Source organism: Panthera tigris (assembly GCF_018350195.1).
Source record: "Panthera tigris isolate Pti1 chromosome D3 unlocalized genomic scaffold, P.tigris_Pti1_mat1.1 chrD3_random_Un_scaffold_66, whole genome shotgun sequence".
Classification (NCBI taxonomy): Eukaryota; Metazoa; Chordata; class Mammalia; order Carnivora; family Felidae; genus Panthera; species Panthera tigris.
The window spans coordinates 603-144781 of record NW_024962168.1 but is presented as its reverse complement, the minus strand read 5'-3'; the positions used below and the strand labels follow the sequence as shown (position 1 = coordinate 144781).

At 40.2% G+C, this 144179-nt stretch overlaps 1 protein-coding gene, 1 long non-coding RNA gene and 2 pseudogenes across 2 annotated transcripts; 1 reads left to right on the top strand and 3 right to left on the bottom strand.

Moving 5' to 3' along the window:
* Positions 1 to 35739: 35739 nt before the first annotated feature.
* On the top strand, positions 35740 to 141514 carry LOC102965978 (ankyrin repeat domain-containing protein 26-like). The gene is made up of 23 exons (XM_042977124.1): positions 35740 to 35990; positions 40665 to 40779; positions 40940 to 41113; positions 47104 to 47210; positions 51122 to 51192; positions 59382 to 59418; positions 63336 to 63408; positions 70506 to 70635; positions 70955 to 71016; positions 76915 to 77081; positions 88169 to 88339; positions 90290 to 90323; positions 91160 to 91295; positions 109082 to 109295; positions 111136 to 111319; positions 113392 to 114348; positions 116121 to 116267; positions 120212 to 120282; positions 120613 to 120706; positions 138431 to 138721; positions 139257 to 139474; positions 140718 to 140946; positions 141491 to 141514. Exons 1-23 carry the CDS (start codon positions 35740 to 35742, stop codon positions 141512 to 141514), a joined length of 3957 nt encoding a protein of 1318 aa, XP_042833058.1.
* Positions 92407 to 92788, bottom strand: LOC122236235 (annotated as a pseudogene).
* LOC122236234 lies at positions 102723 to 105409 on the bottom strand (annotated as a pseudogene).
* An 861-nt stretch (positions 141515 to 142375) lies between the features above and the next one.
* Positions 142376 to 143304, bottom strand: LOC122236236. Its single transcript, XR_006214331.1, has 3 exons — positions 143226 to 143304; positions 142986 to 143115; positions 142376 to 142788 (listed from the first exon to the last, which is right to left on the bottom strand). It is a non-coding gene; the product is annotated as an uncharacterized LOC122236236 (long non-coding RNA).
* Between the last annotated feature and the right edge of the window lie 875 nt (positions 143305 to 144179).

Sequence of the window (144179 nt, the reverse complement as noted above, 5' to 3'; positions counted from 1 at the left end):
TGGAAGAACCAGTAAAGTCAAGGCCCCTGAATCAAGCACAGAATACACCAGTGGAAAAGACATGAGTTTTTCCTATGGAATGAATCTCACAAGTCCATTCAAGCAGTAATTCCAAAGTTCTTAATTCAATGAGCTACCTCAGTGGCTCAGATGGTTGAAATTCTGATTCCTGATTTCAGTTCACGTCATGATTCCAGGGTCAAGCGATGGAGCTGAGCTCCATCAGGAGCTCTGTGCTGAGCATGAAGCCTACTTAAATTATTCTCTCCCTCTGCTCCTCTCCCTCAATCACAATGCTCTCTCTCTGTTTCTCTCTCTCCAATAATAAATAAATAAATAAATAAGCAAAATATTTTGTTCAAGGAGCAAAAATTTCTTCTGTCTGCCGTACAATTTACACCTCCTCTTCCTACCCTGAGAAAATGGTACCTAACCTCTAAAAAATACACTGTCACATTGTTTTGTCTGAATTCACTCGAAAATAATCAAAACCTAGAAGTCAACATTTCTATCTCAGGCAAAGACATGGAAGCTCACCATAGAAGCAGATTTTGTTTGTCCTTCTGTCCTCTTCCTTTGCTCTTATTCCTTTGCTCCTCCTAGGAGGACACAGAGTAACTGTCAGTCCATTGTTAGTGTTGCTCCAGAATTTCCCAGCAATCAGTGTTAGTACGGATATGGGGCAAGACTGGTATTGCCTGGATCATAAGCATGGACTTAGCTGTTGCTAGGTTATCAGCAACAGCTGAGAGAGGAAAGCAACCAGGAGGAAGAGGAAATGCAGGAGAAACAGTCTTTGACATTCCAGCTTAAGGCAACCTTGTTAGTGTGAAAGAGTCAGTGTACAAATGGACAGCATGAATGGACACAAATGTACAAATGGACACACTGTGAGGAGGAGTCCCAATCTCTCCCTGCCCATTGAGATGTCTCTTCATTTGTCTTGCCAGGAGGAAGCTCCTTCAACTTGCCACCCAACTGGAGATGACTAGGAGGACACAGAGTAGCTTCCAGCCCTTGGAATTGTATCTCATGAATCACTCAAAGAGCTCCCTTGACCTGGACAAGAGAACTCTGTAGATGGATGCGGATGGTTAAAAATCATGCATATGACTGCTGTTGAGCCACCCTTCTTCATGGAAGGAGAGGCCAAGACGAACAGCAGACAAGAAAGGATAAACAAGGCGCCTGGGTGGCTCAGTCGGTTGAGCGTCCGACTTCAGCTCAGGTCACGATCTCGCGGTCCGTGAGTTCGAGCCCCACATCGGGCTCTGGGATGATGGCTCAGAGCCTGGATCCTGCTTCTGATTCTGTGTCTCCCTCTCTCTCTGCCCCTCCCCCATTCATGCTCTGTCTCTCTCTGTCTCAAAAATAAATAAACGTTAAAAAAAATTAAAACAAAAAAGAAAGAAAGGATAAACAGAGTCGTGGCTTTGTCATTAAAATCAACCTCAAGCACTGTGAAATAGATCTACAAATGGAACCAAACTATGCTCTACGATTCGAAAAACGGGTCCCATTACACAAACTGCTTGCTGTGAAGCCCCACTAACTGGTACTAACTTCATGATGTCATGCAAAACCATTTCTACCTCTGTGGATCCACACGGGCTGCAATCTATTTTGTAAGGTTTTTCCATGTGATTTTAACCTGTTTATTGATGAGCTCAGTTCAATGCAAGTCATTCTATACTGTTCTATGGAATCTATAATTCTATTGTATTTTTCCAATAATCAGTTATCAGGATGATCCATTATGGGATTCCAGTAAATACTGGAATTATACCTTTGAAATCTAGCTGTAATTAAGAGGAGTGGGAGGAACAGCATTCCAATTATCGAATGCATAAGTCACAGTGTTGAAAGGTCCAGCATAGGGATTTTAGTCAATGGTACCATCATGGCACTGCATGGTGGCACACAGTAGTTACACTTGTGAGTACATAATGAACACATAGGCCTGTCAAATCACTATCCTTTATGCCTGAAATTGATGTAACATTGTGTGTCAACTCTACTTCAACAATAATAACAATAATAATGATAATAATGAAAAACGCTAAAAAGAAGATAGTCAAAAAATTCAAAAGGTAAAATGAATTAAAATGACCATAATTTATCCTATAATATTTTTCCATCCAGTTTTTGTCTCATCTGTGTATTCCTTGAGTTAGGCAGCTCTCCAAGCTAAAAGCAGACATCCAATAATGGGAGGGTTCGTTACAGTGTGAGACATGGGTACCTTTTTATATTCTCTAACCCAACTCTGTAAAAGAGTTGCAAAAAATATAGTGCACTTTGGGTTAATAACCAAAAAGGTGCTTTGAGTTCTTATTTGCCATTTTTGCTGAGGTGTATAGCTTCCAGCATTTGAACACTTCTAGGGTTGAGGTAAGCTATCAAAGAACACTGCATCCCTGCATATCTCTGAATCCCTGCTTATGGCCAGCTTCTGAGAAGTGACCCAGTACTGAAAGAGATTTACCAGGGATTTCGATACTGTCCCTCCCAGTCTCTTTATGAGCTGACCAGACAGATTTGAACCCTCTATGTGGTTTTCACAATGATGGCTATGCCAAACACTGTCCTCAATGTGACCACAGAGATGCATACAGTCCCAGAAATATACACAGAACTTGGAAAGAGTTTGTTTGGTTTCTACTGATTCCATGGTTCAGAGTCAACCATGTCAGTGTGGGGAGTATAATTCAAAAGCTCAGAATACCAGCATGGGGCTGTTCTCACATTTTGGCTTTTCAGTTAAGAGTTTGTGAGCTTGGTCACAATAATCTTCGTGCTTCAATCTCTCCATCTGAACAGTGTCCTCAGAAAGTACAGCACAACAGTTGTCATGAGGGTGGGATGATTAATGCAAGTAAAGCCTGTGGTGTTAAAGCTCAGGAAGTTTAATCAGAAAGGAAATAACTTGTCTGATATCTCACAACCTAACAAAACTGAGAGCTGCATTCAAACCCTGGGGTCCAAGCTCCCAGGGCAGTGTTTTTTCCATGACACAGCTGCTTTTTCTAAAAATAATCACTTTATCTTAAAGAAGACAAGGTTTTTAGGGTGTCAGATAAAGTTCTCAAAAATGACATTGGTGACTGCCTGAGTACACAGTAAGTGGCCATTTCCCAAATTACTGTGCACGATGCTTCCAGAATGTATCAGTTGCTTGACCCAGGATCAACAGACATCTGATCAAACATGATGAAAACAATGTGCCCTGGGAAAAGACGCATCATCTACATAACATATTGGTGTTGTCAAATGTGTGAAACCGTATCGTCTTGTATGGCTGATTCCTTCTAAATGTGAGTCCTCAAGCTAAGACTGTTGCCAAGTCATCTAAATGACCATAGTGTAGCCTTTGAAGAGAGCTCTGGATGAAGAGTCAGGAGATCTGAGTCAAGCATTACATCAAAACAACATTAATAGAGACTTGTTATTTTTTAAAGCTGGACCTCTACATAAAAATTATGCAATTAGCTACATATATAATTCTTATTTCACTTTTCATCTCAACACACTATCTACTGTTGTGTGTGAAAGGCTGGATACTCAATGGATATTTAAAAAAACAGGAAACACACACATACACACAAAAAAAATACTATTTTCCCAAGTTCTTACATCTGCAGAGGGTAAAAAGTTGAGTGAAAGCATATGGCTGACATTTCTGTAAAACCATAAGTGGGGGTAACAGCAAACATTTAAAAGAAAATGTGCATTGTGGTCCATAAACACGTCCATGCACGTTCTTCTCAGCTGTTTTGGAAAGCTAATTATATGAATAGAAGCAGCATGTGCCCAAATATATTGAGCTCAATACACCCTTAAGGAGAAAAGGAGCATGAAGGCGTGTTCAAACAAAAGTAGAGGGCCCCACAGGCAAGAGGCATGGAAATCACCTCTCTCCATCCTAACAAGAAAAAGCCTGAAGAGACTGAACAATCCACAACTCTTCTGGAATTTATGAGAGCGAAAAACACAAGACAAACCTTGGCCCCCAAGAGACAGAAAAGTTACTAAGGGGAGTCAAGTTTACTGGAGCAGAGTCTCTCAAGAAGAACACACTTTTTTCTCAAGCTCTCATGGAACCTTCAATAGAGACCACACGCTGGGCCATGAAAACCCAACTCGAATTGAAAAGAGTAGAAATCTTACCATGTATGCTCTCACACCTCTGTGAAATTAAATTAGAAATCCACAGCAAAGAGAATTATTGGAAAAATCCAAATATATCTGGAAATTTCATCATACACTTCTGAATAATACAGTGGTCAAAGAAGTTTCAAGAGAAACTGAAAAGTATTTTTTTCAGTGAAGTGAAGATATAATTTGATGAGAAATTGTGGACATCAGTGGTTGGGGGAAATTTACAGTCCTGAATGCCATGTGTTAGAAAACAAGAAAGACATAAAGTGAATAATTTAAGCTTCCACCTTAGGAAACAAAGCAAGGAACAGTAATGTAATATAAAAAGAAGCAGGAGGAAAAAATATTGCAGATAAGACTGAAATAGAAAATAGGATATTATGAGAGAAAACAAAAGCAAGACAAAAGCTGGTTCTTTGTAATTGTCAGTAAAATGGTTAAAGCTCTAGCCTGACTAACCATGAAGAAAAGAGAGAAAACAGGTTAGCATCAGTTGAAAAAGGAGTCATCGCTACAGATCTTATGGACATTGAAAGAATTCTGAAGTAATATTTGGAACAACTCTGATATAGCTTAAACGAAAGAGGCTATTTCCTTCAAAGACACAAACTACCAAAACCCACACAAGAGGAATATATCATCTGAATAGATGTGTATCAAAGAAATTGAGTCAGTGAAAGAAAAATATGTGATTTCACTCACATGTGGAATTTAAGAAAAAAAAACAGATGAAAACGTGGGAATCAGGGGTTTAGAAAGAAAGTGAGAGAAACCACAGGAAAATCTTAAGGATAGAGAACAGTGTTGCTGGAGGGAGGTGGGTGGACAGGTATTAAGGAAAGAAATTGTGATGATTCCTGGGTGTTGTATGTAAGTGATGAATCACTGAATTCTGCCTTGAAACTAATTTTGCACTGCATATTAACGAACCAAAATAATAAAAAATTAAAACTACATACAAAAAAGAAAAAATTGATTAATTTAAAAATAATGTATAAAGGAAGTGCCAGCCTCAGAAGGTTTCACTGGTGATGTCTAACAAATCTTATAAAGCAAAACACAGTCTTCCTGTATCATCCAGCAATGTTATCGCTCGGTATTTACCCAGTTGAGTTGAAAGATTGTGTTCACACAAAATCTTACCCAGGAGTGCTTATATCAGCTTTATGTATGATCAATACTAGAGGCAACCACACTGTCCTTCAATAGGCGAAAGGATAACCAACTTTCAATACATCCAATGAAATATTCTGTAACAAAATAATTGAGCTATCAAGCCCCCAAAAAGACATGGGTAAATGTTAACTGGATACATATCAGTGAAAGAAGTCAGCCTGAAAAAGCCACACGGTCTATGCTTCCAACTATACACCTAGAAGAAAAGAGAATGCACGTCAACACCTAGTTGGTGCTGCTGAAGAATAATTCAGGGACTCTTCCTTTATATGAACATGGGTCAGAGTATATGGAGGCTTTTGTTACCTGCATGGGCTTCCTTGAAGTGTGCAGTATGAGAACGTTCTGAAAATGTAGACATTGGTCATTGTGCAGTGTCAGTGGCACATATCTCCTGGAAAAACCCACATCTCTCTCCCTCTCTCTGTATTTTAATGTCTGTCTCTTTCGGAGTGACGCTCTCTCTGTCTCTGGGTCTCTCAAGAAAACACACACACACATACACACTCACAATCACGCGACACACACACACATACAGAACCATCCCAAGACTCATGCACACAAAATCACACAGCACACAAGGAATACATTATCTTTCGCATACTGTAGAAACATGGACATAGTTTTTCACCTGGGACGTCGGTCTTTCCCCCGCCACCCTCAAGCACCAGTCCCCCCAGGACTCTGGAATCAGGGTAGCTCTCCAGACTGAAGACAAGAATACCCCACAAACATCACCACCCAAACATATTCTTCAGCAACAGTTTCCAGGATACATAACTTTTTCCCGTGCTCCTACGGCCACATGAATGTTAGGAAAGAAAACACCATCAGGGTGAGATCATGATATACAGTATTTGCCCCACTCTTCAGTTCTCTTGGTGACTTTAGGATATAAGATAGGACACAGTGGGTGAGTCAAAGACCACAAAAGCAAATGAATAGGATGCCTGTCAGAAGTTGTTTTTCCTGGGGATGTGTCTCTCAAGACCACTTAGGATGGCGACTACAAAACTCTTCACACAAGCAGAAAAAATCGCTGCTGATGAAAAAGATTCGATGACACTGTTTTTGACCAGGTTTTGCACTGCCAGTGGTAAATGTCCCCTGACCAAAGTTACAGTTGGCAAGAGACAACCACTCACCACTCTCCGTACCAGGGAAACTAACAATATCGTCTAAAATGTACACTGTCATATTGACAACAGAAGTTGATTGGAAAGACTCTAAGAAAGCACTTGTGTTCCTCAAGACAGGGAAGCTCACCTCAGCAACAGCCTGGTACCTTCTTACACGAACGGCATGCATCTTTTCCCTCTTAGGGACACCTAGAAGGACAGAGAATGTATGGCAGTACATTGTTGGTGCTGCTCAAGAATAACTCAGGGATTCTTCCTTGATACGATCATGGGGCAGAGCATACAGAGGCTTTGGTTACCAGCATGGACTGAATGTTCCTGCTGAGTCTCGTTCGGCAGCATTCTTGGAAGTGTGCAGTATGAGTTTTGTTGACAGTAGACATTGGCTATTGTGCAGTGTCAATGTCACGTGTTTCCTGGAGAAACACACATCTCTCTCTCTCTCTCTCTCTCTCATGAGTGTGTCTCGTTCTCTTTGTTTTTCCCTCTCCCTTAGTTTCTGCCTCTCTCAAACACACGCACGCGGGCACGTACACACACACACAACACACTGTGAATTCATTGTCTTCTCACACTGTAAACATGGACTTAAGTTTTCCCCTGGGAAATCTGTCTTTTCTCCACACCCTCATGCCTCTGTCCTACAAAGAACATGGAGTCAGGGTAGCTCAACAGACTGATGCCAGCAAGAATGCCCGATCTTCCTGACCATATAATTTCATCAGTGGGTTAAGTGTCCCACTCTTTATTTGGGCCCAGGTCATGATCTCAAGGTTTCTGGAATCAAATCTCTGACTGTGATTCTACACCGCTCCCTCAATAAATGAATAACCTTTAAAAGTTATCCAACAGAGAATGTAAACTGATGCAGTCACTATGGAAAAACAATATGGACGGTCTTCGAGACATTTAAAAAGAACTACAATTTGATTCAGCAATCCCACTTTGGCTAACACATCCAAAATATTGAAATCTGGTCTTCCATATGATGTCTGCACTTTCTTGTTCTGCATTCGCAAAAGCTGAGATATCGAAACAACTGAAGGTCCATTGATGAAAAAATGCACAAAGACGATGTGGTCTGTCCATACAATGGGAGACTATTCAGGCTTAAAAAAAAGGAAATCCTGTCATTTGTGACAACACCAAACATATCACACACACACAAAACAACATACTGCAAGTACCTTACACATTCAAACCTCGTATGTACACTTTTATACTGCTTACAAATCACATGGACACACATCCCATGTGTAAACGGCACACACAGTTTAAATATAACATACCCAAAACATCACATACACAAAGTATCCATCACAAAGTCCAAACACCTTACACACATCACACTACCTATACAGCATATGTATTCCACACATACTTCACATACATCATGCACAGAAATGTACACCCCATGCATACACCAGAGACATGCTGTTTATAAACCACATACACATGCCTTTTCCATACACCACACACCTAACAAACACAACACCCTTATGCTCCACATATACCACATTTCTGAACTACCCACATGCACACACACACACACAGCACAGAGACCACAAATACAAAATCCAAATAATCACTCATGTTACATGTGTGTCACATGTCACAGCCAGAACATATACACAATTATATAGCATGCCAGCAAACACACCACACCTTCACCACACAAGAACTACACAGAAACACACATTTATTACCGACATGCCACATATGTACCACAAATACATGCCACACATATATTACATATGGACATAGAACACACATGCCACCAACTTATACTTTACTCACTCACTGGATACACACCACACAGAATACACATACCACACAGATCACACACACACCAAACATACATAAACCAACAACCATACATATAACAATCCCACACACAGTGAACATCACACACAGCACATTTGCTACACACACTCACAGACACATCAAACACTATTCATCCACCACCTGTATCATACACACATACACACACACACATCAAACACACACCAACCTCACATCTCTCAAACAAAAACACAATGCAAATATTACACACAAACACACACATTGCACACACCACACCTACGGCACACAAACATGTCACAAACACAACACACAAAAAACCCACTGACACAACCCATACACTATAGAGGGCACACACATGCCAAATATACACCTGGTACACACATAATATAAATCATTATTTCATGTCACACATACCACACACACCCTTCATGCATCCCACTTAGAAAGCATAATTCACAAATACACCATGTGCACACACAGAAATATAACATGTACACCACACACCACGCAGATAACAGTGTCACCAAACATTACACATATGCTGTAAACACACACACACACATACCACACATGTGCCTCACATGCAACACACCACACATACCACACCAACAAACACACCACACATTCACTGCATATGCTCCCCACATGCCCCACATTTATTACAGACACACCCCACATCCACCACACATTCATTAAGCATGTGTTACATAAACACATATGACACACACAGTGCTACAATGCTCATACCACTCACATGCACCAGAAACATGCACATGCACACACACACACAAATGGAGAACACATATGCTGACTTGTACTGCACACCCCACACACTGAACACGTAATACACACACAGCAGACACTAACCACATATATGCAAAACACATACATAATCTACACCACAGAGACCACATATACTCGCGAACATGCCACAAACACCACTCACACACTACACAAATATCACACGCACATCACACACATAACAACCACCAACCACTTATTCCAAACACATGCGTAGCACACACACACCACACTAATACATCACCCACACCATACCTATACCACCACACTGCACACTGACCACACACATGTTACACAAAGAACACATGCATAAATCAAACTGACTTACACCACCATACTGCATAGATACACCACATACACCTCATGCATATATCCTCATGGATACATGCCAAATAAATCCCATGGACACACAACATATATATCACAATTTCACTGCACACACACCACACACATTTCACATTCACCACAAATGGAGAACACAATATTCACAAATACACAATGCACACCCAATACACCAAAAACGTATCACTCACACCCTAACTTACTCCACACAAATACCTTTCCCATACACACATATACCACACACAAACACATAGTCCAGACATTCACAGTCATACACTATGCACACACCAGAGAAACACAACACGTATACCTTACACACAGACCACACACAAAACACCCATGCCACACATACACCATGCACGCACAACACATATGACACACAAACAAACCAGGCATATGCAAAAAGCTACATGTAAAACACACACACAAGACACATACACTGCATGGATATCACACACATAAACTCCACATGAACACCACATGCACCCCACACATATACCAACACATGCAATGCCCCTCATATATTACACATATGCCCCCAGACCCCACACATATGACACACATTACACATATGCTACAGATACACCACATATCCGCCACACAAACAAGGCATGTATTAGATAAATATATATGACATACACTGAACAGATACACCACACATACACCACAGGCACCACTCACTCACCACATGCACCACTAATACCACATAAAAACACACATACACCAATCAGTATCATGTATATACTACACACATGTACACAGACACTACCCACAACACACAACTTCAAACACGGCACACATATCACACATATGATACATATATGCACATGCATGACACGTGTACCACAAAATAACCACACATGTCCCCCCTCCTCACAAAGACCACACATACAACCTCTGCAGCAAAAACACCAGAGACACACAACATAGATTCTCACACCCACAGAAACCACAGAAACACCACTCACAGAACACATATACCACACTCACAGAAACAAAACGCTTAAGCCAAACATCAAACACACTACACACATGCCAAACACACACCACATGAACACCACACATATCCCCCTACACAATACGCATGACACACGTGCATTACACACACACCAAACAATACACATGCAACACGGACATATGCCACACATACACCATAGATATACCTCCCACACACCCAACATGTACCACACCCAGGCCAACTATACACCGTACACATGTCCACCACAATTTCACACCAGTCACACCACATACCTCATAGGTACCACAGTAGAAGATATATATTTCACTAACACACCTTGCACACACAATTCCATGGCACCTATATCACACAGATACTGTAGTGTCACCACACCTTAACTATGTACCACAAACACACATACCACACATATGCCAATCACTGCCACCCATAACACACACACACATAGACACACTGCACAGACCACACTTACCGCACATATACTCCACATATATACCAAACTCACAACTCATATATACCACACACGGTTCACCTACACCACATAATACCCAACATATAGCCAACACTCACTAAGATCTACTTGCACACCACAGTCCCAACACAGATATACAAAACATGCAAAATACACACAAAGCACAACCCTTGCACACACACTGCACATATTCAACACACAAACACATTGACACACCACACTCAAATACACCACACACATGCCACTCACAGGAATACATACATCACACATACGCACACCACACCTTCACAAATATACTACATGTATACCTCACACATGCTCAGCACATACACATCACATGCAACACATGTTCCATACACCCTCGCCAGACTCCACTTATTTTCCATACCTACACCACACAGAGAAAACACATGCACCATGCACACAAAACACACACCACTCACACCTCACACACCAAAGTTACATATCAATACATGCACACCCTATATACTCTGCACCACCACACACATTGACACATTGACGCCACACACATAACCTGTACATCACAATTTCACCACATACTATATATACCTCACATGCAACATATATTCAACACTCATATTTCACAAATACCACATATAAGACACCCAACCTACACACCACAACACGTATTCACCACAATATCACAGCACCCACATTACACACACATATACCACACACACACACACCACATACACCAATTATTATGACACATATAACAATGTATACACACAGTATGCATATGCCATACACTGCATGTACAGCATTACCACTCATGGCATTCATGTACAAACACTATGCACAGAACACATAGGCCACACACACTCTCTATACACCACACACATAAACAGTATTATGTGTCACACAATAACCACCCATATGGCACAAACTCACGACCCATACATCACATTCACACCACAGGTATACTACATACAGAAACATCACACATGACACACACACAGAACAAACATGCATACACACACCAGAAAAACCTTACAGATATAACATGCATATGCCACACATAGACAACACACACCACTCACACACACCACACAGAAACACACTTTATGCACAGGCTGAGCACACACTGTGCACACACAATAATAAATTACACATACACTACAAGTATACCACACACACAGCAGATGCACACCAACACACACCACACACACATTGCATATACTACAGACACACCACACATGCGTACATGCACACATACATCAGAAACTACAACCACACATATATCACACATGTGACACACAAGGCAAATATACCCACAAACAATTCACATACCACGCAATATACACACCATAGTACACTATACACAAAATACACATATGTCACACAAACACCACACATATTGCACACACATCTGACATACACCACACACGACATGCATATGGTACTCACATACACCACTCCCTCAATGTTGCAGGGAGTATGGCCGGAGTCACAAAAGATGAGTCTGCAAAGTGCAGTTAAGTGAAGGTCCTCATACTGGAGTCGGAATGAGGCTCAACACCAGAATGAAGCTTCTTTTTATTAGGATAATTGCTAAAGACTACGTGCATAAAGTCAGCTAAGCAAGTGTGTTAATCTAATGGTTTAGCTTTTCAAGGTTGAATTTTGAGTGAATTGGTTTCTATAACACTAGGAAGGGTCAGGTGTGAAGGAGGATCTGGCCCTGGACAATGTTAATGGCTCTAGGTGTCCCTTATGAACCAAGCCGCAGCTGTGTCCAGCTGTGTAAACATGGCCTAAGTTCTTGCACCTTCTCCAGCCCTTACCTTTTGAAGCCTTTTCCTTTGATGCTTCTCTCCCGCATCTCCCACACCTCAACACACGAAAACACGTAACTCCACACTCTCCACACACTCAAATGTCACACATACCACACACACACACACGCAAATCCTTATAGATAAAATACACATATGCCACACACATACAACAGTACTCACATACACCACACAGAAGCACACTTTATGCACAGGCTGAACATACACACTATGCATACACAGCACATACATTACACATACACAAGTACACCACACACATGGCAGACCAACATACACCAAACACACATTGCATATACCACAGACACACCACAATGCATACATGCACACATACATCAGAAACAACAGCCACACATATACCACACAGGTGACGCACAAACCAAATATACCACAAACAGTTCACATACACTACTCAACATACACACCACGGTACACAAAATACATATATGTCATACAAACACCACACATAGGACATGCGTATAGTACTCACACACACAACTCCCTCAACACACAAAAACACATAACCACACTCCCCCCACACACATGCCACACACATACCACACACAACACACATACCACCACATACACCTCATGCAAACAGTTCAAACATGCATTGTATATACCACACAAAAAACACATACAACAAACTCCTACCTCACACCAAACACACACCACAAGCACCATGCCCACACCACATATAAACCAAAAGCACCCAGCATAAAACTCACACACAACAGACATACACTAACAGACTAAACGTGCACCACAAACACACCCCATAATACCAAACACACACCACACAAACAGCACAGGTGTAACACAGATTTGCACCCCACATGCACAATGCTTAAACCACTCACAGCACACATATAACCCACACGTGAAAATATACACTACACACACACAACATGTCTCACAATTATAATGCACTCATGAACGCATGCCACAACACACTGCACATAAATCACACCTAATCCACACATACATAAAACATAGATCTCACACAAAAACACCAGACGCACCACACAACTACCACCTATATGCCATACACACCAATGCCCACACATTGAAAAATCTACAGATATAATACACATTCCACACATATACCAAAAACATACCATACACAGAAACTTGACATACTTATTGCAAACACATACATACACCACATGTGAACCACCCATATAACAGACACCACACATACACTCACACCACACACATCAAACACATACCACATATAAGCCTCAACATGGGCACACACACAACACATACACCAACCACAAACACCAACCATACAAATATCACACATGACACTCAAACTAAACGTGCTACAAACAGCAAACATAGACCACACACAGCACAGGTACCACATACAGAGTCCATCTAACCCAGACATCATATTGTACCACACAAACTGCACCAACAACACACATGTAACACATACAGATATATGCCACACATGTACCATAGTTACACCACAAACACACATCACATTTATAACAAACCACATGCTAAATATATACCACACAAAACATATTCAACATAATTTCACCACACACACACCGCACAAACACACATACACCATATCTAGTCCATACATATACAACACATATACTCCACACATGTTTACTACACTTCTGCCACACACAGAAACCACACACACCAAAAATGACAGATACAGCTCACACACTACCCCCATACACCACACACATTCCACACATCGAAAACACATTATATGTACACAACACATACACCACTCTTGATGCTGCACATATACCTCACTCACACACATCAAACAAATATCACACACAGCCCTCATATCCCACATGCACATACCACACAAAAGAAATACAATATGCCCATATATCCTGCAAGCACAGTCAGATACATGACACATACACTACACCCACCACACAGGTATAAAACACAGATGCCACAAACTCCACACATACTTCATGCACACCCCACATATACCAATGTACACATACTCCCACACATCACAGACTAACACACATATACTGCACGCACAGAGATAACCCAAATTCACTGCACTTATCCCACACCTATAACACATAAACACACACCAAATATGTACCATTTACACCACAAGACACTTCACAGCCCACACAAACAGCACTTTCACTCCATCCCACCACCCATATGCTGCATGCCATCACAAACATGTTACACACGTCGCAAATAAAACACACAAACACCGCACAAAGATCACACCTATACCACTCCACGCATATAAGCTACACATAAAATACAGGTACACAACATCCACACCACCATGTCCTGCACATAAAAGACATACACAGCATATCACACAAAGCACATGCTAAAGAAATACAAAAAACACATAAACTACATGTGCATGATACATACCTCGCACTGCATACACACCACAAATACACCCCATGCACACCACACACACCACAGACTCTCCATAGGTACCATACACACACACCCTACACATGCACTGCCCAAAACATACATATGTCACACAGAAACACACATACACAACACCCACACCAGGCATATACCTCACATATACACCACACATACACACACACACACACACACTCCATACATACATGCCACACGCACCTCACCTATCAGACATCACATATACACCACACATGTAGTACATACACTCTAACTCAAACATACCACACATAAAGCACATGCACAAGCATATCATACATATACCAGAAAGCCACCTATATACACCACAAACATACTCCACAATATACCACACACTCCCCAATCATAGAACATACACACCGGAAATAGAGCACACATAACACATAGACAACAAACATACCACAAACATGCCAAACATTCACAAAATATGTAACATATGAACACCACCTATACACACTAAATGCACGCCACATATATATTATACACACTTCACACCAGCAATTATGCATCACAAAGATCAACACCACACATAACCACACACAATACATATGACACACACATATATCACATATTCACCCATGTACCACACATACAACATGCATGCCACACAAATACCACACAAACACATACTACACACAGAGAACAAACACACCAGGGATATACCATCATCACAACTCATATACCATACATACCACCTACGTGAACACACAGAAACCACCTACATACCACTGACCACACCGCATACACTTCACACACACCACACAAATACCATAACCACACACACACACACAACAGAGATAACACACATATACATGCAAAACACACCAAAGCACTTATATCACAACCACTCCAATCAGATACCACACATACCACACACCTATCTAATAAATCCTACCAAACACCACACATACACCAGAGATATCACACAGACACACCACACATGTCACAAAATAACCAGACATACAGAATACTTGCAGTATTACAGCACATACAGTATCCTTAACACACATACCACACACTGCACATGTCATACATATACCTCGACACACCACACACAGCAAATATACACCAGAATTCTATTTCACACATACACATTCCACACACACACACACACACACACAACACCAAAAAACCCCTTACCCATGCACATACCACGTACACCCAAGTCTGCCTTCACACAACACACACCACAAACAGACCAATCATGCATGCTCCTTTTATACAACACACCACACATATGCCACACACACAGTACATATCACATCCTCACCACACATACCACACACATATACCACATACATACACACTTCACACACCTCAAATACAACTTATTTATATGATGCACAGATATCACAAACCCACCACACATTCACACCACAATATCCATGTACTTACTCACACACACATACACACCACACAATAACCACGTATTTACGTGGATCCATGTCCATACACTACACATGCAAACACACAATGCACGCAGACACACCATACATACAACACAAACACACCAACACTATTCCACACACACAAACACATTCCATAGATATACCACACTTTCAACACATACCACACACACACACACACACACACACACACAGCATACATATACCACACACACACACACACACCTGAAGTACCAAAGACACCCCACACAGTACCTATATAACTCATGTATACCACACATAAGCACTCATTCCAAATACTGACATATACCACAGTCACATCACACCACACTCCTCAAACATATACTGCAAAAACACGCCCACACTGCACTGAAAGCATATGCACAATACATACACCACACACAACTGCATGTACCACACTTCCATGAGAAAAATATGCCACACACATCTACCACATGCAAATCAACACACAACACATACAGCACTGCCACACCACCCATATAGCACACACACCACCCATATAGCACACACACCACCCATATATCATTCATAGACCACACCTAGAATACACATACACTCACACACAACACATACATGACACATGCACTACACAACCCCAACCCAGAAAGGAACAATACACACAACACAACCCATGCTCAACAAATGCACCACACACACACCACTTACACACACATCAGAAGCACAACACGTACAACATACACACTACAGAGAACGTACATATTCAACACAACACAACACAAAGCAGAAAAGCCAGAAACAACCCCTCAAAACACAAGTAAAATACTTACCATGGAGATAACCACCATTATCATGCATATCATGCCTCACTCAAGGTACACACATACCAACACCACACAAACACCACTCACACACCACACATATGCAACACTCACACAGATGATACATGCACCAAACACAACTTAGCTACACTATTCAGACACAACATATGTATCACACACATGCACTCCACACACACAAAACTTATGATGCACACATCACATATATGTGACACACACAGGCTGAACCCCCACACCACGTAATAGTGCACATCCAAAACACACACACTCCACACACATTGCAAACACACATAGACAACACACATACAGCACATACAACAGATAAAACACACTCATAACACACATATAACACATCACGTACACCACACACACGTTGCACACATAAGCCAAGCATACACCACACACACCACATTCAACACACTTTAATCACACACACCACACATACATTACACATAAAAGACATTTCAGAAACACACCACACACAAAATACAGGCAACACTTATCCCACACACAACACATGCACCACAATTTCAACATACATATGACACATATACCACACACACATACCTCACATTCACCACATACAGATACCACACACACCACATATACCACATACACACACCACACATAAACCACACACGTGACATACAAACCACACTCACCACACACAGCACACAGAGTCCACAAAATCCTCCACACATATATGCCACCACAAACTACACATAACCACACAAACACCACACATAACCCACATGGACACTGCACATAACCCACAATGTGTACATGCACCACACACTCACCATATAAACCACACTCATAATGCACACACACAGAAGACACACAAAATATCACACATACACTGCACCTATGTTTATATCACACACACAAAATAGACCAACTATTCACCAAAAGCATTTTACACACACACAGCATGCACACAGCTCATATATGCCATAACACAAAGACCACACGTGTCACCACACCATACTCACAACATGCATATACCACACACACAACACACATATACCTAATACATGCCACACATTTGCCACTAAAACACTACACATACATGACATGGAAGCCACACATGTATCTCATGAATACCACACATACCACATTCACTACATATACATCACACACACATAACACATGCACAACACCTGTAGTATGCCCCCCCACACACCACAATGCATTTGGCACATGACATACATGACATGGAAACCACACATGTATCTCACACATACCACACTCACTGCACACACACATCACACACACATAACACATGCACCACACCTATATTACACACACAAAAACACACACACACCACACAACCCATACAGCACGTGGAAATAATGGACACACCACACACATCACCCCCACATAATGCGTACCACAGATACACAAACACTAATGACATATATAACACACATACATTACACACACTCCAAATCCACACACCACATAAACACCACTCCCATCACAATACCAAGCATACACACCAAATATATACCACACACACATAACATATACCACACACAACCACACACACATCTCTCACAATCAAACCATAAATGCAACACACACACCAAAGACACAAACCACATATACCACACACAGACACACACACAGAGCATGCCACAATATACCACTGACATACACAAAACAGATACTCCACAGACTTTCATAACACTTCCACCAACACCACAAGTAAAACCAAAGGAAAATGACACACACACCCCACACTTATACCAAGTACATAGCACTCATGACACACACACTTACACACAGGAAAGTCAACCCACTAACTCCACGCATACACCATACTCACAGCACATTTTGACCATAACAGCACACACTTGACATATACATACATACCAAAGGCACACCACACAAACACACACTCTTCACTATGCTTTTTGGGAAGAGCACTCCTGGAGTTGATCATCCCTTCACTCTGCAGGACCCAGTGCTGCCCTCCCCCCCTGTTCTAGTCAACAAAGAGCTTCTGCAGCACATCAGAACATCAATTGGGATGAGATATTGTGGAGTGATCTGATATCCCACTTTAGGTATCTGGGATATGAGTGAAAAAGGCACAGGGACCCGGGCTCCTGCAAGCAGGAAAGCTTACCTCACCCACTGTAGATCCCTGGGGGCACTTAGTAAGCCCCAATATCAAGGAGGGGCACGTAGGATCCCCACCTGATTGGGAACTGTCCATCTCCTCAGGTCCCCCGACCCTCCATGAAACCTTATGGGAGAGAGAGAGAGTCACCTCAGGGCACAATTTCACCATGTGAGTTTGAGATTCTATATACTCTGTTCAAGCTTCCCTGTAAAGGGAAGGCCGCATTTTCTGTTCCCAACTCACCCATGTCCTGCAGTCAGTGTGTGTACTGTGCAAAGTCACTTCCCATGTGACACAGGAGCACGTAACACCACTATGTCCTCCACAACACTGACATGTGCCAGGGCTCCTCCACAGAGCAGGGCATGTTGAGGGCTCTCAGAGAGACTGGGAAAAGGACAGCTAAGCAAGATTAGGACCCAGCAGTCACAGAAGTAGGATGATCAGGGAAGGGGCCCTAATGACATTGGGAATGTAGCCTTCATTCAGCCCTGGGAAGTCCATAGAAAGTTCTCTTCCTTTGTGACTAACTTGGGTCATCCAGGGAAACTTCCACCCCAAGACCTCAGAAGACATGTCCAATAATAAACCCTAGACCTCTTGTAAGATTTTCCCCAAACAACATGTCACACGATCTCATACAGTTCCACCTGATGTTTCCTGTAGCTGCACAGGACATTGTGACCATATCCCAGATGTTCCAGATGCTCCAGGGGACCTCAGAGAAAGTGAGCCAACAGGGCCCACAGTCTCCAGCAGCAACTTAGGTAGTGGCCCAGAGGAAGAAATAGCATGAAAAGGTTCCACATGGAACCTTATGGCCATTCTCTTCCCTCGGCTTAAGATCTAACTATGTCCCATTCAGACTTAGGAGCCACAGTGCTGTGACTCACTCAACCAATACCCAGGGATAGATTTTCACACAAGCCTGAGCATGTGGGAGGTGGGCACCAAGCAAGGCAGCCCAGCGACTGCTAATGGCAGTAGTTGCACTTACTCAGACTTAGATTTACCTTCTAGCTAGGGCAGGGGGCCAGTGGGATCACAGTCATCAGTACTTGGTGCAGGGCATGGCTACAAGGATTTTTTTGGGTCAAGTGCCAAGGCATGAACAGCCCTGTACATTAGTCAATGCCATAGCAGCCTCAGTGGCCAAACAAGGCCCCACTGTGAACATGGTGTGGCAACCTTGGCATTGGCCATGGTGCAGCGCTGTCCCCCTTCAGCATACTCAACAGTAGCCATGGTGATGGTTCTGGCTGGCAGGACTATGTTTACAAGAGCCCCAAGATCAGTGACAGAAGGCAGGGACTGGTAGATAGGATGGAACCCCTGAGGGCAGCAGCTCCTGGTCTTTGCCTCCTTACGAGTTCACTTCTCCCAGCCCATGTTTGTAGTATTAACGTACTCTCACATGTGTATCCTCACATGAAATGGATATGCATGATGTGATGCATTGAAAAAAGCCAGGAATAACCTATAATGAGAATGAACTGAGTAAAGATGCTGGCCAGTGTGCAATATGCCTGGAAGAAGTGCAGAGGGAGGTATTAGAGCAGGGTTGCCTTGCCTGCTCATATCATCAAGTTTGAACTGGTTTAAAATAAATAGATCTTGCCCTGAGCATCATTCAGATATTGTAACAACTTCCCATTTTTCAGTTATTCTTGTCCATTCAATATACTTGAAAACCTGAGAGGATCTGAGTATATGTCCTGTGCAAAACAAAAACAAAAAATACAGGCCGACTTGGCTACTAATCCAAGTACTGTGAGACACGCAGAGAGGAACCATCAGGCAGGGGAAATTATCCTGCTGAAGAGTCAGGGACCCTTTGGCCAAACATATGCCACAGTCACAGGGAATGGACCAGAATCCCCAGTTGAGGGCTCAGGGTATGAGTCTAAGACACTCACATGGAATGGAGCCCAGGAAGGGCTCAGGGTTCAAATAGAGCAAAAGGGTGAAAATGGATAGAGGGAGGCTCAGAGTTCTGCATCAGGGATAAGCATGAGATCCTGTGGAGAGTGACGTGACTAGCACAGTCTTCCCTAGCTTGCTGACTGATGACTCAGGAATTAGAAACCCCTGTGAGCTTTGCCAAATGGTGCCATCTGTGAGTTCCACCTGAAAGCTCTGTCCACAAGAAGTCTGCCCAGATTGTTCTCCTTCAGAAACAGAAGTAATGACCTGGCTCTGGGTATGTGTCCTGCACTTTCCAACAGTCCATAGGGGCAGCAGTGATACAGCTGTAGCAGAGATGTGCTCCTGGCTAATGAGCAAGTATTTGCAAGTGGGACTTGGTGCAGTAATCCTTCCAAAGGTATTTTCTGTGCTGACCAGATCCTGGAGCATCCTGCCTGCGTGAAAACCTGTTGTTCTTCCAAATGAAAGGGTCTCCATTAGTGAGGGGAGGGAGGCCAACTGGCTACCAATGCTCATGCATACCCGAGCCAGCTAAGCAACAGCCTGTACTCCATCCAGAACAGAAGGGCCAGGTTTCCTCTGGATATTAGACCCAGAGAGCCTTCAATTTCCTCATCAACTGACTGGGAAACTGGCACCATTCATACAGCCATGGCTGGATAAGTGACAGCCCCATGCTCCTGGAAAATGAACTGAGACCTAGCTAGAAAAGCAGCAATGGCATGGGGATGGGTATGAGCAGTGCCAAAGTTCTGCATCTACAGAGAGAATGGTACCCATCTAGAAAAGAGATATCTGTCTTAATTAAATCTCCATCCAGGCAGAAGGCCGGCTCCCTTGCTAAAATCTCTGGCTTGCCTACACACCAGCATTCTCCACCGGGCACCTGCAGATACCCTAGGCCTGGTGACGTCCACAAATTCTGAAACCCAATTCCCAGGACCCCTGTGGCCAAACCTCTTGTACACTCACCGGGATTGTAACAGACTCCTCACTGAATAAGAAAGGATATGACTCTGAGACACTGACTCTGAAAGGATTCCAGGGAGAACGTTTGTTTCCAAAGAAGAGCAATTATTTATTATTGCTCTTATACCCCGCTAAGCAACAAGAGCTACAGGACAGAGGATCAGCTGACCTCTGGGACAGACTCTGAGAGCCCTCTATTGACTCAGAAAATGACTGGAAACTCACCTCCAATCCTTGGGATTTTGTTGTGTAGAGGGCAGCCCCATGGTCTTGGTGGGTGACCGTGACCAAGTGAGAAAAGCAGCAACAGGTTAGGAGTTGAGTTCCAATGGGCATGAATGAAATCAAAGAAGGAGATATCTCTATCATCCCTTCATTTTCTCCCACACAGGGGGGCAGGATCCTCCTCATAACCGCTGGCTTAAACTACCCTCAAGCATTCTCCCTGGGTATCTTTACACACCCTAGGTGTGGGGTTGGCCACAAATTCTAAAACAAACTTGAGAAGGACCCAAAGGAAAACCTATATCACCATCAACAGAATACCGCCACACTTCCAAGCTGAAAGAAAAGGATATTACTCTAAGACACTGGCTCTAGATAAATTCCATGCAGAAAGTCTTTTGACAATAAAAGCTAAGTGGCAGAAATGGAGATACAGACTCTCAGAGCTATTCATCACACATGAGACTTGGAGATGTTGAGAATGAAATACCCAGCACAGTCTCCTGTCAAGCTGGTTGTATCTGGAAGTAGCACACAGGATTAGGGAAAGGGAGCTCTCTAAGAGAGTACATCTGAAAGTCCTGTCAGCGAGAAGCCTGCATTCTTTCTTTAGGAGTCAGTGACTTCTGGCTATGTCTGTCCCTCACATTTTTTGTTGCAGTTGATAAAGGCAGCAGTATTGGGGGTGTCGCTGTTAGGTTCTACTGCCTCTTGCTCTGGAGTCTGGAACAAGGTCTTCATTCCCTATTCCTGGAAAACGCACTTCCTATACTGACCACGGCCTGGTCCATACTGCCTATGTGCACACTGTGTGCTTCCCAAAATGAAGGCAACTCAATCATCCAGATCAGTGAGGGAAGCTTCACCTTCACCTCCAATACCACAGCAAGCCAAGCAACAAGCACTCATGGACTAAAGGCCATCTTTCCTTTGTTAGATCAGAGCCTGATAGCTCTCACTGAGCACAAGTAGGAGTTTGATGCCTACCCAGGGGTGCCAGCTGAATGAGTGATGGATCCATGGCTCCTAAGGGGGGAAAGAAGTCAGAAATAAAACAAGGAGAAGAATATGGGCCCAAGCAGGGCCAAAGTATGACATTTCCAGTGGGCATTGGGACTCACTTGGAAAGAAGATTTGCCCTTGGCCAAAAGGAGGCCAGCTCCCTGCACAAATCTCTGGCCCAGCCTTCACACAAATATCCTTTTTTGGGAAACTAAAAATCTCTGGGCCTATTGACAGCGACATAATTCTGAAACCCAATGAATTAATGAGGAAGCATCCCTATGGCAAAATCTCTCCCCCAGTCACAGGGACTGGGTCAGACTCCCAGGGGGAAGGCAGATGATAGGACTCTGAGACACTGACTCTGAATGGATTGTGGGAAGAACCCTGTTTCTACAAAACAGCAAAGATGTGTGAAGGTGATAAGGAGGACCATATCTCTTCAAAGATAGGAAGGGGATTTCCAGGGTGAAAGCAGTGTCTGGCACCAGCTCCTGGCAAACTTGTTATGGGAATAAGAAGAAACCCCTGAAGACTTTGGCAAACGAGGCCTCTAGAATCTGCCTCTGGGAGCCCTGTGAGCAACAGGCCTGCCTTATTCCTTCAGAAGGACCTAGACAGCCCTGGGACTTTATCTGCTTTTCTTGTTTTTCCCAATACTGAATGGAGTGAGCAGTGACAGTGCTGTAGCCATGAGGTGCCCCCAGATGTTGCCCCAAAGTGTAGAAAGGGGCATTGATGCCATCTTCCCCTAAAGGGATGTTTCTCTGCTGACCAGATTCTGGAGCCTCTTTCATGTGTGAACAGTTTGCTTTTCAGAAGGAAGGCACCTCCATCGGGAAGAGCAATGAGGCAAGCTGGTTCCCCTCCCCCAACTCCTTGCTAATCACCAAGCTCAAGGATTGGAGGGCTATTTTCCTTTGGGATATCCCATGTTCATGGCTGTCACTGAGTGCTGGACTGAGTGGGTACCTAATGCCCGTCCCTTGGTGTCCTCTGCATGAGTGCCAGCTACATGGTTCGTAAGGGTGAACAAAGACTGAGTCAGAAAGACAGTAAGTGAAAGGGAATGGTTGAAGCCAGGACCTAAGTGAGTTTGATATTTCCATCCAATGAGAATGTGATCAATCTAAAAAGGACATGTGAAGGTCAGTGAAGCAAGCTGGCTCCTCTTCACCATCCACACCACAGCAGGGCAATCACCAAGCATTCAGAGTCAGGCCATTTTTCCTTTGTTAGTTCAGAGCCTGATTGCTCTCACTGAGCACAGCCCCAGAGTGGGAGTTTGTGGCCTACCCAGGGGTGCCAGCTGAGTGACTGATGGCTCCATGGGGCCTAATGGATAAACAAAATAGAAATGCAGCAAGGGGAAAGAAATGGTGCAAGGAGGGATGGAGCTCAACATACCCAGTGGACATTGGGACCCACTTGGAAATAAGATGCTTTACTTCATTTGACCTTGTCCCAGAAGGAGGTCAGGTCCCTGCCCAAATCTCTTGCCCAACCTGCACACATACATTCTCTAATACGACCCTTCAAATTCCCTGGACCTCTGAATGACCACGTAATTCTGAAACTGATGAATTAATGAGAAGAAGCCCTGTCGCAACATCTCTCCCACCTCACAAGGACTGTACCAGACTCCCAGATGGAAGGCAGAGGATATGACTCTGAGACACTGACTCTGAATTGATTGTGGGAAGAACCCTGTTTCTACAAAAGAACAAAGATGTGTAAAGGTGGATAAGGAGGGCCAGAGCTCTTCTGAGATCGAAAGGGGAATTATGTGGAGAAGGAAGTGCCAGGCACCAGCTCCAGGCAACCTGGCTATGGGAAGACGAAGAAACACCAAAGGACTTAGGCAAAAGCGCCTTCTAGCATTCATATCTGGGAGCCCTGTCAGCAAGAAGCCTGTCTTCTTCCTTCAGAAGGACCTAGAGAGCCTTGGACACTGTCTACTTTTCTTGATATTTCCATCATTGTGAACAGTGACAGTGCTGTAGCTATGAGGAGCCTCCAGCTGTTGTTCCAAAGTATGGAAAGGGGCACTGGAGCCCTCTTCCTGTAAAGGGCTCTTTCTGGGCTGACCAGCTTCTTGAACTTCCTGCCGCATGTGAACTATCTGCTTTTCAGAAGGGAGGCACTTGCATCAGACAGAGCAATGAGGCAATCTGGCTCCCCTCTGCCCATACCTTGCTACAAACAGCCAATCATCAAGAGCATGGAGAAGAGGGCTATTATCCTTGGGATACCCCATGCTCGTGGCTGTAACTGAGCATGGAACTGACTGTGTAGCCCATGCCCACCCCTTGGGGCCAATGAGTGAGTGCCAGCTCCATGGCTAGTAAGAGTGAACAAAGACTGAGTCAGAAAGACAGTAAGGGAAAGGGAATGGCACCAGTCAGGACCAAAGTGTGTCCAATCTTTCCATCCAATAGGAATATGATCAATGTGGAATGGACACGTTAAACATCATTTTCCCCAAGGCCCAGCATGGAGGCCAGACCTCCCTGATGCTTTTGGCCCAGCCTCTTCACAAACAGGTATGCTAGCTGTCCTCTCATGTATCCGACTCTGAGAGCTCTGCATTGTATCACAAATGGCCTGAAACCTCAATTCCAGTCCTTGGACCTTGGTTGGTATGGGGGAGCCTCTTGGCCTTGGTGTGTGAACTGAGAACAAGTTTGAAAAGCAGCAATGGGATCAGAATCACTACAAGGTGAGTCATGGTCCTGCATTTCAAATGGGCATTGGTCAAATCTAGGAAATAGATATCTGCCTTTCTTTTCTCTTGTCCCACATGGGAGGCAGGATCTGCCCCTGACTGGTGGCTTAGACTGCCCATAAGTATTCTCCCTGGGCACCTTCAAATACCTAGGGTTTTGGTCAGCCACACATTTCTGATAGCAAATTGAGAGGGGCCCAGGCAAAACCTGTATCACAATAACATGGACACGAGCAGACTCCAACTTGAAGGAAGTATATATCTCAGACACTGGGTTTAAACAGATTCTATGTAGAACCTTTTTTTTTCCCCAAAAAGAGAGTCACGCTGTGTAAATGGGGACACAGTGCCAGCGTTCTTCATTAGAGCTGACATGGGGAATGTTGAGATTGAAATAACTATCACAATCTCCTATCAACGTGGTTGTTATCAGGAATAAGAAATGCCTATGGGCTTAGGCAAAGGGAGCCCTCTGAAGGACTACACACAGGAGCTTTATCATCAAGAAGCCTGCAGCCTTTCTTCAGGAGCCAGAGATTTCTGGCTTTGTCCCTTCCAGGATTTTCATCAGTTGTCAGAGGCAGCAGTGTTTGAGCTGTAGCTGAGTTTTTCTGGCTCTTGCTCACAAGTCGGGAACAAGGACTTCATTCCCTCTTCTTGGAATGGGCTCTTCCTGTGCTGACCTTCTCCTGGTTCATACTGCCCATATGCAAACTGTCTGCTTCTCAGAATGAAGGAACTCAATCAAGCAAGTGAGTGAAGCAAAGTCGCTCCCCTTGACCTTCTATACCAGAGCAGGCCAAGCACCACCTACTCAGAGGCCATCGTTCCTTTGGTATAGCCAAGCCTGAAAGCTCTCACTGAGCACAGGACCAGAGTGGGAGTTTGTGGCCTACCCCAGGGTGTCAGCTGAGTGTGTGGCAATTCTATGGCACCTATGTGTGAATAAAAATTTATTTAGAGACACAGCCATGGTCAGAAAATGACTAGGAGGTGGACCAAAGCTCAACATTCCAAATAGGAATTGGATCAATCTGGGAAGGAGTGTCTCACTTCATTTCTTTGCAGCCCATAAAGCAGGCCAGCTCTCTCCTGCAACCTCTGGCCCAGCATACATACAAACATTCTTCACTGGGCATCTTCCAGTGACCCAGGCCTCTTGATGTCCATATACTTCTGAAAGCAAATGAGGGGGTGGTCTTGTTACAAAACACATTGCACACTCACCAGGACTTCACCACACTCTTCACTTGAAAACAGAGGCTATTCCTCTGAGAGACTCACTTGGAATGAACCCAGGGAGAAACTCCTTTGAAAATAGAGCAAAGGGGTTCAAGATGATAGTGTGCTAAAGTTCTTCATTAGAGGTGGGAATGGGAGACTGTTGTGAATGAATTGACTAGCACAATCTTTTAGCAAGTTGATTGTCTCAGAAATTAGAAACAGCCATGGGCTTTGGTAAAGGGACCTCTCTCCTCCAGGCCACACCCGAAGCACTGTCATCATGAGGCCTCCATTAGGCCTTCCTTCAAATATAGAAGGAAATCTCTAGCTTTGGATGTATTTCCTGCCATCTCATCCACAGATAGGGCAGCAGAAATGTAGCAGTAGCAGGTATGTGCTCCTGGCTGATGGTCACTTGTTTGGTAGGCAGCCTTGGTGTGGTCTTCACTCGAAAGGCTGGTATAGAGAACAGTTCCTATAGGAAACCTTATGAACTTCAGGGCAAATGCTTCACAAATCAGCTATGGGAGGAAGCAAAATGGCTTCCATTCACTAAGATTACTATGGCTGAGTACCAGGAGGTGGGATTTTCTTAGGAATATCAGACATTGAGAGCTCCCAATAAACTCATGTGCTGACTAGTAAGTTGCATCTGATTCATGGACCCTGGCTGTGTAAATGACAGCCCCATGATCTTGGAAGGTGAACGTGACATAGGAAAACAATAACAGTAGTGGAAGGAGTATATGGAGGGTCAAGGTTTTGTCTGCCTCTTTGGCATGGGCTAAATCCAGGAAAGAACTATCTTCACTTCTTCTTACCCCATGCAGTATGCCGGCTCCCTCCCCAGACCCCTGAACTAGCCTACATCCTAACATTCTCCTTTGGGCACCTTCAAATGCCCTAGGCTTCTGTATGTTCACATAGGTCTAAAACCAAATTGAGAAGGGCCCAATGCAAAACCTATATCACCAGACTCCCGAGTTGGAAGCAGAGATTATTACACTGAGACACTGACTCTGAATGGACTCCATGCAGAATTGTTTCTCAAAAAAGACAACAGTGTGTGAAGGGAAACCACGGGTGGCCAGAGTTCTTCTCTAGAGATGTTAATGGGAGAATGTTGAGAATGAAGTACCCAGCACAGTCTCCTAGCATGATGACTATCTCATGAATAAGAAAAGCCTGTGAACTTAAGCAAATGGAGCCCTCTACAAGCTATACAAGGGAGCCCTGTTAGCAACTGGTCTGCATTCTTCCTCCAGTCAGAGCCTGAAATCCCTGGCTCTGTCTTCCCTATTCTTCCCATCAGTGGATAGAAATGGCAGTGGTTGAGCTGTAGTTGTTGGGTACTCCTGGCTGTTGTGGCTCGGGCATCTGGAACCAGAACCTGGTATTGTCTTCCTGGAAAGGACTCTTGCACTCACCAGCTCCTGGAGCCTAATGCCCATGTGTAAACTGTCTGCCAGTCAAAATGAGGATATCTCAATCAGCCAGGGGAATGTATCAACTGGCTCTCCTTCACCTTCCATAGCACAACTTGTCAAGCACCAAGTGCTTAGGGACCAACGGGCCATCCTCCCTTTGGATATTTTGACACTGGTCTCTTTCGTTGAACACAGAACTAAAATGGCAACTCCCTGTCTCTTCCTGGTTGCTGGTTGAGTGTGTGAGAGCTCCATGGCTCCTAAGTGTGAACAAAGACCTAGTTAGAAAAGTCAGCGATGGGAAGGGAATGGCTCCAAGGAGGGCCAATGTTCTACATTTCCAATGGAATTGAATTAATCTGGAAAGATATCTGCCTTCACTTCCACTCACCCCAGAAAAGAGACCATCTCCCTTCCAAAACCTCTGGCTCACCCTACCAAACATTCTCTGCTGGGCACCTTCACATGGCCTAGGCCTCTGGATGAACATACTGTTCTGAAAAAGATTTCAAATGGAGTCCTGTGTAACACCTACCCCACAGTTATAGGGACCTCACCAGACTCCCCACTTCCAAGCAGAGGATATTCCTCAGAAAGCCTGAACCTGAATGGACCCTAAGGATAACCTCCCTCGAAAATTGAGCAAAGTGGTAAAAATAGATACATGGACGACCAGCATCTTTTATGACAGATGAGAACTGGAGATTGTTGAGAAGGAAGGGACTCTGCTAGCAATCTGGCTGTCTCAGGACTTGTGTGAAAGATGCTTAATATGCAGTGTCATTTTAGACAGTTAAGGACAAAGCTCTTTCTTAGGGTTTATACAGAGGGTTTAAGAATACTTTTTACTACATTCATCTAAAATGCTCATTGACAGCTGCTTTAAGCACAGTGGAGTTCAAGACAGTTAAGACAATGCATTTCTCAGGTGCCTGGGTGCCTTAGTCGGCTTAGCATCTAACTCTTGATCTCATTTCAATTCATGATCTCACAATTTGAGCATTCATTCCCCACATCTGGCTCTATGCTGATGGCATTGGGTTCTGTGCTGATGGTGTGGAGCCTGCTTGGGATTCTCTCTTTCTCTCTGCCCCTGCCCACTTGTGCACTCTCTCCTCTCTCTCCCTCTCCCAAAATAAATAAATGTACTTAAAGTAAAGACAAGGAATTCCTCTGTTTCTGTAGTACATTTAAGGAGGAGTTTTATTACATGGAAAGGGTTCCATGCAAGCGGCCTGAAAAAGCATAGTTTTAGGCACTTCAGTAAAGGGCCATTGTTTATTGCTAATATATAGCATTTCGACAAAGTTGCCTATGAGATAAATATGAAGACTGTTAAAAAATGTTTGAAGTACAGTGTAGTGTTAGGCACTTCAACAGAAGGCCCTTCCCTATTCCTGAGCTAATGAAGTTTAATAACATTTGTATTTAGGAGACATTTGGAAACTTCCTTGAGAACACAGGAATTTCAGGTAAACAAACACATGGGCATTCCTTAGCGCTTGCCAGGATTTAAACACACTAGTGACAAGATAAATCCAAGAAGCTAACACAAAATTGCTTTAAGCAGTCTTTTGTCTTTGGTTAAACACAAGAGTATTAAAGTTTAAACCAAATTTTTACTAGATGTCCATTATAAGTGACATGAAAGATGCCTTAACCACTGTGTAGTTTTAGACACTGAAGAGCAAAGGCATTTCCAGTGCTTCTACATGAGAGTCAGAATAGTTATGACTCTGTATTTAAAATTCTTTTTGAACTAAGTTTGAAGCACAGCATCATTGGCCAGAGAAGCACATGGCCATTCCCTTTGCACATACAGTGTTTCAACAAAAGCTCCTATCACACTTATGTAAAAGACTACATGAAGAACACCAGGTAGTTTTTAGGCAGTTAAGAACATAGTCATTTTCTACCCATAATAGTGTTTCAACAAGAGATCCAATGATATGTATGTAAGGACTACATGAGTGATGCTATAAGCACAATGGAGTTTCAGACAAGCCCAAGACCCCTCCCTAGAGTTTACAGAGAGAGATTAAGAACACTTCTTACTACATTTATCTGAAACACTAATTGAAATCTGCTTTAAGCACATTGCAAATTCAGGCTTTTGTGATCACGGCCATTGGAACAATGTCTAAGTGATCCCTTGACACCCTTAAAAACTTTAGTTTTAAGCGGTAAAGCATAAGACACTTCCATTTTATGTATACAGAGAAGTTTAGGAAGACTTGCTACTGCATGAACTTAAAAGCTAATGCAATCCTCATTGCACACACAGCTTTTTCAGGCAGTGAAGCACACAGACATTTCCTACTTCTTATACAGAATTATGTAAGCACCCTAAACAATGGTAAAATCAAAGAAGCTGACTCAAAGATGCTTTAGGTAGTGTTGTTTCTAGCAGTTAAGTATATGGCTTTTCTGTATTGCTAACATATTTATATTGCACAGAAACAAGCACAGAGAGTTAGAGAAAGTGAGAAGGCAGAGATATTTATCCCAAATGAAAGAACAGGACAAGGCTATAGCAGATACATATATTGGATGTGAATCAAACATACATAACCCCCAAAAGGGAAAGGCAGTGAGAGACAAATCAAGAAATAGACTCTAAATTATACTGAACACACTAATGGTTACCAGAGGGGGAGAGATGGTGGGATGGCTTAAATAGTTGTTGGAGAGTAAGTAGTGCACTTGTCGTGATGAGCACTGGACGGTGTATATGGAATTGTTGAGTCACTCTATTGTACACTTGAAACTAATAGAACACTGTATTTTAACTAAATGGAATTGAAGGAATAATACAAAAATGAAAAAAAAAAAGACTTTAAAGAGGTAAAAGAAAGCCTCTTGAAGCACAGTGTGGTTTTAGGCAGTGAGGCACATGGCCATTCCTATTGCCAATATACAGTGTTTCAACAAAAGTTCTGATGAGACGTATGTGAAAAGCTATATGTAAGACACTTTCAGAAGTAAGTAGTTTTATACAGGCAGTAGGCCCTTCCCTGTTTGTATACACAGGAGTTAAGAGCACTTCTTCCTACATTGAACTAAAATGCAAACTGCATTTAAGCACATGGCACATTCAGGGAGTTAAGGCCATGTCCATTCTCTAGTGCTTTAAGCACTTTTTTTTCGGTGTAAGAGGCTTATGCAAGGCACTTGAAACACAACCTTTAATTTTAGGAAGATAAACACATGGCCATTACCCTCTTGCAAATATGGAGTATTTAAACAAATGGTCCTATTACCTGTGCATGAAATGCTACATGAAAGACCTTTGAAGAACACTGTAGTTTTAAGCAGTTAAACACTTGGCTATTTCTTATTCCTCATATAGTGTTTGCATGAGTTTATTTGCATATGTTGAAAGTCATCAGTCAGTCTTGCAAAACGGTAGTTCGAAGCCGTTAGTGTGTTTATACAAAATAATTTAAGAACACTTGTTACTTCCTATATTTAAAAAATATTTGGGGATTTTGCTCAGTGCATGACTGTTTCAGGCAGCTAAGCACCTGCACATTCCCTAGAGATTATTTAGAATAATTCAAGCACACTTCTCATTGGATGACTCTAAGAAGCTAACGCAAATATGCCTTAAGCCACAATGGCATTTGTGGCAATAAAGTGTATGGCCAATCCCTTTTCATAATAGAGATTTTAAACAAACTACCCAACTAGATGCGTTAAAAACCAAAGGAAGACTATGAAGCACAGAGTAGTTATGCAGTCAGATAAAAGTCCCTTCCATAGCTTTTATACAGAGAAGTTTAACACTTGTAATTCAGTGTATGTAAAAGGAATTTGAAATCCTCATTTAGAACACAACTATTTCAGTCAGTTCAGCACCTGGGCTTATACAGATGGGTGCTTATACAGTGCTTATACAGATGGCTGTAAGCTCACTTCTTACTGGATGTTTATGAGAAGCTAATTCACAAATGCTTTCAGAAAAGCGCTTTTCTGGGAGTCAAGAGTATGGACATTCCCTTATATGAATAGAGAGTGTTTAAACAAAACTTTCTACTAGATATACACTGAAAGCTACATGAAGAATGTATTACCACAGTGTACTTTTAGGCACCTAATTCTAGGCCATTTCCTAGTGCTTCTCAAGGGCTAAAAACACTTCTGACTACATATCCCCAAGGAGCTTTCTAAAACCCTCTTTGAGCAAAGGGTACTTTTCAGCAGTAAAGCACAAGTGTGGACACAGAAATGTGGGGAAAGTGTTACTCTATTGTGTATGAAGGACAAGAATGTCATTTGAAGCACAGTGATGCTTTGGACACTTAAGCACAGGGCCTTTCCTTATGGCTAATATAGAATATTTTTTAAAGTTTTATTTAAACTCCAGTTAGCTAAAATACAGTGTAATGTTGGTTTCAGGTGTAGAATTCAGTAATTCCACCCTTACATACAATGCCCGGTGCACATCACAAAGTGCACTCTTTAATCTCCATCCCCTATAGAACCCAATTCCGCCACCCATCTCCCCTCTGGTAACCATCAGTTTGTTCTCTGTAGTTAAGAGTATGTTTCTTGGTTTACTGGTCTCCTTTTCCCCCATGATAATTTCTGTGGAAACACAAACATGAGCAATCCTGTTATTTGAGAGAGGGTCTCACTCATTGTCCTAATGCAGTTGAGTTTTCTGTGGGTAATATAGCATTGCCCTGATCTTTCTAGTATGTTCTCAGGTGTTCACTGGGCTGAGTGAAATCAGAGCCCTTAAACAAGACAGTGTTGTTGGTAAAGTCAATTGTGGCTGGTATAAGTGGTAGGTGAGAAGAGAGCATTTTTTATTATGCAGAGGGAATCTGTGCAAGTCTCCATGGTATCAGCTGACATTGGTAGGTAGCCCCTAAGGATAAGCAGGTGTTGGTTCAGTCAGGCAGCGAGAGATGAGTGAAGGGCAAAGGGAAGCAGGGGGACACAGGAGCAAACACAAGGCTCCCACATACCATCTGACCTATTATTATCTTCCTACCTTTGAGCAAACGTCCAGTTAGTTAACTCAAGGAACATATACTCTGCACCTACTATATGATTCATACTGCTAGAAAATTTATGAGGACTATTTGAAATTCTTTTGTGTTTTTTTTTTTTGAAATTCTTTATAAATGTCTTAAAAAGGTAAATGAGGGAAGAAGGGAATTTTAATGGCTTTTACCCAGATAAAAAGCATGTGAGTGTGTGTGTGTGTGTGTGCGTGTGTGTGGACTTGGGGAAGAAAATGAAAAGGAACTTACAAACACATTAAGAAAGTGTAATTATGGGGTGCGTGGGTGGCTCACTCGGTTAAGTGTCTGACTTCAGCTCAGGTCGTGATCTCACGGTTCATGAGTTGGAGCCCTGCCTTGGGCTCTGTGCTGACAGCTCAGAGCCTGGAGCTGGCTTCAGATTCTGTGTCTCCCTTTCTCTCTCCTCCCCTGTTTGCACCCTGTCCATCTCTCTCTCCCTCTCTCTCTGTCTCTCTCTCCTAAATAAATAAACATTAAAGAAAGTGTAATTATCTCAGTGGCTCAGTGGAGAAACATTCAAAGGACAATAATGAAGAACAGGCCACGTTCCTGCTTTGGGGGATCAGTCACAATGAAGCAGAGGTCTTGCTTATGTGCTGCTATGAGTATCGGTGATAAATGAAGACCCTTCCCGCGGTTCAGGCACAGCCAACTGGCTGCACCCAGGGCCGCGGCGCGGGGGAGGGGCCCCCCGGGAGGCGCGCGTGGGACAAGAAGGGTGCCGAGGCCAGACCCGAGCGCGGCGAGCAGAGGTGCTGGCTCCCCCTGGGTTCCGCGGCTTGGGCCCCCGCCCCACCGCCCACCGGAGCCCCCTCCCCTCCGTTCGCTGCGCCGCGCTGGGCCTGGGGGGTGCGTCTGAGCTGAGTAGTCTCCCTGGCATCCCGCCCCCATCTCCCTGTCTCCATGTCCCCAACCCCCTGGCCCATATCTCCTGCTCCCGCCCCTAAGGTCACGCTCATGGAGGGAGGGGGCTGTGGGAGCCCTGACGGCGTGGGGGGGAGGGGTTGCGCTGGAAGCGAGGAGATGGAGGCGAAAGGCCAGGAGTGCGGGGATGGAGGGGCTGTGGCGCGGGTCCCCAGTGACGTCAGGGTTAACTCACTCATCTCCAGCCTGGTCTCAGCAGCGGAGGCAGCGGCGGCGGCGTTGGCTCCGCGGCCACCGGGGCCCCAGGCTGGGAGATGCTGGCTTCCGCCGCAGCCTCTCGCCCCATCCCGGGATCCGGTGGCGGCTGCAGTGGGCTCCCAGCTTAGCGGGCGTTGCGGCCCCGGTCCCGGTCCCTATCCCCGCCTCACGCCCCCACCTCCACCCCTTCCCACGGTCCGGGAACAGCCGCCTGGCTGCACCCCGGGCCGCGGCGCGGGGTAGGGGTCCCCCGGGAGGCGCTGTGGGGCGAGAAGTGTGCTGGGGTCCGGCTTGGGCCCCCGCCCCACCCCCCACCGGAGTCCCCTCCCCTCCGTTCGTTGCTTTGCGCTGGGCCTGGGGGGAGCGTCGGAGCTGTGGGTACCCTTGACAGTCAGGCCTCTGTGCGCTTGCGCAGTGATTGCCTCTTCTGAAGTGCGCAAGCGCGCTTGTGTTTGGCGGTATTGCTTGCCTCCGGTTACTGAGAAGTGGCAGACACCCAAACACAGATCCTCACTGCTGGGGTGTTGTGGCCAGGCGGGTTTGGCCTATCTCCGGAGCTAGTGCTGGGCTCGGGAGGTAGTGGAAAGGGAGGGCGGGGTGAAGTCTCTGTGGAGCCCGCAGGCTTCGCAATGAAGAGGGTTTGGGGGTTCGGGAGGGAGAAGGGCGTGTCGCCCTTGGGCTTCGCTTCTGGCTTGCAGAGGCAGGGCAGGGGCGTTGGGCAGAAGAATAATAGAATTGACAACTTGCTGCTGGGTTACCACATCCGAGACAGAGATCTCAGAAAGATCCACAAGGCTGCCTGCGTGGGCAACGTAGTGCAAGTGCACCAGATTCTGTTCTTGGGGGAAAATGGCGTGGATGATAGAGACAAGATGAACAGGTAATAGGGGCTTGGAGGCTGGCAGGGAGGAGGCGGGACGGACCTGGGAGAAAAGCACACCTGGCCTAGCTCTGCCTGTGCGTCCGAGCCCTCCCTCGGGGATCTGGGTTCTCTTCCCTCCTGAGGTCCTGCTGCCCCTCGGTCGTGGGAACCCTACGTGGTCTAGCACCCAGGCCGACAGCGTGAGCGGCAAAAACAAAATCTTCAGCTGCCCTGGCACGTACACGTTAATTCCTGAATAGACCACTTGATTCTCAAGTTTGACGTGATTTACCCAAATTTCAATAGTAATACACACAAAATTAAGTGTTGACAACATGTTGTTTTTAATGGACTCATTTTCATACCATAATGTCATACATAGAAAAGTGCGTAATGGGAGAAATAATTCCTGTAATCAACTTCTGGGCTAGAAATTCTTGGGACAGAATCCAGTATCCAGTTTATGTCTGTGTACACTTAGGTATGTGTGCTATTTACTGAGGGACCTTGGAAGGACATTTTGAAGTGGAAGATGGCTCTGAATAAGAGGACTCCTTTTTCTCAAAATGTGTACCCTTCCTGTATCTGTCAGTTTTAGATAAAGCAAATGAAAGCATCCTGGTTTTAAGAATTTTGAGCTACACATGCTCTTCTTGTGATGTCATTAAGGAAATTTTTGGACTCACTGTCTTGTACATCTGAAACTGATAGAACACTGTATGTTAATGAACTGGAATTAACCTAAGAACTTATGTTTTTATATAGGAGGTAGATTTTCCCTCCCAGATATCAAAATGTACCTTAAATTTCCACAAATTATTCATTTACAAACAGCTGAAAAGACAGATAAAGGAGTGGTACAGAGTAGAACATGACCAACGCTCAAATATACATAAGACTTTAGAATTTGATACTGGTGACCTTTCATATTAGTAGGAAAAGGTGAATTATTCGTAAGTAGTGGAGGAGCAGCCGATTTGGAGAAAACTTGTTAGACTTTTATCTCCCTAAAGTAAGTTCCAGATGGGATATAAATTTAAAAATTATAATATGCAAAATAAGAAAAGTAACAGAAAAAACCCCCACAAATGCCTATTTACCCATCTTAAGAATGACTTGAAAAGCAAGACTTTTGGGGGTGCCTGGGTGGCTCAGTCAGTTAAGCCTCTGACTCTTGATTTCGGCTCAGGTCATAATCTCAGGGGTTCGTGGGTTCAAGCCCTTCCCCAGGCTCCCTGCTGTCCATGTGGAGCATGCTTAGGATTCTGTCTTGTCTCTCTCTCTCTCTCTCTCTCTCTCTCTTTCTCTCTCTTTCTCTCTCTCAAAAAAAATTGGGGCCCCTCAGTGGCTCAGTAGGTTAAGCGGTCTGACTTTGGCCCATGTCGTGATCCTATGCTTTGTGGGTTCGAGCCCCGCTTCAGGCTCTGTGCTGACCGCTCAGATTCTGTGTCTCCCTCTCTCTCTGCCCCTCCCTTGCTTGCACGCTGTGTCTCTGTCTCCCAAAAATAAACAAATATTAAAAAAATTTTAAATCAAGAATTCTGGAGATTGGTTTAGCAACATAAAAACCTAAAAGCCTCTATCAGAAAATAATATTATTAAAATAAAAGACAATGCACTTGCAAATATTTACAACATATTTGTATCAGACAACAAAGCATATCTTCGTTTTACAGGGAAGTCTTTGAAATCAAAACAAACAAAAATCTGTAATTTGAAATCGTGCAAAGTACTTCTTTGCACATTTACAAGGGACCAGTGGACATAGGGAAATATAGTGTCCCTGGGAAAAAAGAAATTTAAGTTAAAAAGGGAGTGAAATACGTTTTCCATCTACAACCTTTGTGAAAATAGAGTGATGGGGCTTATACTGCCACTTAAAGTTTAAGTTGTTTTCGACTTTCCAATAGACAATTTGGTGTAAGTACCACATTTAAAAAATATGTATTCCTTTTACCCATCAATTTTATTTCTACTAAAATATCTTTAGGAAATCACTAGGGATAAATAACATACATTTTGTTTTTCTCAGCACTATTTAAAATAGCAATGTATTAAGAAGAACTCATATAATGGCTTTTATAAGTAATTGGCATTACATCCATAAGATGGATATGTGATCATTGAAGGTGGCATAGATAATAGACATACACAGAGATGCAGAGCTGTGCTTTAGTTGATCATTGAGAACAAAAATCAGTGTGATCATAGGTACACACAAGCCGACTACGGTTTTATGTTAAGCCCAAAAATGCACAAAATGTGATGACATTTGTGATTTATGAGCCTTTGTATTTACATGCATTTTTCTTTTCCTTCAAAGAAAATCTGTGCTTTCTACAGGAAAAGGTGTATAAAGGTCCTATTAAAAGTTTATTATCAGCAGAAAGGTTTATTGTCGTTGAAGTAATCCTGGAGAAGAGCAAGAATATGAATCTTATATACATAAAAATAATTTCTCACTTTGTGTTAAAAATATTTTGGGATGTAAAATAAGAAAAATGAGTTAATTAAAATGTTTTTTGAGGATTGGCATATCTGGACAACTTTTGGCTCTTCAGAAGTAAAGGGAGAATTTTTATTTGCACTTGTAGATTTTATTATGCATATATTAAGCATATACATATGTTTTCTGTTATAGGTAGCTTTATTACATGTAATAGGTAAATGATTTATATTAATCATGAAAGTAAAATATATTAGTTGTGTGCTTATGAAAAAATAAGACCTAGCAAATATAAGTGATTATTTACTGTTTCAGAAGTATGCTTTCCTTTATATACCTTTTCTTTAAAACTATTGAACTCTCCAACTGTATTTATCCACTCTTTCCATCCATTTATTTATCAACTAGAACCTGCACATATATTATATAGTGGACATACTCTACCCAATATCCTTTTGTTCTCAAAGACTTCATTTTGCACAGTATGAGCAGGATGAGAAATTTTATTGATTTATTTTCTAAAGATTTTATTTTTTAAGTTTATTTATTTATTTTTTGAGAGGGGTGGGGTGGGGGTGTGGGTGGGGGGAATGGAGGGACAGAGAGAGAATGCCAAGCAGACCCCGTGCTGAAAGCAGGAACTTTTCCAATACACTTTTCAAAGAGTCCCAGCACGGGGCTTGAGCCAGTGAACATGAGATCGTGACTTGAGCCCAAATTAAGAGCTGCACGCTTAACAGACTGAGCCACCCAGGTGCCCCAGCTTTTATCTTGTTTACTTTATGTTTTAAGTGTTGTTTATTGTTGAGGGTGAAAGCATGAGCAGGGGGAGGGGGACAGGGAGAGGAGGGACAGAGCATCGAAAGCAGGCTCTGCACCAGATTTTATTTTTAAGTAATCTCTACACCCATCGTGGGGCAAATTTACAACCCTGAGATCAAGGTCCTATGCTCTACTGACTGAACCGGCAAGGCACCCCTAAGATGAGAAATTTTACATTGAAGTATTAGGACTTAATCTCAATGGAAGTTTTCCTCCTTCCTTTCAAAGTTTCTGAAGATAGGAAATTGTAAAAGATAATCTTTACCTGCCCTTTTGAAATTTATGAGAGGAGTAAGTACTAATATTGATCATTGGAAATACTTGATTTTCGTACAATCTGTAGACCTCAATATTTAATAAAATGAGCTGTTCCTGGTCATTGGAATCCTGAGTTTCCTTTGGCTTAAACTTTCTTGAGAGGCAAAGTAAGAAGTCCTTAAAAATGTTTTCCTTTTGTTAATTTAGTCCTCTTTTCCTATAATGCTTTTCAGAACTAAAATTTATGTAAATGCCAATCATATGACTAGAACTGCAATAGACCTATTGTATATACCATCATTTCACATAATGGAAGGCACCAAGATTCTATGGTGTCCCACTATTTTATGTACCAATAAATTTTTTTTTAAAGTCCTGCCAGTTACATTTGTAAGACATTTTGAGTTATAAATTGCATTCCAATGTCAGAGATATTAAAATGTGACAAAATGAGCATCTTAGAATCATTGGTTGCAGTATTCTTGCTAATCCTTAAAATGTGTCTGCAAAGTAGGTATAACTGTATCAAGGTACCTAATTGAAGTGTTGTCTATTTAAAGCGGTAGTAATGGTAAAAATTATATTATCCAACAACTATTGAGATGTTGTTTGTGCTAGGAAGTGTTCTAAATACTTGCATAGATCCTCATTTAAGCATCACAAAGAGGTCTTGTGAGATAACTACTATGTATTTTATTTCATTTCATTTCATTTCATTTTGTTATTATTTTTTTTTTTATTTTTTATTTTTGTAATCTCTACATCTACTGTAGGGCTTCAAACTCACGACCCTGAGATCAAGAGTTACATGCTCTTCAGACTGAGCTAGCCAGGGGACCCGAGACAACTACTATTTTTATCCCCTTTTGTTGAGGACATTGAGGATAAGTCTAAGCAATAACTAGTGAGTGGCAGAGTTAAACTAGGATTGAAACCCAAGTGGAGCTGAATCCCGAGGTCATGCTCTTTCTCTTCAAACAGGCTGCTCTTTTATTAGTGTGAGGAGTCATCACTACTAAATATTGTACTTTCTCCAGAGGAAAACTGAATCTTTGTTTTGGAGGCATAGGAATAACATGCTACTTAATGTTTACAATTTCCTGAATTAACTGCATGTTTTGAGAGAGTGCACTATCATTTCCTAAAAAGTCCTCTCACTTTTTTAGGACTGCTCTCCATTTGGCCTGTGCCAATGGCCATCCAGAAGTGGTGACCCTCCTAGTAGAGAGGAAATGCCATCTTAACCTCTGTGATCATGAAAACAGGATAGCTCTCATGAAGGTGTGTAGTAGCAGCTATGTCTGCCTGAGATGGATTTGATGTCATTACTTAGAATGAAATGAACTTATTGCCTTGAAACAAAACGAATCGGTGAAACCTGTGGCATGCTTACTTTAAATTCTCAGAATTTACACTCTGTTTCTTGGCATATCACTGACAGGCCGTACAGTGCCAAGAAGAGAAATGTGTAAACCTACTATTGGAAAATGGTGCCGATCCAAATATTAGGGATGTGAGTGGCAACACTGCTCTCCACTATGCGGCCTTTGGTGATAATATATCCATAATAGAGAAGCTGCTGCTATACAATGCGATTACTGAAGAAAGAAATAAGGTAAAGAACTAATTTATACATTATTTGAAATTTTATATATATACATGAATATTTTAGCCTCAAAATGTTTTATTTCACACACACACACACACACACACACTCACTCACTGAATTCTATCCATCAGGCCCTGTCATCATGGAAATAACTCCAATGCCAAGTCAGGGAGATCTAGAAAAAGGTAGTGCCCACAGAAAGGGCAAAGTTGTATCTCCCAGCCACCCTTCCACCCCAGCAAGAAAATGTTTCCATTAGTGCCTATAAGTGGATGGTAGTCTCAGAGCCCATAAAGGACTAAAGGTCTAGTGAGGGGAGTGAGTTGATGATGGAGGCTGGGTGCTATGCAGGGGCTTAGGCAAGGGGTGCTGCTGGGGATAGGTGGGAGGAGGAATGGAGACCCAGACCCAGCAGGGAGAGCTTGGATGTGTGCATGCGGGAGGAGAAAGCAGCAGGTTGTAGATGCTGGGCACTGCAGGCCCCGGTGCTCTGAAGATGAGGGCATTGGGGTCAGGTCATGTCTTGACATCCAGCAAAGGCATCTACTTGTGTTGGTAGCCACTTGGCCAACCATGTACCATGTTGGGGTGTCCCACTTCAGAGAGTAGCTCCCGCTCAACCTTGTGTAGCTCCTCAGCAGGGTTGTAGCTGTACATGGGGAGTAGATGATGGCCACACTTGCTGGCCCACCTGCCTTTTCTTTGACATGCATTACCTCTCACTGCTGAAGCCCCTAAAGGAACACCCTTGGTTGACATAGGTTGGGTCAATTTTATGTATTTGGAAGCTCAAGTATTCCCTGAATGAAAATATTTGGAAACAACTTATTTATCTAAGATTTCTTCTTTCTTTCTTTCGTTTCTTTCTTTCTTTCTTTTGTTTTTTCTTTCTTTCTTTCTTCCTTCTTATTATTTTTTATTTATTTTTGAGAGAGAGAGAGACAGAGACAGAGACAGAACAAGAGTGGGAGAGGGGCAGAGAGAGAGAAGGAGACACAGAATCTGAAGCAAGCTCCAGGCTCCCAGCTGTCAGCACAGAGCCCAATGCAGGGCGTGAACTCATGAGCCATGAGATCAAGACCTGAGTCGAAGTTGGATGCTCTACCAACTGAGCCACCTAGGCACCCCTAAGATTTCATTTTAAATAAGGATACTTCTAAAGAAACATTAGAGAATACTGCTTTGGTTTATGTATTTATGGCAAATATTTATGAAAACAATATATTTGTTAAAGGTAAAACTTATTTTGTTTCCAAATATTTTTTCCCATCCAATTTTTTTTATTAGTGAAAAACAACACAGGAAAGCAAAATTTGCCCTCGGCTTTGTCTTAAAACTCAAAGAAAACAAATGTATTTTACAATAAAAAATGTTGCTGCTGTTGACAAGTTCACATTTGATAAAAAAGTGATTTATAAAAATGGGATTTATCTTTTATTGGCCAAGGCTTAAGAGGAAAAAGGGGAAAGGAGGGAGCAGTCCGAACTACGTGGGCCAATTTGGAAATTTGGCAAATGAGAGAAAATAACAAGAAGAGGCTGTTTGTTTTATTATTTTTTTCCATTCAGTTTATATGTTTAGTCAAGGAGTCTTCAATTTTCAAGGGGAATAATTGTTACTTAGGGAAAGAGTGAGTTGTAAACCTGCCTAGAGACCAAGTGTAGGAGGACTCAGAGGAAATCAGATTGGCAGTGAACAGGTGGTTGATGAAGTGGGCAAGGAGAGGAAAGAACAAATAATTAACTGTCATATAATCCTATTCTGGCAGAAACAGCCACTTAGATAAGAGTCTAAACTCCGTTCTGAAATCTAGAATATCTTGATAGGAAGTAAGAAGCTTAAAAGTAATGAAATCAAGCTGCATTTTGACTTTACATTTAGTCCCTGTTCTACCTCTGCTCAGGGAAATTAAATGCAGTTTTGAAGTCATTCTTTTGGCTAAATCTTCAAATGATAGAGGGAGTTGGCCACATAGATGAGACTGATGTGATTGTCTGCTGCACCAGCTCTCAGCTAGAATCGTGGTGGTGAATCCCAGTGCCCTGGGGAAGTTTCAATTTTTTTTTACAAGCCTAAACTCTTCCCTGAAGAGTTTGAGTAAATCTAGTAACATGTATACATAGACATGGATATTTAGAAATATTTTTTTTTGAGACTGTGCTACAACTCTTGCTTAAGAACTACTGGGGTGTGTGGGTGGCTCAGTCGGTTAAGCGTCTGACTTCAGGCTCAGGTCATCATCTCACGGTTCACAAGTTCTAGCCCCGTGTTGGGCTCTGTGCTGACAGCTTAGACAGAGCCTGGAGCCTGCTTCATATTCTGTAGTCTCCCTCTCTTTTTGCCCCTCCCCTGCTCGTGCTCTTTCTCTCTCTTTCACAAATAAGTGGACATTTAAAAAAGAAAAAAAAAAGCTAACTACTGAAGGGAGGGGTACCCGGGTTGTTCGGTTGATTAAGCGTCCGACTTCCACTCAGGTTGTGATCTCATGGTTTGTGAGTTCGAACCCCACATTGGGCTCTGCACTGATGGTGCAGAGACACATGAGAGTCTCTCTCCCTGCCCCTCCCCCACTCGCTCACGCTTGCTCTCTCTTTCTCTCTCTCTCTCTCTCTCTCCTATTCATAGCCATTTGGTTATTACAAGCAGTGTTTTCCTGATTGCAATAGGAGAAAATCTTGAATCTTTTTTATTAGTTGAAGCTATGTGACAGACTGTCTTATGATGTCTGTTAAGTTCATATAGCCCTGGCATAATCCAAATGGTAGTTTTAAACATGGAAATGTAGTTAGTGACAATACAGTTGGGAATTGTTTTAATAATTTAGTTTCAGCATAGTTGTGAACTAATTGGTCTATTTGATTAGCAGTCAGGGAGAATTAAACACAGAAAGATTGCAGTTTTAATAAGCGTTGGGAAAAATCTTAAAGTGGGTGTTACGAGTCTTTTTGTTGTGATTCTTTTAGACAGAGAGAGTGCGAGTGGGGGAGAAGGGCAGAGGGAGAGAGGGAGAACCTCAAGAAGGCTCCAAGCTCAGTGCCAAGCCTGATGCAGGACTCAGTCCCACAACCCTGGGATCATGACCTGAGCTGAAGTCAAGCGTCAGATACTCAACTGACTAAGCCACCTAGGCTCCCCTCTTATGAGTCTTAATAGCAATTTTTATTACCTGTTGGGGCCTAAGTGTTTGGTAAAACGTGATACTCATACTTCAGGAAAGATTTACATACAAATATTTGCTTTATGCACAACCAAAATACCCGTGGGCTATTGACTAAATTTGGCCCCTGGATGTGTTTAGTTTCCTCCATAAATTGAATCAACGTTAAAAATTATGACACTCATGCAGAAATCTGGATTTCAGACTTTTCGTACAGAATCATACCTGGTACTTTGAGCCCATACTACTGTTTGGTATGCATTCCAGCGGCTGCCCTTTTTATATGAGGCGTGTGTGTCTCCAGTTTGCTACTGTCCCCACTTAGGCCTTCACTTACTCGAGTCACCTACTTTGCTTCCATAAGCATTACATTTGCAATTACTGTTTTATGATCTATCTATACATATACATATACATATATATACACACACACACATATACATATACATAGGTATATACGTATAAACATATATACATATATATGTATATATAAATACATATGTTTAGACTGTGCTAATCAGATCTCTTTTGGGACACAAAGAAACCTTGGTAATTTTTTTTTTTAAGTTAATTTTGAGAAAGAGAGAGAGAGAATCCCTAGGAGGCACTGGGTTTGAACTCATGAATCATGAGACCATGACTTGAGCCAAAGTCAAGAGTCAGATGCTTAACTGACTGAGCTACCCAGGCACCTCTGTTTTATGGTCTATTTTGATAAAGATTCAAGGTTTTCAAGGCAATCCATATTGATTTAAAATATATATTTTGTATTTTATGTTAATGTCTTCGGAATAGGATTGAATTTTCCAAGTTCGACTTTCTAAGTTGTTTTTGTATTGTATTTATTTTTTTAATGTTTATTGATTTTTGAAGGAGAGAGAGCACGTGCATGAGTGGGGGAGGGGCAGAGAGAAAAGGAGACACAGAATCCCAAGCAGGCTCCAGGCTGAGCTGTCAGCATAGAGCCCAATGCAGGGCTTGAACTCACAAACCATGACATCATGACCTGAACCGAAGTCGGCCTTTTAACTGACTGAGCCACCCAGGTGCCCTGTAAGTTAGTTTGAAAAGAAGACACTTTTTCCTTCTGTGTACTATAAATCATCGTATTCCTGGGGCACCTGGGTGGCTCAGTCGGTTGAGCGTCTGACTTCGGCTCAGGTCATGATCTTGCGGTCTGTGAGTTCGAGCCCCGTGTGGGGCTCTGTGCTGACAGCTCAGAGCCTGTAGCCTGCTTTGGGTTCTGTGTCTCCCTCTCTCTCTGCCCCTTGCCCGCTCATGCTCTGTCTCTCTCTCTCTGTCAAAAATAAATAAACTTTAAAAGAAACAAAATTTGAATAATCGTATTCCTATTGGAATATTTGCAAACCGTATTACGTTAATCATGGTTACAGTTGAATAGGTTATGCCTATTGCAGACAATATTCTCTTTCTCGTCAGCATTGTTCCCTAAAAATGCAAATAATGTAGTCACTTTCATTATGCTAAAAATGATCTGTAGAAACCAGTGTTTGAATTTTTATTGATAAACCATTATATTTTTATTTCCGATTTATATTTTGCCTAAAATATAAAGTAAGTAGCTATTCCAGTGGAAACTGGAATGCAACTAGAATACAAACAGATTTTTTTAGAAGTAGATATGCATTAGGGTCCCAGGATTATTATAATTGAGAATAAAATTTCATATTGAGCTTCCTAACAGTTAAGATAAAACTTTAGCATTTTATCATAGGAGAAAGGCCATGGGCTATTTAATATTAAGGAATCAAAGTTCATCTGAAGCTTATCTCTTGGAGTTCTGAGCTCATCTCCTTAGTGACCCATTTGGAGCAGGAATGCCTTATGTTGACATCTCGGATGTCAGTGGATCCTGATACCACTGACAGAAGACAAGCAAGTTTGTATAACTTTGGAAAAAGCTTCACCTTTATCGGAAAGCTCTCCAAACTATATCCCTGAAACTCTGATTCCTCAAATGTGAATGTTTGCCACAAAAAGGATTGTCAAATGGGGATTGAGCAGATTTAAATGGATTTCTGTAATGCCAGACATATAATGCAGTTTTATAATATTTCTCAAACATAGGTGATCATGAAATCTTTCCATTGGGACATAGTACTTACCTTCTGGCAAAGTATGTATTCTTTGGAAGATAATTTAAGAAACACTACTCCAGAGATCATCATTTAGGTTATTAATTCAGTAAAAGTACGTAAAGCATTTACTGCTGCGTTTTGGAGTTTGGAGATATAGAGATAAGAAATAGCCCCTGCTCTCAAGAAGCTCTTGGTTTAGACAGGGAACAATAACTACAGTATACCATCATAAGTAATGTGATACAGGCAACGATCTTGGAACCAGTCAGTGTTTGAAGTGAATTTGGGAGAATGACTGCATATAATCTGTTGAAGAAGGTGGAGGAGGGCTATTTTATCAAAAACAATTTTTAATGTGTATTTCTTTTTGAGAGAGAGAGAGAGAGAGAGAGCGAGGGGAGAGAGAGAGAGAGAGTGAGACACAGAATCTGGAACAGGCTCCAGGCCGTGCGCTGTCAGCATAGAGCACAATGCAGGGATCGAACTCACAAACCCTGAGGTCATGACCTGAGCTGCAGTTGGTCACCTAACCAACTGAGCCACCCAGGTGCCCCAGTGGAGGAGGGCTATTTTAAAGAGGAGCAGCAGCAGGTGAAAGCACAGGGGTGGGAAGGAAGAGGCCATTTTTTATTTACTTTTTGTATTATATGTTTAAGTTTAGAGGATCTTTTGTATGTTTTAAAATTCCGTATGGAAAGGTTTAATTTTGTAAATTCTAAATTGTTTTTGCTCTTTTACAGGATAACTTCACACCACTTCTAGTTGCTGTAAATGAAAACAAACAGCAAGTAGTGGAAGTTTTAGTAGAAAAGGCAGCAAATATACATGCAGAGGATAAATCAAAAAGGTGCAGTAGTTTTCTTTTAAACCTTAGTATGGTTCTAGAGTGGTAATAATTATTCAAGTCAGGAAGATTAACTTCAGAAGAAGAAGATTAATTTATAATTATATAGTGAAAACTGTCAACACATCACCAGTTAGGCAGAAAGCAATTTTTCTGACTGGGCCACATGAAGAACAGGGTATAGCAGAATTCATATTCCTTGATGATGTTGACTCGTGTCATTTGCAGTGTTTATTTTTAAGTAGGTTCCATGCTCGGCGTGGAGTCCAACGCTGGGCCTGAACTCATGACTCTGAGATCAAGACCCGAGCTGAGGTCAAGAGTCTGATGCTTAACCAACTGAGTCACCCAGTTGCTCCTGCAATGGTTTTTATTTGTTTGTTTTTTCTGCACATGATTTTGTGTTAACTAAAGGGATTTCATACCAGTTTTATAAAGGGTGGACTCTCAGCTCTTAATTTACTTTATGACACAATATTGGCCTTCTTAACCCTTTTATGATATTTTTTTATACTTCTACTTCATAGAGGCACCTGGGTGGCTCAGTTGGTTAAGCAACCGACTTTGGCTCAGGTGATCATCTCATGGTTTGTGGATTGAACCCCACATAAGGCTCTGTGCTGACAGTGCAGAACCTGCTCGGATTCTCAAACTCTCTCTCTCTCTCTCTCTCTTTCTCTGTCTCTCTCTCTCTCTCTGTCTCTGCCCCTTGCCCACACTCTCGGGTGCACTGTCTCTCTTTCTCAAAATAAATCGTAAGTAAACTTAAAAAAGAAATTCTACTTCATATACATTTTTCCTTCAAAGATGTAAATTGGGGTGCCTGGGTGGCTCAGTTGGTTAAGTCTATGACTTTGGCTGTGGTCATGATGTCACGGTTCGTGGGTTCGAGCCCCACGTTGGGCTCTGTGCTGACAGCTCAGAGCCTGGAGTTGCTTTGGATTCTGTGTATCCCTCTCTCTCTCCCTCTCCCTTGCTTGAGCTCTGTCTCTCAAAAGCAAATAAATGTTAAAAAAAAGATGCATATTAAACATAAATAGGAGTTGTTTTGTCTTTTGGATGACACTTTTCTTTAAATTGCTTTTTTTTCTTTTTTGAGGAATACTGATGTCGTTAGGTGATCTCTAAGTGATGATTAATTACTATTACCAGGTCTCATCAGGTTTTACCCTTTTTCATGTCCAGTATATGTATTTTTGATTTTATTTTTAATTGGTAGGAGTAGAAAGATGAAAGATAACTTTAACTGAATAGACTTTTCCTTTAACGAGGATAAGTTATAGATGGGTGATAAAGAAGGAAGAGATGTGCTTTAGATTCACACAAGACTAGGTTGATTCATAGCTAGGTGTTGTGACCTTGGGAGCATTACGTATCATCCCTAAATATGTTTCCTGATATGAAAAGGAGGATGATAATATATCCTGCAAGGGTGGTTGTGCGTAAATAATATTTTATATACATAGCATTTAATTTAGTGCCTACCATATGCTTATTAGCATCGTTAACTATAATTATGCCTATTTTGTTAGCATTCGCATTAAAATATTATCATTTTCAGCCTGCAGATAGTTTCTATACTTACTTGACCTCTCTAGATGCCTTTGAAGTGCACTGTATCAGATTAAGGAAGACATGGGGAATTCTTTTTTAAAATCTTTACCTATTCAGATAAGTGACCTCAGCATAGTTTCTTGTTTATCAAAGGACTTTAAATTAGCGACTCTATAATACGTTACCCAAGTGGGACAAGAAGCTTCCTTTTTGTTCCTTCATTTTAGTCTTGGAGATCATTTACAAATATGAACACTGAAACATGTAAATGGTCGATTCTGAACACATAGGCAAGATATTAACCTGATAACGTATATCAAATTAGCTGTTTAAATAACTCTAAATTCCTAAGAGTGAAGTTATCTCTGTTATAACAGCCTTCGTGCTTGCTGTAAATTATGACTCAACAAATTTAGTCAGGCTACTTCTTCAGCAAGGTATTGAACCCTTTCCTCAAGATGTATATGGATGCACTGCAGATGAATATGCTTATATTAAGGGTTTTAATCTGTAAGTGTTTGTATTAAAATGCTAGTTATTACTAAACTGAGGTTTAAAATAATTTAACTGTTAACTTCGTATGTAACAGATGGGATTTCGTAGTTGGGTCAGGCAGTTTTGGAATGGCAGTCGATTAGTCCACAACATGAGCCAGAAATCAAGCAAAGGACTAGACTAGTTGGAAGTAGGAATATGTGCAGAATTCTTTATCTCAGGACTTTTGAGACCTTTATCCTCCAGGATCCTAACCCTATGCATTTCATTTCAGGTATAACCCCTTTCCATGGGGCACAAATAATGTTACATCTCTGTGTTTTCGAACTAGTAACTTGGGTCTTGAAATGTTCAGTTTTGTAGAAGACCCTATACTTTCCTTTGAGGGCTAACTCCTGTACTCTGTCCCTTGAATTTTCCAAGAACCTAAGGAGCACCCTAAGACCAAAGAGACAGTCCTCTTTCACAAGTCATTTGGAGGGGACAAAAGGACATCCTGATCATTCTATGGTTTCCTTTGATTCTGTTTCTGCGACATTGCTGTTGAAACTGGTGCTGCAGTCTGGTCGTGATTGACCTTTGCTCCCAGGATTCCCTGGCTGATCCAGATTTTTCAGTCTTCATGGTGATCCACACTTAGATTTCAAAGTTTCAAAGTTTCTTTTGTTCACTGCACATGCACATATGCTCAGCAGCTATCCCAAAGCACCAGCATCCTGTTGGGGCAGCTGGGCCTCCTGGCTTTCGCCATACACCCCTGTCCCTCCACGCTCAGAGACCTTATGTGGAACCCATATCTTAGCCTAGACTTTCCTTATGAGTTACTCTTTGAGGATCTTGTTTGTCTTTTTTTGGCCAGATGTTAGTTGGTACCATTCTAAGCTGTCAGAGAGGTTCAAATGATGCTGCAGGAAGAGATCGGACTTCCCTTTCTCCTTTGTTAGTAGATCTGTACCCCTGCCTTTTTTTTTAAGTAGGCTCCATGCCCAGCGTGGAGTCCACCATGGGGCTCGAGCTCACGAGACTGAGATCAAGACCCAAGCTGAGATCAAGAGTTGGATGCCCAACGGACTGAGCCACCCAGGTGCCCCTGGACCACCGCTTTAAATTCTGTGGAGCATCTTTTCTGAGGTCATGGAAGGTCTCATATTGCCCTTCCCAGAGTAATGAGCATCACCTAAGAGGCCATGGCCTGAGAGGCCATGTTTTGGGTATAATATCTCATTAAATCCTTTTATCAACCTTGTAAACTAAGGCAGTAATTTCCCTTGTTTTATAGAGGAGGATTTTGAGCCAAAGAGAAGTGGCTTCTCCAAGAACAAATAGCTATAGGTTATAGAGCTAGGACTTCTGAGTTCCAAACACTTTCCATTCTGGCAAGTGAATTCTAATTATTCTCATTACTATTTGATGTGTATTTACTTTTGATAGAGGGAGACGGAGTACGAGCTGGGGTGGGGGTGGTTGCAGAGAGAGAGGGAGACACAGAATCCGAAGCCAGCTCCAGGCTCTGCGCTATCAGCACAGAGCCCGACGTGGGGCTCAAAGCCATAAACCGTGAGATCATGACCTGAGCTAAAGTTGGGCGCTTACCTACCCAGGTGCCCTGGGCAAGCTAGTTCTAATTTACTAAGCTAGAATGCCCTCAATTCATGACTGGTTCATCTTCCTGTTTTTTTCTTCTTTAAGTACAGACTTAATGAAAAGCTTCTAGAACATACAAATTTGAAGTATATGGGGTAATTCAAGTTTTGATATTTGCTCTGATATTATTTGAAATACTCTAAGAATTTGATGTATTTGGTAAATGTTTTTCATATGAGCATTAAATAGTAATATTATTTATGACCCTTTTTTATACATAGCAGTTACAAAATAATTTGCCACCATAAAGAAGAAATCATGCTTAAAAATTCTTTGCAAAATAGCAATCCAGGTAAGACTTTACATAGTGAATTGCTCTTGGTGGTCCTAACATAGGTAAAGTCAGAGTAAGGGTGTTTTGATAATGAAAGAACAATGAAGAAAAGAACACCAATGTGTAAATTGCATGTGTATTTTCTTTCTTAATTTCTTTCTTTAGAGTGTAATGATCAGAATGATTTAAGAAGTTAACTTTAGGTAATTGAAAATATGAGGCAGTATTATCTGAAAAGAAATTCATTATTTTAGTCATGACCCCTAAAATACCATGTGACATCTTTGTGTAATAAATACGAAAATGCTTTGTTAACTGTTTATTTAATTTTGAGAGAGAAAGTGAGATAGAGAGAAAGAGAGAGAGAGAGTCAGCAGGAGAGGGACAGAGGGAGGTAGACAGAGTATCCAAAACAGCTCCACCACTGACAGCAGAGACCCCAAAGTGAGGCTCGAACTCGTGAGCTGCGAAATCATGACCTGAGCCAAGGTCAGATGCTTCACCAACTGAGCCATCCAGGTGCCCAGAGGAAAAAAGATTTTTAAGTTAGTATGTTTTATGTTTCCTCCATAAACATATTATACCAAATTGCACTTGCTATAAAAATGGATCTTTTATAAAATGTTTACAAATGGATTATATTTAGTAAATATTGTTACCTAGTGATTTGTCTCATTAAAAAATGAACCAGCCCTAAAACTGGGAATTCTACAGTACTTTCCTGGTACCATAAACAAATGGCAAAAAATAAGAACTGCAAAACTTAGCTAGTGTGCAGCAATGCCAATGAGATTGTTTTTTACAGATAGCTGCCAGTAGTACTGAAGAAGAGCAATGCCTTTTTGAGAGGCGTAGGTTATTTCACATATTGTATCAACAAGGTCTCACCATTATCAACTTCACTCCTCATAAATCAAAACAGAAAGAGAGGGGCGCTTGGGTGGCTGTGTCGGTTAAGTGTCCAACTCTTGACTTCATCTCAGGTCATCATCATCTCACAGTTGGTGAGTTGGAGTCCTGTGTGAGACTTCTCTGTTGGGCTCTGCTGACAGCTCAGAGCCTGTGTGGCATTTTCCCTTTTCCTTCTCTCTCTTCCCCTCCCCTGTACATGCATGCTCTGTCTCTCTCCAAATAAATAAACATTTAAAAATAACAAGAAATTCAGAATGAGATATGTTGATTTCATTAGAACAATGTTTTCTTCTGTTTCTTGGAGAACTGTCATGACACTATAATTTTGTTAGAATAAGATAGTCTGTTGCCATTAGTCAAAATTTTATATTCATAAGTATTCAAATAGGGCAACTTGGGCTCCATAAATTATAACAGCACAAAGATGTTTCACAATCACAAAAAAGAGCTACTGTTGCTCCCTAGTTGTGGCACCTAGTGCACTGTACAATCTGAAAAGTAGGAAGAAAGCTTTAACTTGGTAGACTGTTACCAAAGACCTTCTGTAGGCTAGTTTTGGAAGTTACAGGAAAGGCAAAGATCGAGCAGACAGCGTTTGGATCATAAAGGTGCTAACAGAATAGAGCTGTCCCTGCGGTTTTTGAAACAGAAAATTTTCTGTGGTTTTTAAAAATAATTTTCAAAGGAATCATTTTTATTCATGTCCATTTGTTCACTTCACAAGTCACTCTTAAGTGCCTTTTAGCTACTAAGTGTTATCCTGTTTTTGTAGAATACAAACATTCAAAAACCAGTCTCTGCACCCCAGGAAGTTTGTTGTTATCCCTGTCATTTGTATTATTTACTCTCTTTAGTGCTTACTAGGTGCCAGAGTCTCGTAGAGTTTATAAATATCATTGTTATTTTGTATTGGCGTTTGTTCCAGTTACCGTATGTTCACGGTGAGGAATCTGAGTTTTCAAAGACTGGGTAGAATCTACGGTAAGCATGCAGGGTGAGTAGTTCAGTTTGCCAGGTAGAGAGGCAGAATGACAATGTTTGGCAGGACCAACATTTGTATGTTTGACAATGTTTGTAAACTGTCACGATTACGTGTTTGGCGGAGTACACAGCAGTGCAGAGGCGAAGGTGTATGAGTGAACTTAGCAGGATTTATGAGCAGTTGGGTTTTGCTTGTAGAAAACGTGTGCTATGGGAATGGTTGGGAATGAGGTGAATACCTAGGTAAGACAAGCTTATGGAAGTTTGTCAGTGCTATAGAGAGGAGTAGATCTTACCCGATAGGCCTTGGGAAGTTTCTTCGGTAGACTGCTTTTAGCGGCAAATAATAGGTGACTTCTAACAGTGACGAAAACAGTAGGAACCAGAAATGTTTTGATGGTTCGGTGATGTCATCAGGATCCCAGTCGTCTCTTGTTCAGTTTTGGAGTTGGTGGTGTTTTTATTTCTCCTTTCCGGGATGGCTAATTAGCAACTGCTCCAGGTATCATATTCTCACATGGCAACATCCAGTGGGTGGGAAGGACTGCTTTTCTTTAGGTGTTTCTTTTCACTAGGAAGAGTCTTGCAGTAGACTTCCTCTAGCATTTTAAAGACTAGGTTACATCACATACTCATTCCTAAACTGGTCCCTGGTAAACCAGGTACTGTGATTAGCTTAGAATAATCCTTTCTCTTTTTGAGGCCAGGGTGAGGCCACCTTCTTTGTGTATGGAGACAGTAATATCCAAATAAAGTTGTGATTCTCTAGCAAGAATGAAGAATATGGAATGGCTCTTAGGGAGGGAGGCAGCAGTATTTGATATAGGGATTTTGGAGAATTTGAAGCAGAAGACTAAGAAGATTAGATTTGAGTTAGGACACTCTGGTTATGGCATAAAATACAGATCACCAAGCCTTTTTCCTAAAGAGCCAGTGAATATTTTAGGTGATGTGGTCTCTCAGCTCTGCCCTTGTAGTATGAAAGCAGCCGTAGCAATATGTAAGTGAACACCTGGGACTAGGCCCCAATAAAACATTATTTACAGAACCAGATGGCAGGTTGGATTTGGCCTGTGGCCGTAGTTTGCTGAACCCTCGTATGGAAGATAGGTTATAGGAAACCACATAAAGAGACTGGGAGGCAAAGGAAGCTCTTGTTTTCTTAGCCTGGTATTAGTCCATTGTGAAACTTTCAGCTGTGTAGATTGAAAACGTAAGGGGGTTCAGTTTATTCCATTAATTTTTTTTTCTGGGCCTTGTGTCTTTCTCATTTGTTTTGCTGAAATTTTTTTTATTCGTTAAGAAATAACAATAATATTTGGTGGCTTTTTTTTTTTCCCCTGTGAAAATCATCAGTTAAGAACTCATGTTTGACTAGGGCAGTGGCAGGGGAAAGATAAAGCAGAGACAGAAACAGTACAGTTAATATGAGTTTGTGATTCCTGAACATAAAAAGTTAGGGGGTGAGAGAGAACTCTCAGAAGATTCAGAGGTTTCCAGGTTGTGCGCCAGCATTTAAATTGGACAGGAAGAATGAGTAGGACTTTATCAGATGAACAGAGGAGAGCAGCAGGAATGAGGAAGACCAGTAGTTTTCTGTATATGTTGACTTTGATGGAATACCCATGTAGGATATTCTCAGTATTTAGATAATTGAATAATAGGAGTTTCCAGCTGGAGATAGACCTTCAAGATTGGAGGTGCAGATGTGAAATAATCTGCTGAGAATTATTAGGCAGAGTCATAGCTTGGGTAAAGATTGAGCTTGTCCATGATGGAGAACATGGAGAATGTGAAGGCCAGTGAACAAACCCTGGGAATACCAATTTAGAGAGGATGGATGGAAGAGTGGCAGTTAGTAAAGAAGACTGAGGAGTGCTAGGGAAAAAGTAGGCGAGGAATTAGAGGAAGTGATGTTGAGAAAATTTTTAAAAATTTCAAGCAGGAGTATTTTATCAAATTACTACAAAGAAAGTTGGATTTAACTTTTAAAAGTTCTCTGGTGGTAACCTTTTCAAAAGAACAATTTGTGAGTTGTAAGGCCTTTTATTTATGTGGTTGGTGCTTTCGGTGTCCAAATGTGGAAAAATAACATATCCACCAAGGTCCTATCTAACTTTTTGCAAATGCAACACCTACCCAGGCAGGGTCAAGGGAAAATGGTCTAGCCTGGTGAGTATACTTGCCCAGCATTTTTCCATAACTGTCAAAACCTAGGAGTCAAGTGTGAGGAAAAGTGTTGTCGTTCTTACCTGCTTCTTGTGGGAGTACTTGAGGTTTTCCTCAAGTCCTTGATGAACTCTTCTGGATGAATACTGAGACAAAAATCTGGCAGCAACAGCTGGAAGCCACTGTCAGGCCCTGTCTCTGGAATGGAATCCCGAGACAGCTGTATTTTTAACAGTTTTAAGTTTTGATCAGAAATACTTTCCAGAGCAGCAGAGTGGAGAAACTGACCTCGTGTCCTTATGTTATTGCAGAAAACTAATACCATAACAAGGAGAAAATGTCAGGTGATGCGCTGAATCTACTAGTTCTCAGTAGTTTGGGAATTCTAGTGATGTCAGTAACAAAGTCAATACGGGATTATTTTTGCTTGTGTCTTTTTTGTTATGTTTGAATACCTGACTGTATGTTGTTAGTGCTGTCTCTCTTTATTTTCTTTTGATTGTCCTTCTTCTGATATCTCTCCTTTTAGTCTACCTTTCTGAATTTCATCCCTAAAGAAAGCTCTAAGGAAAATTGTCTTGGAATCTACTACTATTAGAATACATTTCCACCATATGCATGTTGAACATATATGTATATTTCCTTCTAAGGCATTGGGCTACCTAATCTCAAAGTTGTGTCATATTTATGAGTTTCTTAGGCAAAACGACTTTCTACCTGTACACACACTGATAGTGATAGTGTCCGTGATGATGTCCTGTCAAGATTGAAAGCATTTTCTGGATTGTCAGGTAGAAATTTTTGTAGGGTACAGTTTTAAAGTGAACTGCTTTAATATTTTTTTTTCAGAAATTGGTAAGCTGTGACTTAACAAGAATATATGGCCAAATGGAATACCAAGTTTTGAACCAATTATATAGAAGATAACTCACTTTGCCTTCCCCCAAATGGGTCCTATTGATCTTTAATGCTCAAATCTGCTGTTTTCAGGGTGGGGTGGATAATTCCCCTGACAATTTGGACACAGTAATTATGACTTTTTGATTATTTTGGCAATAATTGCCTTTAATAGGTGAACTATATTTTTAATTTTCTAAGAAATTAAGGAAAAGAAACAAAAAAAATTATATAATCAGTAGTATGTTTTTATACTGGGTCTGATAGTTCTGTTTTTTCTAGAACGATCCCTGTTACTTCTTTGATTCCTATCTGCCAGAAAAATGAACTAAGTCCTAGTGAGTTGGAGAAAATGAACTGATTTTTCACCTTTGAGAGGAACTTGTATATGGTAGAACATAGTGGCAACCACCAGGATTCTCTCTCTTTTGTTTTTCTGAGTAAAATAGGATTGTTGCTTGTTTCACACTTTCTGACATCATGATTTCACCTATTCCTTTGAAACCTTTCTTCAAATGGATATATAGGAATGTAGGAATTTTCTAGGCAAACACCAAGAAAAAGAGATTCCAGGACAGGTATTCTGTGGCATAACCTTCTGACTGTAACCACGTGTCATCAACCCAAATAATAAAAATTTCATATAACGCAGTTGTGTTAGAGGCACCCCAATGACACCCCGATTTGATTATTCACTAGAAGAGCTCACAGGACTCAGCATATAGTTGTACTCATGCCTGTGGTTTGGTATGGGGACAGGCTAGAAAGGCCAATCAGCCCAGAGAAAAGGTGCATGGGGTGAAGTCCAGAGGAGACCAAGCGCAGGCTTCCAGGAATCCTTTCTCTATGGAGTTAGCAGGATGTGCTTAATTCCTCCAGCATGAAATTAGGACAGCACAAGTGAAATGTCTGCCAGTACGAGGCTTATGGATACTCAGTGCCCAAGGTTTTCACCAAACGCTAATCACATAGGCATCTTCTCCTTAGCATGTGCCAAAATTCCAGGTTTCCAGAAGGAAATCAAGTGTACGGCCTTAAGCACATTGATTGTACCAGCACTTAGGCACAGTGAGCCACTCTTAACCAGCTAGGAAATGGTGGGAACCCTCCTCAAGTCCAAGATCCCAGGGAACAACCAAGGGCCAGTCATTCAAGGAGGATGTTCTGAGGGTAGCCATCTTTGGCCTGCTGGATGAAATCTGTTCTGCATAGGAATTATAGCCCTGACTTAATTTTTGGTGGCGTCTTAAAATTTTATTTTACTAGCAAGTAATATGATGGTTACCATGGTACTGGTTTCAGTTTCATCATCCATATGAAGTAGGTATTTGTACAACAAAGACTAGGGCAATATTAGGTCATTATAATCTTTTTTGATGTGATTAAGCTTTCCTTATGATTCTTAGATACGATCAACATAATGATTTTTGATTTAAAATTAGAATAAAATCTCTTAATTATATGCAAAACCCAGGTTTGATTCATATAATGCTGAATTCCTGTTTATAGTTATAAGATATTTGATCTTATTCACCAATTGTCTTCTTTCCTAAGTATACAAATAACTTTTGTATTTTTGTATTTTGCCTTATGTATTTTCATATAATTCCATATGGGAGACAGTACCCCTACTGTGTTACTTTCATATCTATCTTAATTTTGAAGGTGACTGTATCATGCGTTAATATATGGTAAGAGTAGCTTCAATGGATACCGTGTTTTGTTGTTGTTTTTTACATTTAATGAGCCTTATTGTTACAGCAGTTTTAAGTTCACAGCAAAATATAACAAAGTGCAGAGTCTCCATATACCATACCATGCTCCCGTACACGCCTAGCCTCTCCTGTTGTCAACATCTTGCACGACAGTGGTCCATTTTGAGTAGTATCTTGTTTTCAGTTCCTTTGTTTAGTTTTGAGTGACAGAGCATGCAGCGTGTGAGCAGCAAAGGGGCAGAGGGAGAGAGGAGAAAGAATCCTGTGCCGTCAGCACAGAGCCTGATGCAGGACTGGATCCCATGAACTGTGAGATCATGACCTGAGCTCAGATCCAGACTTGGACGCTGAACCAACTGAGCCGCCCAGGCACCCTGACAACAGTGGTGCATTTTATACGGACCCTAACTCATCATTTTCAGGCAAAGTCTCTCATTTGCATTAGTGTTCAGCCTTGGTGTTATACATTCTATGAGTTTTAACAAATGTGTAATGATGTGAATCCACCTTTGTGGTATCGTGTGAAAGAGTTTCACTGCCTTCAAGGTCCTCTGTGCTGTGCCCCTTTATCCCTACATTCACCCCAACCCTTACCTCCATAGTCTTGCTCTTTCCAGAGTGTCATATAGTAAGAATCATACAGTGGACATCTTGAATGTTTAGAAAATTAAAATTCCCCAGTAATTGAATGTAGGCATTCAAGATATTCTTTGCCCTTGGTTTTATTTTGTTGCTCATCAGTAGAGGATCTGATAATATATGCCTTCCATGAAAAAAAAAGCATGATTTTTCTAGATGTGTGTCACCTAATGGGGAGGGTTGAGAAAAATGACATCATGAACCACTACATAGCATTCACATGGGATCATCCTCCTCTGTGATGTGCGGTGGGACTAGATAGACTCTCTAGCAATGGAAGGAGACAGTCTCAAGAGGTTAGAACTTTATCAAACTGAAATGCCAAATCCTTCTTACTTACCTTGCCATTGGAAGTAAGGCCAGGGAGAGTCTGTTTGCTATGGTTTGGCCATGCTGCAAAGTGCAATAGCTATAGAGCACACTTTGTGAGGGGGTGTTTCATCCTAAAACTGAACAGTCTGTACTGAAGGGCTGGGGAAGTTGTGCCGTGTTAGAGCAAAACGAAGATACTCTCTTTTAACTCCTCTAGTAGTGGAAGTCCAGAAAAATCATGCTAGTTTCAGTTTGACATTGTCAGCTTAGGATAATCATTCTCCTAACGATGTCATTTTCCTTCAGTGTCATAGAGTCGGTCAGTGATGGTCATTGTAAACATCAGTTCACCTGGAGGTGTCAAAGTCCGATAAAACCCATTCTTGCTTTTGGTCAATATAGAGGAGAAAGTAAGATTTCTTAGTGCTTTAAGCCTACCAATGGTATAATTACCATTCATTGTAGTGTGGTTTCCAGGTGCGGTCCCAAAGGAATACTTTTTAACAAATCATTAGCCATACACTTGTAATTTCCTACATTTTTCGATTGTTGATTTAACATGTATTTTGCTTTATTCTTTAGGAGCAGATAAGAGTGCTGAGGAAGACTCTATAACCAGGTAGGATTTTTATGGATTTGTAATCATGACATTTGTTGGGGCACCTGGGTGGCTCAGTCGGTTAAGGGTGTGACTCTTGATTTCAACTCAGGTTTGTGAGTTCAAGCCCCACGTGGGGTTTTGCGCTGACAGCCTCCTTGGGATATCTTTCCCTCTTTCTGTGTGCACTCACTCTCAAAATATAAAGGAATGAAATGAAATGAAATGGAAAATGAAAGGAAAAGAAATGAAATGAATGAACTGAAAATTATGTGTTTCCTAAGGGAACGCAGAGAACAAAAGCAGTTGTTGAGTGTTCTACCCTTGACTGGACATTATATCATGTGCATAACATCTGTTAAGTTATATAGTCATCGCATAGCTTTGCAAAGTAGCTGTGTTATTGTAGCCTACTTTTAATTACTCTGGCAACTGTGGTTCAGGGAGGTTGATTACTCGCCCCATGATTCCATAGTTAATGAATAGCTGAGGGGGTTTGGCCATCAGCCTGTGTAGCTTCCACATCCATTCTCTGGTTCCTCAGCAGCACTGAGATGAAGATACAGATCCTAGGACAGATCAACTCAGAATGTCAAAGGTAATGATGTCGGAAGTCTAATTTAGGGTTTTCTTAAGAAACCAGGTTAGTGCAAGTATTTGCCCTTATATGTTTGACCACTAGTGCTAACAAAAGTAATTAGTGCAGTGGTAACTAGTCCCTTGTTTTTACCATCAGAGATTTTAGGGTGGATGTCAGCTATGGCCATGGTGTCACGCTTTATACATAATAAGCAAGATCTAGTCAGGCAGCTCCTTACATGTGGTGATATCCCCTCTTCTTGAGACAAATGAGTTTTCTGTAAGGGAAGGATATCTAGTTGTAGACCATGTTACATTAATTAAATTCAGCCTCTATTTCGAGGATATTGCTCTATGATTCTCTGTTGCCTAAGTTCCCAGTCTGGTTTCCTTTTGGGCTAGTACCCTTGACTAGTTCTAGGAAACTTTTTCTTTCTTTCGAGATTTCTTTCCCCATGACTTTTCTGTACTGTGTTTTTGCCTTTTTACTTTCTTCTCTGGTTTTCTTGGTATTTCTTTTTTTTTTTCATTAACTTTTCCACTTCTGCCAGCTAAGGACTCCCCATTTTTCCAGGCCAAATCAAAAGTACTTAGAATCTCAAGATGTAGGGAACCTCAGAGATTAATTCATCAAAATACCCTCTTGTACTTCAACCTATGTTCAACCTCCTTGCCCAATGGTTGTTTACATGGAGAATTTGAAACTTGAAAGAGATTGAAGTGACCTATTTGGATATGATAAGTGACAGAAATGAGATTTAAATTCGGGTTTTCTTTCTTTGTTTCTTTCTTTCTCTCTTTCCCTTTCTTTCTTTCTTTCTTTCTCTTTCTTTCTTTCTTTCTTTCTTTCTTTCTTTCTTTCCTTTCTTTCTTTTTTGTCTTCATCTTGCAAGCAAATGTCTTAATAAGAGAAAGCTGGGGAGTGGGTATAATGAATACAATGAAGGAGGGTAAGAATCGAATTAGCAGAGGAGACCAGGTTTCAAGAAGAACAACACTGAATTGGATAGGAATAAGAGTTTTAGAAAAGATGTCAGAATATGGGGGTTTATGCCAAGTGAGATAAAGGTGAATGACAGGAATGAAGGACCCAGGATCAGGGGAATTGTTTAGAAAGGCATATCCAAATAGAGAGTTCAAGAGGGTCTTGACCAGGTTTCTGCTTTTGTGTGTGTTGGTTTCATTGAAGGTGCGAGCATACCTCAGATTTTCTGATGAGAGAGATTAAAAATCATTTGAGCTGCTGGGAAGAGTCTGTTTACAGCAAAGAGAAATATGATATCATCTACTTCCACCCCCACTTAGGGAGGAAGGCTTAGATCCTCTCAAGGAATTGGGGGTGGGGGGTGGAGATTCTGAACTACAGAGATGTATGGCCCAAGGATAGCTGTCTCCTCACTCCACCTCTTTTCCTAAATCTGTGATGCCCTTCCCAAGTACCTGTAGGGCTGAGCAGGGGCCCAAAGTATGAAAGACCTGTACCCTGGAAACCGTAAAACACTGATGAAAGAAATTGAAGATGATTGAAAGAAAGAGAAAGACATCCAGTGCTCACAGATGGGAAGAATACATATTTTTAAAGTGTCGACACTACCCAAAGCAGTCTACCGATGTAATGCAATCCCGGTCAACATACCAACAGCATTTGCCACAGAGCTAGACAAACAATCCTAAACGTTGTATAGAACCACAAAAAAACTTGAATGGCCAAAGCAATATTGCAAAAGAGGAAAACTGGAGGTATCGCAATCTCAGATTTCAAGTTTTATTCCAAAGCTGTAGTAATCCAAACAGTATGGTGGGTACTGGTGTAAAAAATAGCCACACAGCTCAATGGAATAGAACCGAAAACCCATAAAGAACTCCACAACTGTATGGTCAGTTAATCTTCCACAAACAGGAAAGACTATCCAGTGGGGAAAAGGCAGTCTCTTCACCAAACGGTGTTGGGAAAACTGGACAAGCCACATGCCAAAGAATGAACCTGGACCAATTTCTTTACCATACACAGAAATAAACTCCAAATGAATTAAAGACCTAAGTGTGAGACCTGAAACCATGAAAAATCCTTGAAGAGAGCACAGGCCGTCATTTCTCTGACGTTTGGCTGTAGCAACATTTTACTAGTTATGTCTCCTGAGCCAAGGGAAATAGAGCAAGAATAAACTATGGGGACTACATCAAACTACAAAGCTTTTGCACAGTGAAGGAAACCGTCAAAACTAAAAGGCAAACTCTGGGATGGGAGAACATATTTGCAAATGTTTTGCAAATCCTGTAAAGGGTTAGTATCCACAATGTATAAAAAATTGAGACAAGTCAACATCGCCCCCTCCAAAAAAGCCCAGTTTAAAAATGAGCAGAAGACATAACCAGACATTTTTCCAAAGACAACATGCAGATGGTCAGCAGACACATGAAAAGATGCTCCCCAAATCTACATCGAGATACCACGTTCACACCTGTCAGAATGGCTAAACTCCAAGACACAAGAAGCAAGTGTTTGCGAGGATGTGGAGACAAAGGAAACCTTTTGCACTGTGGGTGGAAATGCAAATGGGTGCGGCCCCTGTGGAAAACAGTATGGAGCTTCCTCAAGAAATTAAAAACAGAACTATCCTATGATTCAGTAATTGCACTACTGGATACTACCCAAAAGAATACAAAAACTCGAATTCCATGGGACACATGCACCCCTGTGTTTATTGCAGCATTATTTCCAATAGGCAGCGCAAGCGTCCATGGACAAACGAGTGAACGAAGAAGAAGTCCTATATGTATGTATGTGTGTGTATATGTATATCCATACACACACACACACACACACACACACACACACACTGGAATATTACTCAACCGTAAAACAATGAAATCTTGTCATTTGCAATGACCTGGTTGGAGCCCGAGAGTAGTATGGTAAGCAAAGTCAGGGAAAGAAAAATACCATATGATTTTACTCATGTAGCACTTAAGAAACAGCAAATGAGCAAAGGGAGAAAAAAAAGGGAGAGACAAACCAAGAAATAGGCTTTTAACTGCAGAGAACAAACAGATGGTTCCCAGAGAGGAGGTGAGTGGTGGGAGGGGTGAAAGAGGTGATGGGGATGAAGGAGCGCCCTTGTCATGATGAGCACAGGGTGAGTATGGAGTTGGTGAATCACTAGATTCATAAAGTAATATAACACTGGATGTTACTATTACTGGAATTAAAGTAAAACTTAATGAAAACAACAGAGGCCAACGTTTAATTATACCAAGAAACTTCGTTGAAGAAACAGATACCTGACCTTTCCCTTAATTTTTGAAATTTTGTTTTTCAATAAATGAACATGTTTTTGTTGTATATTTTTGCTCTAAAGGCTTTCCGACAAACCTGGTCCTGATGATTCATGGCCTACATCAGCTAGCCAAGACTTTGGTTTTGGTACCAAGGTAAAGTACCCTCCTGTGAAACTCACTTTCCTGCTCTGAATTTAGTTTTCTCCCTTATTTACTCTGAAAATTTACACAGTAGCCTGTGTATCATCATTTTACGTGTGTAACAGAAAGGTAGCAAGAACAAACCACTTTACAGATACATGACGCGTTGAATGTTTTGTTTTGTTTGGTTTTCCTTTGGTAAATCCTAGAGGTGGAGGCTGATCAAAGAATGGGCTGGAAAATATATAATGACCGTGATATTATATTGGGAAAAGCTTTCCCATAATGGAGGAAATATGACATTTGGTTAAGGATAAGGATTCTTACTGTGATACTAACATGACTGATAATACTCATGCCTAAATGAAATCTTATTAGATCCAAGTATCTATTGTAGGTTGCCCTCTGCCCCAGGCAATTTTTATTTTGGTGAGATACAGGATTTTCCTTTGTCTCTATCCTTTGTTCTACATTTAGCCTAAAATAATATTAGAAAATGTAGAAATTTAGATGTTTACATTATTTCTCAACATTTACCTTACAAAAGTGTTCCCCTGTATTTTTGAAATAACTCCACGAAGAGTAAGTTACAATTGTGCATCTCCCTGAAGAATACGTATTTTGCTGAAAAGAGTAGCTCTATGATCAGAGGCTCTTTATAGCCAAGTTGTCAAATTTCTAATTTCAGAAATCTTTCCTATTCTAGCTTTTAAAACGATCTCCTCCTAGTCCTTGTGTCAGATTCTAAAATTTAAAGTTTCAGACATCTGATATTTATTTAAATATTCATTCCAAAGCCCCTAAATCATTAGAAGCTACTGCAGGTTAGGAAACATACTTGTTTGACTCGTGGAGCTCCTAGAATAAAGTCTTGCTTGGAAGAAGCAATGTCATAGTTTTTGAATGTGAATAAATGAGTAGGGAAATGGAATTCCGTAGAATGGAATTTGAAGAGTAACGAAATACACATGATATATCACAATTAAATATGTGAATTTAAAAAGTAAGGCTTCAGTTTATATTCCGTTTTGGTGTTTTATATGTAAAAACGCAAATGAATTCTATTGAGGAAATCAGCAGTTACATAAGAAAGAAGGTTACAGTATATTTTTAGTATCCTCCCATTGTGAGCTTAGAATTGCAGAGAAAAACTCCTCAGCCTTTGTTTTGTTAACCCCATCTGTGTCCCATTACATACATCCTTTGAAGGTTCACATTTCTTCCTAGAATTCTCATTCCCAATTCTTTCTCCATAGTGAAAGTTGATGTGTTAGGAACCTTTCTTGTTCTGTTCTTTTGTTAGTGTAGTAATAATTTATAGCTCTTAGGAAGTGATAGATGCCAGTAATTGAACAATTTCTTTTAGAGTCAAACAAATTAAATTCTTTATTACAGTATTTATAAGCAGATAATTGTAGAGTGATAAAAGTCAGTATTATCAGGGGTATTCTGTGAATCAAAGACTCTGTTTTATGTATACACTATATATATATATATATACACACACACACACACATATATATACATATATGCATATATATACACACATATATCTTTAAAAGGGTTAAAAGACACTATTGTTCATAGCATATTCCCAATCCTACCTATGTACCTGTTGAAAAGTGTATGTTGTTTCCACTTACCTTATTTTGCTCACATTTTTCCTTTTCTTCCTTGTCTTAAGCTCATGCTTGATTGATTGGTCATGTCTTATTTTTTTTTCCTTTTTTCCTCTTCTCCCCCCATGCTTTTTAAGGTATTTTTTAATTTTTTCAAGTTTATTTTTTTGGAGAGAGAGAGAGAAAGAGAGAGAGAGAGCTAGCGGGGTAGGGGCAGAGACAAAGGGAGACACAGAATCCAAAGCAGGCTCCAGGCTCTGAGCTGTCAACACAGAGCTCAATGTGGGGCTCAAACCCACAATCCGTGAGAGCATGACTCATGAGCTGAAGGTGGACGTTGAACTGACTGAGCCACCTATGTGTTTCCCCCACCATGCTCTTTTTTAATCGTTTACCCGTAGCCTAATATTTCCTTGCAGAAACCATTTCTTTAGTGTCTGTTCTTTTAGTACATCACTTTCTGTCAACTCCATTGTCAACATATTGGTTATGGAATTCTACGGTCTGTGTGTGGTTTTCGTCCATGACTCATTGCCCCACAAGGTTTATTATTCTTTTTTCCTCTTTGTTGGAAGGAGCTGAGCTAATAAATGTTTTTGTAATGTTTGTATTTCTCTTGGAAAGGGAGGGAGAGAGGGAAAGAATGAGCAAGTGCTCGTTGTTGTGATCTGAAAATATGCAAGGTATGATCTCAGTCCTTTTATATTTGTGGAGGGCTGTTTTGTGACCCAGGATGTCATTGATATTGGGGAATGTTCTATGTACACTTAAGAAGAATGTGCATTCTACTGCTGTTAAATGAAAAGATCTCACTACATCTGTATTGATATCCATGTATCTAAATGCATATGTTAAGTATCTATGTATATCTGAATACATCTGGTCCAATGACACATTGGATCTGTGTTTCCTTACTGATTTTCTACCTTGATGATCCGCCTATTGCCATGCGTGGAGTCTTAAAGTCGGCTACAACCATGGTATTTGTATGTATACATTTATTCATGTTTGTGATTAATGGATTCATCTATGTGGGCCTTTCACTTTGGGGACATAAACATTTGCAATTGTTAGCTCCTCTTGATGGATAGACCCCTTAATTATGATTAAATGCCCTTCTGAATCTGTTACTACAGTCTTTGGTTTAAAATCTAGTCTGTCTGGTGGAAGTATGGCGACTCCAGCTTTCTTTTGACTTCTAGTAGCATGATAGGTGGCTCCCATTACCTTCACTTTGAATCTGGAGGTGTCCTGGGGTCTAAAATCAGTGTCTTGTTGACAGCATGTAGATGGATCTTGTTCTTTGGTTTTGTTTTGTGTTTTATCCATTCTGATTCCCTGTGTCTTTTGATTGGGGCATTGAGTGCATTCACATTCAGAGTGATTAGTTAAAGATACGGATTTAGCGACATTATGTTATCTGAAGGTTTCATGCTTTAGGTGAGGCCTCTAGTCCTTCTTAGTCTCTGCTGCTTTCCACTCACAGAGTCGCCCCTTAGGATCTCCTGCAGGGCTGGTTTAGTGGTCATGAACTCCATTAGGTTTTGTCTGTCTGGGAAAGCCTTTCTCTCTCTTTCGATTCTAAATGACAGCCTTGCTGGGGAAAGGATTCTTCACTGCATATGTTCCCATTCAGCACATTGACCGTTTCCTACCCCTCCCTTCTGCCCTGCCAAGTTTCATGGGACAGGTCTGCTGCTACCCTTATGTGTCTTCCCTTGTAGATTAAGACCTGTTTGTCCCTAGCTGCTTTCAGAATTCTCTCTTTATCTTTGTAGTTTTCCGGTTTCGCTATGACATGCCATGGTGTTGACCTGGTTTTGTTGATTTGGAAGGGAATTCTCTGTGCCGCCAGGACTTGGATGCCTGTTTCCTTCCCCAGATGAGGGACGTTCTCAGCTATAAGTTGTTCAAATAAACCTTCTGCCCCTTTCTCTCACTCTTCTTCTTCTGGGACTCCTGTGATGTGGCTATTATTTCATCTCACCGAATCACTTAGGTCTCTGGTACCTGCCTCGTAGTCTAGTAATTTCCTTTCTTTCCTTTCTCTGCTTCATCTTTGTCCATAATTGTATCTTCTGTTTCACCTATTCTGTCTGCTGCTTCTCCCATCCTTGCTGTCACTGCATCTAGCTTATTTTGTATCTCCTTTACAACATTTCATTTTCAGCATTCATCGTGATGATTCGTTAGGTCCTTGATCTCTGAAGCAGCTTGGTTTCAAGCCCAGCTATGAGTCTTCTGAGTGTTATTCCAAAACCTTGATGAGATATATTGTTTCTGTCTCTTTCGAGCACTTCTCTGGCTGTCTTTCTTCCTGGAATTTTTTTTTTTGGGGGGGGGGAGAATTCTTCTGATTTGTCGTTTTGGCCAGTTTCCTGTCCTTTATGTGTTTTACTAGCTTGTTCTGTGTCCCACACCTGTGAGTACTACTATATTACAAAGGGGTCCTACACTCTCCAGGGCCTGACAGTTGAACACGTGTTTTTGGAGTGTGTTGTGTGCACTCTGTTGGTGCGTCTTTGGCTGCTTTTCTCGCTACTTGGAGTGGTGGTTTGGGCCTTCCACCAGGTATGCTTTGATTTGTTTGTTGAAGTAATCTTGGAAAAAAGGAGAAGAGGGTGGTGAAGAATCCTTAGCCCAAACAAGAGAGAAATGACAGGAGTGGAAGAAAAGACCAGGCAGTGACTCAAAGGAGCTATAGGGCTTAATCCAGAAAGAGAGGGAGGAAAATGAAGAAGGAGATCTGGAAAAGTATAGAGAATGTCCCCGATGAAACCAACAAACAAAGAACCAGAACAGAAGAACAGAGGGGAAATATAAATACATATAAATAGCTTTGACCCAAAGTCAACCCGAGACTACTAGGCTGATTCCCAAGGGAGGAGAGGAAAGAGGAGAGTAGAAAGAGAAAAAAGGGAAAAGAGAAGAAAGGGAAAGAAAAGGAAAGAAAAGATGGGCACCTGGGTGTCTCAGTTGGTGAAGCGTCTGACTCTTGAATTTGGCTCAGGTCATGTTGTCGCTGTAGGTGGGTTCGAAACCCCCATCAGGCTCTGCAGTGAGAGCATGGATCCTGCTCGGATTCTTTCTCTCTCCCTCTGTCGGCACCTCTCCTGCTTGATCACTTTTTCTCTCTCTCTCAAAATAAAGAAATAAACATTGAAAACGAAAAGAAAAAAGAATAATAATTCAAATGAAAACAAACAAACAAACAAACGAACTAAGATAGAAAACCAGAGGAGCGTTGTCTATTGGTGCCTGGGACTGGTGGCTGTGCTGGTCTAGGGGAGGGGCTGTCTGGTCCCATCAGTGTCAGTCTCACTCCCATAGAGAAGCAGTTACCAGGCACATGGGCCTGGCTCCACTGAGGCTCACTGTCCATTCCCTGAAGCCCCACGATGTTGGTCGTGGGGAGAGAAATGGCAACACCCCAATCTCTCCTGCCCACACGAGGTGTCTCAAAACTCACTGTTTAGGCCGTCCTCGCAGAATAGCCTGGGAGGCCAGCTTGCCTTGCTGCACAGTCTCCTGTGCTCCCTGAGCGCTGAGCTAGGATTCAAAACCCTGTAGGATCCCGCTTTGCTCAGACCTGGTTCTGGAATAGCGCCACTCTGCACAGTGGACAAAGGGCCTCTGGCTCGTGCCTGCAGGTTCTTTCTCCCTTGGGGAGGGCAATACCTCCTCTTTCCACCATACTCAAGATGTTCTCTCCCAGTGTTGCCCTGAGAGCCTAGGTGCGGCTCCCTCCCCACCAGGGATGGGAGGTGGCAGCTCTGGTCTAGAGAAAGCCTGGCAACCTTGAAAATTCTGTTTTTTAGCTTCTAAGGCTGTTTTGCAAAGGAGAAACTGGCTCTCTGGACATCTCCTTGGTCTGTGGTCCGGACAGGTTTTCTCATATCCAAATACACTTCCCACAGCCTCTCTCTCTCTTCCTTTCGTTTCTGCACCAAAGGGCTTCCCCCACTCCATGCCTGCGCTTCCCATTTTCTTTCTCCCAATTCACATACACACCCTTCTGTCCCGCCAAGCTGTCTCTTTGCACCTGTGGAGATTTTCTTGTCCCTCTGCAGCCTGTGTTGCTGGTATTCCAAGTGTTGTGACCTCAATACTGCTGTGTTTGAGGGACAAGGGAAATTCTGATCCCCCTCCTCTGCCATCCTAACACCTCCCGCCTCCTTTTACTTTCCTTTTCACAATTTCACAGTTCTGTGTAGGATTGCATTATTATATCAGTTTAATATGTTTTATAGATATTTATGATGGCATTTTCTTACTTGAACTTCATTGATCTGAATTTTCTTTTTGTTTTTTTAAAGTTTATTCATTTATTAATTGGAGAGAGAGACAGAGAGAGCACACGTGGGGAGGGGTAGAGAGACAGAGGGTGAGAGAGAAAATCCCAAGCAGACCCTGTACTGTCAGCGCAGAACCAGACAGGGGGCTTGAACCCTTGAACTGTGAGATCATGACTGGAGCCAAAATCGACAGTCAGGTGCTAACTGAATGAGGCATTCAGGCGGCCCTAACATTTTCTTTGGAAGTCCCCTGGGCACTTTAAATGTAATATGCCCTAGTTTCAAGACATTGTTTCTGACTCTTTCCCTTTCCTCTTTCCTGACTGTAATGTGCTCTGTCCTTTGTGTTCCCTAGCCTAAAAAATAGCAGCCCTGAAACAGGAAAAGTCCTGGACTCCGAACTTCCCTGAAATGACCACATCCAGTCACTCACCACATTCGATATTTTGTACCTGCTTACCATTTTTCATATGTTATTCCTGTAATTCACTCGCTCACCTATAATTTTGCAGTACTCTTCTTGTTTTGCTTCCTTTACGTTCATCCTACATTGCTGCCAGAGTGACCTTTCTAAAATATACTTGTGACGATGTCACTCCTCTGCTTATTCAATGGATCCCCATTACCTGAAGGAGAAAATTCATGTTCTAGCATAAGACTGCTCTTTATTTATTTATTTTTTTGGTTTCGTCCTGATGTTCCAGTAATATCTCTCTATCTACCCATTCCCAATAACTCTGTTCCAGTTTTGCCATATTGCATAGGTGTTGTCACTTACTATATTACTTCATAGTTGATCCTTTTGCTCATTCTAGAATGCCCTTCACACCTCCCCATGCACTTTGTCTGTCTTTTAAGATACAGCCCTATCTTTCCAGCTGAGCTGGGAAGTTTGCTGAGCTTCCCAAATGTAAGTGTTTTCTCCTTTGTGCGTTCACTGTACGTGATTCACTTCCCTTGCAGAACTAGTGGATGGTATTGTTCTGTCCTTACCTGTTTTCATGCATCTCTACCGCTACTAGCGTATAGAACAGACTCTGTCTTTTATTTATATTTCCAGCTCGTCCCCGGATCGTGGCTATGACTTTGACAGATACAATATGTGCTTGTCTTTCTGAGTGGGTGAGTGCGTGACCAAAGGAATTAATGTGATGTTTTTATGAAGTTGGGTTTTTGTTTTGTGCTGTTTTTCTAGGAAGGAACAGCAAAGTCAGCAATGGAAGCAAAGGAAGATGGTGTTGGTATTATTGAAAATGTGCCACCAGAGCAAACAGTTAATGACAGTTTGACTTCTGCTGCTGGAGTGCATAAAAATTACAGAAGTGGTAAGCTAGTGAATCTCTGTGAGTTGTTTTCCTATGATTAAATGCTAGTATGAGAAAAATCTGGAAGTATGTAGATCCAAATATATTATCCTTTTTTCATGAAGATATTTTTCTGTAGCTATCTTTCTTTATAAGTATCCCAAGTACTGCCCCCTTGTGCTTCCGGAAAATCTTGAACCCCCTGAACATCTTTTCTGCTATTGCTTTTATTTTATTGAAATAGTCATGAATGGAGATAGACTTGTGTATGTGTTTAAAATTCATAGTAACACATGTTTTATCTGTAACACATTAATTTATCTGTGACCATATCCTATAGATATGATGTCAGCATTAGAATTGGGAGAAGAGGAAGATGTAGAATCACCTTCTCTTCCTGAGGTACTGTCTTCTTCTTATTTTTAAGTATAAGCATGGAGGAGTGATGTTAAAACGTCCACGAGGTGCTTTGACTTTGACTTTTGGATAATTAAAATAATATCGCAGTCATACTTGTAGTAATATAAGTAAAGTAATGATGACCTATTCTAAGGTGACAACTAGGGAAGGAGGTAAAAAGGTCCTGATGTCTTAGGCCCAGGAAGCTGCTGCATAATGCTGCAAGCACTGTATTTGAAATCAAAAGACATGCTAGCATCTTGGTTCCGTCACTTCCTAGCTGTGGGATCTTGGAAAAACTTGCTTGAATGCCAATGACCTCGTTCCTAAAAATGGCACTAATACCCACCTCTTGGTTATGTGTAATGAACAAATGTGGCAACGTTTTGTAACCTGTAAAGGGTGCTATAGAAATAGAAGACAAAATGATCACAGTGGCATGTATTGACTTAGTAAATATTGAGGATACTTTTTTTGGTGAATGTTTGTTTATTGTTGAGAGGGGGGTGGGGGGACAGAAGATCCGAAGCAGGCTCTGCACTGAGAGCAAGGAGCCCAATGCAGGACTTGAACTCATGAACTGTGAGAACATGAGCTGAGCCAAAGTTGGGCGCCTGATTGACTAAGTCACCCAGGCCCCCCAAGAATACTTGTTTTAAATGTGAAGATGTCTGAAGGCCAATAAAATGGCAGTAGTGTCCAGAAAAGAATGGGAAAGTAGGAATGGGTGTTTGATTTTCTAATCTGGGGCTATGTGAAGTTCCTGTAGTCTCTTAGTGGAGACATCATATAGGTAGGTATACAGTTGACCCTTGAACCAGATGGGTTTGGACTGTGGGAGTCCACTTACACACAGATATTTTTCAGTAAATAGAGTACCATCCTGTAAATGTATTTTCTGTTCCTTATGATTTCTTTTTCTTTTCATTATTTCTTTTGAGAGAGAGAGTGAGGACAGAGCACGTGGGTAGGTGAGGGCAGGGTGAGAGAGAGAATCTTAAGCCGATTCACACTGCCAGTGCATTTCTTTCTCTTTGATATTAATTGATTTGGCTGCTAATAATTTGAAGTTTTCCAATTCTCTAGTTATTAACCTTTAAAAAGTGCTCAAATGCACTTTAGTGCTCGTTATAAGGGATGGTAAGCTAAATAGTTTTTAAGGTTTGTAACATTAAAAAACATCTAACTTAATTTTTTGGTCGATTTAACATGTAATGAATTGTTTAGTTCCAAAAACTGACAAGCTTAAGTTCATGAGTTCATATTTTTCTTCTGTCTTAGGCTAAGGCAAGTTAGTTTTCACTTCTTACAGGAAGTTACAATCCAGTGACTTGGGAACAACTAAACATAGATTAAGAAATTTAACAGTAAAATTGTAATTATTTTCTCATTTTTCTTTGTCCGTACTTGATTACTTAAGGATAAGGTGTTTTTACAAACATGTATCCTGGCAGAAAATTCATGTGAAAATCAAAACAAGGAAATTAACCATCCATTTTTGCAACTGCAAAAAGTGACTCAAGAGCCAGCAATGGATAAGGAATGTGTTAGGGAGCATGATATATCTGTATATTTAAGACATGCTTCTATGCAAAACTTTGAGGAAATGTGGATCAAATAAGGCAAATTAGACTGGAAAAAGAGCTTAAAACTCATCAGCAGTGAGTGAAAGCAGAAGTTTGGTGAAATTTGTTAACAATACAGCATTCCTACTCATCTTGAAGAAGAACCACCACAGGGTCACTCTAACAAGGAACCAACTGAAAGGAAATACCTTCGAATTGGACAAATACGGAAGAAGATGCATTTGGAGTGTCTGTCTCGGTAGTATTTCAGGCATTTCCTGAACAAAAAGAGCCTAGTCTTGAAAATGTCATTCTCTCTCATTCATACTCTGGGTCCCCAGAATATGCTTGTCAGTCATCTTCTAAGCATTCTTTAAATGAAAGCAAATCATCAGGGACATATAAATCAAAACCACACTGAGATATCACCTCACACTGGTCCAGAGTGGCTAAATGAACAAATCGGGAGACTATGGATGCTGGCGAGGATGTGGAGAAACAAGAACCCTCTTGCACTGTTGGTGGGAATGCAAACTGGTGCAGCCACTCTGGAAAACAGTGTGGAGGTTCCTCAAAAAATGAGAAATAGATCTACCCTATGACCCAGCAATAGCACTGCTAGGAATTTGCCCAAGGGATAAAGGAGTGCTGATGCGTAGGGGCACTTGTAACCCTATGTTTATAGCAGCACTTTCTTTTTTTTTCTTTTTTTTAACGTTTTTATTTATTTTTGAGACAGAGAGAGACAGAGCATGAGCAGGGGAGGGGCAGAGAGAGAGGGAGACACAGAATCCGAAGCAGGCTCCAGGCTCTGAGCTGTCAGCACAGAGCCTGACGTGAGGCTCGAACCCACAGACTGTGAGATCATGACCTGAGCTGAAGTAGGACGTTTAACCGACTGAGCCAACCAGGTGCCCCTATAGCAGCACTTTCAGCAATCGCCAAATTATGGAAAGAGTCTAAATGTCCATCACCCGACGAATGGATAAAGAAATTGTGGTTTATATACACAATGGAATACTACTTGGCCATGAGAAAGAATGAAATATGGTCTTTTGTAGCAACGTGGATGGAACTGGAGAGTGTGATGCTAAGTGAAATAAGTCATACAGAGAAAGACAGATACCATACGTTTTCACTCTTTTGTGGTTCCTGAGAAACTTAACAGAAGACCATGGGGGAGGGGAAGTGAAAAAAAACAACAAAAACAACCTTAGAGAGGGAGAGAGCCAAACCATAAGAGACTCTTACAAACTGAGAATGAACTGAGGATTGATGGGGGATGGGAGGGAGGGAAGGGTGGGTGGTGGGCACTGAGGAGGGCACCTGTTGGGATGAACACTGGGTGTTGTATGGAAACCAATTTGACAATAAATTTCATATTAAAGAAAAGAAAGTAAAACAGACTATGAAAATGAGAACAAACCAGACATTGAGCATCTTTTTAACAACAATGAGGATTTTTAAAATTATATAGAAAATAAAAAAAGCAAGGAACCCACTAGTTACATTTAAAGTAAAAGAAGGCCAAGAGTTTGACATGCAAATGGCAAAAAATATGGACCAAAATACCACCGATTGTAAATTAGACCTCAGTCTAGTGATTCAGAGAGCCTTTTTGATTTGTGGCTTGCCTGCTGCGATGTGATGAAACACACGGTTCAAACAAAAAGGGATGATATTTCTGTTGTCACAAACACAAGAAAACTAACCAGTACAAGACTTTTTTCCAGAAGCCATTATATGCAGATAATGCCAGTACTCATAACTATAAAAGTATTGATTCTGAATTAGAAATTGTGAGTTCTTCTTCAGCATCTAGTTTTCCAGCATCTGAAGTATATCTAAGTGAAGAATTACATCAAGATATGCAAAGGTTTAAGAATGCGATAGACATGTCACAAGTAGAGTTCCTGTCTTTGGAAAGAGAGAAAGTTCAACCTCCAAAAGAGATAGAGGTCCGCCTTGCTGTTACTCTTGTTTTTTCTCTTTAGCAATTATCTGATCCATTCTGATTTTCCACTCAAGAGAACAAGAGTGTGCATACAATGGAATCGTCTAAATAAGTAATTGTGTCTGGAAATAGATTATTTCTGCTATCTAACAAATAAGAGTTCAGGAAAACATTCTTATGATTTGTTTTCCTTAAAGTTTCTGTGTCAGTCTTCCAAGTAGTATATGAACTGGGAAACTAACTTAGCTATGTAAGTACCATGTGACCTCATGAACCAGAATAACCATAAAGAAACTGCTTAAAAAACATAATAATCTCCAGGTTTTTTAAAAAAAAATATTGGCTTAAATATAAATTGCATTTCCATAAACAATAAAATGGGAAAGGAGCAATAACTAAGAGAAGGAATATACAGAAATGTTCCCAGCTAAAGCAATCTATTTATTGCTTCAGTATGTGTCTGTAGACTCTGGGTCTAGGGTTCTTGCTTGTCTAGCAAGACAGCAGCGGGATGCAGGATTACAATAGGAGAGACGGCTAATGTCAGGGAGAACACAGGAGCCCGGATTAAGGGTCCTTGCGCTGTTTTAATTAGGATCAGAAGGCTTCCAAACATGGTGATGGACGTGCACAAAGAGACAATCAATCTGTGAACATGAACTCATGGGAATGAGGGAAAGGGGCTTTGAAGATATAGGGTTTTAGGGGTTTGGGTCAATATAAAACAAAATCCTTGCGCCTGGCAGATGGTTGTTAACAGCAGACCTGAGGCAGCTTCTCTGTTTATCTTAGCTAGTCTATGGGAGAAGAGGGATGCTACCTCAGGATCCACAAGGCACGTTTCTTTTGCTAATTAGCTCCCCTCTGGACATCTTCACCCTGCAGCCTACAGCCTATAGCCCTATTTACCTGTTTACCTAATTTGGTCCTTCCTTCCTGTGAAAGCAGCTTCCTGCCATAGTACTAAATTGGGGAGTGTGTCCTCCTGCATATCTAATCTGGTTTCCCTCACACACCTTTGTCTTGGAGCCTTTTCCCCGCCCTCTCTCTACTTAGTTACCTAATCTTGTTTACCCAAACTTGGGTGTGAGCATCCTATGGCTTTGTAATATTTTATGCCTGGTTAACTCATCAGTGCAGGCTCAGGGAATTCCTAAGCTTATTGCCCACAAATATATGCAGTCTTGTCTGCTTTACTCACAATCTTGGAACTTAGAATTTCAACATGACCCCTTTGAGATAGGCTTAATAACAGCTATTTGTATTATCACCGCTTTTTTCCCCACATTTTTAAAATCATCATTCTCAGATGTTTCTGTTGAGTCAAACCTTCACTTTATGTTCAATAAAGTATGATACCTTTTGGCCTGTATGATTTTTAGCATGTAGGTAGCATAAACCTTCAGCAAAGCTTCAGTATGTAACGCCAAGGGAGAAAACTGAGTTTTGAGATGTGTGGAGTTAAGAAATAGACAAAACCTAGAGATACCCTCCTTTAGAAGAATAAGTAGCTAATCCCCTCGTCCCCTATCAAGGTATTAATTTACTGTGCCAAAGGCACACTTTTCATGCATCTCATTAATTTAATGAATTTGTGGTCATTTCTCTGAGTCAGCATTCAAGAATTGTGTCATCTCTTTTGGTGCCATAAAATGCTAGGTAATGCCACTTTAGGAACTTGGGACAAATCATTTAACCTTTTCGAGTTTTACTCGCGTTATCAGTAGCAAATGGAATTAAAGGTGATCATTACGTTTATACCCTCTCCCTATAAAATGTTATGGTTATTGAATGTGAGATTCGGAGAGCATTACTAATTTCCCAGAATTCCACCCTAACGTCCGTTTCACTTTGTTCCTTTTGTGTTGTGGCAAACTTTGGTTCATAAATTTTAGGGGACACTGTCACTTTTTTTGAGAACCTTAGGTTCCAAAAGAAAAAGGGAAAGAAAAGCTCCGTGCAGAAAGAGGAAAGTTCCCTGTTTTTGTTACTCTAGCACCTCCATGTCACATGTTTTAAATCTGGTTGTTGTGTAAAACCCAGGTGGTAAGGATAGAAAAGGACAAATTTTGTCTTTTGTCTTTTTATTTCTTTGTATCTCTTGGTCAGATGGGGTGGGGGTGGGTGGGGAATTCTCGGTAGCAAAGTGTGGATATGAATAAGAGTACAAAATTAAGAAAGCCCTTTTAGAAATATTGGTAACTTCTGCTTTTTTTTAATTTCAACAGAAATGAAGCAGAGTTTATAAAAATTACAGTTACTTGTAATGATAAAGTAAACACAAAATATTTTCCTCCATTGAATTTATGACAAACTAAGTGTCAGCTGATAAAATTAATGAAAAAACTTCTTTTTATTGACTAAAGTAACAATTACCTTTAGTATCAAGTTCCATTAAAGGTTGAAGAAAAAAAGAAGCACAGAGGAAGTGACATGGAAGTATCAGAAAACATACGTGATGCTGCGGCTGCTGGATTAATTCCACAAAGACAGAATGGAAAAACTGATAACCATCAATTGCCTATTACAGAAAAAAAAGATTCTGATAGGTAAGCCTATAGCAATATTTAAATAGTAGGTCATTGTTATTTTCCTATGCAACAAACTTTTCTAGTTTGAGCTAATGTTCACGATGAACAAATTTCGTATTTTTCGTGGAGATATTGCATCCTACGTGCTAATGAGAAAAATGTAAATACCAACGAGATACCATTTTTTGCGGTCATAGTGATAAATATTTTATTAAAAAAATAACCAAAGTTAGGAAATGTGAGGAAAATGACATTGTTAGACACTGTGGCTGGATGAAATTGGTAACTCCTTTTTGAAAGGTGATTTAATGGTGTATTTCAAATTTTGAAATATGTCGGGGCACCTGGGTGGCTCAGTTGGTTAAGTGTCCAACTTCGGCTCAGGTCATGATCTTGCACTTCACGAGCTCGAGCCTTGCGTCAGGCTCTGTGCTAACAGCTCAGAGCCTGGAGCCTGCTTCCGATTCTGTGTCTCCCTCTCTCTCTGCCCCTTCCCTGCTTGTGCTCTGTCTCTGTCACTGTCAAAAATAAATAATATAACATGAGAAAAATATTTCAGGTAGGTCATCCCTTTATTCCAATGGTTTTGTTGCCAGGACTGGGTCCTTCTGAAATACGTGACTTCTATAAGCAAGCACGTGCGCCTGTGCATGCAAACACACACACACACACACACACGCACGCACACACACACACACTGTAAGGGCATTTATTATATATTATTACATATACAAAATAGGACAGATATATTAAGGTTACTTATATAAATATGTTACATGTATATGTGAAGGATATTTATTATAGCATTCCCATATCAAACATTTGGAGATAGTCTGAATGCTTATTTACTTATTTTGAGAGACACACAGAGAATGTGCACACTCAGGAGCCCAGGCATCGAGGGGGGGCAGAGACTGAGAGGGAGAGAGAGAGAATCCCAAGCAGACTCCACGTTAACAGTGCAGAGGCCAACACAGGGCTCGATCTCATGACCACAAGATCATGACCTGAGCCACCATCAACAGTCGGATGCTCACCAGACTGAGCCACCTAGGTGCCCCAGAGATAGGCTAAATATCCATTCATTAATAAGGAAGTTAAGTTTCACTTCTATAAAGTAATGGAATATGTGACCATTTTAAAAAATGAATTTAGGTCTATGTGTCCTGATGGTTTAACAAAGTATATTTAAAGCATTTGGTTTGGTTTGATGTCATGTCTTATGCACATTTTGTTAGAATACTTTTAATATCTACTGAATTGCAAAAGGAAGTTCCTTACTACACTGGCAGTCTACTTCATTACCAACAAAATTGCTAGTTATTAGATTTTTGGCTTTGTTTCCCAGTGCATGAGTGCTCCAATGTTGGACCCTCAGCTTAATCTGAATATTGCCAAGAGGTTTCACGTGGTAACATGTCTCATATTCTATATAAACATTTCATGACCCGTGTGCTATAAACCAAGATGCTGATAATGCAGTGAATCGTTTTCATAAAGGTACCTTGCTTGCATGCCATTATCCTGCCTTTTTAGAGAATATATTTCATCATGCACCACACCAAATTTTTCAACAGTGCCTTCATGTTCTACAATTGATGACAATTCAGTTTACAAAGTAGCACTATTTTCTGCATTCCCACCCCCTTTTACTTCTGTGTATAAAATTTTAATGTGACTAATTACTTTGGATAGTATATAATAGCCTAGAGTTAGGTGACTTTTTAAAAGTGTTTGTTTATTTTGAGAGAGAGAGCGAGCGAGCATGCACACATGAGTGGGGGAGGGGCAAAGAGAGAGGGAGAGAGAGAATCCCAAGGAGGCTCCATGCTGTCAGTGCAGAGCTCGATGCTAGAGATCCTAGAGATCATGACCTGAGCCAAAATCAAGAGCTGGATGCTTCATGGACCGGGCCACCCAGGTGCCCTTAGAGTTCAATAATTTTTATCAAGCACAAAATACTGCCCTTGAAACTTAGTTTTTCTGTGGTCTTTCTAAGCATGAGAAAAATGGTAATCAGCTTATATAATGTTATATATCTAGAAAAATTTTAAGGAGTCTTCTCATTGTATAATTTTGTGTTATTTGGTACCTTGGTGTGGCATTTAAAAAAAGCAAAAAAAAAAAACAACTAGTGTTACATATATGCAATTTTTAAGACTTCCAAATATTACAAAAATACTACCTAATCATTATGTAACAATTGAAAACTACAGCAATAATAGAAAATTAGATCAACCATGACCATTTCACTTAGCTATGAAATCCTTCAAGAGCCTTCTTCACTCTTTGATCCTGATTTCCCTCCCTCCCATCCATTCTTGAATTCATTGTAGCAATTTTCCCTCTCACTCCTCCAGAATTGTTTTTTCAAGGTTGCCACCGATTTTCACTTTACTAAATCTAAACATAATTTCATACATCTCATTTGACTTAAGCTTTCAGCAATATTTGACCCAATGGAAAACTCTCTCCTCCCAAATTCTGTCTCCATGTTGCTTGTAGGAGATCACTCACTCACCTGATTTTGCCGCTGCCTTTCTAGTCTGTACACCTCAGCCTGATTTGCTTGTTTCTCCTCGTCCCCCACCTTTTAACCCATTGATGTCTTCCAGGAATTGGCCTTGGATTTTCCTTCTCTTGACTTTTACTATCTTGTATATTCTAATGATCCTCAAGTTTATATCTCCAGCCCGGATCTCTCTCCATAATTCCAGGCCTGCATATCAAACTGCCTACTTGATACCTCTTTCTGGATAGCTGTTGCAAACTTAACATGTCCCAAATTGAACTCCTGATATTCTTTCTTAATATTTGCCTTTCATGTCTTTCCTAATTGGGTTAATAACAGTTCTATGATTTGCTCTGCTAAAAAACTTGGTATCATCTTTGAGTCCTGTCTTTTTTTTTTATTTTTTTCTTTTTCTTTTTCTTTTTCTTTTTCTTTTTCTTTCTCTTTTCTTTTTCTTTTTCATACACATCACATCTCATCTGTCAGCGAATCTTGTCCAGTCTTCCTTCAAATATATCCAGAATCCAAACACATCTTCCATGACCAAGAGACTATCATCTGTTGTTTATATTGGAGTACTAGGTAACTAACTGGTCTTCTTGTTTGTTTGTTTCTTCTTTTGTTTTTCCTCTGTTTCCGTTAATTCTAAACACTTTGGATCTAGTAAAACGTAAGTCAGATTGTGTCCTTCCTCCGCTCAAAGCCTAATTGCCTCCCATTTCACTCAGAGTACATGCCAAAACTCTTCCTAATGCCGACAAGGCGTATATATGATCAGGTGTCTCCTCCTCTCTCTCTCTGATTTGAACTCTTTTCTACCCCTTTCATTCTGTCCAGCCATACTGAATTTCTCACTACTCTTTCAGTACTTCGGACATACTTCTGTACTTGCTGTTGACTCTATCTGGAATGCTTTCCCTCAGATACCTCATGGCTTGCTTTTTCCTTTTTTGTTTGTTTTTTCTTTCAGGTTTTTGCTTAAAAGTCACTTTCTCAGCAAGGCCTTTCTTGGCCATCCTGACTAGTACTTCAACTCCCCTTTTCCCTATAACACCTCAAACTGTGATTTCTCTGCTTTAGTTTTTCTCCTCTAATACTGTATGTTTGGCCTGTGTAGCTTATTGTTATTGTAGGTTTACTTCACTCATGAGTAGGATTGTTATGTGTTCATTGCCATGTCCTCAGTGCCTAGAAAATGTTCTAGTCTATACAGCACTTATTCAGTAATGTTTATTGAGTGAACGGAGTTTAACCTGTGTGTATTGTTTTTAACATAATTCTAGTCCTCACTTTTACAAAGTTTGGCGTGGGTTCATTCTGACAACTAAACCTGCCAGTTATATACATTTTTTGGATTTTGGGGGGCCCAATATTGTGTTTACTTGCTACTTATTCTTTTAGTTGTATTTATGTTAGTTTTAATTATGGTGAAATGTATCAAAGGAATAGCAAACTTCCTTTATATTTATGAAGGAAACTAAAATATGGTGGCAAATTGTTATACGACTTTAAAGATTCTTGCCAAAGGATTTTGAGCCCTCAAGATCTGAAATTAAAAGATGAAGTTGGCATTTATCGCTTACAAATAAGAGCGAGCTATGCTGGTTAGGTATAGTCTTTTCTAACAGAGGAGTCTGCTATTCTTATACAGGGTTTGGGGAAGAGTGGAGTTTAAGGATTGGGGGACTTTCAGAAAATTAAATGGTTTGTCATCATTTGAAGCACCATGCTTATTCGGGTGCTTGGAGACTGGTGTGGATTGGTTGGCATGCTGAAGCATGTGCTTTGGAGTGATTTTTGTCCTTTATTGGCTGTCTTTCAGAAGGAAGGAGCTGAAATGGATTGGTTGGTGAGTAGGGCTGGTGGGCATTGATTAACACGTTTAAAACTGATTCTGGTGGCTTCTTGTTACCATGGCTACGTGTTAGGGGGTTTTTGTTTTGCTTTGTTTTGTTTTGTTTTGTTTTTTCTAAGTTTGAGGTGGCTTTCACCAGATGTTTTCTACTTAAAAATTGCTTCTATTGACTGGGTTCAAAATGAAAGCTATTTTAAATTCTGTAATTACAGATTCATTTTTGAAGTTTGGGTCGAGAGGAATTGTTTGATAATTGCTTTCAGAAAGATTCTTCTTTTCTTGGATGTTATTTCAACAAGAAAAGTTATCTGTATAACAGTTTTTTTGAAAAAAACACAATTGCTAGTTTTGTTTTTGTTTTTGGTGCTCTTCGGGGCTCATGTTTAAGTCCTAAATAATCTGTGGGAAATTTCATTCTTTTTGGAAATGTACGTAGCTGTATGGTAATAATATTCTGTTGCATGCATTTAGTCCATGAAAAAAGAATTATAATTTTCTTTTTGGTGAATCTCCCAGTATTTTCTATCAGGACTAGATATTAGGCTAAAAGTATACAAAAGTTACCAAATCATTTTTTTTAAATTTTTTTAAACGTTTATTCATTTGGAGAGAGACAAAGTGAGAGTGGGGGAGGGGCAGAGGGAGGGTTCCGAAGCAGGCTCCAGGCTCTGGGCTGTCAGCACACAGCCCGATGTGGGGCTCGAAGCCACAAACCCTTAGATCACAAACTGAGCCAAAGTCATACACTTAATGGGCTCAGCCAATATGAGTACTTTTGAATTTTTGAAGTTTTTCCAGATTTATGAGATATAAGTAACATACATCTGTGTAACTGTAAGGTATACCTGTATTAATTTGATACACTTTTATATTGTCAAATGATTACCACAATAGTGTTAATACTTCCATCACCTCACATAATTATCCTTTCTTGTTTGTGATGATCTACTCTTGTAGCAACTTTCAAATGATATGATACAGTATTGTCCACTGTAATCACCATCCTGCACATTAAATCCCCAGAATTTATTAATCTTGTAACAGGTAGTTTGTACCCTTTGACCAATATCTACCCATTTCTCACAGCCTCCTAACCCTGGCAACACCAGTCTGTTCTGTTTTCCGTGCATTTTTTTTTTTTAATTCCACATATAAGTCAGATCATACAGTATTTGTCTTCCTGTGTCTGACTTCTTTTCACTAAGCATAAAGCCCTCAAGTTTCACTCATGTTGTCACAAATGGCAGGATTTCCTTCTTGCTTGTGGCTGAAAGTATTCCATTGTAAATATATACCATATTTTTTAATGCATGGATCCATTGATGGATGCTTAGGTTGTTTCTTGACTATTGTAAATAATGCTGCAATAAACAGAGGGCTGCAGCTATCTCTCCAAGGTAAGGATGTCATGTCTTTAAGATATATACCCAGAAATGGGATTATTGGCTCATATGGAGGTTCTATTTTTAGTGTGTTGAGGAGCCACCATACTGTTTTACATAGTGGCTGTCCCAATTTACAGTCCTGCAGCAGTACAAGGAATTCCTTTCCTGTACATCCTTGCCAACGATATCTCTTGTCTTTTTGACAATAGCCATTTTAATAGGGCAAAGTGATATCTATATACTGCAGTTTTGATTTGCATTGCCCTGATGAATAGTGATATCGAGCACCTTCTTGTGTACCCTTGGCCATCTGAATATGTTCTGAGGAGAGACGTCTATGAAGGTGCCTTGCCCAGTTTTTAATTATATTTGTTTTTAGGTGTTCAGTTGTACGAATTCCTTACACATTTTAGATATTGACGTTTTTCATATTTGTAGCTTGTGAATGTTTTCATCCTTTCCATAGGTTGCCTTTCCGTCATGTTGCTTGTTTCATTTGCTGTGCGGAAACATTGTTGATTGCATTGGTTGTTTTGCTTTTATTGCTTGTACTTTGGATGTCCTATCCTAAATCATTCGTAAGAGCTATGCCAAGGAGCTTTTATCCTGTGTTTTCTTCTAGGAGTTTTATGATTTAAGATTTTATATGGAAGTCGTTATTTGTGTTTGGGGTAACTTTTGTGAGTGGTGTAAGGTAGAGGCACAGTTTTATTCTGTTGCATGTTCATATCCACTTTTCTCAGCATCATGTATTGAAGAGATTACCTTTTCTCTTTTGAGTTTTCTCGGGTTGCTTAACAAAGAGACTTTATGCATGGGTTTTTAGTTGACTTTATGCATGGGTTTATTTCTGGGTTCTTGATTCTGTTTCATTCATGTTTGTGTTTGTTTTTGTGCAACTTCATACAGTTTTTATTACCATAACTTTGTAATAGTTTGACACCAGCAAGTGTGATGCTTCCAGCTTTGTTCTTCTTTCTTAGGATTGCTTTGGCTATTTGGGGTCTTTTTTGTTCCTTACACATTTGAGGAATGCTTTTCCTATTTCTGTGAAAAAGGTCATTGGAATTTTGACAAGGATTGCATTGACTCTGTAGGTGGTTTCAGGTAATGCGGATATTTAATGATACTAATTTTTCTAATCCATAAACAACGGGGTATCTTCCCATTCGTTTGTGTCTCTGCTGTTTCTTTTACAATGTCTTGTAGTCTTTACTGTACCTATCTTTCAGAAAGTCCTTGATTAAATTCATTCCAAAGTATTTTGGTCTTTTTGATGTTTTGGGGAAGGGGATTTTTTCCTTATATTTCTTTTTTTTTTTAAACGTTTATTTATTTTTGAGACAGAGAGAGACAGAGCATGAACGGGGGAGGGGCAGAGAGAGAGGGAGACACAGAATTGGAAGCAGGCTCCAGGCTCTGAGCCATCAGCCCAGAGCCTGACGCGGGGCTCGAACTCACGGTCCGTGAGATCGTGACCTGAGCTGAAGTCGGACGCTCAACCGACTGAGCCACCCAGGCGCCCCTCCTTATATTTCTTTTTCAGCTATTTCATTGTTATTGTGTAGAAATGCAACTGATTTCTTGATGTTGATTTTGTAATTTTTTTTTACTAAATATAATCTATTGTCAAATTGGTTTCCATACAACACCCACTGCTCATCCCAACAGGTGCCCTTCTCAATGCCCATCACCCACTTTCCCCTCTCCCCCATCTCCTATCAACCCTTAGTTGATTCTCAGTGTTTACAAGTCTCTTATCGTTTGCCTCCCTCCCTCTCTGTAACTTTTTTCCCCCCGCTCCCCCCCATGGTCTCCTGTTAAGTTTCTCAGGATCCAGATATAAGTGAAAACATATGGTATCTGTCTTTCTCTGCCTGACTTATTTCACTTCGCATAATACCCTCCAGTTCCATCCACGTTGTTGCAAATGGTCAGATTTCACTCTTTCTCATTGCCAAGTAGTAGTCCACTGTATATATAAACCACATCTTCTTTCTCCATTCATCGGGTGATGGACATTTAGGCTCTTTCCATAATTTGGCGATTGTTGAAAGTGCTGCTGTAAACATTGGGGTACATGTGCTCCTATGCATCAGCACTCCTTATCCCTTGGGTAAATTCCCAGCAGTGCTATTGCTGGGTCATAGGGTAGTTCTATTTTTAATTATTTGAGGAACCTCCACATTGTTTTCCAGATTGCTGCACCAGTTTGCATTGCCACCAACAGTGCAAGAGGGTTCCTGTTTCTCCACATCTTCACCAGCATCTATAGTCTCCTGATTTGTTCATTTTAGCCGCTCTGACCAGCGTGAGGTGGTATCTCAGTGTGGTTTTGATTTGTATTTCCCTGATGAGGAGTGACATTGAGCATCTTTCCATGTGTCTGTTGTCCATCTGGATGTCTTCTTTGGAAAAGTGTCTATTCATGTCTTCTGCCCATTTCTTCCCTGGATTATTTGTTTTGTGGGTGTGGAGTTTGGTGAGTTCTTTACAGATTCTGGACATTAGCCCTTCTTTTATCCGATATGTCATTTGCAAATATCTTCTCCCATTCTGTCGGTTGCCTTTTGGTTTTGTTGATTGATTCCTTTGCAGTGCAGAAGCTTTTTATCTTGACGAGGTCCCAATAGTTCATTTTTGCTTTTAATTCCCTTGCCTTTGGAGATGTGTCGAGTAAGAAATTGCTGTGGCGGAGGTCAAAGAGGTTTTTTCCTGCTTTCTCCTCTAGGGTTTTAATGGTTTCCTGTCTCACATTCAGGTCCTTCATCCATTTTGAGTTTATTTGTGTGTATGGTGTAAGAAAGTGGTCTAGTTCCATTCTTCTGCATGTTGCTGTCCAGTTCTCCCAGGAGAAAGAGACTGTCTTTTTTTTTTTCCATTGGATACTCTTTCCTGCTTTGTCAGTGCTTAGTTGGCCATACATTTGTGGGTCTACTTCTGGGGTCTCTATTCTATTCCATTGGTCTGTGTGTCTGTTTTTGTGCCAATACCATACTGTCTTGATGATCACAGCTTTGTAGTAGAGGCTAAAGAGACAGAGTGTGGACAGGGGAAGGGCAGAGAGAGAGAGAGAGAGAGAGAGAGAGAGGGAGAATCCAAAGCAGGCTCCAGGCTCTGAGCTGTCAGCACAGAGCCCAATAGAGGGCTTGAACCGCAAACCACGAGATCATGACCTTAGCCGAAGTCAGAAGCTTAACTGACTGAGCCACCCAGGCACCCCTGCATCTTTATGTTAATTTTGTATCCTTCATCTTTTGAACAGCTTTTTGGTGGTATCTTCAGGATTTTCTATATATAAGAACATATCATCTGCCAACAAAGACGGTTTTATGTCTTTTCTGATTTGGATGCCTTTCATTTCCTTTTCTTGCCTGACTGCTTTGGCTAGGACTTCCCATATCCTGTTGAATAGGAGTGGTCAAGTGGGCAACTTTGCCTTGTTCTTGAACTTAGAGTAAAAGCTTTCAGTTTTTTACCACTGCATATGATGTTGGCATGGGCTTATCATATTGGACTTCACTATGTCCAGGTGTGATAATTCAGTACCCACTTTATTGAGAGTTTTTATCCTGAAAAGATGTTGAATTTTGTCAAATGCTTTTTCCTCACATGCTGGGATGATCATATGATTTTTTTTTTTATCCTGTTAATGCGGTGTATCAAATGTATTTATTTGACTTGATTTCCAAAGGGTAATTTTGCTGAGTAAAGTATTCTTGATTGGTAGTCTTTTTTCTCTTAGCACTTTGAATATGTATAATCCCACTGCCTCCTGGTATGTAAGGTTTCTGCTGAGAAATTGCCAATACCCTTATGAGGGTTCACTTGTAGTCACATAGTCTTTCCTCACTCTTTTTCATTCTTTTTACTTTGTTCTCTGCTGACTGGATAATTTGATAGTTCCTGTCTTTAAATTCACATTTGTTTTTGTTTTTGCTTGATCCATTTCCTGTCAGTGATCACTCTTGCTTTTTTCATCTCCTTCATTATACACTTCAGCTCCAGGATTTTTGTTTAGTCAGTTTTTACTATTTCCAGCTCTTTGTTAAGCTTCTCATTTTATTCATAGAGTGTTTTTTCTGATTTTAATGAGTTGGCTTTTTGTGTTTTTCTTGTAACTCACTGAGTTTCCTTAAAACTGCTGTTTTTGAATTCTCTTTTGAATAAATTACAGATCTCCATGTGTTTCCGATTGATTACTGGAAGATTATTGTGATCCTTTGATGGTATCATATTTCCTTGATATTTCATATTCTTTGCAATTTTGCATTGCTGTCTTTGCATTTGAAGTAGCAGTCACCTCCTCCAGTCTTTAATGACTACCTCTTCAGTGTGTCCAACCCTGATTTTTTTGCTCCAGTGGTATGCTGGAAATTCTCTGCAGGACACCTGGTTTTCCAAATAGGCTCTCTCATCCGCGGGTGATTATCCTAGACAGTGTTTTCTAGGGAGGGACTCCCAGATGTGGCTGAGAGGGAGGGACTGGAGGCACTTTATGGGCTATTGCTAGGTCCACAGATTAGACTGTAGTATGTATGCCTGTTACCTGATGCACGGGTAGGCAAGACTTTTCCTCGGTCCCTTGGAATATGGTGCTAGATTCCCACAGCTCCTGCAAAGGTAGTTTTGCCCTTGGGTGGATAAGATGCCAGTTTGTTGTAGGTGGGGAGACGCAACAAGGTACATCTTACTCAGCTATGATACTGATATCGCTCTGACATATGGGTATTTTAAAAGTAGTTTTGCCCCTAAGATATTTCCCTGATTTCTTCTTTCATGTTATATGGACCTCATGCTATTTCAAAACTTTGTTGAAATGAAGCATTTTTATATTTAAAACAAAAGCCGAAAATATAGCACAAATTAGTTATTACTCCCATGTCTGAGTCAGAATTTCTTTCCTGACTCTTACTACTTGGTTCCATGTATCTTATGCTTTTTTTCCAAGTTCCTAAAAGTATACTTTTCCTTTCAAGGCACCTAGATGACATCTATGTAATCTTTGTGCTTACATTCTAATCTCTAAGAAAATGGTTTTCTCCCCTTTCTTTTCCTGGTGACCTCTCCTGTTTATTTTCCCTCTTCATTAAAGCCTTTCTTGTCCTCACTTACAGCTTTTCACATGTCAATTCTTACAAATCACATTGTATTATAATTGTATATTTATCTGTGTTTGAAGCAACAGATGAGTATTTCCTTGTGTATGGTTGGTATTTCAGCACTGTTCTCTGAATTAATAAATTAAGTCAGAATGGTAAAATTCAGAACTTAATGAAAATTGTCTTTTTATTCTTTATCAGTAAAATTATTAGAAAACATTGGCTTTTTTATGGCTTTTTTTTTTTTTAAGGAGTGAACCTGGTTTACATATGAAGAAGTTAAATGAAGGTGAAAATGAAAAAGGGACATCAAAAGGATCTGTGATCACACCAGTGTTGAAGAAGGCCGATTCCCTAACTGGTGGTCCACTACAAAAGAATGATGGCAGCCATTTCAGTGGAAAGGATCAGCATGAAAGCAGGTAAAATCTATAAATTCTTTATGTGCCTGTGAAGGAATTTTAGCAGTGATTACCTTTTGTGGAAATAAGATGCTGTAGTGTAGGTAGGTCCAAGCTAAAGCAAGAAATAACTCAACATATCAAACACACTGCTTGAAAAGTTGTGATGAGGGTAAGTGACTTTGTCAAGGAGCAGTTTCAGTAGTCACCATGGAAGCGTGGAAGATGAGTAAGTGTAAACAACTCCTTAGAGCATTTTAATTGGGAAAGGTAATAGAGAAATGGATGATAACTGAAAAAGAATGTGAGTTGCAAAGGCATTTTCTTGCTCTTTTTATTTTAAGATGGGAGCTTTTAGAGTATGTATGCTGTTGGAAATGATCAATAGAGATAGACATGGTTAGTTAATTTAATTTTGTTTGCGTTTCCAAACATTAGGAAGTTTGTTGAGTGTATTACAGTATCTTTTAAAGATTATAGTAATTGTCTTTAGTACTCCTATTCATGTAATTTTGTGGAAGAAGTTGGTTTATTCAGAATTGGTTCCACAATGGGGTATTCTCCTATAATTGAATGTGCAGATTTAAAAATATATATATGCATGTATGCAAGTATATATATATATATATGTATGTATATATATATATATATATATATATATATATAATGTATACCTCTGTATGAATTCTATATGAATATATAAGTATATGTGTGTGTGTATATATACACTCACACTTATAATAAATGTATGCAAACACTGAGGCCATTCTGAACAGAACTAATCCTTCCTTGATGATTTTAGATATTCAGTGCCTTTGATAGCGTCATGAATAGCTATGATTTTGTTAGGGACTTGAAAGTATCTGGTTATATCAAGTTAATATTTATTTACTTTCTGGGGAAAGGGGAAGATTTTGTTTCTTTACAATTGGAAAATAAACTAGTAACCCATGACAGATTATTCCTTTTGGACTGGAAAGCTCTAAATTACAAAAGCCATGCTTCCTGTACCAACAGTGTCATTGACACAGATTATATGTTCAATAAGTATGTGTTGAATGTGGGAATAAACAGTTGAATGAACAAATGAATGCCTGTTGATGAACTTCTGTAGAAGAAGCAAATCTGCAGTTTATTGAAAGTAGATTTCCAATATTGCCTAGGCATAAAGTCTCTTAAAAGAATGTGTAAGATTCAGAAATTGTTATGTACAGCTATAGCTAGAAATAGAATAATAATGTAGATTCATTTGCTATTATATTAGTTAGAAACACTTAAGTATTACTTTAACCACATGTTATCAAACACATGCTTTGAAGGCACATTCCTGGGTTTGAATTCAGGGTGTGTTCTTGGCCAGCGATTAGGGCTTCTTGGGCAAGTCACTTCGACTTTCTGTGCCTCATTTTCTTCCTGTGTAAAATACCGACTATAATAACCTACTTCATAAGATTGTTGTGGGGCTTCAAATACCTTGAAGACATGTAAAGTGCTCATAGTAATGCCTAGAGAGTAGTTGCACAGTGAGTCTTCAACACGTTAATATCACGATTGTTCAAAAGGGGTCCTTTCATATAGGGACTTAACTTGCACTTTCCAAGTAGGTTTTAGTGCTTGTAAAAGCTTATTTTTAGTAAAAATGACAACAACAAAAACAATGGTATCATGCCTATCAAATAATGCAAGTAGCATTAGGATTTTCCTTTGCTTTTGTTAGTTTTTATCTAAATTTAGTACTTTGTTGTTCTCGCTTCAGCAGCACATATATTACAACTGGATACGTCTAATCCTTTGTTAATATTAGTAGTAGTATATTTTCTATGCTGTTTAATGTTACTCTATTGTTTAATCCCCTTTGTAGAAAATTAGTTTCAAATGCAGAGATTTTATATCAGAAACAATAGGTTTAAGTATTCTTTGTATTTTAAGTATTTAATATTTGCCTGAAAAGAATTGTTGGGTTTTTTTCAGACCTGCAAAGAAAATTTCTAAGAAAAAGAACAAGGTAAGAAAAATAGACAATGTAATTTTATTTTATTTATTTTATTTTATTTTTATTTTATTATATTATTTTGATAAATATTTATTAGAGATATTGTTCAGTGGTAAAAAAAATACTTTATGAAAGATGTAGTGAAAAAATAGAAAATCTTCCTTTGTTGTAGAGACATTTGCTGTGAAAAAGTTACTTAGAAATACTAGCTATTGATAACGGTGTCTTTTTGATAAAAATCCGTTCTTTTAAAAAGTCTCTTTTTAAATGTTTATTCACTTATTTTTAAAATGTATTTTGAGAGAGAGCACGCACAAGTGGGGGAGGGGCAGGGGGAGAGGGGGAGAGAGAATCCCAAGCAGGCTCCATGCTGACATTGTGGAGGTCAACATGGGACTCAAACTCAGGAACCCTGAGGTCATGACCTGAGCCACAATGGAGTCGGATGCTCAACCGACTGAGCCACTCAGGTGCCCCTGTGTTTGCTTTTATAAAAAGATGGGTGGGGCGCCTGGGTGGCGCAGTCGGTTAAGCGTCCGACTTCAGCCAGGTCACGATCTCGCGGTCTGTGAGTTCGAGCCCCGCGTCGGGCTCTGGGCTGATGGCTCGGAGCCTGGAGCCTGTTTCCGATTCTGTGTCTCCCTCTCTCTCTGCCCCTCCCCCGTTCATGCTCTGTCTCTCTCTGTCCCAAAAAAAAAAAAAAAAAAAAAAAAAAAAAACGTAGAAAAAAAAAATTTTTAAAAAAATAAAAAAAATAAAAAAAAAGATGGGTATTTATCGCTTCTCTACACCCTGTATATTTTATAAATATTTGGGGGACATTTTGAAATGGTATTCTTTATTTGTAGGTCAAAAAGCAAATTACTTCTATGGATGACCTTGTCGACTTCATTCAGTCATCTGAAACAGCCTCAGAGGATTGTGAGTTGCCTTACTCTAAGAATTTCATGTTGCTGATTGAACAACTTGGCATGGATTGTAAAGGTAGGAAGGCTTTTTACGTATATGGCTGTAGTGATATGTGCACACCTTGCCTAGTACTGCACCATAGAACACTGCTGTATTGTAGAGCTGCTCATCTCAGAAATATGTTTTATATTAAAATAAAAGGAGAACTATTGTATCCTCTCAGCCAAAGAGTCATCATTTCTACTGTACCTTTCTTAGTGGAAATGGCACATCTAACGTGTTTGTTAACTCTGCTTCTCTTCTGTGCCTTCACCCAGGTCAGGTCATTATTTTTCTCCTAGATGACTGAGATAACCTCAGGACCGTTTTCCCTGCCGTTCAACCTCCCAGGACCTTGGTCTGCACTGCAACCATAATTATTATATATTTTTTAAAAAATGTGTATTTCTTCATGTTACCTCCTTGCTTAAAGCTTAGCTGTTACTTCTCATTGCTATTAGGTTAAAAGGCCACAGTCCTCTGGCTTCATCTTGCATTGTTTGACATCCTTCTTTCCGTCTGTGTCTTATCCACTGTTTTAGACGTTTCTTCCTGTGAAAGAGCTTTTCGTTTCCAACAGCTTTAGTTAGGTAAACTGCACATATATGAAGTGTGTCATTTGATAGTTTTGACATATGTTTACACGTATGAAACGATAACCGCAATCCAGACAATTAACATATTCATCACCCTTAAAAATCTCATGTCCCTTTATATTCCCTTATTATGAAGCTGCCAAATCGTTTTCTAAAGGAGTTGTACCGTTTTCCATTCCCACCAGCAGTCTGTGAGAGCACCAATTCCTACATACATATTCATGAACACTTAATATTGTCAGCTTTTTAAATCCTAGCCATTCGGATGGATATTTTATATATCATTATGGTTTGAATATACATTTTCCTAATAACTGACGATGTTGACCATATTTTCACATGCTTGCTTGCCATCTGTATATCTTCTTTGAATTGTCCAAATCGTTTTTTATTTTAAAAATTTGTTTGTTTTCTTACTTGTTGAGTTTTCAGAATTCTTTGTATATTCTAGACACAGTTCCTTCTTATTTTGTTTTCTTTTTTTTTTTTTGTGGTTGTTTTTGTTTTTGTTTTCCATTGAGGCATTTTATTTGCACATACGTATTACATCCCTAGAAAAAGAATCCCAGGATTTCCCCTTCTGTGTGTTTTCATCTTGCTTCTTCATGGTCCATGACTGTAGCTGAGGTGGTCAGTATAATGAAATCAAACTGAGCAGATTATTCTGCCATTTTTCTAGATCTTTGCATTGTCCATCAGTTCTGGGGCCAGTCACTCCATGCTTGCTTAACCTGCCTGTGAGGTTCACAACAATTTTCCCAACTCTGTGATCATCAATGATTTTAAATTCACCAGTGTAACCATGCTTCATCATCACAGTTAGAAAGTGGACAATGTCTTTGGAGCACGGCCTAGTAAGAACCTGGCGTTTGCTTCTCTTTTCAGTATTGTTATGCTTTGGGGAGCATCTGCCATGACATTCACATGCATCATGATGGTGGCACAGAAAGATGGTGGAAAGAGCTAGATACAGTTCCTTTATCACCTCTCTTTTTTTTTTTTGCAAGGTTTTTCTTGTCCCAGTCTGTGACTTTTCCTTCTCTCAACAGTGTTTTTGAAGAGCAGTTTTTCTTTTTGGTGAAGTCCAGTGTACGCATTCATTTGTTCTTGTATGATTGTAGGTTTTGGTTTCCATATCTAAGAAATCTTTGCCTAGCACAAGGTCACAAAGTTTTTCTCTCATGCTTTCTTTTAGAAGTGTTATAGTTTGAGGTCTCACATTTAGATCTATGACCCATTTTATATTCTTTTTTTATGATATAAAGTATGGATACAAGTTCATTCTTTTGCATATGGATATCCAGTTGTTCCAGCACCGTTTATTGAAAAGGCTGTGTTTTCTCCACTTTATGCCATTGCTCCTTTGTCATAATCAGTTGGCCATATATGTGTGGGTTTATTTATGGGCTCTATTCTGTCTCATTGATCTCTTTGGCCATCTTTGGACCAATATTATGCTGTTTTAATCACTGCCAGCTTATAAGAATTTTTGAAATCAGGTAGTGTTAGTCGTCCTGCTTGGTTCTTTTCAGTGTTCTTTTGCTACACTGGATCCTTTGCATTTCCATGTGAATTTTAGAATCAGTTTGTCAGTTTCTTAAAAAAACAAACAAACAAAAAAACCCCCAACTCTGGTGGTCTCCGGGAAATGAAGTTTAGATTATGTTGAATCTACAGATTTATTTGGGGAGAATTGACTTCTTGACAATATTGAATTTTTTAACCCCTGAACAGAGGATGTATCTCTCCCTTGATATAGGTCTTTTAAAATTTTCTCAGTAATATTTTGTAGTTTTTAATGTATAGGTCTTTCTGTCTTTTATGATATTAACTGTGATTATTTTTTATTTTCAGTGCAGTTGTAAATAATATATCTTAAATTTAAATTTTTTTGTACTGTTTACCCTTGAGAGAGAGACAGAGCATGAGTTGGGGAGGGGCAGAGAGAGAGGGAGACAGAATCTGAAGCAGGCTCCAGGCTCCAAGCTGTCAGTACAGAGCCGACGTGGGGCTTGAACTCACCAACGTTGAGCTCATGACCTTAGCCAGAGCCCAGCGCTTAACCAACTGAGGCACACGGGCGCCGTGAAATTTTAATTTTTGATTCTTTATAGCTAGTATATAGAAATACAGTTGATTTTTGTGTAATGATTCTGTATCTTCCAACCTTGATAAATTTATATGTATACATATATTTAATTTTAGAGAGAGTACATGAGCAGGGGAGAGGGGCAGAGAGAGAGAGACAGAGAGAGAGAGAGAGAAGAGAGAGAGAGAGAGACAGGGAGAATCTTAAGCAGTCTCCATGCTCAGTGCGAGCCTGTCATAGGGCTCCATCCCATGACTCTGGGATCATAGCCTGAGCTGAAATCAAGAGACACTCAACCGACTGAGTCATCCATGTACCGCTATAAATTCATTAATTCTAGTAGCATTTTTCTTAATTCTGTCAGATTTTCTACATAAGCAAAGTTCATTAAAATTCATTTTTAATTACTATTTTACTAACAATGGTAAATATTGTAGACTTGTAGCTAATACATTCTCTGTCGCAACTAAACAGCTTTGCCATTGTACTATAAGGTTAGTCAATAGATACTGCATACATTAATGGACATGGCTGTATTGTGATAAAATTTAATTTACCAAAACAAGTAACGTGGCCCACAGGTGGGAGTTTGCCAACTTCTATTTTGTGACCATGGCATTGCTATAGAGACAGTTTCACTTCATTTTCTATTTGGATGTCCTTTGTTGCTTCCTCTTGTTTGATTGCGTTGGCTAGAACTGCTAGTATAGTGCTGAAGAGAAGAAGTCATTCAGTGAATGTCCTACTTGTCTTCTTCCTGATCTTCTAAATGCATTCAGTTTTTTACCATTACATGTAACGTTAGCTGTAGAGTTATCATGAGTTGTTTTGTTTTGTTTTAAATCATATTGAAGTTCCCTTGTATTCCAGGACTGCTGAAAGTTTTTATCTGGAATGCGATGTTGAATTTTGACAAGGGACTTATTTAACCTACGGAGATGATCATATAATTTTCCTTTTTTAAAAGTTTGTTAATATGGTGAATAACACTAATTGGTTTTTGAATCTTAAACCAACTCTGCATTTCTTGGATAAAAACCATTTGGTCATAACAAATTTTCCCTTAGTGTATTGTTAGATTCCACCCCCCCCCCACACACACACACATGGCTATAGTTTAATTAATTAATTAATTAAATATAATTTATTGTCAAGTTAGCTAACATACAGTGTATACATTGTGCTCTTGGCTTTGGGAGTATATTCCCATGATTCATTACTTACATACAACACCCAGTGCTCATCCCAACAAGTGCCCTCCTCAATGCTCATCACCCATTCTCCCCTTTACCCAACCCTCCATGAACCTTCAGTTTGTTCTCTGCATTTAAGTGTTTCTCATGGTTTGCCTCCCTGTCTGAAATGATTTTTCCCTCTTCTGTTCCCCCATGTTCTTCTGTTACGTTTCTCAAAATCCACATATGAGTGAAAACATGGTATCTGTTTTTCTCTGACTGCCTTATTTCACTTCACATACTACCCTCCAATTCCATCCATGTTGTTGCAAATGGCACGATTTCATTCTTTCTCACTGCCAAGTAATATCCATCGTATATATGAACCATGTCTTCTTTACCCATTCATCAGTGGATGGACATTTGGGCTCTTTCCATAATATGGCAATTGTTGATAGTGCTGCTATACACGTTGGGGTACATGTGCCCCTTTGAATCAGCACTCCCGTATCCCTTGGATAAATGCCTAGTAGTGCAATTCCTGGGTTGTAGGGTAATTCTATTTTTATTTTTTTGAGGAACCTCCACACTGTTTTCCAGAGCAGCTGCACCAACTGTGCATTCCCATCGACAGTACAAGAGAGTTCCCATTTCTGCACATCCTCACCAACATCTGTTGTTTCCTGAGCTGTTAATTTTATCGACTCTGACCGGTGTGAGGTGGTATCTCAATGTGGTTTTGATTTGTATTTCCCTGATGATGAGCGACGTTGAACATCCTTTCATGTGCCTGTTGGCCATCTGGATGTCTTCTTTGGAAAAGTGTCTATTCATGTCTTCTGCCCATTCTTTCCCTGGATTATTTGTTTTTCAGGTGTTGAGTTTGGTAAATTCTTTATAGAGTATGGATACTAATCCTTTATGTCATTTGCAAATATCTTCTCCCGTCCCATTGGTGCCTTTTAATTTTGTGGATTGTTTCCTTTGCAGTGCAGAAGCTTTTTACCTCGATGAGGTCCCAATAGTCCAATTTTGCTTTTATGTCCCTTGCCTTCAGAGATGTGTTGAGTAGAAGTTGCTGTGGCCAAGGTCAAAGAGGTTGTGGCCTGTGTTCTCCTCTAGGGTTTTGATGGTTTCCTCTCTCACATTGAGGTCTTTCATCCATTATGAGTTTATGTATGGCGTAAGAAACTGGTCCAGTTTCATTCTTCCGCATGGTGCTGTCCAGCTCTCCCAGCACCATTTGCTAAAGAACCTATCTTTTTTCCATTGGATACTCTTTCCTGCTTTGCCAAGGTTTAGTTGGCCATACATTTGTGGGTCCATTTCTGGATTCTCTATTCGGTTCCATTCGCCTTTGTGTCTCTTTTTGTGCCGATAGTATACTCTCTTGATGATTGCAGCTTTGTAGTAGAGGCTAAAGTCTGCAATTGTGACGCCTCCAGCTTTGGTTTTCTTTTTCAACATTACTTTGGCTATCTGGGATCTTTTGTGGTTCCATACAAATTTTAGGATTGTTTGTTCTAGCTCTGAGAAGAGTGCCAGTGCAGTGTTGATTGGGATTGCATGGAATGTGTAGATTGCTTTGGGTCGTATCGACATTTTCATAATATTTCTTCTTCTAGTCCATGAGCATGGAATGTTTTTCCATTTCTTTGTGTCTTCTTCAATTTCTTTGATATTTTTTCTATAGTTTTCAGGATACAAATCTCTTATATCTTTGGTTAGGTTGATTCCTAGGTATTTTATGGTTCTTGGTGTAATTGTAAATGAGCTCAGTTTCTTGATTTCTCTTTCTGTGGCTTCATTATTGGTATATAGAAGTGCAATCAATTTCTGTGTGTTGATTTTTGTATCCTGTGACTTTGCTGAATTCATGTATCAGTTCGAGCAGCTTTTTGGTGGAGTCTTTCAGGTTTTCCATGTAGAGTATCATGTCATCTGCGAAAAGTGAAAGTTTAACTTCTTCTTTGCCAATTTGGATGAGTTTTATTTCATTTTGTTGGGATTGCTGAGGCTAGGACTTCCAACACTATGGTAAACAACACTGGTGAGAGTGGACATCCCTTTCATGTTCCTTATCTCCGGTGGGGGTGGGGCAGGAAGTTCTCTGTTTCTCCCCATTGAGGATGCTATTAGCAGCGAGCTTCTCATATATGGCTTTTATGATGTTAAGGTATGTTCCTTCTATCCCAACTTTCTTGAAGGTTTTTCTTAACAAAGGATGCCGTAGTTTGTCAAATGTTTTTTTCTGCATTTATTGACAGGATCATATGGATGATCGTATCCTTTCTTCTATTAATGTGATGTATCATTTTGATTGATTTGCGAATATTGAACCAGCCCTGTAGCCCAGGAATGAATCCCACTTGATCATGGTGAAGAATTCTTTCATGCACTGCCGAATTGGATTTGCTAGTGTCTTGTTAAGAATTTTGGCATCCATGTTCATCAGGAACATTGGCCTGTCATTCTCCTTTTTAGTGGGGTCTCTATCTGTTGGGGAATCAAGGGAATGCTAGTTTCACAGAGTGAGTCCGGAAGCTTTTCTTCCATTTCTTTGTTCAACAGATTGAAAAGTATAGGTATTAACTCTGCTTTCAATGTCTTGTAGAATTCCCCTGGGAAGACTTCTGGCCCAGGACTCCTATTTATTGGGAGATTTTTGATAACTGATTGGATTTCTTTGCTGGTTATGGGTCTGTTCAAATTTTCTATTTCTTCCCATTTGAGTTTGGGTAGTGTGTGGTTGTCTAGGTATTTGTCCATTTCTTCCAGGTTGTCCAGTTTGTTGGCATATAAATTTTCGTAGTATTCTCTAATAATTGAATTTCTGTGGTGTTGATTGTGATCTCTCCTCTTTCATTCATGATTTCATCTCTTTGGATTCTCTTTTCTTTCTGAGAAAGCTGGCTAGGGGGTTATCAAGTTTATTTCTTCGTTAAAAAAAAAGCAGCTCTTAGATTCACTGATCTGTTCTACCCTTTTGTGTTTTGTGTTTTGTTTTTTGGGGTTTTTTTTGGATTCTATAGTGTTTATTTCTGCTCTAATCTTTATTATTTCTTCTAATGGCTGTAGGGTTTCTTTGCTCTTCTTCTTCTAGTTTCTTTAGGTGTGAGGTTCGATTTTGTATTTTGGATTGTTCTTATTTCTTGAGAAATGCCTGGATTGCAATGTGTTTTCCTTTTAGGGATGCCTTTGCTGCATCCCAAAGGGTTTGGACTGTCATGTTTTCATTTTCATTTGCCTCCATATTTTTTAAATTTCTCTTTTCATCGTCTGGTCGACCCATTCTTTCTCCAATAGGATGTTCTTTAACCTCCATGCGTTCAGAGGCTTTCCAAACTTTTTCTTTTGTTTGATTTCAAGTTTCATAGTGTTGTGATCTGAAAATATGCATGGTATGATCTCAGTTCTTTTATATTTATTGAGGGCTGTTTTGTGACCCGCTGTGTGACCTGTTTTGTAGAATGTTCCACGTGTACTCGAGAAGAATGTGTATTCTGCTGCTGTTGGATGAAAAATTCTGAATAGATCTGTCAAATCCATCTGGTCCAGTGTATCCTTCAAAGCCTTTGTTTCTTTCTTGATTTTCTGCCTAGATGATCTGTCCATTGTTGTAAGGGAGTATTAAAGTCACCTACAATTTCCATATGATTATCAATAAGATTGCTTATGTTTGTGATTAATCGATTTATATATTTGTGGGGTCTCAAGTTGGGGCCACCAACATTTACAATTGTTAGCTCTTCTTGATGGATAGATCCCTCAACTATGACATATTGCCCTTCTTCATCTCTTGTTAGAGTCTGTAGTTTGAAATCTCATTTGTCTCATCTAAGTATGGCTACTCCAGCTTTCTTTTGACTTCCAGTAGCATAATACATGGTACTCCATTCCCTAACCTTCAATCTAATGGTGTCCTCATGTCTAAAATAAGTCTCTTGGGGCGCCTGGGTGGCTCAGTCGGTTAAGCGTCCGACTTCAGCTCAGGTCACGATCTCGCGGTCCGTGAGTTCGAGCCCCGCGTCGGGCTCTGGGCTGATGGCTCAGAGCCTGGAGCCTGTTTCCGGTTCTGTGTCTCCCTCTCTCTCTGCCCCTCGCCCGTTCATGCTCTGTCTCTCTCTGTCTCAAAAATAAACATTTTTAAAAAATTAAAAAAAATAAATAAAATAAAATAAGTCTCTTGTAGACAGCATATAGATGGATTTTGTTGCTGTTGTTGTTGTTGTTGTTTTAATCCATTCTGATACCCTGTGTGTTTTGATAGGGGCATTTAGTCCATTCACATTCAGAGTGATTATTTAAAGATATGGATTTAGTGTCATTGTGTTGTCTGTAGGTTTCATGCTTGTGGTGATGTTTCTGGTCCTTTGTAGACTTGGCAACATTCCATTCACGTAGTCTTCCTGCGGATCTCCTGCAGGGCTGGTTTAGTGGTCATGAGCCCTTTTAGTGTTTTTCTGGGAAAGCTCATCTCTCCTATTCTGAATGACAGCCTTGCTGGAGAAAGGATTCTTAGCTGCATATTTTCCTATTCAGCACATGGACTTTCTCCTACCATCCCCTCCTGGCCTGCCAAGTTTCAGTGGACAGGTCTGCTACTACCCATATGTGTCTACCCTTGTATGTTAAGGCCCGTTTGTCCCTTGCTGCTTTCAGAATTCTCTCTTTCTCTTTGTAACTTGCCAGTTTCACTATGATATGCTGTGGAGAAGACCTATTCCTGTTGAATCTGAAGGGAGTTGTCTGTGCCTGCTGGATTTGGATGTCTGCTTCCTTCTCCAGATTAAGGAAGTTGTCACCTATAGTTTGTTCAAGTAAACCTTCTGCCCTTTTCTCTCTCTCTTATGCTGGAACTTTGATGATATGGATATTATTACATTTCATTGAATCACTTAGTTTTCTAATACTCCCCTCATGGTCTAATATTTTCTTATCACCCTTTTTCTTGGCTTCATCATTTTCCATAATTTCATCCTCTATGTCACTTATTCTCCCCTCTGTTTCCTCCATCCTTGCCATTACTGCATCTAGTTTATTTTGCATCTTATTTCCAATATTTCTTAATTGTTGTGACTATTTCTTAGTTCCTTGATCCCTGCAGCAATAGATTCTCTGCTGTCTTCTATGCTTTTTTGTAAACTCAGCTGTTAATCTTACAACTATTATTCTAAATTCTTGAACCAATATATTTATTGTCTATATCTGTTTTGAGCAGTTCTCTAGCTGTCATTTCTTCCTGGAGTTTCTTTTGATGAGAATTCTTCCATTTCATCAGTGTTCAGTACTTTATGTGTTTTCCTACTTGTCATGTGTCCTGCACCTGAAAGCACTACTATTTTAAAAAGGGGTCATACACTGTCCAGGGCCTGGCCCTTCAACAGGTATTTTTGGAGTGTGTTTCATACTCTCTGTTGTTGTGACTCTGGTTGCTTTATTTCCCTACTCCTATTGGTGGGTTGGCCATTCCACTAGGTGTGCTTAGATTTCTTCATAATGTAACCTTGGAAAAGAATTTAAAGAGGGGGGGGGCGGTGGTGATGGAAGATGTCTTATCCCATACAAAGGGAGAAATGACAGGGGCAAGGGAAAAGAGAAGAAGACAAAAAATTGACCAGGCAGAGAATCAGAGAAACTATACAACTTAATCCAAGGAGGGAAGAGAGAGACACACAAACACACACACACAGAGAGAGAGAGAGAGAGAGAGAGAGAGAGAGAGAGAGAGAAAAGTAAAGAAGAAGGAGATACAGAAGAGGTGCAGAAAATATAGATTAAAAATCTCCATGACCTGGCAAGTTGTCCCCCTGGGCCCCTGGAGATGTTTATGTCACTCTGTAGCCCGGATTCCTATATTTCCACATCTTCTTGCCTCACTGCTGTGTTTGAGGGATGCGGTAATTTCACGTCCCCCTACTTCTCTGTCATGCTGACTCACCCCCTCTTTAATGTAGTGTTAGATTTGATTTGTGGATGGTTTCTTCAGAAATTTTACTCCCATGTTTATGACAGAATTTTCTTTCTTATAGTATCTTTGTCTAGTTTTGGTTTCAGGTAATGCTAGCATTATAGAATGAGGGGAGAAATATTTCTCCCCTCCATTTTTGGGGGAGACTTTGTGTAGAATAGATGACATCTGTTCCTAAAATGTTGGTTGAATTTACCAGAGTAGCCACGTGGCCCTGGAATTGTTTTGTGTGGAAAGATCTTTAACTAAGACTTTAGTTTCTTTTATAGTTATAGAGTTAGTTAGCTAATCTATTCTTTTTTTTCCTTTATTCTATTTTTTATTTCATTTCATTTCATTTCATTTTACTTTATTTTATTTTTAAGCAATCTTTATACCCAACATGGGGCTTGAACTCACAATCCAGAGATCAAGAGTCACATGCTCTACCAACTGAGCCAGCCAGGTACCCCTTATTCTTGATTGAGCTTTGCTAATTTCTGTCTTCCACGGGATTTACCCACTGCATCTGAGTTGTCGAATTAATTATATAAAGTTCATAATATTACTTTGTTATTTTTTTAGTATCTGTGAATCTCTAGTAATGGTACATTACTAATTTCTCATATATTGTTAATATTTCCTTTGTTTCTCTTCATTTCAGGATCAGTCTTGGTAGAAATTTATCCCTTTTTTCACCTCCTGAAAGCATTTAGTTTCATCGGTTATTCTCTATCATTTTTCTGCTTTCTTTCATGTGATTTTGTCTTTGAGTTTTATTAGTTCCTTTTGTCTGCTTGGTTGGCTTTAATTTGTTTTCTTTTTCTAGTTTCTAAAGGTGGAACCAACAGACCTCTCTTCTTCCTCATCCTCTTCTTCTTCTTCCTCTTCTTCCTCTCCTTCTTCCTCCCTCCTTCTTCGTCCCCCTCCCATTCTTCTTCTTCTTCTTCTTCTTCTTCTTCTTCTTCTTCTTCTTCTTCTCCTTCTTCTTCCAGATGCTGTAGAAATCTATTGGAGTTATGTTACCAAAATTTTTCTCAATTGTGAAAAATTAAATTCAGTTCTTCAACCTTTAGAAAGAAAGAAGAAGAAAATCTCTTCACTAAAATACAGCATGAAAATCAGGTATCTGCTGGCCACATGGTGGCCATTTCACACAATTTTTAAGACAGGTAACTAAATACCAAGTTATTTCCTTTCAGGCCAGCCACAAAACTTTAAGGAATAGACCCTAGACGTATATGTACATGACAGAGCAGGCTCCTGTTTGAGCCAGGCAGTTTTAGTATCATTTCCAGGGCTTAGCAATCTATGGCCCATGGACTGAATGTGGCTTGGCCTGTTTGTGTATGGCCCTGAGCCAAGAAAAGTTTTCAGACTTTTTAAAGGGTTGTAAACAAAGCAAAAACAAAGGACTATGTGACAAATGTACATGGTCTACAAAGCCTAAAATATTTACAGTTTGGCCTTTCACAGAAAAAGCTTGCAGACCCTTCATTTATACCAATGTTGTACAGAATTCAGATGGTGCGATTCCACTTCTGAGATAATGTTCCTTTATTCCGACCCAGAATGTAGCAACATCCTACAAAGTTGATCCTCTGATGTCATGTGTTAGAATTCCTTTTCTCTTTTTTCTTCATCTTCACATCATTAAAGTTCATCCTTATCTCTCTTTCCATGAGTGTGGAGATTTTTCAGTTTTTCATATATTAAGGCAGCGATCGCTTTTGCATCTCTGGCATCTATTTGCTCTCCCCAAATGTTTCTCTTTGCTTTTGCGTAGGGATAACATTTAACAGTCGGATAGGCTCTGATGCCAGCTTTCTGGCATGTTTGAGCGTAAGCCTGACAGTCAACTTTTCTAGCTTTCACTTTTCCTTTCATCATCCTAGCCAAGAGCTCAAACTCGGGAGCAAAATTTTGGCAAGGTCCACACCAAGGAGCATAGAATTCAATCCCCCAGTGATTTTTCCCTTGCATAACTTTTTCATCGAAATTCTGAGGCATTAGATCTGTGGATGCTTGAGGTAGAAATCCTAGACGCCAAGTCTCTCTTCTAACCATTGTAACTGTGATACTTAAAAGCTTTATTTGGTTTGGGGGGAAAAATCTTATCTCAGGGTATCCCTGAACATTTTCTTGGGCACAAAAAGAACGATACTGTTGGCAGTCTATACTGCCCACAGTAACTGTCCAGTTAGTGTCCGGGCCATTCTTTTCCATTGTGGCATTAGGCCTTGACATGGATGACACCATGGGGAGTAGAAGTCAACCATCCAGACTTCATCATGTTTTCTTTGTTTAACTAGTTCATTGGAAGTGGTGGGCGTCAGGGAGATCACTGAAGGAGTCCTAAGATCCTCTATGAATTCCAAGATCTGTTGTTCAGCAGAGTGATGTCTTTCATATTCATGAACCTTGGATTGGTTCAATACCACTGTTGTTGGATCCGCCTGAATGCTTTATGTGTTACAGGGTCCCTCGTGAACCGTACAATCTAGTGTACCAAACGTAAGCTGACCACACAGATGCTTTGAGGCTTTTTGTAACTCTGGCAATAAAGCTCGACATGGTGGACAACATGGCACAAACAAATCAACAAGCCACGGTTCCTTGTCATCGGCAGGAAAAATTTGAGGTCCAGGCGTGGCAACATGAGAATTACCACTTTCTTTGGCAAAGGCCAGTATATCATATAGAATCTTCTTTCCGTGATGAATTTCATATTCTTTGCTTCCTTGTCCTTTAAATACTGCTAGACATGGCTGAAATACAGAGAGATTACTACAGATGTCTGGTGCAGAGGCACAGTCAGCCTTGCCAACTTGAATATGTTCACTTTGGAGTAGAGTTTTGAGTTTCTTCAACTCAGGATCACTTGAATTTTCATGTTTTCCAAAACTAAACAATAAGAGCCACCAATGACGAGCCAATCGACCCGTTAGTGTATTTGCCGAAAGCAGTTCAAAATCTGGAAGACGATGCACGATTTCCAAATATATTTCTCTAGCATCCAATGAATTAAGGAACAAAACGCTGCTTTTCTCTCTGTTATTTAATGTGGCGCCAGGAGGAAAATAGGCAGTAATACTTGTCATAATACCAAACTTTTACACAGTTTGTCCTGGGTGGCACAGTCCATCCGTCCTACATTAACAACACTATCCAACATGCCCCTGAGCCTGAGTCGTGTCTATGAAGTTAAACAATCTCCTCCTTTGCAACAAAAAATGATCAGCCGACCAATGCCAGCAGCAAAAGCAGTTTCTATGGAGTGAACAAAATTTCCTGTCCATAATTCCGTCACTGTGCTTCTAACACGCTGCATGGCTAAACTCACCAAACTTTCCTTTGATCTGTCACCGTGATATTTCACTGTGGCCATTCCAGACCTGAAAGGGAAGAGGCTGGGAGATCCGTTGACTCCTTTCATTCGGCAAAGCAGTCTATCATCACCACAGTTAACAGCACCAATTCGAAGTAATCCATCTACTTCTGTAGCACAGTCTCTCCATGTGGGAGCTAATTCATGGCAGTGTGAACATCCTGGGGAGTAAAAGTTCACAAACCACAGTTCTCCAGAATTAACAGCAGCCTCCACTTCTCTTCTATCCAATGTTCTGCTTTCAGGATCATCGTCATAAATACCAAAGTCATAACAACCATAATCCCAGCTTTCATACGGGCCATTTTCTGGATTATCTGTAAGTCCCTTTTCTCCATATTTGTCATACTTTTCCCACAGATCTTCATCTTTGAGTACCTCATATGCTCTATTTATTTTTGAAAAATCACTCCGTACTTTAGGGTTATTCATTTGTTTGTTTGGTTGATTTATTTATTTATTTATTATTTTTTTAATGTTTATTTACTTTTGAGAGAGGCAGAGACGGAATGCAAGTGGGTTGGGGCAGAGAGAGACGGAGACACAGAATCCAAAGCAGGCCCCTGGCTCCAAGGCATCAGCACAGAGCAGGACGCGGGGCTCCAACCCACGACCTGTGAGATCATGACCCGAGTGAGCAGGAGGTGGACGCTCTGATTGAGCCACCCAGGCGCCCCCGGTTATTTGTGGTTTTTTTTTTCTTTTTTTAATCAGGATGTAGCTTCAATGCCAATTTCATGAAAGCTTGTCTTATTTCTCTACTGCTTGCAGTGCTGGATACTCCAAGTAAACTGTAAAAATCCCAATCTGTGCCCACTAAAATGTCCATATACACTATTAGGAACCAGAATGACCCTTTTCAGGTCCCGGACGTAGTCATTTTTGTTGAACCAGACTCCCATTCTTTCTCTTATACAAGTTCTGATGGAAGTGAACATTCAGATATACAGCTGGTTCCAGCTGAGAGAATATGCAGGTTTGAGAACTTGTGTTTACGTTACTCCAAGAGCGAATCAAGCATCATGAAATTTTCTCCCAAAGTGTCAATCTGTGTAGGGTCAGTAATCTGCACTTCCTCAGATCACAAAAGATATCAAAATACTTTGAGAAATCTAACCTTCTTAACATTCTGTTTCTCCTTTCTTCCTTTAATCCTAAATGTCGAAGTCTTCTCCTTGCCTGCAAATGGTCTCTGGCTCATTTCTAACTCCTTGTCATGCAACCAGAACATACCTTTGTAAAGTATAGCGGTGGAGAGTAACAAGTATTCAGACTAAAATAAACAACCCCAGGAAAACAGAGAACATCTTGTCCAATACCACCATGGGACAAGTGGTTCTCCTAGGGGTCCTTCGCGGCGTGGGCGTGGGCGTGGTGGACTTGATCTGCGCCAAGCCTCAGGGCCAGGTGGAAACTGCCGGTAAACGCAATAGGAAGGGTTCCTGGCTGCCATCAGCCCCGAATAGGATGTGGGGAGAGGGGAAGGACGGGGACATCCCATGAAAGAGACTATTAAGTGCTGCTGGTTGTGCGAAGTCTCTGGCAGGACTAGGGTAAAAAGAGCCTGAGTAACTGAGGCTTAAGTGAGAGAAACTGTGGCAAGAAGCTGGGAAACGAGGCCGGCTGGAAGAAGGGTGATGATGTAGGTAATCAGAAAAAGATGGGAGCTAGAACACAAAACCCATGGCAGGGGTGGAGAGGAAGGGAGGGGAGACAGGTGCACAGACATTGGGCTCTCCCTTCCAGAAGGGCCCATGCCTCTGCCACTGTCGCCGCCTGGGCTCCAGCAGAAGCGGGGAGGGTGGCGGGGGCGGGCGTTGGCGCTGGCGGGGTGGTGGGGGTGGGGAGTGGTGGGGGGGTGGCGGGGCCTGGTGGAGTGGGGGGCGGGGGGGTCCGTCCCCTGCCCACCTCAGGGTAGGGTGGTCGCCTCCTGCAGCTACTCCCCCACCTTCAATTCCGGGCAGGTGGCGCACCCCGCCCCCACCAGGCTGAAAGCCAGCTCTGTGGGCAGGTGAACAAAGTTCTAGCTCTCCAGCTGCCACAGGGGCAGGGTGGGGAGGGGCGCCTGGGAAGCAGCGGAGGAGCCACAAAGGCAGCAAGGAGCATCGCACTTCCCTCTTCTTTTTTAATGTATACATTCAGTGCCATCAGTCTTCATGTGAGTGCTACTAAAGCAGGACTCTACAAATTCTACTGTGGTTTCATTCTCATTCAGTTCAGAATCCTTTCTAATTTTGTTCTCTTTTCATTACTTCTTTGACCCAGGGGATATTTCGATGTGTTGTGTAGTTCGCAAATAGTTGAGTATTTTCCAGAGATATTTTTGTTCTTGATTTCTGATTTGATTGCTTTGTGGTCAGGGGACACACTTTTATGACTTCAGGCCTCTTCTTCCTTTTATTAAGATTTATTTTATGACCCAGAGTATAGTCTCTTTTGGAAAGTGTTCCATGGATCCTTGGGAAGAATTGTGGTGGTCAAGTCTACTGTGTCCTTGCTGATGTTGTGCCTATTGAAATATCAGACTATAATTGTGAATTGGCCTATTTCGCTTTTCAGTTCTATCAATTTTTGCTCCAGGTACTTTGAAGCTATTAACAGAGCCATGAACATTTAAGATTGCTATTCATTGACCCTTTTATGATTATACAATGACCTGTTGTTTATTGCTGGTAATAATTTTTTGTTTTGAAACTGTTTTGTCTGGTATTCATATAGCCACTCTAGCTCAGCCTTCTTTGGTCAAGTGTTAGTGTGCTATATCATATTTCTGCCTTTTGAACAAATTTCCGTCTTGACATTTTAAGTGCATTTTGTATAGGTAGCATATAGCTGAGTCTTCCTTTTTTATCCATTCTGACACTCTGCGTCTTAGTTGAGGCTTTTAGACCGTTTTCATTTGCTGTGGTTATTGATATAGTTGATTTGAATCTGTCATCATGCTGTTTGATTTGCATTTGTTTGATTTGAATCTGTCATCATGCTGTTTGAATGCATTTGCATTTGTCCTATCTGCTCCTTGTTCCTGTTCTCTTCTTTTTCCGCTTTCTTTTAATCGAGTCATTCTTATGATTCAGTTTTATCCATTTCTTATTTATTTATTTATTTATTTATTCACTTATTCACTTATTTATTTAGGTTTCCTAGCTAGAACTTTTCAGTTTTGCTATTGTGGTGGTTGGTTTAGGTTTTATAGTCTGTGGGTTAAACAACACAGTCTAGCTTCCATTAATGTTATACCACATCGTATATAGTTTAGGAAAATTACAAGAGTTGACTTCCATTTCTTCTTTCCTAGACAGATCCTTCCTGGGTTGGTGGGATTATCGTTTTCATGAGGTTTAGGAATATTTGGGCCATTTTTTTCCCTGTCCCTTTCCCCTGCCTCTTTGGGCAATTGTGTATTTCCCCCTTGAAGTTTTCTTCCAGGTTTCCAATGTTAAACTTCAGTCTTTTGTTTTGTGATGTCTAACATGTGTTTATTCCTGTCCATCGTATTGTTCATGTCTAACATAATTCACATCTCTGTAAGTGCTATTTGGTTTTTAAAACAGTAGCTTCTATGCCTCTAGTTATCTTTTCATGCTTTGTTTGGAGATATAGTTAGGTTACTTACAAACAGATGGATCCTTTAGTGTTGCTATTACGAATTATTGGATGAATCCAAAGAGGTGATCAGCCTAAAGCAAATTATGAGTTTTTCTATCCTAGCTAATGTGAATAGATACTGTCTCTAGTGCTGTGGGAGCACCAGGCAGTGTTTCCTCTATCTTTTCAGATTTTTTTCCCTTGATGACTTCCTTCCATGTATGCATTGGTTGTTACTCTGCTGAGTAGCCAAAGGGGACCCTCTGCAGATGTCCAGGGTTCTTTCTGTGTTCTGCTTTCTCCTCTCCTGGATGCTGACCTGTCATCTCTATGTGCCTTGAATTCACGAGACTCTCAGTTTCGTCACCTCGACTCAAGGAGTCTGGTGGAGTCTATTTAAATCATTTATGTCTCCTGGGTCGTAGCCTGAAAACTCTCTCAAGGCAGTGAGCTTGGGCATGTGTTAGGCTAACGTGTTTTGTTTTCAGGGATCATTGTCCTTCATTGTCTGAAGTTCTGTGTCTTGAAAATCATGTTAAGATTCTAATTTGTCTGTTTTGGTTTTGCCTGCTTCAGGTAGGAAGATCAATCAGTACGTGTTACTCCATGTCGGCCAGAAGCAGGTTACAGTGGAACTTCGGCACATGCTCTAGACTGTCGAGAGTGCTTGTCTTCCTCCTTTGCTTAATTGCCTCCTGCTCATCCTTCATTCCTCAGTATAGTTACCTCTTCTTCAGGGAAATCTATCTTTCTTGGGCCCAATCTGGATCAAGTTATGATCACAAAACTCTGTTTTCTAATAGGAACTATCTGAATTTAGACTTATCATTTGAGTTGTCTTTCTCCTTCACTAAACTTTAAGCTAATCGAGAACCAGGGGTCTTCTCTAGTGTATCTGTAGAGCTGACTATAATGTCTTCCATTGAAGGTATATATTTATTCAATGTGTGGATGAGTGAATTGAAGATGCACCGTCCTGTATATGCAAGAAGTACTCATATATTTTATTTCTGTTTCTGTTTCTCCTCTGATGCAGATTCTGCTGGCTTCTTAAATATCCAAAATATACTTGTTTCCTATGAAAGATTAAAGAAACGTAACAAAAATCACTGTAAACTACTTACCGGAAAAATTAAAAAAATGGAAAAAACGGTTAGTGCACTACAAAACGAGCTACGAGAAGCCAAAGACGTGATATCACGGTTAGAGCATCAAAAAGTGGAATGGGAACATGAAGTATGCAGTTTGAGGTATAGCATCTCGGTTTTAAAGAAATATTTGAACTCTTTACTTTTGTACGACAGATGTGTAGGGGCAGTTTTGTAACTGCAAACTTAACCTTATAGGATTTTCCAGGAAAGAAACCTTCTTTAGTGTTGTGAAGTGTGAGATTCTTGGAAATAACACAGCACGTTCTTAACAGTGAATACTTCTAATAATTTAATGTCTATTCCAAATCACAATTTTAATGGCCATGGAAAAGTCCACCATAGTCCAAGAAACATCATTATTTAACCGATTGAATTCTGCTTGTTTTTCATCTTTCTGTATTTTAATTAGTGCTGTCAAGAATGTCTTTTATATAAATCTGTTTCTGCATTTCTGGTTACTTGGAATAAATTCTTCAATGTAATATAATTTGGTTAAAGTATAAAAATTTTAAAAAAGGTCTTTGATCCATATTTTTAAATTGTTCTCAGGAAACCTTATATTAATTTCTGTACCTACCAACAGAGTATAAAATGGTCATTTTTCTCAAGACAGTAAAATTCCCGAAAATTGATTCCATTAGATTCTTAACATGCAGGGGTTAAAAGGTAAAGTGGAGGTGCCTGGGTGGCTCAGTTGGTTAAGCATCTGGCTTCGGCTCAGGTGATGATCTCGTGAGTTTGAGCCCAGCTTTGGGTGGGCTCAAGCCCTGCTTGGGGTGAGCACGAGCCCCACTTCGGGGGAGCCCCTCTTCTCTCTCTCTCTCTCTCTGTCTCTCCTTCGCTCTCTGCCCCTCGTGGGATTCTGTCTCTCTTTCTCTCTCTCTGCCCTCGTTCACTTGTGTCATCTCTCCCTCAAGAAAAAATTTAAACAAAGGAAAATGGGGGTGCCTGGGTGGCTCAGTCATTCAAGCGTCTGACTTTGGCTGAGGTCATGATCTCAGGGTTCGTGAGTTCGAGCCCCGCATTGAGCTCTCTGCTGTCAGTGCAGAGCCCACTTTGGATTTTCTGTCTCCCTCTCTCTCTCTCTCTCTCTGCCCCTCCTGTGTTTGCATGGGCTCTCCCTTTCTCTCTCAAAAATGAATAAACATTTTTAAAAAAAGTAATACGGAAAGTGATTACTGATAAGTTTTTCCAACATCTCTGTCATAAGTAGATAAAATTAATTCAAAAGTGTATGCTGAAAGCTCATATTACTCTCTATTGTTTACTTAATTGATATGTATCCTGTGTTGTTCTAGAAGGGATTTTTAAGTGATTCATAAAGTAGGTAATCATCAACAAGGTAAGTTGCAAGTGTTGGGAAGAAGAAACAAAATGTATAGGGCAACAGATATTAGACTTGCTAGCCTAGACTTGGATGACAGTAATCTGCATGGGTATGTTGTGTAAACAACATCTGCAGATGCTCTCTTACACTGCACATCGTTTTTGGAGGTACCTGTAATGTTTCGTCAAGTGGAAATTGTATTTCCAGTGAATTGATAAACTTGTTTATAAACAGCAACTTCTCTTTTTAATGAGTAACTGAATTATCTGTCCTGTGGAGGAATAATTATACCTGTGGGAAAAGGGGTAATTTTCAACTCTCACTTTCTTGAATAATTTCAAACTTCTTTCCTACAACATCTACCAGAGTTATTACTGACTAAAAGTAACTAAGTTGCATAATGCTTTGTCCTTGCTTCTTTCCAATGGTATATATGTTTTGGAAGAGATTGAAGTGACAAATTAAATCATGAGCCCTAGAAAGGAAAAAAAAAAAACTTGAGAACATAGAAATTTCATTTGGACAGTAAGCCAACATATGTGGAACCAGATCATAAGAGGAAATTTTTATTTCTATCAAAACAAATTTTAAAATAAGCACATTTAATTGCAGATTTACTTTAAAACAAGAGGAAGAAAAAAGAAGAAATGCTGATATGTTGTATGAAAAAATTAGGGAGAAGTTAAGAAGAATAGAAGACCAATATAAGGAAGAAGTTGAAGCAAAACAAGAATTTGAACTCACTCTTAGAACACTAAACATGGAATTGAAGGCCGCAAAAGATAATTTGAATCAGGTAAATTAGTTTTTGATAAAAAATTGTATATTTCCATCAATATTATATAGTGTATTATACGTATATTTTATGGTATCCCTTTGATTCAATATATATTATTTAGGTTTAAAATAAATTAAAACATGGGATCATGTTCCTTGGAACATTTGTTTAAAGCTTTCCTCTTCAGCTTTTGACTTTTTTTTTAACGGTATGAGACCAAAATCGTGATGAAATGTATCTCCAGGTTGTAGAAAAGCGCAGTGACAGTGGCAACTCTCTCCAGTGGCCAGAGTATTACAAGATGGAAGGCTAAACAATCACTTTTACAAGCAAAAGGTGCTAGAAATGGCTCATAAGAAAACGAATTCTGAAATATCTTCTTTAGTCATTTTGAAGTACATGTGTGTATGTATTTGTATACATTCTATTTTTTAATTATTATTACTTTTTCTCCATGTATGTATATATAAATTTTAAAAACCCAACACTGTACATCATGGAAACTACAGAGGGTTTTAAGAGCACATATATTTTTGGGGAGGGGCATGGGGGACGGTGGCATTTTTGTTTCATCGGATAAAATAATATTCTTGATTAAATGCATTTGTCTGCAACAACTAGTGACATTCATAATGTCCTCACCCAAAGGAGAGGCTTTTATTACTTTCTGTAGGAATCGATGAGCTTTCCCTAATCTCAAAACTATTGCTACTAGCAACATGTGTTTTGGTTTTGAACAGTTACTTCACTGCCTTGATATATTAATAGATCAGTTGAACACTTCCGCTAATGGACAGGAGGATGAATATAGCCAGTTCCCAGATCATATTTTCGGTATCAAGTCTCCTACTTTTGAGAAAAGTAACAGTTTGCTTCAAGTAGCATCCTCTTTCATTACAAGGAACTTTTGAAAACAATGGTATGCTACAGTATACACTTGATGACAATTTATTGATAGGTATTTTATTCCTAATAAAATAGTGGAGTGTCTCTCCCCTCTTTTATATTTATTACTATTTTCAACATGAAGAGGAAATACAAGGTATTGCAGCAGTAAATAATTTCATGATTTTCTAAGAGATGTATAAATTTCACCTTATTTCCTGTCAGCAGTTTGAAATCCAAGACTTCTTTCATATTTGTGTATTTACACTAGAGAAGTAGCAGTGGTTGGTGCAAGAGCACTAGTTGTGGAGTGAGAAGACCTGGGGAGAGTCCTGCAGCTCACCGTTTTAATCTCTCCATTCTAGAATTGTGATAACCAAATGAGTTCTTTGATATATGGAGAAGTGTTTATATTATAATACATTGCCTAGATTTGTCAGTTATCAATAGATCTCTTCTTATAACTGACTATAGAAATGTTAGCAAAGTAGATATCTATGAAATATTCTCAGGAAGAAAAGAATTTTAGGAAATGTAATCTGTCCAAGTAGATGCAGAGCTAACGATTTTACTGTGGGGTAGCTGTGTTTTTGATATCTACTGTAAACTCAATTTTTAAGTGTAGTCAGAGTTATTAATCTTTTATTTCAGGCCTTCTGGTTTGTTGTAAATCAGAGAAAGGCTTTTCCAATTCTGAGATTCTGAAAACTTGTCACGAATTCTTTTTTACTTTTATGCCTTCATTATCTTCAGTTAAAGTTCTGAACTTTTGGGAACTTATGCTTGTATAAAATTTGAGATTTGGAGCCAACTTCATTTTTTTCCAGTTGGATATTCACTTACTGTAATCTTTCTTTCTTCCTTCCTTCCTTCCTTCCTTCCTTCCTTCCTTCCTTCCTATGAGTCTTTTTTCATTAGAGAGAGAGAGAGAACGCAAGCAGAGGAGGGGCAGGGAGAGGGAGAGCGAGAATCCTGAGCAGGCTCCTGACTGTCAGCACAGAGCCTGACGTGGGGCTTGAACCCACAGAATGTGAGATCATTCCCTGAGCCAAAATCAAGAGTCAGACACTTAACCAACTGAGCCACCCTGGCACCTCCTGTAACCTTTTCATTGTTTAAACATAGATTATGCTTTAATTTCAAAGAAAAGCATGATAATGTCATTTTATTGAATGTGATCTGAAAATGTCCTTTGTTTTACCTAGCTTTCTGATAGTCGTGAGAAAATACAAGATCTGTTGCATGAAAACTACATGTTGCAGGATGAAATCGCCATGCTAAGACTGGAAAGAGACACCATAAAAAATCAGAACCAGAGAAAGGAAATGAAATATTGTGAAGACATTGAAAGTGTAAAGGAAAAGAATGACAACCTTCAAAAGACCATAAAACAGAATGAGGAAACATTATCAAAAACAATATTCCGATATAGTGGACAGCTTAATGTTCTGACTGCTGAGATTACGATGCTAAAGTCTAAACTGGAGAATGAAAAACAAAACAAAGAGAGCCTGGAAGCAGAAGTTGAATCATACCGTGCTAGACTGGCTACTGCTGTACACGATCATGATCAGAGTCAGACATCAAGAAGAGACCTAGAACTTGCTTTCCAGAGAGCAAGAGATGAATGGTTTCACTTACAGGACAAGATGAATTTTGATGTGTCTAAACTACAAGATAACAATGAAGTTCTTTCTCGGCAACTTTCTCAAGATGAAAGTAAATTCAATGCCCTGGAAATTGAGCTCCGTCACATAAAAGATGCTCTCCGAGAAAAGACTTTACTTTTAGAATGTGTACAAAGGGACCTAAGCCAAACACAATGCCAGAAGATGGAAATTGAACACATGTATCAGAAGGAACAAAGTAAAGTGAATAACTACATTGCAAAGCAGGAATCCTTCGAGGAAAGGTTATCTCAACTACAAAGTGAAAATATGTTGCTTAGACAGCAACTAGATGATGCTCACAACGAAGCTGACAGTAAAGAAAAGCTAGGGATTAATATCCAAGACCCGTTTCAGAATATCCAAAAAAACCTTAAAGCTAAACGTGGAGAACAAGGTCTTATGCTGGGAGAAAGAAATAAAGAGTTAATTGATGAATGTAAACACTTAAAAGAAAGAATATATAAGTATAAAAATGAGAAAGCAAAATTAAAAGTAAGTATCCAGAAAGATAAAAATTTTTCAGATTTCCAGAAAGAAAACTCAGGTAATATTTGATGATGGCTGACTTGTGAATCTAGTTGAATATTAAAAAAAAGACTATAAATCAACAAAAAGCATAACTCGTATGCAGCAAATAAAAATTAGACCTGAGAGGTGTTTTGATTTGAGTACAGATACTATGTCACCTATGAAACTTTAAGAGGTTAAGTTATACACTGTTACTAGTCTTATACTGCTATAAAAATATTTTTTTTAAGTTTCTTTTGAGAGAGAGTCGGAGAGAGAACATGAGCTGGGGAGGGGCAGAGAGAGAGAATGCCAAGGAGGCTCTGCACTGCCAGCGTGGAGCCCGACACAGGACTCTCAAAGTCAGGAGCTGTGAGATTCATGACCTGAGCCGAAATCAAGAGTTGCTTGCTTAATCGAGAAAGCCACCCAGGCACCCCTACAATAATAATTGTAATCTTTGCCACCGCATTTTATTACTGTGGTGAGCTGGTAACTGAAAATGCTGAAAGGTAAAATGAGTATTTTGAAACTTAGATTCAATTAATTGAGTTAACTGGACAGTCACTTCAGATTTCCCAGATGAAATGAAGTGTAGGTGCTCTTTCTGGTAGTACTTTTCCTTTGGTAGCTTTTTATACATTTTAAGTTGGTATGATTTTATTTTTATTCACATAAATTTCAATTTTCAGTCTCAAATCATGTGTTCCTACAACCTCCTAATTCTTTAAAGGTATCTACTTTTCACTAAATCATAATTTGGGACAACTGTGGTGAGTGTCAGGAAAGCCATGTTTGAGTAATCTTCCCACTGCTGTTTATAACTTATTTTAAATATTTTTACAAATAATTTGCTCATTTCGAAGCTCAGTTACTGTCATGTGGGCATAAGTTTGTCCAGTACAAAGAGAATTGTATCTCTCTGTGATTTATTAATTTGGCATTGGATCTCCATTTTCAGACCAAGGAGGGGTTGCAGGATTCTTGCTTAGCAGGAATGGAGTGAGTAGGGGAGAGAGCTGTAGGAGCTGAGGTCAGGGGAGGGGGGTGGAAGCAGGGGCCATTGGAATGACTTTACTTTGGTTCCGAGATAGGAGTCTATTAGAAGGATAAGAGCAGAGGATTGGATATGTGAGGAACTCTGACGGTAACTTAAGCCTGCCATAAAAAAAAGAGAGAAAACCTTTCATAATAAAGAATTTACGACTGCTGTGCCCACTATGTCCCCATTTCTTTTTGAGACTTCCATAGGTTATGAAGCTTTGCAAATTCACCAGTGGAGAATGGATAGTGAGGCTGAATTCATTATCTAAGTGACATCATCCTGACTAGGCAGGGAGATAACACTTTTTGTTCTTTAACTGAATTCAGTGACCAGGAAAGTGTATGTGTTGCTAAAAGAAGGTGAATTGGGGCGCCTGGGTGGCTTGGTCGGCTAGGCGTCCGACTTCGGCTCAGGTCATGATTTCACGGTCCGTGATTTCGAGCCCCGCGTCGGGCTCTGTGCTGACGGCTCAGAGCCTGGAGCCTGTTTCAGATTCTGTGTCTCCCTCTCTCTCTGCCCCTCTCCTGTTCATGCTCTGTCTCTCTCTGTCTCAAGAATGAATAAACGTTAAAAAAATTAAAAAAAAAATAAAAGAAGGTGAATTGATGTATGTGGTGATATTTCTCAAAGTACGCATGTTAGAGTTGTCTATTATTAACATAATTTAATAATAAGATGATTTAGAAAATCAGTAACAGAAATGTCTTCTTAGGTAGTTGTGAGACAACTTCAACAAGGACTGGCTGATACTCTGAAGAAACAGTCTATGTCAGAGGCTTCCCCCGAGGTTACGTCACATCTTCGTCTGGAAGATGAGACACGGGATCTCAAGAAGAAATTAGGTCGAATCAGAAGTCAGGTATGTAGTAAATGTAACCTGTCAACAGTTAACTTATAGCTGGTTAAATAATATAAGGTGTTTTAGAATACTAATTTCCATGGACCGCTTTCTTTTGTATTTTCATTATAATTAATTTATTATGCTTTTAGTATCTTTCCAATACATTTATTTCGTAAACTCTGACTTTCATTCTACTATTTGCGTTATACGTTTTTTTCTTATCATACTTAGAAAGTTGAGGCTTTTGTATCCTTCCTCACAGAAATTGAGAGACTTTTTTCTTTCTTTCCTTAATGTAAAACTTTTTTTACAGTTGATTTATTTATTTTGAGAGAGAAAGAGCGAGAGAGAGTGTGTGCGTGCATGTTAACAGGGGAGGGGCAGAGAGAGGAGAGGGAGAGAGAATCCCAAGCAGGCTCCATGCTGTCAGTGTAGAGCCAAGGTGGGGCTCAGTCTCATGAACCGTGAGATCATGACCTGAGCTGAAAGCAAGAATTGGACGCTTAACTGACGTAGCCACCCAGATGCCCCAAGAGATTTTTGTCCCCTGCTAAACAATGTTTTTTAATGATATCTCTATTACCATGATGAGGCAAGCTGGATAAAATCAGAAGAAAATGTTTAATGGAATGTTTCAGATAATTGTCTTAGTTCTCATCTTCACTTTCGGGAAGACTCTGTATTGATTTCAGGATGACTTGTACAGAAAGATCACTTAACAAACCACTTGAACTTAGGCATTTCCTTCATTTTCTTTGCCTTTTAGACATGTTGTCAAAGCACGGAAATATTCAGATCATGTATAGTATGTACGCCCAAAAGCGAGAATTAAGGACATTATCTGTGTCCTGCCATTGGGTTTTTTTAAAGCCTTTTTGAGGTCCAATACACATCCCATAAAAGTCACCCATTTGACACGCACAGTTCACTGTCTCTGTGTACGCTCGTGCAACCATCACTGCCATCAAGTAGAATGCTTTCCTCACCCTGAAAGGAAACCCTTACCCGTTGCCCCCAGCCTCAGGCAACCACCAGTCTACTACTTGGCCTCTCACTGGAGTTGCCTCTTGTGAATATTTCATATAAATGGAGTCACACAACGTGTGGTCCCTTGGGACTAGCTAGCTTCACTTAATGTTTTCCGGGTTCATCTGTGTTGGTTACAGCTTATATCAGTGCTTCATTTCTTTTTATTGTCAAACAGTACTCCATTGTGGGCTAAGGCCCTTGTCCATTCATCAGTTGATGGACCTTTGGGTTGTGTCCACTTTTTGCCTGTTAATACTGCTGCTTATGAACATTCACGTAGTTCTTGTGTGGACACCTGTTTTTAATGTCTCTGTCATCAGATTTTATCCTCCGAGTTAACTGAGTTGATTTCACCATCTCTCTGCCGTTTACTCATGCTGTCTTTTTAGTTTCTGTTCCTCTTGCCTAAACCTATGTTATTCAGACTTGTCTCACAGTCTCCTTTCCTATGAACTTTCTCTGACTGTTCTAACTCCCATTAGCCTTAACTCTCTTGACACTTGTCATCTAGCCTGCGCAGAACAATTTAGTCCTTTATTCGATGTTGTTTTTATTTTTTTATGACAGGTAATTTCGTCTTCCTAAGTATAAATTTAAGGGATAATAATATTTGATACGTGTGGTACTTATCCTTGTATAAATTGAAAATATTTTAACTTAACAGTTTTTCCGATAAAATTAAGTACTTTATACCGTATCAATAAATTCTTCTTGGAAACATTGGTATAACAAAGCTTTTATTCTAAATGTATGCTAAGAAATGAAATACAAAATTGAGGGGTGCCTGGCTGTCTCCAGTCCTATCAGAGTCTGCCTTTGGCTCAGGTCATGATCTCCACGTTCTTGAGACTGAGCCCTGCATCGGACTCTCTGCTGTCAGCAGAGCCTGCGTTGGATCCATTGTGTCCCTCACGTTCTGCGTCACTCAGACTCGTGCTCTCTATCAAAAAATAAATGTTAAAAAAATGTGTGTATATCTACACACACACACACACACACACACACACACTTATATAAGTAAAATTATTAATAAAAGCACTTAATCAAATAGAGGAGAAATGTTCAATCAAATGTTTGGGTTTTTTTTCCCTCTCACTATGAGAAAGCTCTCTAAATTTGTCTTTCTTCCTTACACAGCCAGAACTGGGATTTACAGATTTATAACACTTTACCAACTGCAAAGATCTGGGTACAGCTTTTCTGATATGCTTTTACCACAAAGCCTTAATGTCTTCATCAGAGTACATGTTAAAGCAGCCTAACGTAAACAGTATATACGGACATGAAATGATTGAGGAACTTTAGTTTAGCAAGACTCGATTATTTCCATGTCAGTGGCTTTCCCTTGCCTCTGATGGTCATGTAAAGGATCTACTACTCAGTCAAGGAGGTGCTATTTGTACCTTGGTCTGTGAACATTGTCCACTGAGTGGTATAGAGAGGAATAAGTTAAAAGGATTATAAATGGAAAAAGTACTGTTGGCTAGTGGCATTGGCGAAAGTTGTGTGAAGTACTGAGGAGAGATTCTGGGCCTCATGCTCCCCATTTGCTGCCACTTGCGGTGGAATGAAGAATAACTTCAGTATAATTTGTATAGGGGAACACTTGTGTTGGCAGGCCACCTGCCTAAACTATCACATTGTATTGGAACGCAAAATACAGCATCAGTAATCATGCTAAATGCAGACACTTAGAGCTGACTATGTGCCACGTACCCTTCTAAGTTGTTCATCTGTTATTTCCTAATTTAATCTTCCCAACATCCCAGTGGGGTAGATACTATTAGTATTTATTTTGAGATCACTTTTTTAAGGGCCTTTGTTTTGAGAGAGAGAAAGACAGAGAGATTGTGGGGAAGGGCATGTGGGGAGAGAGAGAAAAAGGGAGAGAGAGAAAGAGAGAGAGGGAGAGAGAGGGAGAGAGAATCCCAAGCAGGCTCCTCGCTGTCCATGCAGAGCTCAATGTGGGGCTCAATTACATGACCCTGAGATCATGTCCTGAGCTGACATCAAAAGCCAGACACTGAACCGACTGAGCCACTCAGGTGTCCCAGTAGGTGCTATTACTACCTTCTATTTACAGATGCAGAGACTGAGACATGGAAGTTTTAGGTAGTGTGCTCAAGGTCATACAGCTCATAACGAGCAGAACTGGGAATTCAGACCCAGGCATTCTGGCCCCTACTAGGATATTGCTTCTCAAATTCTTCCATGAAATATCTTGTTGTCACTGAAGGCAGCATGTTCAGTTTTATAATCATGAGAATAGCGACGTCAACACCTATGTGAATATATAAAATCATAGTTGATGTGGTGCTTGGGATATGAAAATAGAAATGTTTACCATAAGGTAAATTCCTATATTTCCTCCATTTGACCAATAGATACATTTGTACATTTATCTGATCATATATAATTTAAAAACATTAACAATGTTATGTTTTGTAGGAGAGTAAGGTTAGTAAACTATTCTGTAAGAGTATTGAAACATTTCGTTTTGTCGGCCATAGTCTCTGTGTAGCAGTTCAACTCTCCTGTTATGACCTCAGAGTAGCCATCAATCAGCATGTAGAGGAGAGTGTGGCTGGCTCCAAAAAGATTTTAGTTACAGGGACACTTGGGCGGCTTAGTTGTTTGAGCGTCCTCTTAATTTCCACTCGGGTCATGATCCCAAACCCCACATCATGAGACCGGTCATGAGACCGGTCATGAGACCGAGCCCCATATCAGGCTTCACCCTGAGCTTGCAGCCTGCTTACCATTTTCTCTGTCTCTCCCTCTGCCTCTCTTCCCCACTTCTGCATGCTCTCTCTCTGTCTCTCTCTCAAGTCAAGTCAAGTCAAAAAAAAAAAAAAAACGTTTAGTTACAGAAACAGGTGATGGTGTTCTACGAGATTTTCAGAAGTTAAAATTATTTTTTTTCTTTATTTTAGTTGCAAGAAGCACAGGAACGACATGCAGAGGCCGTAAGATATGCTGAGGAGATGAAAGATCATATGCAAAAGTATAATTTAAACCTCACAGAAAATAACTTGTTTACTTATAAAGCAGATAAGCAGTGTAGTATGGGAAATGTATTACTTATGCCAGTATATCATTGTTCAGCTGGATACAAATTCCAGCTTTGAGCTATTTTGAAATGCAGAATTGTGGCATCTCATCTCTCAATGTTGCACCTTGTCCACAAAACACAATGAGAAAAATGGCACAATTCCCAAATCTTCCTCTTGACACCATTTTAAGAATTTATGTAATACCCTCATTTGTTCAGAAATTATACGGTGTTGTTTTAAATTTATGTGTGAGCATAATTATCTTAAGATCTGCATTTTAGGCTACAGGTGAAAAATGCCAGGCAAGAAGAAACCATCAAACATCAAGCGGCCCAAATTCAAGATCTTGAGAGCAACGTGATAAAGACAAGTTTGGTAAGTCGATCTCTTAATGTCTATCCTACTGAAAAGGAATCCTTATTTCACTAGTGGTACATAAGAATGTTTTGGATCATATGAAAAATCTCACAGATCAAAACAGTAGGTTCATATTGTTCCTACTTGCTACTAGTGATGTAATTCTTCTATATAGATGAAGTTGATTGAATTCATAAAGTAATGATGTTTATAGTGAGATTTTCATAAAAAAACATTGTGAGAGTCTAAAAAAACCAACATTTTGTATATACCATAGTGAGCATTTGGTTTAGTCCACCTTTGGCTACTGTTAATAATGCTGCTGTGAACGTTGGCATACAGGTGTGCGAGTCCCTGGTAATATTTCTCTGCGTGTTTCAAACGTCCCCAATCTTTGAGTGATCATTTCATCTTGAATTCTGACTTCCTCTTGTAATCTCATCCCTTCAGTGAGAGTTTGAGTTGGGTTATTTTAATGATGATTTGTTGTAATTTGTAATTACAAATCTGCAATTTATTCTCTTCATCAACAATGACTAGAGGTCATTACGCAAACGTCCTTCTCAAAGGAATGGACTTTTCTCCTTGTTGGATTTTGTAAAGGAAAAGAAATGCCAGTGAAAAAGTAGAAATGGCTGCTCGGTCAGGGCCTTACCTAGAAACATAGGGCTCCTACCATTGCAAGTTCAGAAGCTCTTTTTCTTTTTTTTTCCGTTCACTTGAGTTGATCAGCCTTTCAGAGATTTCACAATTCGATCTCAAAAAAGACTAATGTGCCATTCAGGATTCTAATTTATCGATATGTAGTGAAACCCCAAATGTTTTCCAAGCAGAACAGTTAATGTCATCCCACTCTCACCCTCCTTTGTAGGACTCACATTGTAAATCCTAAGTGGGAGCAATGAGGTAGATACACTGACCAACTCGTTTCTGTCAGTCACAAAAGCTATATAATATACATGCAAGTTTCATTGGACAGCTATACCCGTCAGGGGAACTAGAACATTCTGTTGACTGGTCCTTTTTGTGGCTGAAGAGACATTGAAAATTATTTTCTTTTCTAGACCTCTTATCAATGAGTCACATTGTATTAGGGAACTTCTCATGCGAGTAACATGACACTCTGTTGATCAGTCTTCTATGAATGAGAGTGCCAGGCGTTGTCCTGCTGCTGTGTCCTAAAGAAATCTTTAAGGTCTCTAAAACTAAAATTTGTAAGAATATCCGATACTGATGAAGCTTAGTAAAGAATAATGAGGGATTTTCTGTAGATGCCTATAGAAAGGAATTAGGGTTATGGCATGAAATTATCCGCCACTTTAAAGTCTTCCCTGTGAAACAAAAACTTAGATAGCTTTCAGCCAACTCATTCCATAGCTCTGACTTCTCTAGAAGGTCCTTATCTCCTGAATCCCCAAACCAGAGGCTTCCTGGGTTAGAAAGTTTTGGTGGGCGGGGGGCGTTATTCTTTTTGTTGTATCTTAGTTTCTATTTTTTTTAAATTTGCATCCAAATTAGTTAGCATTTAGTGAAGCAATGATTTCCGGAGTAGATTCCTTAGTGCCCCTTACCCGTTTAGCACATCCCCTCTCCCACACCCCTCCAGCAACCCTCAGTTTGTTCTCCATATTTATGAGTCTCCTCTGTTTGTCCTCCTCCCTGTTTTTATATTATTTTTGTTTCCCTTCCCTTTTGTTCATCTGTTTTGACTCTGAAAGTCCTCATACGAGGCAAGTCCTATGAATTTTGTCTTTCTCCGACTGAGTAATTTCACTTAGCGTAATCCCTCCAGTTCCATCCACGTAGTTGCAAATGGCAAGATTTCATTCTTTTTGATTGCCGAGTAATAATCCATGGAATCTATATACCGCATCTTCTTTTTTTTTTAATTTTTTTAATGTTTTATTCATTTTTGAGACAGGGAGAGACAGCATGAACAGGGGAGGGTCAGAGAGAGGGAGACACAGAATCTGGAAAAGGCTCCAGGCTCTGAGCTGTCAGCACAGAGCCCGACGCCGGGCTTGAGCTCACGGACCGCGAGATCATGACCTGAGCCGAAGTTGGCCGCTTAACCGACTGAGCCACCCAGGCGCCCCATACCACATCTTCTTTATCCATTCATCCATCAGTGGACAGTTGGGCTCTTTGCATACTGTGGCTATTGTTGAGAGTGCTGCTATAAACATGGCGGTGCATGTGTCCCTTTGAAACAGCACACCTGTATCCCTTGCATAAATGCCTAGTAGTGCAATTGCTGGGTGGTAGGGTAGGTCTCATTTTGGTTTTTGGAGGAAACTCCATACTGTTTTCCAGAGTGGCTGCACCAGCTTGCATTGCCACCAACAATGGAAAAGAGATCCTCTTCTCTGCATCCTCGCCAACATCTGTTGTTGCCTGAGTTGTTAATGTGAGCCATTCTGACAGACGCAAGGTGGTATCTCAGTGTGGTTTTGATTTGTATGACCATCTGGATGTCTTCTTTCGAGCAGTGTCTATTCATGTCTTTTGCCCGTTACTTCACTGGATTACTTGTGTTTCGGGTGTTGAGTTTGAGAAATTCTTTGTAGATTTTGGATACTAACCCTTTATCTGATATGTCATTTGCAAATACCTTCTCCCATTCTGTCGGTTGCCTTTTCGTTTTGGTGATTGTTTCCTTCGCCGTGCAGAAGCTTTTTATTTTGATGAGGTCCCCCTAGTTCATTTGTGCCTTTGTTTCCCTTGCCTCCGGAGACGTTTTGAATAAGAAGCTGCTGCAGGCAAGATCTAAGAGGGTTTTGCCTGCTTTCTCCTCGAGGATTTTGATGGCTTCCTGTCTTCCATTGAGGTCTTTCATCCATTTTGAGGTTATTTTCTGTGTAATGAACAACTTTTTATGTGAACATGTTTTGATTTCTCTTGGGTATATACCTATAAATACAGTTGCTGGTTCATATGGTAACTCTGTTAAATAAACCTTTTTTGTTTGTTTGTTTTTGTTTTGTTTTTTCAACCTTTTGAGGAGGGGCAGGCACCTGGGTGGCTCAGCCGGTTGAGTGGCCAGCTCTTGATTTCAGCTCATGTCATGATCTCAGGGTTGTGGAATCGAGCCCTACATTGGGCTCTGCCCTGAGCCTGGCGCCTGCTTGGGGTTCTCTCCCTCCCTCTCCTCTGTCCCTCTACCCCACTTGTGCACTCTCTCTCAAATATGTTTAGAAAAATTGTTTTTCTAGTTTAACCTTTTGAGGAACTGCCAGACTGTTTCCAAAGTGGCAGCAACATTACATTTTCATCAGCAGTTTTTGAGAGTTCCCGTTTTCCTGGTTCTTGCCAATGTTTGTCATTATCTGTTGCTTTTATGATAGCAATTCTAGTGGGTATGAAATGGCATCTTGTGGTTTTTGGTTTGCATTTTCTTATAACTAATGATGTTGAACATGTCTCTTTTATTTTTGAGAGAGACAGTGTGAGCAGGGGAGGGACAGAGAGAGAGGGAGACACAGAATCTGAAACAGGCTCCAGGCTGCGAGCTGTCAGCACAGAGCCCGATGCGGGGCTCGAACCCACGAACAGTGAGATCATGACCTGAGCCCAAGTCAGAAGCTTAACTGACTGAGCCACCCAGGCACCCCGAACATCTCCCTTTGAACGTGATTATTATCCATTTCTATATCATCTTGAAAGAACTAATCCATTCTTTTGCCCGTTTTTATATTGGATTGTCTTTTCATTATTGGAAGAGTTATTTAAATAGCCTACATACCAATCCCTTAGCAGATATGGGATTGTCAGGTATTTTCTCCTATTTAGTCACTTGCCTTTTCACTTTCTTGATGGTGATATTTGAAGCATAGAAGTTTTTAATTTTGATGAAGTAAACTTAATCCGCTTTTGTCTTTTGGTGTCATGTCTAAGAAATCATTGCCAAATCCAGTCACAAACATATACACGTCAGCTTTTGTCTAAGAATTTTATCATTTTAGCTCTTAGATTTTAAGTTAATTTTGTATATATGCTATGGGGTAGAGGTCTGATTTTATTACTTTGCATGTGGATATCCATTTGTCCCAGTACCATTTGTTACAATTGTTACAATACTGTAACTATTCTCATTCCATTTAATTGTCTGGCACCCTTGTGGTAAATCAGTTCACTGTAACGTGAGAGTTTATTTTTAGATTCTCAATGTTAATACATTGGTCTATATGTCTGTCCTTATGCCAGTACCGTATCAAATTTTATGAAAACTTTTTCCTAGTTATCTTGCAAATTACCAGTCACTTATGTAATAATAAAAAGTCAATGTAGTAGAACTTAACTTTGCACCTATAGAGATTTTTGCTTCCTGAAGGACCCTTTCGCCAGCCTATGCCTTGCTGACCCCATGACTCGATGTGAAGTCAGGCTCAAAAAGTTAAAATGCTCTTTCTTTAGTGTGTTCAGACTTTATTTATTTATTTATTTATTTACTTATTTACTTATTTATTTTTATATTTTTATTTTATTTATTTTATTGTTTTTTAGAGCATACACAAGCAGGATGTGGGTGTGTGTGTGGGAGAGAGAGAGAGAGAGAGAGAGAGAAGAGAGAAGAGAGATAATTTTTATCAGGTTTCACACTTAGTGTGAAGGCTGACAGGAGTCTTGATCCCATGACCCTGGGATCATGACCTGAGAGGTTGAGGCTCAACTGACTGAGCCACCCATGTTCCCTGCCTGTGCCAACTTTTAGTCTCTCAGTCAGTGCTGTCAACTTTCATTTCCATCAAATCTTGGCCATAGGATGTCTTGACTCAGTCTACCACTTACTTCATTATATTTTATTCTCTCATTATAATGCATAGACTCACCCATACTTTTCACCATCTAGGAAGGAAAAGATTAACTCTGGGCTATTCCTCTTTCCTGTTAAGCAATCTTGCTAATCCATCATCTTGCAATTCACAATGAGATCCTCTTCTGACCTGGTTCTTGTGTGTAACACTGGTGTTAATCCTATTCTTGGCACAGATCCTACATTCTTGGAAAACACAGTAGCCTGTATGGCTTTCTTTCACTTAAATAGAAAGATATGCATAGCTATGCGTTATAGCTCAGCATATAATTAATGGAATATACATTACATCATTCAAATAATTCAGCTGTACAAAGTGAGGTAGTATTATGTTGATTTATCAGAGACAAATAGTAGATTGGTAATTTGAATGACAAAAAATTTTTGAAGCCAGCTTGTATGATATGGAGAAGCATTGTGGGACAACACAAAGATGAAATGGTCTTACCTCCCCCCACAAGCAAGGTTGGAGTAAGGTAAAGGAGAATGTGCAGTTAATTGAAGTAGTGCTAAAGGACAGTACATTTGTTGTGCTACTGAGAAGATGAAAAATGATTTCATAACATTCTCTTTATTTCCTCACTGAGGGAAGGAGAATGAAGATTGAGTATTCAATGGATTAAAAAATACTCAAAGCTGCCTATTCCCTTTAATTGAAATCAGATCAAAGGCCCAATTTTGGTTATCAGATTGACTCTTTCTAGTTTTTCAACTATTGTGCTTCAAATCATATGTCTCTGTGCTTCTACCTTCACTTGAGGGGAAATTCTAAAGAGGCATTCCTGCCTACTTGTAAGAATTGTTGTAAGTGAAGGGAATCTTAGGAAACTTTCTTAGACACAGGAAGATGGCAGAGGAGTAGGAGGACTCTAGGCTTGCCTCATCCCACGAATACAACTAGATAACAATCAGCTCACCCTGAATACCCCAGAAATCGACCTGAAGACTGACAGAACAAACTCCACAACAAAAGGGAGAGAAGAGGCCACATCAAAGAAGGTCCTTGATGCAGAAATGTCGTCTAGAAGAGAAACCGATCCTGGCTGCTGCAGAGGGGAGGGAGTCGAGGTTGTGGATAAGGGTGAGAGAGAGAGGAACGCACAGGGGAACGCACAAAGAGAACATTTCCCCATACCCACTGGCTTGGAAAACAAGAGGGACTGAATTGCGTGAGTTCTTGCCACCAGTAGTGCTTAAAGTCTGGAGTTTTAAAGGGCATCCGGTTTAGCTGGGATAGAGCCCTGAGGTACTGCACTGCTCTTGGGCAGAGGGCAGGCAAACAACGTGGGAGCATACAGCATGGATACAGTGATCTGAAGAGTGCCTGGGGCACACAGTGGGGAGATTATTTGCTCTTCTCAGAGCACGTCCCTCAGAGGCAAAGTTCAGAGAGACCTGTCTGTAGGAACAAAGCCGCTGGCTGGCACCATCTCCTTCTCCTGCCCCTCACCACAAACATAAAGCCACCTGCAGGAAGCAGTGCATTGCTAACACTGGCTACCTAACTTGCTTACACCAAGCACCACCCCCTTGCCCTCTGGTGGAACTACCCTTCTCAATCACTCTTGCTTGAGTTGCAGCACAGCAGACCCCTCCCCCAAAAGACCAGGACAAACACCTGCCCACACTACATCTCCCAACCAGAGGGTTTCCCTTGGCCTCAGTTCCAGTAGAGGTGGTGACAGGTCTCATTTCCTAAGCAGACCAGAGCACACCTAGTTAAAACTCACTACATTCAGGTCAGGGACCAAACACTCACCAGACCAGGCAAGGAGAGCCTCTGCAGACGACTGGCCTGAAGGATAGCATAGCCAGAACACAACAGCAGGACACATGCAGCACACACTGGTGACACTCCCTGAAGTGCTAGACCCTAGGCATTACATGACGTCTTTTTCCTCAGTCCATTACTTTCGGGAGCAGGTGACATAACTGGCTTCTTTAAGACACAGAAGCTGTCAGATACTTAGACAAAATGAAAAGACAGAGGCATTTATCCAAATGAAAGAACAGGATAAGGCCATGGCCAGACACCGAAATGGGACAGATGTAAATAGCACGCCTAATGGAGAATTTAAAACCATGATCATAAGGATATTCAGTGGACTTGAGAAAAGAATGGAAGACATCAGTGAGACCCTTACCACAGACATAAAAGAGTTCAAGGATCAGAGATGAAGAGTGCAGTAAAATGAACAGCAAGCTGGAAGAAGCAGAGGAGCAAATTAATGACCTAGAAGACAAAGTAATGGAAAACAATGAAGCTGAAGAAGACAAAGAAGAATTATCCAATGAAGAATAGACTTAAGGAACTCGGTGTCTCCGTCAAATGTAAAAACATTCATATGATAGGAGTCCCAGAAGAAGAAGACAGAGAGAAGGGGACAGATAATTGACTTGAAGACAAAATAACTGAAAAATTCCCTAATGTGGAGAAGAAAACAGACATTGAGATCTAGGAGACACAGAGAACTTCCATCAAAATCAACACCCAAGACATGTTGTAATTAAATTTGCAAAATATACTGCTAACATCTTTTTTTTTAGTGTTTTGTTATTTGTTTTGTTTTGTTTTTGCTTTTGATTATTCTGTGACAGAACGCAGACACAAGCAGGGGAGGGGCAGAGAGAGAGAGAGAGAGAGAGAGAGAGAGAGGATCCCAAGCACTCTCTCTGTGCTGTCAGTGCAGAGCCCACTGGAGGCTTGAACCCAGGAACTGCGTGGTCACGACTTGAGCTAAGATCAAGTCATGCTTAACCGACTGAGCCACGCAGGCGCCCCACTGCTACAAATCTTAAAAGCAGCAAAACAAGTCATTAACTTCCAAGGAGAAACCCACAAGGCTAGCAGGAGATTTTTCAATAGAAACTTTGCAAGGCATAAGGAAAAGGCATGATATATTCAAAGTGCTGAATGAGAAAAATCTGCAGCCAAATATACTCTATCCAGTAAGGCTATCATTCATGATAGAAGGAGAGGTAAAGAACTTCTCAGACAAACAAAAATGGAAGGAGTTTGTGACCACTAAATCAGCCTGTAAGAAATATTATCGGGAACTCTGAGTGGAAAGGAGAGATCAAAAGTGACAGTATAAAGGCAGAAAATGTAAAAGCAGTAAAAATGTATATTTCTGTAAACAAATCAGTCAAGGAATGCCCCCAAAAAGGATGTACAATATAATAGCTTATCTAAACCATGGGGAGGAGAAAAAAAATGAGTTCTAACTTCATTGACCATCAACTTAATATAGACTGCTACATGCAGAGGAGGTGATATACAAATTAATGCTTATCATATACCAACACCCACTAATAAACATGCAAAGAATAAAGAGAAAGAAATCCAAATATATCATTAAAGCAAATTAGAAAGACATCAAAGAGAGAAAAACAATAAAGGATTTGAGAAAATCTCCAGAAACAACCACAAAACAAGTAGTAAAATGACAATAAATAGATACCTGTCAATAATTATTTTATATATAAATGCAATAAACACTCCAACCAAAAGACCTAGGGTGACAGGATGGATTAAAAAACACGACCCATCTGTATGCTGCCTATAAAAACCTCATTTTAGACATAAAGACACCTGCAGATTAAAAGTGAGGGGATGCTTGCACTGTTGGTGGTAATGCAAACTGGTGCAGCCGCTCTGGAAAACAGTGCGGAGGTTCCTCAAAAACAATTGAAAATAGAACTACCCTATGACCCCTCAAGAGCACTACTGGGAATTTATGCAAAGGATACAGGAGTGGTGATTCATAGGGGCACATGTACTCCAATGTCTAAAGCAGTGCTTTCAACAACAGCCAGATTGTGGAAAGAGCCTAAATGCCCATCAACTGGTGAGTGGGTAAAGAGATGTGGTTTATATATACACTGGAATACTACCTGGCAAGGAGAAAGGGTGAAATCGTGCTATCTGTTGCAATGTGGATGGAACTGGAAGGTATTATGCTACATGAAATAAGTCACAGAATGACAGATATCATAAGTTTCCGCTCATATGTGGAACTTGAGAAACTTAACAGAAGACCGTGGGGGAAGGGAAGGGGAAAAGTAGTTACAAACAGAGAAGGAGAGGGGCAAACCATAGGAGACTCTTGAATGCAGAGAACAAATAGAGGGTTGATGGGGGGAGCGGTGGGTGAGAAAGGAAAGGGGGTGGTGGGCATTGAGGAGGGCACTTGTTGGGATGAGCCCTGGGTGTTGTCTATAAGTGATGAACCACAGGAATCTACCCCCAAAACCAAGAGCACACTGTACACCCTGTATGTTAGCCAAGTTGACAATAAATTCTATTCAAAACAAATGGAAACGAGGGGATGGAGAAAAATTTATCACGTTAAAAGAAAAAGTAGCGATACTTTTGTTAGACAAAAGAGTCCTTAAAACAAACATTGTGGGGCACCTGGGTGCCTCAGTCATTTGAGCGACCGACTAGGTCTTGGCTCAGATCATGATCTTATGGCTGGTGGCTTTGAGCCCCATGTTGGGCTCCAGGCTGACAGCATGGAGGCTGCTTGAAATTTTCTCCCCCCCTTTCTATGTCCCTCCCCAACTCTGTCTCTCTCAAAATAAATAAACTTAACCAAAAACAAAGACTGTAGCAAGAGCCAAAGAATGCTACTATATCATAATAATTCCAATAGGAAGATCTAACAATTGTAAATATTTATGCACCCACCATGAGAGCACTCAAGTACATAAAACAATAACCAACATAAAAGAACTAATTGATAATAATACAGTACTAGGGTAATTTAACACCCCATTTACATCAATAGATCTTAGTTAAAAAAATCACCAAAAAATACATCTTAACAGAAAATCACCAAAGAAAGAGTGGCTTTGAGCCATACAGAGAAAGACAGATACCATATGTGTTCACTCTTTTGTGGATCCTGAGAAGCTTAACAGGAACCCATGGGGGAGGGGAAGGAAAAAAAAAGAGGTTAGAGTGGGAGAGAGCCAAAGCATAAGACACTCTTAAAAACTGAGAACAAACTGAGGGCTGATGGGGGGTGGGAGGGAGCAGAGGGTGGGTGATGGGTATTGAGGAGGGCACCTGTTGGGATGGGCACTGGGTGTTGTATGGAAGCAAATGTGACAATAAATTTCATATATTAAAAAAAAAAAAAAAAGAAAGAAAGAAAGAAAGAATGGCTTTGAATGGCAGACAGGACCAGATTGGATTTAAGAGATTTTTTCAGAACGTTCCATCCTAAAACAGAATACACGTTGTTTTCAAGTGTACATGGAATATTCTCAAGAATGGATCACAAACAAAAAACAGGCCTTAATTATTAAAAAACAATACATGCAGGTTAAATAACGTGCTACTACACTGGAATGGGTTAAGCAGGAAATACAAGAAGAAATTTTAAAAAATACATGTATACAAATGGAAATGAGAAAACAATGGTCTGAAACCTTTGAGATGCTGCAAAAGTAGTCCTAAGAGGGAAGTACAAAGCAATATAAGCCTACTTCAAGAAGCAAGAAAAATTTCAAACAACATAACCTTACACCTAAAGGAGCTAGAAAAAGAACGACAAATGAAGCCTGAAGCCAGCAGAAGAAAGCAAGTAATAATGATCAGAGCAGGGGGCCCTTGGGTGGCTTCACTGGTTAAGTGTCTGACTCTCGATTTTGGCTCAGGTCATGATCCCACAGTAGTGAGATCGAGCCCCGTGTTAGGCTCTCTGCTGGCAGCATGGAACCTGTCTGGGATTCTCTCTCTCTCTCTCTCTCTCTCTGCCCATCCCCCACTCATGTGTGGTCTCTCTCAAAATAAAATTAAAAAAGAGATTAAAGCAGAAATGAATGATAGACAAACAAAAAACAGATAAAACTAGAACAGATCAATGAAACCTAGAGCTGGTTCTTTGTGAAAATTAATAAAACTGATAAGGCGTTAGCCAGAGTAATCAACAAGAAAATAGAAAAGACCGAAATAAATAAAACCACAAATGTGAGAGTAGAAATAAGAACCAACACCACAGAGATACAAACATTTATGAGAGAATATTGTGAAAAACTGTATGCCAACAAATTGGACAACTTAGAAGAAATGAATAAATTCCTAGAAACATATAACTTACCAAACTAAAACAAGAAGAAATAGAAATTTGAAAAAAAACATCAATAACCAGCAAGGAAACTGAATCAGGAATCAAAAAACTCTCAACAAACACAAGTCTAGGACCAGATGACTTCAGATGTAAATTTTAACATGTAAAGAAGAGCTAATACCAAAAAAGAAAAAGAAAGAAAGAAAGAAAGAAAGAAAGAAAGAAAGAAAGAAAGAAAGAAAGAAAAAAGAAAAAGTTTAACCTGTCCTTTTCAAATTGTTCCAGAAAAACATAAAAGGAAGGGAAATTTCCAAATTCATTCTATGCCAGCTTTACCCTGATACCAAAACCAGATAAAGACACCGCAAAGAGAATTACAGGCCAGCATCTCTGATGAACATGCAAAAATCTTCAAGAAAATAAGCAAACTGAATCCAACAATACATTAAAAAATCATTCACCAGGGGCAGGGGCAGCTGGGTGGCTTAGTCAGGTAAGCATCCAACTTCAGCTCAGGTTACGATCTCATGGTCCGTCGGTTTGAGCCCAGTTTCAGGCTCTGTTGACAGCTTGGACCCTGGAGCCTATTTCAGATTCTGTGTTTCCATCTCTCTCTGTCCCTCCCCTGCTTGTGCTTTTTCTCAAAAATAAATAAACATTAAAAAAAATCATTCAGTGTAACCAAATGGGATTTATCCCTGGTTTGCAGGGGTGGTTCAATATTTGCAAATCAATGAATGTGATACCTCATATTAATTTTCAAAAAAAGCATAAAATCATATCATTGCAATAGATGCAGAAAAATAATTTGACAAACTATAACAAACTATAACATCCATTCATGATGGATGTTTTCTTTTTCATTTTATTTATTTATTTTTATTTTATTTTTTTTCAATATATGAAATTTATTGTCAAAATGGTTTCCATACAACACCCAGTGCTCATGCCAAAAGGTGCCCTCCCCAATACCCATCACCCACCCTCCCCTCCCTCCCACCCCCCCTCAACCCTCAGTTTGTTCTCAGTTTTGAAGAGTCTCTCATGCTTTGGCTCTCTCCCGCTCTAACCTCTTTTTTTTTTCCCTTCCCCTCCCCCATGGGTTTCTGTCAAGTTTCTCAGGATCCACATAAGAGTGAAAACATATGGGATCTGTCTTTCTCTGTATGGCTTATTTCACTTAACATCACACTCTCCAGTTCCATCCACATTGCCACGAAGGGCCATATTTCGTTCTTTCTCATTGCCCTGTAGTACTCCATTGTGTATATAAACCACAATTTCTTTATCCATTCATCAGTTGATGGACATTTAGGCTCTTTCCATAATTTGGCTATTGTTGAGAGTGCTGCTATAAACATCGGGGTACAAGTGCCCCTATGCATCAGTACTCCTGTATCCCTTGGGGAAATTCCTAGCAGTGCTATTGCTGGGTCATAGGGTAGGTCTATTTTTAATTTTCTGAGGAACCTCCACAGTGTTTTCCAGAGTGGCTGCACCAATTTGCCTTCCCACCAACAGTGCAAGAGGGTTCCCGTTTCTCCACATCCTCGCCAGCATCTATAGTCTCCTGATTTGTTCATTTTGGCCACTCTGACTGGTGTGAGGTGATATCTGAGTGTGGTTTTGATTTGTATTTCCCTGATAAGGAGTGACGTTGAGCATCTTTTCATGTGCCTGTTGGCCATCCGGATGTCTTCTTTAGAGAAGTGTCTATTCATGTTTTCTGCCCATTTCTTCACTGGGTTATTTGTTTTTCGGGTGTGGAGTTTGGTGACCTCTTTATAGATTTTGGATACTAGCCCTTTGTCCGATATTTCATTTGCAAACATCTTTTCCCATTCCGTTGGTTGCCTTTTAGTTTTGTTGGTTGTTTCGTTTGCTGTACAGAAGCTTTTTATCTTCATAAGGTCCCAGTAATTCATTTTTGCTTTTAATTCCCTTGCCTTTGGGGATGTGTCGAGTAAGAGATTGCTACGGCTGAGTTCAGAGAGGTCTTTTCCTGCTTTCTCCTCTAGGGTTTGGATGCTTTCCTGTCTCACATTCAGGTCCTTTATCCATTTTGAGTTTATTTTTGTGAATGGTGTGAGAAAGTGGTCTAGTTTCAACCTTCTGCATGTTGCTGTCCAGTTCTCCCAGCACCATTTGTTAAAGAGACTGTCTTTTTTCCATTGGATATTCTTTCCTGCTTTGTCAAAGATTAGTTGGCCATACGTTTGTGGGTCTAGTTCTGGGGTTTCTATTCTATTCCATTGGTCTATGTGTCTGTTTTTGTGCCAATACCATGCTGTCTTGATGATGACAGCTTTGTAGTAGAGGCTAAAGTCTGGGATTGTGATGCCTCCTGCTTTGGTCCTCTTCTTCAAAATTACTTTGGCTATTCGGGGCCTTTTGTGGTTCCATATGAATTTTAGGATTGCTTGTTCTAGTTTCGAGAAGAAGGCTGGTGCAATTTTGATTGGGATTGCATTGAATGTGTAGATAGCTTTGGGTAGTATTGACATTTTGACAATATTTATTCTTCCAATCCATGAGCAGGAATGTCTTTCCATTTCTTTATATCTTCTTCAATTACCTTCATAAGGTTTCTATAGTTTTCAGCATACAGATCTTTTACATCTTTGGTTAGGTTTATTCCTAGATATTTTATGCTTCTTGGTGCAATTGTGAATGGGATCAGTTTCTTTATTTGTCTTTCTGTTGCTTCATTGTTAGTGTATAAGAATGCAACTGATTTATGTACATTGATTTTGTATCCTGCAACTCTGCTAAATTCATGTATCAGTTCTAGCAGACTTTTGGTGGAGTCCATCGGATTTTCCATGTATAATATCATGTCATCTGCAAAAAGTGAAAGCTTGACTTCATCTTTGCCAATTTTGATGCCTTCGATTTCCTTTTGTTGTCTGATTGCTGATGCTAGAACTTCCAACACTATGTTAAACAACAGCGGTGAGAGTGGGCATCCCTGTCGTGTTCCTGATCTCAGGGAAAAAGCTCTCAGTTTTTCCCCATTCAGGATGATGTTAGCTGTGGGCTTTTCATAAACGGCTTTTATGATCTTTAAGTATGTTCCCACTATCCCGACTTTCTCAAGGGTTTTTATTGAGAAAGGGTGCTGAATTTTGTCAAAGGCCTTTTCTGCATCGATTGACAGGACCATATGGTCATGATGGATGTTTTGAATAGCAGCACACCTCAACAAAGTAGGCTTAGAGGAACCATACCTCGACATAATAAAGGCCATATATGGAAAATGAACAGCTAATATGATCCTAACTGGGGAAAAACTGAGAGAAAAACTTCTTAGATCTTGCTTCTAGTTATCTGCTTCTTCTCATTAGCACGGTTGGTTGTTAATAAATTAATCTTAACATTTATTGCATCCTACTTTAATGGAGACCAACTTCTCCTATACAAGTTTATGTGTCTTATCTCTTTTTTTTCATCCACTGTTCCATTTATCATTTTTGTTTCTTCTTAACAAACTCCCCAAAGGTTAGATTTCTTTTGTTCACAAATCTGTTAGGAGAAGTGTGCCAGGACAGCTAGTGTCTGCCCCGCTCAGCTTCAGGTGGGGCAACTGAAAGATTTGGGGCTGGATCCATTTGAAGACTTGTTCACTAACGTCTGGTTGTTGATGCTGGCTGTTGCCTGGGACTGCAGTTCAGGAGGCAGCAGAAACACTTAAACTGACACACCTAGACCCTCTTTGTGGCCTAGACTTCCTCACTAGATGGGGAGCTAGATTCCAAGTAAGCAGCCTGAGATACAGAGCAAGGCAGAAGCTGTATCGCCTTTTGTCACCTAGGCTTGGAATACACACAGCATCATAGTCACATATTCTGTTCATTAGGAGCAAATCACTAAGGTTGTACCATGGTCTTTTTTTTTATGGAATTAATATTTGAAACCTATGGACACCTTTAAAAAGCAATATAATTTACCCACTGGCCACAAATGTTTGTATTCCTCCCACCTGAAAAATACATTCACTCCCCTCCCCCTCCAATACCTCCTGCAAGTTTCAGTTATCATGGCATCAGGTTCAAGGCTTGAGTCCAAGATCTTACCATCTTAATCAGGTGCAGTGGGGATAAGCTGCCTGGGTTATGGTATCTAAAGTATAGCCCCTTGAGTGCAAGTGTTCTCAATATGAGGACTTGAGAACAAAAGAGACAGTTATTTGCCACTCACAAATGCAACATTCTGGTCAACTGCTGAAGACTCTCCCATTCAGAAAAAGAAGATGGGAAGCACCCTAGTCCATAAGAGTTTTGAAATATAGCCTGATGCATGCTGTCAGTTCTTAAGCTAGGACTTAGTCCTAACCACGGGAATACTTTCTCCATGTCTCTTCCCTTTCTTTACTCTTTGAGCTCTTGGTTCCTTCCTTTTCATAAGGAATGACCTGTATTTGCAGCTGTTTTTTCATCCTGCTTCCTCCCTGTGGGACTTCTAAGACCCAAAGGCCTCTTTTCATTTTGCACGATTTGGTCTCTTTTAGTCCAAGCTAGCAAATAGTATGTTTGCTACTATAAATCTCTTACCTTTTTTTAGTTTTCTGTAATTATTACTGGATTTCATGCCGTGTTTTAGCAAAGCGACCCTCCCAAGTCCTTTTGAGATCAGCTTTTCGCTTCAGGTTTCCTGTGAAGCTCTTATATGACGATGCCTTTAAAATTCGTCTACTCTTGGGGCTCCTGGCTGGCTCAGTTGGTAGAGCATGTGACACTTGATCTCTGGGTGCTGAGTTTAAGCCCCATGTCGGGTGTGGAACCTACTTTAAAAAAAAAAAATCTTATACTCTTAAGATCCCTAAAGATTTGGAGGCATACCTTAAATCTTTCTGTTTTCCTGGTAGCACCCTGGATTTTCTCGTAACCCAAAAGCCATTTCTTCATGTCAGCATTATTTGATAGTTCCACACGTAGAGAGGCTGTAAATGAGAAACAGATACTTGAACCCACTAAGTCCTGGTTCCTTTCAGTTGCATAGTCTTTCTTTAGTTTCTCTTTCCTATCTGTTTACTCTCAGGTATTTTGTAGCATGACTTCCCTTTCCTCCAGTGTCATTTTCTTCACTTGCTTAGAAACCCTTGCTGTCAGCCTCTTCACAGGCCATCAGGCTTCCACTAAGTGTCTCGTGGAGGCCCTTTTTGGGTCTCATTCTTATGCTTTTCTACATCTTTCCAGGTTCCACCTACCTCCTGGTTCAAAGGAAGTTTAGTTTTAGGTTTTTTGAATAGCAGCACACCATTTTTAGTATCAGTATCTGTGGTAGTAATTTACTGCTGCATAATAAGCCACCTCAAAGCCTAGTAGTTCAAAACAGCATTTATCTTGTTCACCAATCTTTAGTTTAGGCAAAGCATAGTAGGGCAACTCATTTCTTCTTCGTTTGGCATCAGCTGGCATAACTGGAAGCTGGAGACTAGAATCATCTAAAGGCTTGTTCATGCACGTGTTTGGCTGTTGAAGCTGGCCTTTGGCTAGGACGTTGGCTAGTCTCAGCTGGAGTATCTACATGAAGACTCACTAGGTAGCCTGGGATTCCTCAAAACGTGGTGGCTGGGTTCTAAGGGTGAGCTTCCCTAGAGAAAGAAAGTGAGATGGAAGCTGTATCACATTTTCCAAGCTGGCCTTAAAAATCACAGCAGTGGGGCGCCTGGGTGGCTCAGTCGGTTAAGCGGCCGACTTCGGCTCAGGTCACGATCTCGCGGTCCATGAGTTCGAGCCCCGCGTCGGGCTCTGGGCTGATGGCTCAGAGCCTGGAGCCTGCTTCCGATTCTGTGTCTCCCTCTCTCTCTGCCCCTCCCCCGTTCATGCTCTGTCTCTCTCTGTCTCAAAAATAAATAAAACGTTAAAAATCACAGCAGTTCTGCATATTCTGCTCACTAGAAACCAGTTACTGAAGCCAGCATATATTTAAGGGGCAGGATTTTCACAGAAGTATCAACAAATTTATAAAACGACCACATCCACTCACCTTGTCTTACCAATCATATATAATGGATGGAAGACCTTCCCAACTCAGCATCACTGAAACTCCAGCCAGTTTTGTTGTTGTTGTGGTTGTTGTTGTTGTTGTTGTTGTTTAGTATGATCTCTTATTTCCTAGAAAGTAACAAAGGATTACAAGATAACAGTATTGAATTAATTTTGTTTTTGTCTCAAAAAAATATGTGGATTATCCAATTAAAGTTTTATACTGGGAGATGTGATTTCTTAACCTGGAGAATTATTTCTCCCGGGAACGCAGTTCAAATTAGCATGAAAACATTTGCAGCTCCGAAAAAGGCCGTGGCATTAGAAACATTACTTGTAGATTCATGAATTAGAGTCTTATTTTCAGAGTCTTATCTTGGGACGTATTTTTGAACTCGGGCATACATAAGTCAATATGATATTGCTAAAACTTCTTTAAAAATTATGGAGTGTTAAGATCGGGGAAGGGCTAAGAGACTTTCTCCTAAGAGGGGACTTATTTTATGAAAGAAAGATATGAAAGAATGATAGAAAAATAAAAGTATAGAATCAAGTGCAAATGTTGTGTAGTAAAGACAATGATAGCAAAGATCTATTTCAGTAACACCTGATGGCTTTAACTTTGCTCTTGATTTTCTGAGTTGTTTAAGGGTCCACATTCTAAGACAGGGAACATTTTATTGCAAATGAGTTTATCTAACATTTTGAGTGCCTGGTTGGTTCAGTCACCCTTGATGTTGAGATTGTGAGTTCAAGCCTCACACTGGGCTTAGAGGTTACTTAAAATCTGAAAAAAAATTTGATAGTAGTTTTGGGTTAGACTCTTTTCACTCCACTTCCAAACTATAGTGTTTTATTCATGCAGGCTGATGTCCTTACAACACAACTGGAAACTACATCTTCAAAATGTCTACACCTGGATGCAAAAAATCAAATTCTTCAACAAGAGTTATTATCAATGAAAGCTTTCGAAGAAGAACGTGAAAAACTAGAGAGCGATAACAAGAAGTTACAACAAGAAGTAGTAAAATTGAAACAATTTATGGAAATGAATATGGTAGAGCGCAGTCAAGTGGAACAGTATAAACGGGAGATTGAAGAAAGAGCACGACTGGACATAGTAGAAAAATTACACGAAGTCACCCTGTTTTTACAGGTTAATTGATTCATCTGTAATGTGCTTTCATTCATTTCACTGCAAATTCCATTTTGGATAGATGTGTTGTATGGGTTTCCTCTACTTGCTTTATGGTAATTTGTAGACTTCTGGAGGCATTTGTTCGTCCCTTGAACGAGTTCAGTTTTCATCATTGTTCCTACTAAATCGAGAGGATAAGAAAAAATGATGATTTAAACAACTAGTCTCACTATTAAGAGGAAAAGAAAAATTATGATTTAAAAATTGCACTGTACTTGGATTATTCTTAAGGTTATTGTCGACTTTAAAAATTTTGTCATTGATTCTATTATTTGAATTATCAGATTGCGTGAATACTAATACAAGAATGATTGAACTTTAATTTTATAAATCATATTTAATTCAGTTGACATTGATGATAAATATTTTACACTTGAGCTTTTTTTTCATTTAAAATTGCTCTCTGAATCATTGACTCAGAACTAAAGGAAACAGGTATAATTAATTATTCAGATTATAGCTATTTTAAAACTGTCCCGTTAATTTGCTTTAGGCACAAGCAGCAGCTCAAGAAAACTTGGACCAGTTAAGAGAAAATGCTCATGCTTCAACGAGAAGTCAAATGGAACTTAGAATTAAAGATCTGGAATCTCAGGTCTCTACAATGAAGACGTCTCAAGAAGAATCTACTAAAACAGAGTTGGAAACCTACAGGCAACTCTACCTAGAAGAATTAAAAGTTAGAAAGTCCTTGAGAAATAAGCTGAACAGGTAAGCCAAAACAGAATCATAGACAAGAAATTTAGCTTATTAATTTGCCTCTAAAGCATAATTTCTGTGGAGCCAAGATCATGAGATGAGTAGGAAGTGAAAGCCAACTAGATCGTGTAATTTTGGAAAATGATGTTTCTAAGTGAACTTACCTTTGAAATGTTAGTCCAGGACAGTTTGCATCCCTCCTCTTCTTTTTGGTTCTTTTTGGTTTTACAGGACCTCTTCCCCCACCCACCGCCCCCCCCGCACCCCCGCCCTGTATATTTTCCATTGATCGGATCTGCTAGTCTTTAAGTGCATTGTTTGAAGCTTTCTCATTTAGAAGTATATTATTATAAAATTGCTTGCCAGAAGTACCCTAAATAGAAATGTCGATGAGTTCATTTTTGGAAGATGACATCTTTAACCTAAAAGCTCAAGTACTACTACTACTACTCATCCTGGCAGCTTGGTACATTTATTCTCTTGATTGTGAACTTTGGTATTATTACTAGAGTGGGCCTTGAGACAAAGTATCCTTTATGTTTTTTCTACTTTACATAATGGCATATATGTGAAATACAGAAAGACTCACACAGGGCTGAAGGGGAGTATAATTCCCAAAGTGGCTAAAACGAGCACCATGGTGGGAGGGAGACAGAAAGGGCAGATTCTGCCTCCAGTGCCTTGGTAACTGTTATAAGCTAATTGCCTCTGTAGCTGTTTTAGTTCTTTCTGATCACACCTCTGCCATCTACTATCTCCCCTAGAGCTTGTTGGTCTCACTGATTCCTCGGTGTCAAATGCTCAGTTTCTTTGAGATAGTAAGTGAAATGTACAAGAGTGGTGAAAGCAAATGCTTGAAAATGACTTTGAGGGATGGTTTATTTTTATATCTGTAAACAGGTTTACGAAATATAAGTATGTATATATAATGGCATCCTGAAGGATCCTGCCGGTACAGCCATTCCAGAAGACAGCAAGTATTATTCATTAAGCCGTGTACATCACTGATAGCCACTTCTCTCCCTTCCCTCACTTGAATTGTTCGTTAGGGGTCCCGCTGGAAACATAAGTATTTCTTTAGAACAATTTTAAAAGTATAATTTTAGATAGTAGGTGTGCTCTGTCACATGTTCAGTGTTAAAACACTGTTCAATGGCAAATGCTATTTACTATTATGGAAACTTAAAAAGATGTGAGTCATTTAGGAATGATTTAGGGAAAAAGAAAATGTATTTGTGTTTTTTAATCTTCACAGGACTAATGAGAGGCTGTCAGAGAACAATACAAAACTTCTTGCGGAGAGACAGCAGCATCAAACTTTACTCAGGACTCTTACTATGAGCCCAGGCCTGGAAACACCTTATTGTGGACATTTTGAAAATAATTCAGTGCTCAATGGAAACCTTACTCCAAGAGGAAACTTGGTGATTCCTACCTTAAAACCACGGCCGTCATATGACTACTGGGAGACTTCCTTGTGGAAGGTTAGTTATATTATCTGTTTTACTTTGGGTTTCAGATATCTGATATAATTGTTGCTTTTAATTTGGTGAAATTCTGAGTTGTTTAAGTAACTAATACATACGAAGTAAAAGTCATAATTATATGTGCTAAGAAAGAATTGAGGTAAATTATATATATATATATATATGTGAATATATATATATATATATATATATATATATATATATATATATTTTTAGTCCCTTGTTGTCTCATTTCCAAGAGATACTTATTTTTATTTTATTTTAGCGAGAGAATGAGTGAGTGCATGCAGGGGAGGGGCAAAAGGAGAGGGAGAAAGAGAATCCCAAGCAGGTTTCATGCTCAGCACAGAGCCCAATGTGGGGCTCAGTCTCAAAACCATGAGATCATGACCTGAATCAAAATCAAGATTTGGACACTGAAAACAACTGAGCCACCCAGGTGTACCACAAGAGACACCTAGTATTAACTGTATTCAATAAATATAACTAAACTGACCCATGTTAAATTTCTTGAAAAGCTTTCATTTAAATTTGATTTTAGAAAGTAAATGTTATTGCCTGCTGACCACAGGTACACTTAGATGCTTAGACTTATTTTCAGTTGGCAGTGGTTCATAAACATTTGAAGGTTTTGCTATCATCCAGTTTTTGCACCCCTGTATGTCAGTGAATGATCGTCCTCCAAACACTTAACGACATATGAATGTTTACTATTTAAAAGAATCCAAGGGGGTGCCTGGGTGGGTCAGTCATTTCAGCATCTAACTCTTGATCTCAGCTCAGTTTTGATCTCAGGGTCATGAGTTCAAGTCCTGCATTGGGCTCTACACTAAGCATGGAGGCTACTTTAAAAAAAAAAAAAAGAATCCACGGTAAGTCCTTTTTATGAATTAAATCAACTTGTAACACTAAAATGGTTAATTTCTCTTTTAAGTTAAATTTTTGCTATTTTCTTACATGAGAATACATCTTTAATTGCTTTCTTACTTATGGCACTCTTTTTTCTTTTTCCTTTTTTTTTGACTTATAGCACGTTTGTTTCAATTTTTATTGAATCGCTCTTGATGAACGATTGTAGAGCATTTTATAAATAGCTAAATCAAGAAAATACTTGAATTTTTAAAATGAAGCTTTTATTTCTTCAAATGAGTTCTTTGCCCCTTTCTCTTTTCTTTTTCTGGAACCCCTTGAATGCAAGTATTATTACACTGGATGTTGTCCCACAGGTCCCTTAACCTAGTCTCACTTTTAAAGTTCTTTTTTCTTTTTGTTTTTCATCTTGGATGATTTCTACTACCCTGTCTTGCAAATTGTTGATCTGTTCTTCTGCATCTTTCTACCTGCTGCTGATTCCCTCTAGTGTATTTGTCATTTCTGTTATTGTATCCTTCAGCTCTGATTGGTTCTTTTTTATATTTTCTATCTCTTTGTTGATGTTATCACTGGATCCATTCATTCTCCTCCCAAGTTCACTGAGCATCTTTATGACCTTTACCTTGAACTCTTTATGAGGTACATCACTTATCTCTGTTTTTTTTTTCTTAGTTTTTTTTCTTAGTTTTGTTAGTTTTTTTTTTTTTTCTTAGGTGTTGTCATGTTCTTTCATTTGGAAGGTATTCCTCTGTGGCCTCAGTTTGTCTGACTTTCTATGTTTGTTTCTAAAATGGTTTCTTTCAACTTTTTCTCTCTTTTGAGTGGGCGTTGCTTTTGAACAATGTACATTAGTTATAAAGTCAAGGAAGAAGAGAATGTTTCTGTAAGTGTTGTCTAGTCATTTTTCTTGGTGGAGCTGTGACAGGTGACACTGGGTAGGCGGCAAGTAACACTGCTCTTCTCTTTCTAAATTCAGAACGCAGGAGACAGGGAGATGGAGAGAAACTTAGTAGCTTTATTACTAATACACACTAACAAATTGGAGGATATGATTTAGGTTATGTTAGCCACATTGGGCTTCCTCCCAAATTGGGCACGTCCCCACACAGTTGTAAATTGAGGAAACAAATGCTTGACCCCCACCCCGGGGGCCGGGTGCTTACCACAGAGCTGAGAGCAGACCCAAATTCATGTTACTGTGGGCAGGCACATCTTTTCAAAGAGGAGATTCAGAAACACATAAGCACTGCTTAGCTCCTTCTCCAAATTCACCCGTTAGGTAAGTCTCCCTTCCTGTCAGGAGGGAGAGAGAGATAAGTCCAAATGTGAGAAGTGAAGGTTCACCTATTATTTCTGACCAGATTTAAATTATAAATAAAGTGAATTGTGTCTTTTGTACATACCAACTAATGATGAGAGGTTAGACAGAAGCATGCTAGATGGGAAAGAGAAATCTGTTGGGTTTTAAATTTTGCTGTAAATAACCACACCATGGGTTCCCTCATTTGTTGATTGATTTTGATAAACCAAAAATTTCTTGGTAAGAAAATAAATCATTCTTTCAGGAAGAATTTCCTCAGATTCAGCTTGCTTGCTTCACCTAAAGCTTCTCTCTCTCAAGTTCTCTGTCCTGTGGTTTAAAAAAAAAGTTGTGCTTAAAAACTGACTGCTACTAAAAGGAGTTAACATAATTTCTGTTCCTTTATTTTTATTCATGACTTTAAAATTTGTAATTTAGTTAGAGAGCTTACTATTGTGTGCCTCATACCTAATCATTTTTGAGCCCACATGACAAAGTTTTATGTATTCGTTTTTCTGAGTTATACTTAAAAATATACGTATTTTTCCTGACTATGAGGAAGTAACTGGCATAGAACTCTAGGCTTGGTAAGACCAGAAGTGTATTCCTGGTCTGCATCTAGTTGTTTTCATGACCTCAGGCAAAGTACACTCTCTCTGAGCCCTTTTTGTCTATTATGCAAAAGTCGGGATTTTGACTAAATTAGTGACTTTTATACCTTCTTCAAAATAATTTTGTTTTCAAAGAATAGAACGTAATTTTTTTTTTTGCATTACACTGTATTGTGTAAAAACAGAGAGAAGTAGAGCTGTCTAACTAAAGGAGAGATGGAGACTATGGCTGTGACTTCCTTGTCCCTCAATCCTGCAGTGTCCCCAACCGAACCTTAGATTTCTATGGGCCATATTTGAATGCTAACAGTAATGAGAAAATCCTTCTAATTAAAAATTCTTTAAAAAATGTTCTTTGAATTAAAATTTGCTGATATATAGTTTTTTTTCTGTGTATAATAATTTCTCACCCTCGTATTATCTCTGATAAATGGAATGGTATACAT

Bases quoted from the DNA above. Each gene is read 5' to 3' on its own strand.
- LOC102965978 (XM_042977124.1), top strand. From the start codon at position 35,740: ATGAAGAGGGTTTGGGGGTTCGGGAGGGAGAAGGGCGTGTCGCCCTTG. The intron at 59,419-63,335 runs GTAGGATTTTTA...TTTGCTCTAAAG, and splicing joins GAGGAAGACTCTATAACCAG to GCTTTCCGACAAACCTGGTC. The intron at 91,296-109,081 runs GTAGGAAGGCTT...CCTCTGATGCAG, and splicing joins ACTTGGCATGGATTGTAAAG to ATTCTGCTGGCTTCTTAAAT.